At 47.0% G+C, this 144,179-nt stretch overlaps 3 protein-coding genes across 3 annotated transcripts; 2 read left to right on the forward strand and 1 right to left on the reverse strand.

The window, feature by feature from the left end:
* Positions 1–51,667: 51,667 nt before the first annotated feature.
* On the forward strand, positions 51,668–76,668 carry LOC141244074 (histone H2B 1.1-like). The gene is made up of 2 exons (XM_073668972.1): positions 51,668–51,813; positions 76,278–76,668. Exons 1-2 carry the CDS (start codon positions 51,668–51,670, stop codon positions 76,666–76,668), a joined length of 537 nt encoding a protein of 178 aa, XP_073525073.1.
* Positions 76,669–85,464: 8,796 nt separating this feature from the next.
* LOC141244075 (histone H2B 1.1-like) lies at positions 85,465–85,876 on the reverse strand. Its single transcript, XM_073668973.1, has one exon. The coding sequence runs from the start codon at positions 85,843–85,845 to the stop codon at positions 85,465–85,467; it is 381 nt and encodes a 126-aa protein (XP_073525074.1). The 5' UTR covers positions 85,846–85,876.
* A 284-nt stretch (positions 85,877–86,160) lies between these two features.
* Positions 86,161–86,565, forward strand: LOC141244076 (histone H2A.J-like). Its single transcript, XM_073668974.1, has one exon. The coding sequence runs from the start codon at positions 86,161–86,163 to the stop codon at positions 86,563–86,565; it is 405 nt and encodes a 134-aa protein (XP_073525075.1).
* Positions 86,566–144,179: the final 57,614 nt, after the last annotated feature.

Here is a 144,179-nt window from a genome sequence, read left to right on the forward strand (position 1 = left end):
TCCAGGATGCCTCACCAATCGGACACCAAAGAAGAAGTGGATGACCTGGAGGAGATTGAGCTACCTGCCTTCCACCGTAATGGAATGGTCCACGAGCAACGAGCCTCCAGGAGGCCTCGCGGTAAGACGTTAAACCCTTTGCCTCACAACAGCTGGAAGGAGACCCAGGACAGGGACCCGGTTGTCAGCCATATTAAAGGACTGATAACCCAGGAAGGTTCCTTCCTGGAGAAGGACGCGTCTTCACAAGCCAAGCAGCTGTGGAATGAGATAAGCCGGCTGTTCATCTATAGAGAGAAGCTGTTCCGAAGGTACGTTAACCCCAGGACTCATGAGATGGTATGGCAGATCTTAGTGCCCAGGACGGACATCCAGATGGTGTTGGAGGCCTACCACGATCAAGCAGAACACTTTGGCTGGAAGAAGCTAGAAACCCTGCTGAAAGGTTGGTTTTATTGGGTTAGAATGCGCAGTTCCATAGAGAGATGGTGCAGGGATTGTGGACCCTGTGTCGGGGTAAAAGAGAATATATATATTTGTAACTTTTATACTTTTGTAACTTTTATACGCTTTTTTGCTAATGTACTAACCACCATTTTGTATCATATAACAATAAGCTTTCCTTGCTACGTAATACTCAAATCGAAACTTAAACTAAGACATTTCCAGTGTTGCCAAGACTCATTCCAGAGAAACGAAACAAGATTATAAGCTGACGGCTGCAATATCTGCCCAGAGACTGAGATAAGGAGATGTGGACCAATCAGGAGTGGCCAGACACTGGACTTTCATGGCTTACCCCGCCCCGGACAACCCCTATCCCCTCCCCATTATGTAGTGTATTTAGATTTGTGCATATAAAAAATAAATTCAGAACATTGCTGAGGACGTTGTCTGTAGTAGCCTTCTGAGCATGCTCTGAGCTTGAACCAGCTTGTTGTCTGACTCATTCTTTGAATGGTTGACCCATGCTCATAGTTTGAATTTGGAGTGACTGGAGGACGAGTGGAATGTCATCACGACCCCCACAAATGGCGCTCAACGTGCGGCGTGGCTAGCGGTACGCCGCCCTCCCGGACCCATATTGCTGATTTCCCTGGTGGTGACCGCGGTGGCTGAATTTGAGGCCTGATCAACCTCCATCGAACACGGTAAGTTGAGATGTATTTTATATGTCTCACTTGCCTGTGTGTCAGCCGCAGCGGTTCCTGTTGGGTTGTCAGGTTGGATCTGGGTGGGTGACCGGTCGAGTGGTGAGACCTTGGGCGTCCCGCACCACGTCCTGAACCAGCAAGTGTTAAAACGAGTGACGTCGCATGCCTGCGCGTGCTCGTGTGCACACCACCTCCTCCTCCCCCGGTCACTGTACTTTTCTTAGATAGCTGCCTCCCGTAACTGATAGTCAAGGTTACAAAGCATTCCTGAATTGTAGTGTAAGGGAGAAAGAATCTGTGACGAATTGAGGTGTACTCTTCGTTTAACACAGAGACTGCTGTAAAGTCAAGGTTAGGAAACAGTGTATTGAGGTGTCTCTACACTGTCGGGTGGTACCGTGGTAGGAAAGCAGATAGATTGAGGTGTCTCTCTATCTAAACAGTGTATCGAGGTGTCTCTACACTGTCGGGTGGTACCGTGGTAGGAAAGGAGATAGATTGAGGTGTCTCTCTATCTCATCAGTGTATCGAGGTGTCTCTACACTGACGGGTGGTGACCTGTAGTCAGGGTGCCGTGGTGAGTCGCACTGTAAAGTCGCCATTCAAGGCTAGGAAAGGAGTTAGATTGAGGTGTCTCTCTATCTCATCAGTGTATTGAGGTGTGCTCTACACTGAGGAATGGCGACCTGTGGACTGCACCAGTGATCTGAGTCGCGACAGATCATTGCATTCTATAAGAAAATGTTGAGTATATTCAAATTTGAAAGATCTCGTAAGTTGCGGAATGCTGCTGTGGGAGTTAAGCCAATTAGTGGAGTTACGGGAAGGCAAGAAGGCAAGAAGAATGTTAGGAATTTGTAGAACATGATAAGCTTATGAATGTGTTACACAGAAGTTGGGAAAGTTGGGTGAGGATTTCTGCAAGCACATCTTAGAGTAGATGGTGCAGGGGGGAACAGAGAATGCCGAGCCTTTGCTCGGATACATGAAAGCTGCAGAATGTGATTTGTTATGTGACCCTAAATTGGCCGTAACCCCGTTGATGCCTCTTACTACACCTTTCCCTGCCCCCAAGAACAATCCCACCCCCACTCCCACCTCCTCCCTCCAACGGCCATCTTACTACACCTTTTCCTGCCTCCAAGAATAATCCCACTCCCACCTCCTCCCTCCCACGGCCATCTTACTACACCTCTTACTTGTTGTGGGAGGCCCGGAAAGCCCCAATCCAGCCTATATCCACTACTAGATCCGTCCGGTGCATATTACCAGCCACCAGCACAGGTGGAAAAGCCCGTAGTCCCAGAGTACCCATCTGAAACTAATGTGACACCCTCTGCTCCAGTCCACGATGCTGAGACGCTTCCCCTGTTTCCTATAGGAGTCACCCACAACCCTGGGGATATCCTCCTCAACTCCCCAGAATTTCAGGCCAGACTGCTCTCCTTCCGCCAACATACTGTTACTCAAGACGATACGGAGCCAGATGAGGGATGGGCTCAAGATACTCCAGCCCCCCCCCTCCTTTACCCCATACGTCTCCTATGGCATCCTCCACCCCATATCCATTACCCGTACTCCGGCCCTTGCTCCAAGCAACTGCTGAAAGAGCACCACCCCTCAGCCCCTCAGAAGTCTGGGACCCCTGCCGCTCCCGTAATCTAGTAGACCCATCAGGACGCCCTGTCACTGTCAATAGGCTATGGTGACATCCTTACACATCGGGTGGGGGCCATAGTCAACCCTGCAAACACCTGTATGAGCCATGCTGGAGGATTGGCTCGTAAAATTGCCCTTGCTGCTGGTTCTACTCTGGCTGCAGAATGCCAGGCTCACTTAGCCGAAAACGGAGAGCTTTCAAAAGGCCATGGTTTCCACAAAAGCAGGACCCCTTAGTACGTATGAATCCGGCCTAGAATACATGAAACAGTTAAAAGCCTGGGCTCAGAATCGTTTGTCAGATCAAGCTGGGTCTGTACAAGATGTTCAACAAGACCCTGTTAAATCTGTGGAAAGATATGCTGCAAAACTCAGCATGCATTTTGAGGATCTCGGATACAGTTTTCACGTCAAGACGCAGGCCGCCCTGTTGGTTCAGGCCCTAGTAGATGGCCTACAAGACGCTCTCAGAGATGAAGTCCTGAGAGTACGGCCCGAGATTCGTTCTTCTTCTTTTAATGACGCAGTAAACATTGTCAAAGCTTTCCAAAAAGCCATGCTAAAAATGGAAAAGGATACTAAGCCAAAGAAGAAAGCCGCTCCTGCCATGCTATATCAAGCTCAAGAAAGCTACCCACCCCCTGGCAACCAATATGGAATCAAGTGGGTAATGGTTAAAGGCACAGGTGATGATACTCCTCCCACATATAGAAGACAAGACAGAAGAGATGACAAGGGATCATCTAGAAACAGAAGACAATCTCGTGATTCTGAAGGATGAATGTTATGTTGGGAGTGTGGTAGCCTTGACCACATCCTCAGAGACTGTCACTTTACAGGTGGACCATCAACCACTGGAGTTCCTGGTGGACACTGGGGCGGCCACATCTGTCATTTCCTCTGCACAGCTCCCTCCTTCTATATCCCTATCACCAGATACCCTCACCTGTGTTGGGGTGGAAGGCCAACATATTTCCTCTCCACTCACAGTCCCTGTGTCTGCAGGACCGTTCACCGGAGTACTCACAAGATTCTTGGTCTCTGAAACTTGCCCTGTCAATCTGTTGGGAGCCGATCTCTTAGAGCGAATGAAGGCAACAATTACCTTCGGAAACCATGGTATGGAGCTTCTTTTGCGGGACCCTCATTCCGAACAAGGGACTGAAGACCGCTGTGTTCTTAAAGCCTTCCCTCTCATGATGATGACCATACAACCTCACAGTTCCCTCACTCTCTGTGGTCCAGCGGGCCAGAGGACGTTGGCCTCCTGCAGGTTCCCCCGGTCCGAGTACACCTCAAGCCTGGACACAGGTACCCACGGTTACCACAATACCCCCTCAAGGCTGCACAAGAACAAAGCTTGGGTACCCAAATCGCTTCCCTCCTGGAATCAGGAGTCCTTGTCAGATGTGTATCTCCATGCAATACACCCCTTTTTTCTGTAAAAAAGAAAACCGCTCCGGGAGAGCCTCCAAGATACCGGTTGGTTCAGGATCTCAGAGCCGTCAATGCAGCTACCATTTTAGAAACTCCAGTGGTACCCAACCCAAACACCCTTTTGTCTCAGGTGCCTCCAACGGCCACCTTGTTTACGGTGTTAGATCTGGCCAACGCCTTCTTCAGTATACCCTTACATGAAGATTCGTGGTTTCTTTTTGCCTTCACCTTTCAAGGAGCACAGTTTACATGAACCAGGACTCCGCAGAGCCCAGAACTCTCCTAACCAATTCACTCATTCTATGAAGTCTATTCTGGAGCCATGGGTTCAAGAGAACCCTCAGGTCACCCTTCTACAGTATGTGGATGATCTTTTACTATGCGGCACTGAAGAAAATTTGCCAGAGATGTCAGCATCCCTTCTCTGGTTTCTTCACTCAGCTAACTGTAAAGTCTCAAAAGGCAAAGTCCAATGGTGTCTGCCCAAGGTCATTTTCCTCGGACATTATATTTCACAAGGTACTAGACATCTGACTGAAGAAAGAAAACAAGCCATCATGGATATCACTTTCCCAACCACCTATTCCGCTATGCAGACTTTCCTTGGCCTCATCACTTACTGCAAACAATGGATCCCTGATGCCTCAAAGCTCATGCAACCTCTGTACGACTGTCTCAAGGATGAAGGCTCAGTTTGGCTTCATGCTGAAGATCCACGTGTTTCTCATCAACACAGACTATGTTTTGACCGTCTTAAACAGGCTGTTGTCTCTGCCCCGGCCTTGGGCTTACCAGACTATACTCAGCCATTTCACTTTTTTGTCTCGAAATCGGAAGGTCATGCCTCTGGAGTTCTAGCACAACGCTATGATCATAAGTATCGGCCTTTGGGCTACTACTCAGCCCGCCTGGACCCTGTCGCCCGAACTGCCTCCACGTGCCTTAAGGCGGTCCACGCTGCTCACATCCTCTTTGACAAGTCAGCTGACCAGATGTCTGACTATCAATCCTGCCACTTTGCTTCCACCTTCTAGGGGGGAAGGTGAAGAGGGTGAAGATCCATTGGTGGAACCTCATGATTGTATAAAAATTTTGCAGGAAGAGACTTCTGCTCCAGAGAATATGGTGGCACATCCGCTCGCAGACCCTGTCTTGCACCTATGGACTGATGGATCCCGTTTCGCAGACCCTCAAGGGAGGTTCCACACGGGATATGCTGTCACAACAGACCTAACAGTCCTCAAGGCTGAAGCTCTACCACCATACATGTCTGCACAAGAAGCTGAACTTGTGGCTCTCACAGAGGCCTGCCACCTGGCAGCAGGAACAAAGGCGAATATGTATATACCGATTCCAGGTATGGACATGGAATTTGCAATGATTCTGGACTCTTGTGGAAGTCTAGAGGATTCATCACAGCTGCAGGTACACCAGTGAAACATGTCTCATGGATTAAGGCCCTAATGAAGGCCCTGGAACTATCCATTCAGGTTGCTGTTATCAAGGTCAAGGCTCATGGAAGACTAGAATCCAGAGAAGCCAGGGGCAATCACCTAGCTGACCAAGCAGCCAAGACTGCAGCAGTGGAGAATGTGTCATCAAAGTGGCAGGAAAAGGAAGAAGAGATGGGAGAGACTCTGCAAACCGTAGCTGTGGCGCTCACTAGAGCAAGAGCCAAGGAACAGCCGGCGGAAGACCATACAAGTCCAGCGGAGACACGGGTGGAATCCAGGGGGGTCAGGATGCCTGAAGAAAAATTGTGTGAGGAACAAAGGAAAACCCCCACTGAAGAAGTCAAGCAATGGAAAGCGGCAGGAGCCGTGCTGGCAGGTCGCAAAGATTCAAAGGTCAACTCGACTTTTTACCAAGTGGATGGGAAGCCTTGCTTGCCTAGACGCATGTACTCAGCTGTGGCAGCATGGGCTCACGGGCCTACACACAGAGGAAAAAATCAAGCTTTGGCATGTATCAAGAAACTGTACTTTGCACCTGGAATCTCTTCCACTGTGACTGTATACTCAAAATCCTGCTCTGTCTGCGCTACCTGCAACCCAACGTGTATGGCACGGGTCCCTCTTCAACATCTGGCTAAACCAGACTACCCTTGGCAGAGAATACAAGTCGACCATATCCAAATGTCTAAAGCAAGAAAATAGGAGTACGTTTTGGTAGCCGTGGATATGTTCTCAGCCTGGCCCGAGGCCTACCCGGTTGTCAACATGACTGCTAAAGTCACAGCCAAGAAACTGATCACCGAAATTGCCTGCAGATTTGGAGTTCCCCAAGTCATAGAATCGGATCAAGGACCAGCTTTCACAGCAAATATCTACGAAGAACTCTGGAACATGTTGGGAACAGATTTGGGCCTCCACACTCCATACCATCCTGCCAGTTCAGGCAAAGTGGAGAGAATGAATTCCACACTCAAGACCCAGCTCTTGAAAATGACCTAAGATCATCCCCTCCCCTGGCCCGACCCACTCCCCATAGTATTGTATCATATTACACACACTCCTCAGGCCAAACATGGGCTGACTCCCTATAAAATTTTGTTTGGGACCCCACCCAAGATAGGAGAGATTAGGCCCCAAAAGTTGTCTGAAACACATGATAGAGTGGTAAAATTTGTGATTGTTTTGTCTAGAGAATTGACTAACACCCGCTCTCCAGTATCTGCTTCTCTCCCAGAATCTACAGGTGATGCAGTACATGATTTCATCCCAGGCGATCTAGTGTATGTGAAGAAGTTTGTCCGGAAAAACAGCCTCCAGCCGCGGTTCGAGGGACCGTACACTGTGCTTCTCACCACCCCGACGGCTCTGAAGCTTGAGGGCAAGAGCACCTGGATTCACGCCTCCCACTGCAAGAGAGACAGAACGAGTCTATAAAAGATGACTACCTTCTTCTATATCCTTTCCATATGCTTACTGTCTGTCCCAGGGTGGACAGCTACCACACAGCGGTAGATACCTCCTTTTTCTCAAGTTGGTTGGGAGGGCTCAAGGGATTCTTCCAACAAGTTTGTCTAGTAATGGGAGGTCTATTAGTATTGGGCCTGGTGGTCCTGTGCTGCATAGTCCCCTTATATAGAGAAATATACTCCTTTGAACAAGCCTGACCAGACCCCCTCATGATAAAGTTCAATTGAAAGATTCAGTTTAGGATCAGTTGGGAGAACTCCATGTGTCATTTAGGGTAGGGCTCAATTGTCTGGGGGCGTCCCATAAGGGGGCAGCTTCTAAGATGATTGGGTGAAGAAATCCACCTCCCCTCTCCCCACACATGGACAGTCTCAAAGGCCCCGAAGCAAGGGAAAGCTTAGTGTTTAGGGGGGAATGTCGGGGTAAAAGAGAATATATATATTTGTAACTTTTATACTTTTGTAACTTTTATACGCTTTTTTGCTAATGTACTAACCACCATTTTGTATCATATAACAATAAGCTTTCCTTGCTACGTAATACTCAAATCGAAACTTAAACTAAGACATTTCCAGTGTTGCCAAGACTCATTCCAGAGAAACGAAACAAGATTATAAGCTGACGGCTGCAATATCTGCCCAGAGACTGAGATAAGGAGATGTGGACCAATCAGGAGTGGCCAGACACTGGACTTTCATGGCTTACCCCGCCCCGGACAACCCCTATCCCCTCCCCATTATGTAGTGTATTTAGATTTGTGCATATAAAAAATAAATTCAGAACATTGCTGAGGACGTTGTCTGTAGTAGCCTTCTGAGCATGCTCTGAGCTTGAACCAGCTTGTTGTCTGACTCATTCTTTGAATGGTTGACCCATGCTCATAGTTTGAATTTGGAGTGACTGGAGGACGAGTGGAATGTCATCACGACCCCCACACCTGTAGCCCCAGAAGAAAAGGCTACAGCAGCCTGAAGGTACCCCTGCAACCCATCAAGACAACTCGACCCTTGGAGATCGTGGCCCTGGATCATGTGAAGCTGTCACCCAGCAGGTCAGGATATTCCTATGCCCTGACCATGGTGGATCACTACTCCCGGTTCCTGGTGGTCGCCCCCGTCAAGGATCTGACGGCAGAAACTGCGGCGAAGATGTTTCAGGCGTACTTCTGCAGGCCCCATGGATACCCGGAGCAGGTGCTGATAGATCAAGGCACTGCCTTCGAAGCCAAATTGTTCAAGGAGTTTTGCCATCTGTACGGGTGTAAGAAGATCCGGACTACACCGTACCACCCCCAAATCAATGGGTGATGTGAAAAGATGAATAACATAGTCATCGACCTGTTGAAGACCTTACCGCTAGAAGAAAGAAACCAGTGGCCAGACAAGCTACCTGACCTGGTAGATCTGTACAGCCACATACCTGTGAGTTCCACCAATTGTACTCCAGCATATCTCATGCGAGCAAAACCCGGAAAGTTGCCCATGGACCTGGAGCTTGGTGTAGTAGAACGCGAAGCAGATATGTCCACTGAAGACTGGGACACGACGCGACAGGAACAGTACAGGAGAGTACAAGCCTGTGTCGAAGACAGTCTGAATAGGGTAAGAGACAAGCAGGAAGCACAGTACAACAAGAGTGCACCAGCAGAACCCTTTTCACCTCGAGAAGTTGTAGTAAAGAGAAAAAGAAGAAACCACATACTTGATGACCAGTGGGAGAGGGAACCCTACACTGTGTTAAATTCAAGATTTGATAACAGGAAGACCTGTTTAATTACCAAGGACGGAGGAAGAACGACTGCAACGGTATCTAGAGACCATCTGAAGTTGTGTCCAGGACCGCTAAAGCCCCAGGAAGAAGAGCCTCCAATCGTACCGGAGGAGCCTAAAGAAGCAGTAATACCTTTTGAATTAGGAGATTTCCCGGCAGATTGGCCCCAACTAGGGGGAGCGGTAATAATACCTGTGCTACACTTCTACCAACAGCCAGAAGACCCTCCACAGCAAGTAGAAGCTGTAGGTGCCACAGAAGAGCCTGCTCAGGAAGAATCCCCAGAAGAAGGATCCCCGGTTGGAGCAGAGCAAGAAGGCCCAGCCAATGGTACACTTACCAGTCCCGTAGAGAGGTTAAGGCAGTCTTGCAGTCCCTCCACACCTAGAACTGACAGAATGGGAGGTAGTACAAACACCAGTACCACACGCATCCCAGTACTACGTAGGTCAACACGAAGCACGCAGGGTCAGACCCCTGTCAGATACAGAGAGTAGGAAGAGAAACTCTGAAAGTATAAATAGTTGCCCCTTGGGGTCTGATTGTTCTTGTGTAATTTTCATGTATGTATTAACGTATTTTTGCCTTACAATGGACAATTTAGGTGACATGGACACTTTTCTTGTTGCATTTAATTACCCGTAAGGGTACAAGGACTCGGTGGCTGAGGACTGTGAGCAGCCCAAAAACTGTCATGTATATAGTTGCACTCCCTGGAGTGCCTTTTAAGCGACCACAGAACAAAAACCCGTTTGGCGTGGCGGAAGACGTGGTCCAGCACCTGGATCACCTATGCCCTGTAGCCACTCCCAGGGCCTACGTTGAGGGTTTTCAGGCGGGTCCCTCATGTTCGTCCATCGGTGAAATGGACATCAAGTTACGGAACGTGCTGTAACTTTATTGTTATTTATAATTGTAATTATTGTATTATAATGTTACCTGTAACGTTTAAGAAAAGTGGCTCCCTTAAAGGGAAGAAATGTTAATTGTTAACCTGTTTTGAAAAAATGCTTCAGTCCAGGAGTACTGAGTTTTACTAGGGGGGAATGTGGCGCCCTGCTGTGCATTGGGGCCACAGAACCCAAAAAGCTGCATGGATGGACTTCTCCACAAGAGGCCCTCACACATTCACACACCTCCACCCTACCACCTCAGACCAGCAGAGGGAGCCCATTAGGGATATATAAAGAGAGGGTGGAGCTAGGCAGCAGGGTTAGAGTTCAGTCAGTGTTCAGAGACAGAGGAACACAGCTCAGAGTGAGCAGAGAGTGTGCTGACGATCGGAGAGCAGTGAAGAGGCAGCGAGCTGGCTGCTGTGCTTAGGCGAGCCAAGGCCTACAGCACGTGTGAAGGCCTAGTGAGGGCCTTGAGTGGGTCGAAGGCGAGAGGAGAAGGAAGAAGTAGCAAGGGGGCAGAGGAGCATACCAGGCTCACCCCGATATATATACCGGACACCGGGTCCGAGCCTACAGGGACATTTATACTCAGTAGGAACCACTGGAACCCCGGAGGACTAAAAGTTCACCAAATGCTGGCTACAGTACCAGGGCTAGGAGTCACGGAGGTCCCAGCGTCCAGGGAGAGTGATCTCCAAAGAGAAGGCCCTACCACTAGGTCAGCAGGTGCCAAGAGAGACAGTAACCAAGCTAGGCCTAGCTCCAGGCAGGTCAGAAGCTTAGAGAAGAAAGCAATGGATCAGGAGGCCCTATACCCGCTCACTGGAGAGAGTCCAAAAGTGTGTCCTTCACCTGGAGTACCCTGGACCGTGCCTGCAGCATCACCGTGCCTGCAGCATCACCAGCATCAAGGAACTGAAGCTTACCCCCGTGTGAGTGTCCATCTTTCCTCCGGTACCGTCCTGCCGTCTCTCCCCTGCACCACCATCCATTACACCCCACACTGCCCTGGAGCTAGCTCTACATGTGGAGAGCCACACCATCCCTGCTGCCATAACACCAGCTCCAGAGGACTGCTCTGCAGCGGTTGCACCCCTTAGCCGCATTCACGAACTGTCCAAATCTCCCATATCTATCCCCCTTTTTCACTGACCGCCCTGAGTCATGGACCAGACCAGCCACCGTGATATCCCCCAGCAACCAGAGGCCCGGCTGCCGAGTACCCCACGGCCCAGGAGGCGCGTCACTTGCCTGAGAGCAATCTGTGAGGATTATGGGGGCACTAATTCCGTTACTGAATTCTGGACCTTTTCTCTAATTATGGCCCTTAGGTCAGTTATAAAGGAGGAATATTCCTCTTTAACCACCTTGGCAACACACTCCGGGCATAATTGTTTCCCATATGTGTCCGGTAGTTTTGTGTTACATATGGCACATTTTTCCCCTTTTTCTTAGGTGCAGAAGGTGTCATAGATGTTTTGGGAATCTCCTTATCCTATAAGGAACAAATCAGAATCAAGATCGTATAAAATACTACAGATGACAGATGGAATCAGTGTGTGAGAAAAAAGGGAACATCCAGATAACTGACTTTTACCGGGGGATCAGCAGGGGTATCAGAATGACCTGTGGTTTGTCCTTCTATAGCTGGCAGTCTGGATGCAATTGGTAACCTCAGCTCCCCTCTGAAAACACCCTAAATAGTATTATTTCACCTGTCTTCTATCTTAATCGTCAAAAAGAATTTCCACTTTAATTAAGATTTGGCGCTCTTTTTTTCAAATTTCCAAAGTGCGGTGGAACGCACGCCGGGTACTGGAGGTCTGTGCGTCATCACCTCTGTAACCGGAAGTGCTCCTGCATTCAATCTTCACTGCGCACGGGAGATGTGCAGGGACAGAGCAGTGCGAACTGAGAACCCCCTAAGGGGGAAGTGGTACACCTCAGGAGCCATAGCTCAAATGGACAGTATGAGGGACCCCTCGATCAGTGCGGTGTCGGCCTCCGGACCCACGGCAGGAAGAAGTGACGCACCCCCTGGACCGTGGGGTACTCGACAGCCGGGCCTCTATGGATGCTGGTGGGGGATATCACAGTGGCTGGCCCGGTCCGTGACCCAGGGCGGTCAATAAAAAGGGGTTTTCTATTTATAGGGGATTTATAAAGTTCGTGACGCCACCTGTGCAATGCGGCCAAAGGGAGCCGCCACTGCGGAGCAGTCCTCTGAAGCTGATGTTACTGCAGCAGGGATGGTGTGGCTCTCCACAGGAAGAGCTAGCTCCAGGGCAGTGTAGATATTGTTGGTTGTGCTGGGCGTTGTAGTGCAGGGGGAAAGATGGCGCAGCTGAAATAATGGACAGAGGCAGTGCGGTGCAGTCATCCGAGTCTTTACTCACAGTTCTCATGTACGTTCCACTGATACACTGCGCGGGAGCCAGCCTCCCACGTCGCGCTGCGTTCACCAGACCGGGGGTTCAGCTCTTCCTCAGGTAGGTTAGAAGCACCTGACGGAACCCCGCTTTCCTAATGTTCCTCTCTAGACCGACTTCACGCTGGGTCTTCTGCCTCCTGCCCTGCACTTCCCCACTCACAGACCCGCTCGGGTGCTCTGAAGTCCCTCCTGTCTCACTGGAGTTCCCGGACCTGCTTGACCCTCACGGGGATTAGAATGAGGATTTGGCAACTGAACTATATAAGCCAGAAGCCTCCGGTTTTTCCAGCCGAGACTTGGAGTAACACGACTGGTCCAGGGGCCGGTTCCCTTCTTGCGGCCTACGATCCATCTTGTCTTCTGACAGATTCGGGGCGTACAGGTGCCGTCCTGCACTCGCCGTACCCCTGGGATCCCTTTTACTAGAACGGAGCCTACTCCTCTGCTCCCCTCCTGGGCCTCTAGGACTGGGCTCTGCTTGTGGAGCAGTGCTCCTAAAGAGACTCTGCTCCCTGACTGACTAACACTCTCTTCTCCTCCCCTTTACTGCTTCCTCCACCCACACCCACTACTGGCTCCCCCTACCCTTTGGTTCCCCCCACTCCAGCCAGGGAACAGGGCTCAGCAGCTGCGCACATGCATCTTGCCCTTCCAGCCGGCCTGGAGCACTGTAGTGTTGAACGCAGGTGTTGGGGTTCCGGGCAGCACTCCCTCGTTACCTGAGAGAAGGAGACACCACACCTCTGGGTGAGGTGCAGTACCTCTGTGGTGACTGAACCCTCAGGGGCGCCACAGAAGGAGAGAGATGCGATGATCCCATCCTGATCCTCCCGTGTCCAACATCAGGAGCACCTGCTTGACTGGAAACTATAAGTTCACCTCTTCTGCGTCTGTCCCTGATAGGGACAGGAAACCTCTTGTGTGTTCTTGTACCTATCAAGGATATGAAGGACGACCTCCTGATGGTGCTGTCACACCCTGATTATGTATACGTCCTCCATCCTGGTATATATGTCCCTCATCCTGGCCCCATCTTGGTATGTATATGCCCCATATATAGTGAGGGAAGGTAAAGGGGAAAAAAAGGATGTGAATAAAAATATAACTTTAATTACCTAATAAAATTAAAAAAATAGGTTGCTGAAGTTATCTATTATATAAACTCAATGGCATACTTGAATTGCCACATTTATTGCACAAAATTCTCAGTATGGTATTATAGATGACAACAAATTGTTGTCAATCTGTATATATAAAAGCTAGTGTTGAGCGAGCATGCTCGACACTGCTCAGTACTCGCCCGAGCATCACACTACTCGGGATGTTCGGCGAGCACCGAGCATTTCCGGTTTACTCGGGCGGGAGCTCAGGTCTCCGCCCTGCATGTTTGGCGCTCTTTACAGAGCCAATGAACATGCAGGGATTGCCAGCCAGTCACTGTAATGCCGCAGCCATGTTGTTTGTGGGCATTACAGTGATTGGCTGGCCGCACAGCGTCACCTTGAGTATTTAAAACCGGGCGCCGCCATCTTGGACACAGTCGCTCCGGATCAGACAGTACAGGGAGAGTGCTGCTGACCTAGGGAGAGATTTATACTGTGAAATAGGTAGTGTAGGGTCTCTAAAGCCTGCAAAATCAAACAAACAGTCCTTCTCAGGACTAATATCCATACCAGATATCAGGCAGGCAAGCAGGCTGTATAGGAGAAGCAGAGGTTATACCAACAAACACTGCATTACAGTCCTGTGTGCTCCTGCTGGTCAAATTGCTAGACTTATTCCCCGGTCTCAGGGGCCAGGAAAAATCCTTTTTTTTTTAATCTAAATCCTGTATTTTTTTTTCCTCAGTCAGACTGTCCAAATACGCGTCTTATTAACCTTTTGGTATTCCCCCCAACCCCCACCCCCCCACCCCCCAAAAAAAAAAAAAAATTTTAGTGTGTCTGTGACTGTTCAGACACCAATATATCTGTTTGAAAGATTCTGGTGTAGGCCAGAAAAGTATAACTGTGGTTTTGCAGTTCCACGGGTCAAATCTCTGTATTATCCTTTTTTGGCATTTTTTGCCATAAAAAAAAACAGTAATAGTGTCTCCCTGACTGGTCTGACAGAAATATATCTGTTTAAAGGAGTCTGGTGTAGGCCAGAAAAGTATAACTGTGGTTTTGCAGTTCCACAGGTCAAATCTCTGAATTATCCTTTTTTTGGCATTTTTTACCGTAAAAAAAACTGTAATAGTGTCTCCCTGACTGGTCAGACACCAATATATCTGTTTAAAGGAGTCTGGTGTAGGCCAGAAAAGTATAACTGTGGTTTTGCAGTTCCACAGGTCAAATCTCTGTATTATCCTTTTTTTGGCATTTTTTACCGTAAAAAAAACTGTAATAGTGTCTCCCTGACTGGTCAGACACCAATATATCGGTTTAAAAGAGTCTGGTGTAGGCCAGAAAAGTATAACTGTGGTTTTGCAGTTCCACAGGTCAAATCTCTGTATTATCCTTTTTTTGGCATTTTTTACCGTAAAAAAAACTGTAATAGTGTCTCCCTGACTGGTCAGACACCAATATATCTGTTTAAAAGAGTCTGGTGTAGGCCAGAAAAGTATAACTGTGGTTTTGCAGTTCCACAGGTCAAATCTCTGTATTATCCTTTTTTTGGCATTTTTTACCGTAAAAAAAACTGTAATAGTGTCTCCCTGACTGGTCAGACACCAATAAATCTGTTTAAAAGAGTCTGGTGTAGGCCAGAAAAGTATAACTGTGGTTTTGCAGTTCCACAGGTCAAATCTCTGTATAATACCTTTTTTGGGCATTTTTTGACGTAAAAAAAAACAGTAATAGTGTCTCTGACGCGCCCCCAGGGCCGTGGGGTACTCGGCAGCTGGGCCTGTGGATGCCGGTGGGGGATATCACGGTGGCTGGCCCGGTCCGTGGCCCAGGGCGGTCACCCAAAAGGGGAATTATTTAAAGGGGATTTGTAAAGTGTTCGTGACGCCACCTGTGGAGCAGTCCTCTGAGTCAGATGGTAGGGCAGCTTGTGATGGAACGGCTCCCCACAGGTGGAGTGGGCCTCAGGGCAGCATGGGGTAATGGTTGGTGGTACAGGGGAGAGACGGCAAGGACAGTTCAGGGAGAAATGACAGACACTCACACGGGGGTTCGCTTCGGTACCTTTACTGGTGGAGATGCAGGTATGGTCCAGGGTACTTGGTAAGCAGGGTGCACTTCTGGACTCTCCCAGTGAGCGGGTATAGGGCCTCCTGATCTGTTGCTTCCACTTGCTAAGCTTCTGACCTGCCTGGAGCTAGGCCTGGCTTTATTACTGTGTCTCTTTCTCTCTTGCACCTGCTGACCTGGTGGTAGGGCCTTCTCTTGGAGATCACTCTCCCTGGACCCTGGGGCCTCCGTGACTACTAGCCCTGGTACGGTAGTCAGCGTTGGTCGACCTGGTACTTGTAGTCCTCCAGGTATCCAGTGGTCCCTACTGGGTATAAAGGGGCCCCGTAGGCACAGACCCGGTGTCCGGTGTATATTTTGGAGTGAGCCTGGTACGTTCCTCTGCCCCCTCAACTCCTCTCTCCTTTCCTCCTTGCGGTCGGCCACACTCAGGGCCCTCACTACGACAGCAGCAGACGAGCTGCGTCTTCGCTGGTCTAAGTGCCAGCACACTCTCAGACTCAACACTCAACTCTGACTGACTCTGTCTGAACCACTCTCTTTTTCTGACTGAGCTGCCTGGCTCCACCCTCCCTATATATATATATCCCTATCAGGGCTCCCTCTGGTGGTCTGAGGTGGTAGGGTGGAGGTGTGTGAATGTGTGAGGGCCTCTTGTGGAGAAGTCCATCCATACACCCTACTGGTTTCTGTGGCACCTGTGCGTAGCAGGGCGCCACATTCCCCCCTAGTACAATTCAGTACTCCTGGACTGAAGCATTTATAACAGGTTAACAAATAACAATTATAACAATTATAATAATAACAACAACAATAATAAGGTCACAGTAAGTCCCGTAACCTGGTGTCCATTTCACCGATGAAGGAACATGAGGGACCCGCCTGAAAACCCTCAACGTAGGCCCTGGGCGTGGCTACAGGGCATAGGTGATCCAGGTGCTGGACCACGTCTTCGGCCACGCCAAACGGGTTTTTGTTCTGTGGTCACTTAAGGGGAACTCCAGGGAGTGCAATTATTTACAGGAACAGTTTTTGGGCTGCTCACAGTCCTCAGCCTACAAGTCTCTGTACCCTGACGGTTAACGAAATAAACACATATATTTAATTTCAGTTTATACAATAAACAATAACAGGCAATACCCAACTGGGTAACTATTTACATTGCAAGCATTTCTAACTTATTCCTGGTACCTGGCAGGGATCTGATCTTTTGTGCTGCGTGTTGACCTACGTAGTACTGGGGTGTTGTTGATGTTTGTGTTTGCACTGTCTGCTACTCTGTCAGATCTACGTGTGGGCAATTGTAGAACTGTCTTAACCTCTCGATGGGACTGGCAAGCACACTGGTTACTGGGCCTTCTGGCTCTGCTTCTACTGGTGATCTTCTTCCAGGGATTCTTCCTGAGCAGGCTCTTCTGGGGCACTTACAGGTCTTACTTGCAGTGGAGAGTCTTCTGGCTGCTGGTAGAAGTGCATCACAGGTATTATTACAGCTCCATCCAGTTGAGGCCAATCTGCCGGGAAATCTCCTAAGACAGTATGGAGTACATCTTCTTTGGGTTCTTCAGTTACTATAAGAGGTACTTCTTCCTGTGGCTTCAATAGACCTGGGCACAACTTCAAGTGGTCTCTTGAGACTGTTAGGCTGTGTGGCCACGATGCGTTTTTTAAGCGTTTCCGCAGCGGCAAAAACGCTGCAGAAACGCTTAAAAAATACATGGTAGAAGGCCTGCCATGTCCCCCAATGATAATCCGCATGTGCTGTGCACATGCTGCGGAAATTTCCGCTGCGGATTATCATTGCGGAAGAGAACGCAGCACTACCAATTATTTTGCGGAAGTGCTGCGTTTTCGCCGCCATTGACTTGCATTAGAACGCGCCAATTCCGCAAGACTGTATCTGTACTTGCGTAATTGGCACGTTCTAATGTGCGGATGGTATCCGGCTGTAGAGGAGAGGAGAGTCTCATCCACACCCAGGTACCATTAAAAAAGCTGTAAAAAAAGAATAAAATAAAAAATAAATGTATACTTACCTTCTGGCGGCCCGCACTGCGCTCCTCCTTGCTTCCCGGCACTTCGCGATGGAATGAAGGACCTGCGCTGACGTCAGAGTCATGTGACAGGTCACGCGACGCTGACGTTGGCAGGTCCTTCAATGCACCGCTGCCGGCAGCCGGGACGGTGAAGCAAGCCAGCACGGGCCATCGGAGGGTAAGTATATATTTATTTTTTTATTTTTTGACATTCTCTCGGTCACACTATATAAGTCCATGCTGTTTGCATGGATTTATATAGTGTGACCTAGTTGACAAGCACTTTCCAAGTGATGCTAAAATCGCTTGGAAAGCGCTTGTCAACCCGCATGCGGAAATGCAAGTGAAGAACACTTCACTTCTGCATGTAACTGGAAGGAAAACGCATGTACAATCCGCATGCATTTTTTTCTGCCAGGGAGATGCAGAAACGCTCAGGAAAAAATCCTGAGCATTTCTGCATGGTGGGCACCAGGGCCGGCTCCAGGTTTTTCTGGGCCCCGGGCGAAAGAGTCTCAGTGGGCCCCTTTAACACATACCACGATTCATGATGCAGAGATACAGCGGAGGAATATATATATATATATATATATATATATATATATATATATATATATATATATATATAGTACAATGCAAAGATTTCACTTCTTACATTACATGAGTGATATCTATTGTAAATTCCACAATAGCTCAGAAACCGGTGAATCGCTCCTCACAGAATACTGGCCCCCATATAAGGCTCCATACGGAATACTGGCCCCAATATAACGCTTCATACGGAATACTGGCCCCCATATAAGGCCCCATACGGAATACTGGCCCCCATATAACGCTTCATACAGGATACTGGCCCCCATATAACGCTCCACACAGAATACTGGCCCTCATATAACGCTCCACACAGAATACTGGCCCCCATATAACGCTCCATACAGGATACTGGCCCCCATATAACGCTCCACACAGAATACTGGCCCCCATATAAGGCTCCATACGGAATACTGGCCCCCATATAACGCTTCATACGGAATACTGGCCTCCATATAAGGCTCCATATGGAATACTGGCCCCCATATAAGGCTCCATACGGAATACTGGCCCCCATATAACGCTCCATACGGAATACTGGCCTCCATATAAGGCTCCATATGGAATACTGGCCCCCATATAAGGCTCCATACGGAATACTGGCCTCCATATAAGGCTCCATATGGAATACTGGCCCCCATATAAGGCTCCATACGGAATACTGGCCCCGATATAACGCTCCATACAGGATACTGGTCCCCTTATAAAGCTCCACACAGGATACTGGCCCCCATATAACGCTCCATACAGGATACCGGTCCCCTTATAACTCTCCATACAGGATACTGGCCCCCATATAATGCTGCATGCAGGCTGTTACCCCCCACATAATGCCCCATACAGCCCCCCCCCCTTTTAATGCTCCATGCAGGCTGTTACCCCCCACATAATGCCCCATACAGGCCCCCCCTTTTAATGCTCCATGCAGGCTGTTACCCCCCACATAATGCCCCATACAGGCTGCCCCCCCTTATAATGCTCCATGCAGGCTGTTCCCCCCCTTTATAATGCCCCATGCAGGATGCCCCCCCCTTCTCTTTATAATGCCCCATGCAGGCTGTTCCCCCCCCTCTATATAATGCCCCATGCAGGATGTCCCCCCCCCCTTTATAATGCCCCATGCAGGATGTCCCCCCCCCTTTATAATGCCCCATGCAGGATGTCGTCCCCCCCTTTATAATGCCCCATGCAGGATGCCCCCCCCTTCTCTTTATAATGCCCCATGCAGGCTGCCCCCCCCCCTCTATATAATGCCCCATGCAGGATGTCCCCCCCCCTTTATAATGCCCCATGCAGGATGTCGTCCCCCCCTTTATAATGCCCCATGCAGGCTGCCCCCCCCTCTATATAATGCCCCATGCAGGATGTCCCCCCCCCTTTATAATGCCCCATGCAGGATGTCGTCCCCCCCTTTATAATGCCCCATGCAGGATGCCCCCCCCTTCTCTTTATAATGCCCCATGCAGGCTGCCCCCCCCCCTCTATATAATGCCCCATGCAGGATGTCCCCCCCCCTCTATATAATGCCCCATGCAGGCTGCCCCCCCCTCTATATAATGCCCCATGCAGGATGTCCCCCCCCCCTCTTTATAATACCCCATGCAGGATGTCCCCCCCCCCCTCTTTATAATGCCCCATGCCTCCATACATTAAAAAAAAAAAATCAAATACTCACCTCCCTTCTCCTCACCTGCTGCCTGCTGCCCGCTGCCTGCTGCCCGCTGCCCGCTGCCCGCCGCTCGCTGCTCGGCTCCGAACTCTAGCGTTGTCGGCGTCTTCCCGCTCAGCGCTCCCTGTGACGGCTCAGGGGAGAGCGCGGTGAAAAGACGTCACCGCGCCCTCTGACCTGAGACGTCACAGGGAGCGCAGAGCAGGAAGACAGTGGATCTGCGGAGGCACGGCGAGAGGTAAGTATCGGGCTGCCGGGGCCCTGAGCAAGCGGCGGAGAAGGGAGGGCGCTGACACCGCTCTCCTCCGCCCATAGCCCAGCGGGGTGCGCGACCGCCAGTGGGCCCCTCTGCCTGCTCAGGGCCCCGGCATTTGCCCGGGTGCGCCGGGTGCTGACGCCGGCCCTGGTGGGCACATAGCCTTAAAGATGTCTTACCTCCATCTTTACTAATTAGACAGGTTTTTCTATTGCCAAACCTGGAATCCAACACAGTGTAAGGTTCTCTTTCCCACTGGTCGTCAAGCTTGTGGCTTCTTCTCTTTCGCTTCAGCACAACTTCTCCAGATGTCAAGGGTTCTGCGGGTGCACTCTTGTTGTACTGTGCTTCCTGCTTATCTCTCACCCTATTTAGACTGTCTTCGACACAGGCCTGTACTCTCTTGCACTGCTCCTGTCGGGTCATATCCCAGTCTTCAGTGGACATGTCTGCTTCTGGCTCTACCACTCCAAGCTCCAGGTCAATGGGCAACTTTCCGGGTCTTGCTCTCATGAGGTACGCTGGAGTACAATTGGTGGAACTCACAGGTATGTGATTGTACAGATCTACCAGGTCAGGTAGTTTGTCTGGCCACTGATTCCTTTCTTCTAGAGGTAAGGTCTTCAGCAGGTCTATGACGATATTGTTCATCTTTTCACATAGACCGTTAGTTTGAGGGTGGTACGACATAGTCCGAATCTTCTTACACCCGTACAGATGGCAAAACTCCTTGAACAACTCGGCTTCAAAGGCAGGGCCTTGATCCGTCAGCACCTTATCCGGGTATCCATGGGGCCTGCAGAAGTATGCTTCTTGACGGGGGCTACCACCAGGAACCGGGAGTAGTGATCCACCATGGTCAGTGCATAAGAGTAGCCCGACCTGCTGGGTGACAGCTTGACGTGATCCAGGGCGACGATCTCCAGGGTCTGGGTTGTCTTGATGGACTGCAAGGGTGCTTTCTGGCTGCTGTAGTCTTTTCTTCTGAGGCTACAGGGTCCACAATCCTGGCACCACCTCTCAATGGAGCTCCGCATTCCAACCCAATAAAACCGACTCTACAGGAGGGTTTCTAGCTTCTTCCAGCCAAAGTGCCCTGCTTGATCGTGGTAGGCCTCCAACACCATCTGGATGTTTGTCCTGGGCACTACGATCTGCCATACCATCTCATGGGTCCTAGGATTAATATCCGTTCAGCACAGCTTCTCTCTATAGATGAACAGCCGGCTTCTCTCATTCCGCAGTTGCTTGGCTTGTGGAGAAGCGTCCTTCTCCAGGGAGGAACCTTCCTGGGTTATCAGTTCTTTGATACGGCTGACAACTGGGTCGCTGTCCTGGGTCTCCTTCCAACTGTGATGAGGTAAAGGGTTTAGCGTCTTGCCACGATACCTCCTGGAGGTACGCTGCTCGTGGACCATCCCATTTCTATGGAAGGCAGGTAGCTCAATCTCCTCCAGGTCATCCACTTCTTCTTCAGTGTCCGACTAGTGAGGCATTCTGGATAGGGCATCGGCGTTGGCGTTCTTGTGGCCTGCCCGGTACTTGATGGTGAACTGATAGTTTGACAGTCGGGCCATCCAACGCTGTTCCATAGCTCCCAACTTGGCTGTCTCTAGATGTGTCAGGGGGTTGTTGTCAGTATAGGCCGTGAACTTAGTGGAGGCCAGGTAGTGCTTGAGTCGTTCAGTGATGGCCCAGACCAAGGCCAGGAGCTCCAACTTGAAGGAGCTATAGTTTTCTGGATTCCTCTCGGTAGGACGGAGCTTCCTGCTGGCATAGGCAATCACGTTCTCTTTGCCATACTGTTTCTGGCTTAACACAGCTCCTAGTCCCTCGTTGCTGGCATCAGTGTACAGCAGGAAAGGTTTGCTGTAGTCAGGATTTCTTCTCCAGTCAGGATCTCTTTCATCACTGCAAAGGACTCAGCCTGCTCTTTACCCCACTGGAAGGGGGGGGGGGGGGTTGCCTCTGTTGGACTGTCCTACCAGGAGATTTAGCAAAGGCGCTGCCTTTTTGGTGTAGTCCTTTACAAATCTCCGGTAATACCCGACCAGTCCCAGGAACTGACGTACCTCCTTGAGATTCTACGGTTCCGGACATTTCTGGATGGCAGTGACCTTCTCCGGGTCTGGTGCTACTCCTTCTGGACTGACGATGTGCCCCAGGTACTGAACCTTCTGTTTGAGCAGGTGGCACTTGGAAGGCTTCAATTTCATCCCATACCGGGACAATGCTTCAAATACCTCCGCCAGGTGCTTCAAATGGTCCTCATACGGCTTGGAGTACACTATCACGTCATCCAGGTATAGCAGCACGGTCTGGAAGTTACGGTGTCCCAAACAGCACTCCATCAATCTATGGAACGTTACAGGGGCTTTGCAGAGTCCAAACGGCATACTGTTGAACTCGCAGAGCCCCATCGGAGTAGTGAAGGCCGTCTTCTCCCGGTCCTCCTCAGCAACCGTTACTTGCCAGTACCCACTAGTGAGGTCAAGGGTAGAGAAGTAATTTGCAGACTTTAATGCAGCCAGGGATTCCTCTATATGGGGCAAAGGGTATGCATCTTTATGTGTTATGCGGTTTACCTGTCTGTAATCTACACACATCCTCATGCTTCCATCCTTTTTCCTGACCAGGACCAGGGGAGCTGCCCAGGGGCTACAGCTATCTCTTATTACCCCTGCTTTCTTCATGACATGCAACATTTCCTTCGCTTTCTGCTAGTGTGCTGGTGGTATGGGCCTGTAACGTTCTTTGATGGGTGGATGGTCACCTGTGAGTATATGGTGTTGTACCCCTTTAATCCTCCCAAAATCAAGTGGGTGTTTGCTGAATACCTGCTCGTATTCCTCGACCACCCTGTGTACACCTTATTTTTGATGGACAGGAGTGGCGTCAGTCCCAACATGGAGCTGTTGACACCAATCCTCCAGCTGAGCTTCGGAGTCATTGTCCTCCACTGTATCTGGTGGGGTCAAGGATTCCACTGGGTGTATGGCATCATCATTCACAGTACACAACCTGGCAACAGTGGCGCATCTTGGTAATGTGGCGCCCCTGAAGGTTCAGTCGCCACAGGGGTACTGCACCTCAGTTCGAGGTGTGGTATCTCTTTGTAGCACCCTGAGGATTCGGCTGCTACAGGGGTATTACACCTCAAGCCAGAGGTGTGATATTCCACTCCCGGGTAAGGATGGAGTGTGGAACTGAGCTCAGTTAGCTGCATGCACTACACACATCCCATTTCCGGAGGACAGACCAATGGTACTCCCACTTAATAATGTGCAGGTACGACCGAGTCTGTCCTTGGCTGGAGTGGGAGGGGGGTGGAACATCCCAGTAGTGTAGGGGCAGATAGGGGGAGCAGCCTGGGTAACGTTAGGAGCTCATTGGGTGCTGGTCACCTGAGCTCACACATAGAGGGAGTATATAAGGTGGGCACCATCTTAGATCAGGGTCTTTGCAGAGGAGTCTTTTGTAGAAGGCTGGTCAGTCTGTCAGTCTTTTGCAGAGCAGTGGAGGAAAGCAGAGGAGCAGAGCAGCCCCAAGGCCAAGAGTGAGAGAGGAGAAAGAAAGACCCAGAGGGGGAGAAAGAAGGAACTCCAAGAGCCCAAATTAGACCAGAGGGTGAAGAGTTGGCAACAGGGTACCGGATCCCAAGCTGGCAGAGGCTACAGCACACCTTAGCCAGGAACCGGAGGCCGTGGGCAGAATCTGCCACGGCCACCCACTATATCCACCCGGAAGGCAGACCACGCATAGGGTCAGGGAACCCAGAGACAAGGGTTCACCAACAAGAGGCCCGAGGGAGCCGGACTTAGGTGGATCCCTGGTGGGGAAGGCCAGAGACGAGGACAGGACAGAAAGGGAGCTCAGAACCACGCTCCAGAACTACTTGGGGGTTGGCCGAGTCCAGGACCTGGTGGACGCAGCACGGCTCGGGTGGTCACTTAAGGCCGGAGTGACCGGTACAAGAACAGCAGTAAGTAAACAAACCCTGAACTGCACAGCCCGACTCTGACTCTCATTACCATCCTCACTGCACCTCCACAACCACCATCCTCTGCACCTGACCCCCTGAGGCTATACCCCTCCCGTTGGGGGTTATTCTACCTGGGCTGCACAAACACCATCAGCCTCAGCGGACCCTGCTGCAGCGGCGGCCGTAGTGACCGCAAGTCAACGGGTGGCGTAGTCGACATAAAGAACTTTAGTAACATCAGTAAGGACTGCCACACACTGAGCTTGACACCCTGGGCACGGACCGGTTCACAGCCACTCGGAGACTACAACCCCCATCTGATCCGGCTCCGGGTATCCCCAACAACACTGGCCCAGGGGGCGCGTCAACTTTGGCGTAGTCGGCAGGATAACGTGCCCGCAACAACCGGGTACTGCGTGCCTGAAGAAAAGTTCACCGTTACCTTAAAAAGAAGTCTCCCGCCGGTTCCGGAGGGTCCCGGCAACGGACCCCATCACAGGTCGTTTCCCGCCGGTTGTCCGCCATTTGCAGCTTTTTCCCGCCATCCATGGAGTTTCCCGCCACTGGGAGACGATTCCCGCCATTTCCGAAGATTTCCCGCCTTGGGGGAGCGGACGCCATTATGGGCGTGCCAGAGGGTGGCAAAAGGCCACCTCCCATCGTGGGCCAGGTCGAAGTATGGCGCCAAAAGCGTAAACCGCGCCCACCAACAGAGACTGTGATGCTGGAAGTGTCCATCAGCGTGAGAGAACTGCCCCTGGAACTGAAGTTGCCCCGGGACCACCCCCAATGTGGGCGGAGACAGAAGAAGAGAACAAAGATGGGTGTCGTCTGGAGGAGTCTGGAGAGAGCGCACCCGGAGACAAGACGTCTGGAAGAGAGTCCAGAGAAAGCACACCCGGAGATGGAGGGAGAGCCAGGCAGCACCGACCCAGTGGTCAGGAGCCTGATGCGGGCCGCCACTCCAGGCAGCACCGACCCAGTGGTCAGGAGCCTGTTGCAGGTCGCCACTCCAGAAGGCCTGCTGGAGATCCTAGCACAGCTCCCCCGAGACCGGGAGTGTGCACAGACCGCGCTGGAGGGCCTCGCACAAAGGATGGCCCGGGTGCAGCGAGAGACGTTGGCGGAGTGGAGCCGAGAGATGGCCCAGCAGACCGAAACTCGTCAGCGGAGCACGCCACCCGAGACGAGGAGACAGACCGCCTCTGAGGATGGCGCAGGAGGACTGAAGGCCGGAGACGGCGCCGAGAAGGGAGCCGAACGAATGGAGGCAGGTAAAGGGGACGTCACTACCCCGAGCCGGGAAACCGCGTGCCTGCCCCAGCTCCCCGTCGCAGAGCCCGAAGTACCCCCTGCCGTGCCCGTCGCTACAACGTCACCGCCGCAGACTAGGCCTCAAACGGAAGCCGCGACCCCTGTGACGTCACACGCCTCGACCCCGAGCGTGGCCAAGCAGGAAGTACCACCGGCCTGGTCGCAAGGCCTAGTACCCCCGGGCGCCGCAATACCAACAGCGCCCCCTACCTCCGCGGAGCCCCCGGCCTGGTCGCAGGGCCAAGTAACACAGGGCGCCGCCGTTCTTACGGTGCCCTTTACTTTCAAAGTGCCCCAAGCCTGGTCGCAAGGCCTGGGCAACCCGGGCGCCGCTACCACCACGGCGCCCATAACACCTAAAGTACCGCACCTGGGTGAGGACCTGTTCGCCCAGCATACGTGCCCGGATGGGCAGCCCTTCGTATGGCCCCAGGAATACATCCAGCTGGAGCTGCAAAAAGCAAGGGCCATGTGCGAACCCCTGATCCCGGCTCCAAAGCCCATAAAGAGGATCTCGCCCCCGCTAGAAGAGACCCAGTTTGAGTGGGATCCCACCGGAGAAGACCTCATGGGGTTCACTCAGGAGACTCGGGCAGCCGCAGCGGAGCGTGCAGAGTGCTGCCGCCAGCAGCTCGAGGTCTTTGAGAGGGAGCGGAGAGAGAGGCGGGTCCGGGAACAACAAGCCCAAATAAGGAGCGCGGAGCAGAAGAGCCGGACCAGGAGAGACCCCCGTGCAGCGCATGGTCCCCGTACCATCGGGACTGTGATAAAGTTCAATCTGCAGCATGGGTGGGGTTTCATCAGGGATCACCGCACCCCAGGCGACGTCTTCGTGACCAGGAGAGACGTTGAGTCCCACCTACCGGAGGGACACAGAGGTCGTGACCTGTATTTAGGGGACGAGGTCACCTTCACCCGGCACAAGTGTGCCAAAGGACCCTACGCCCTCCATGTGCATCGCCTGACGGAGGAGGAGCTGCGGTGTGAGGAGGAGCAAGAGGACCCGGACGGGTCTGAAACTGAAACTGTCCACAAAGAAAGAGCAGGAGGACGCCGTCGTTGAGTACGGTAGTGAAGAGACTGTATAAAGTTACCCGTCAGGGTATAAGAACTGTTACTGCTGCTAGTTAAAATATAGTTCCCGTTGGGACCAGCCAATTGAACTGTTAACCCCGTGTGTCCCTATTCCCACTGACCGAGGACTGAGAGCGGTCAATCCTCCCTAATACCTGGCCGAGGACTGAGAGCGGCCATATTCCCTTGTATATAGTTGCGCTTCCTAAAGCGCCCCCTACCGGTTTTATAGGGAACTGTTTTCTTCAAGAGACTGTAGCACTTTACCCGGTCACAAGTTGCACCGTGACCGGAGGAACCAGAAACAAGAATGTTTATATGAAAAGTTTATGCTGATAATATATGATGTTTTATATGTTTTATATGTTTATGTTTTATGAAAAAAAATTGTATGTTTGTGGATGTTTTTATATCTTACAGCCCGAGGACGTGCTGTGATTTACCAGGGGGGAATGTAGCACCCTGAGGATTCGGCTGCTACAGGGGTATTACACCTCAAGCCAGAGGTGTGATATTCCACTCCCGGGTAAGGATGGAGTGTGGAACTGAGCTCAGTTAGCTGCATGCACTACACACATCCCATTTCCGGAGGACAGACCAATGGTACTCCCACTTAATAATGTGCAGGTACGACCGAGTCTGTCCTTGGCTGGAGTGGGAGGGGGGTGGAACATCCCAGTAGTGTAGGGGCAGATAGGGGGAGCAGCCTGGGTAAAGTTAGGAGCTCATTGGGTGCTGGTCACCTGAGCTCACACATAGAGGGAGTATATAAGGTGGGCACCATCTTAGATCAGGGTCTTTGCAGAGGAGTCTTTTGTAGAAGGCTGGTCAGTCTGTCAGTCTTTTGCAGAGCAGTGGAGGAAAGCAGAGGAGCAGAGCAGCCCCAAGGCCAAGAGTGAGAGAGGAGAAAGAAAGACCCAGAGGGGGAGAAAGAAGGAACTCCAAGAGCCCAAATTAGACCAGAGGGTGAAGAGTTGGCAACAGGGTACCGGATCCCAAGCTGGCAGAGGCTACAGCACACCTTAGCCAGGAACCGGAGGCCGTGGGCAGAATCTGCCACGGCCACCCACTATATCCACCCGGAAGGCAGACCACGCATAGGGTCAGGGAACCCAGAGACAAGGGTTCACCAACAAGAGGCCCGAGGGAGCCGGACTTAGGTGGATCCCTGGTGGGGAAGGCCAGAGACGAGGACAGGACAGAAAGGGAGCTCAGAACCACGCTCCAGAACTACTTGGGGGTTGGCCGAGTCCAGGACCTGGTGGACGCAGCACGGCTCGGGTGGTCACTTAAGGCCGGAGTGACCGGTACAAGAACAGCAGTAAGTAAACAAACCCTGAACTGCACAGCCCGACTCTGACTCTCATTACCATCCTCACTGCACCTCCACAACCACCATCCTCTGCACCTGACCCCCTGAGGCTATACCCCTCCCATTGGGGGTTATTCTACCTGGGCTGCACAAACACCATCAGCCTCAGCGGACCCTGCTGCAGCGGCGGCCGTAGTGACCGCAAGTCAACGGGTGGCGTAGTCGACATAAAGAACTTTAGTAACATCAGTAAGGACTGCCACACACTGAGCTTGACACCCTGGGCACGGACCGGGTCACAGCCACTCGGAGACTACAACCCCCATCTGATCCGGCTCCGGGTATCCCCAACAACACTGGCCCAGGGGGCGCGTCATCTTCTTCCAGGTTAGGATGGAGCATCTCTCAGGACACCACTTCACCACTCACACCACTCCTGTCCTGAAGGGGACCTAAATACACCAGGGTGCTGCCCCAGCCTGGGATAGAGGAGATGGGGGGAACCAAAAGATAGGGGGAACCATGTAGTGGGTGAGGGTGGAGGACACACTTTTAGGAAACACATATTGTTTCGTATTTAATCTACGGCCATCTTAAGTTCAAGGTCTTTGATTGTGATCTTCGTCAGTGATTGTGGTCTTCGTCTCTGATTGCGGTCATACGCTAAAGTCCAGCATAAGGCCGCAGCTGACTGAAGATACACGGTCCTCGTACTCTGGCCTTGAGACGAGGAGCGGGTCAGAGTTAACCACTGTCTCTACCCGGTCAAGGTCCTGACCTAAGAAGGCCTGGAGGGGAGCAGAGGAGATAGGCTCCACAGGCAAAAGGATCCCAGGGGGATACAGACAGAGCGGCCTACGCCACCTGTATCTCTTACACTGCGTTTATCCAGTGGGACCCGGCCTTACACCACGTTCGAACCACACATAGTCAGGAGAAGACTTAGTGGGAGAACGACCTACCAAGGAGAGGAACACACACCAGAGGGGTCTCGACAGGTGCTCCTGATCTACCTGGAAAGTGCTGGACCCCCTTCCCGGTGGCAGCAGTACACCGCGAGTAGCAGAGAGAAGCTTTGCGGCTAAAGTTCATCTGAATGTGAGTAAAAACCCTGGATGACTTCACACACCGCCTCAGCCTGTTATTTACTGCGCGGCACTGAACCCACCATCCTTCCTCACACTGCCCTGAGGCCTGCTCCGCCTGTGGGGAGCCGTCCCATCTTAGCTGCCCGTAACACCGGCCTCAGTGGACTGAAGCAGCGCCGGTGCCCATCACCGGAAACCGCAGGTGGTGTAGTCGAATACCACTCTTAATTGAAAGCCCATTACATCTTTTTATGTGACTGCCCTGGGCACGGAACGGGTCCAGGCCATGACTGCATCCCCCGTAACACCTACACTGACCCGGCTCCGAGTAACCCCACTTCCCAGGGAGGGCTATCGGGTGTCACAGTAATTTAACTTCCTCCTCCCCACAATTTAGGAGACTTATGGGTACCCTCCCATTGCGTACATCAACTACCCCTCTAGCAGTCAAGAGTGTAGGTCTGTGCTCCGAGCTAATGGGCTCATCTTCCGCCTGGTAGTTCTGTCCCTTGAGACCTATTGCTGCCCTACACCAAATCAGCATTTCACTCATTGGGGGAATCACAATGGGTATCGGGTCTGTCACCCGTACATTACCAATCTCAACACCTGTTAGCTTTACCTGTTGCTGGTACAGGAGGGCTCGAATCTCTCTCTGGAGCACCTTCCTCTTCCCTGGTTTGGCAGTGTCAGCACTCTGTTGGAGCAAAAACAACACTTCTCCCAAACAGTTACCAACAAAATTTGTACCAAGTATCATATACAAGTCTGTATCACCAGGGTTAGATTCTATGACAATTAGTCCTTGGTCCTTTAGTTCCACTCTCCCAACCTTCACTGTCATGTCCTTAACCCCTACTAGGTTAAGAGGAAGGCCGTTAGAGGCATACACAGAGAGGTTCGGGGCTGGTGGGCAGAGTTCATCTACGGACCAGTACCTTTTGTAGAGGACATCAGGTATGATGGTTACCTGTGAGCCGGAGTCCAGTAACGCGGGTATTGCTATGCCGTCCAGCACGATGGACAGGAAAGGCCTTCTTCCTACGAACCGGTGGTACCAGCTTGATGGGTCTGGTTGACTTACTCCTGGGTGTCGGCCCTTGGCCCCAGGGTTTGCTCGTTTAAAGGACAGTTCTGCGCTGTGTGGCCTGCCTTGTGGCAGCGGTAGCAGATGAAGTCTCCTGGGGGGGGCGACGTTGGTCGTTGGTCCTCCCACGGGGTGGCGTAGTCCTCCTCCGGGGTGGTGTCATCCTCCTACGGGTTGGTGTCGTCCTCCTTCTTCTCCTTATCCAGGGGACATCCTCAGGACTGTCGGTGAGTAGGATCCTTCCTTCCGGCTCGGGCTCCGTCTGTAGCTGCAGGGTGCTCAGGACAGTGGCCAGGGTTTTACTCAGCTGACGCACTTCAGATTACAGGTTGTCCAGCTCGCTAGGGGGCACTGTTTGCATCTTTGTTTCAGCCGTCAATGAAGGAGCAGTGGGTGCTGCGGGCACTGGGGTGGCCACACCCTGGTACCGCTGGATAGCAGTCCCTGATGTTTCCAGGGGCTGTAGACCCTTAATATCCGTGTCCTTGAGGGTGTCAAAGGTGGCGTCTGGATGATCTAAGGCCCACTACCGTACGGTTCTGCTCTCCTCCTGAGACCTCAACCCCCAGATGAACTGTTCTGTCAGCATTTTATTCTCATCTTGTATGCTGGCTGGACTAACCTGTTTCAGGGCCCACAAGGCTTCCTGTAAGAGCCAGGCATAGTCCCGGATACTGTCCTCAGGTTTCTGGGTGCAGTGGTATAACCTCATCCGGAGACCTGTCTCAGTGTGGTTTTCAAACACAGTTTGCAGTCTCTTAAAGATAATGGATACTGATTCCTGGTCTGCGGCTGGCCAGGTTTCAACTTCCCGCTCTGCGGCACCAGTCAATTGTCCCAGCACAACAGCGGCTCTCTGCTTACCAGTCATAGAATACATGTCCAGTACACCGCATATTTTTCTTTTGAATCCAGACAGGGTGTGTGGTTTGCCATCATACTGGGGAAGCCATTTCGCTCCAGGGATATACGGCAGGGCCATGGGTATCAACGGAGTCATGACCCCTGCTGGTGGGGCGGCCGCTCCGGCCTGTGCAGCGCAAGTTGGGCATCAGGAACGTTAACCGGTGCTCCGGCGACTTGCTGGTCGCCGGCCATGGTTGCGCCACCTGTGGAGTGCGGCTAAAGGGAGCCGCTGCTGCGGAGCAGTCCTCTGAGGCAGATGGTAGGGCAGCTTGTGATGGAACGGCTCCCCACAGGTGGAGCGGGCCTCAGGGCAGCGTGGGGTAATGGATGGTGGTACAGGGGAGAGACGGCCAGGGCGGTTCAGGAAGAAATGACAGCCACTCACACAGGGCATTCGCTTCGGTACCTTTACTGGTGTAGATGCAGGTATGGTCCAGGGTACTCGGTACGCAGGGTGCACTTCTGGACTCTCCCCAGTGAGCGGGTATAGGGCCTCCTGGTCTGTTGCTTCCACTTGCTAAGCTTCTGACCTGCCTGGAGCTACGCCTGGCTTTATTACTGTCTCTCTCTCTCTCTTGCACCTGCTGACCTGGTGGTAGTGCCTTCTCTTGGAGATCACTCTCCCTGGATGCTGGGGCCTCCGTTACTCCAAGCCCTGGTACGGTAGTCAGCGTTGGTCGACCTGAGACTTGTAGTCCTCCAGGTATCCAGTGGTCCCTACTGGGTGTAAAGGTCCCTGTAGGTGCGGACTCGGTGTCCGGTGTATATTTCGGGGTGAGCCTGGTACGCTCCTCTGCCCCCTCAACTCCTCTCTCCTTTCCTCCTTGCCATCGGCCACACTCAGGGCCCTCACTACGGCAGCAGCAGATGAGCTGCGTCTTCGCTGCTCTCAGCGTCAGCACGCTCCCTCACAACTAACTGTACTAACTTCTGACTGAGCTGCCTGGGTCCACCCTCCATATATATATCCCTAAAGGGCTCCCTCTGGTGGTCTGAGGTGGTAGGGTGGAGGTGTGTGAATGTAATGAGGGCCTCTTGTGGAGAAGTCCATCCATGCACCCTACTGGGTTCTGTGGCACCTGTGCGTAGCAGGGCACCACATCAGCCTGTCAGCATTTTCAGTTGACAGGCGGATGCGCTTATCAGTTATAATTCCATCAGCGGCACTAAAAACCCGCTCTGATTAAATGCTGGCGGCAGGGCAGGCCAGGACCTCCAAGGCATAGAGAGCCAGTTCATTCCACGTGTCCAGCTTGGATACCCAATAATTATAAGGCACAGAGGAATCACGGAGGACGTTGGTACGGTCGGCAAGGTACTCCCTCAGCATCTTCCCAAACTTTGCACTCCTTGTGAGAGTACCCCGCGCCTCAGGGCCTGTGCGATGGGAGGGGCTAAGAAAATTCTCCCAGAACTTTGACAGTGTTCCCCTGCCTCTGTTGGATTGGAGTTGTGTCTCTCTTGCCTGTAGTCCTTGGTTGTCCAACGAACTGTGACCTCTGCTGCCAGCGTTTTCAGATGGGAATTTTTTTAATAGTTCCCCAACAAGGGCCTTCTGGTACTGCCCCATTTTTGTAGACCTGTTTGCCTCAGGAATAAAAGGTATAAAGTTCTCCTTGTAGCGTGGGTCTAGAAGTGTCACCAACCAGTAACCCAAAATTTTGAGAACGCGAGGGTCATGGGAAAGGCAGTGTAACAAACTCAGCCATGTGTGCCAGACTGCTAACAGGCAAGACTTCCGTGTCCTCACCAAGAGGACTGATCATGCTATCCTCTTCCTCTCTGTCCTTCGGCCATCCACGCTGAAGAGATGGTATGACAGTTGTGCAGGTAGTACCGTCTACAGCGCATGAAACTAGCTACTGTTCTTCCTCCTCCTCATTGTCACCCAATCCACGTTGGGATGAGATGAGGCAGGGCTGTGTGTAATCACCTTGTATGGTTCCTTGCTCCATCTCATCGTGCTCCGCCTGCAATGCATCCTCTTTGATTGTGAGCAGAGAGCGTTTCAGAAGACAGAGAAGCGGGAAGGCAAAGCTAATTATGGCGTCATCGCCGCTCACCATCTTGGTGGAGTCCTCAAAGTTTTGGAGGATGGTACATATGTCTGACATCCATGTCCACTCCAGAGGTCTTATGTGTGGAGTCTGAACTGAATACCGACTGCCTTGTTGATGCTGGTACTCAACAATTGTATTAAAATTGTAAGAGAGAACTGACTGATGACCCTTGTCCCTATAAGAGTACAATTATTGACAGTGGTCAAAATTATTAGGGTCTCAATACACACGAGTCCATATAGTGAACAGACTCAATACATAAAACATTTGAGTGTACAAAGGATTAAATAAGAAAGATCTCACCCATATTCAGTTTTGTCCTCTATGTCCTTTGTACCTCCTCAGGATTCCCTGTTAGTGGTGGAGTTCTCATCGTTTATTGTCCCTGCCAGTCCCTATAACTTAGAGATGACCCTGAGACCCCAAGAACTCCCGCCCTTACAAGAGCAGTTCACAGCTGACCCAGTACTGGTTTGTGACGCCTCTACTCGAAAGCCATTTATTTTACCCTGTGAGATGGGGGACTCGGAGTCGGGTCCTATGATGGAGAGATGGGGTGCAGCCGTGGCCCGGACCCGACCCGTGCTCACAATTAAAAGGATGGTGTGGGCTTATCCGGGTTGAGTGGCTGATTCCGACTACGCCACTTGTGGCACCTGGTGAAGGCCACCAGCGCCACTGCAGTCCGCTGAGGCATGGTGTTATGGCGGCCAAAGTTATTACTACTCCCCACAGGCGGAGCAAGGCCTCAGGGCAGAGAGACAGGATGGCAGGGGTAGTAGTAGAGGAGTACGGGCGCCGCGTCCTGCGGTGTGGCGCAGAATAAACAGTCCGGAGGTCATAGGGGTGAACTTCCAAGGCTTTACTCACATTCGAGATGGCAGAAGGAAGGCGACTCCCTGCTCCCCACGGAGTCCTGCGGTCACCAGGGACGGGGGTCCGACTACCTCTGAGCAAGTCCAGCATTCAATCAGGACCCCGCACCAGAGTGTTCCTGAACTACAGACCGTATCCTTTCCTGTCTGTGTGTGTAGATAGGCCGGGTCTCCCTCTGAGCTCCTCTCAGAACAAGGGCACGGGTGGCAGCTCCGCTCCTTCCGATACCCGGTGGGATCCTCAGGGCCTACCGGGCTTTCCCGACCAGGACATGGAGTAGCAAGGTCGGGTGTCGGGGGCCGGTACCCCTCTTGCAGCCGGACTCCCTCTGAATATAGAACAGATCCATAATCTGTTTATCCCATCCATAATCTGGAGGGTGGGTCTTTTTCCCTTATTCCCGATGTGGAGATGCATGTGCCAATCCCCTGAAGACTCAGAATCCTGAAGAAACACGTCGGGAGGCACTAATAGGGCTAGTTCAGGGCTGTACTAGTAAAGGGTCAGCTGTGGACTGCCCTTGTAAGGGCGGGAGTTCTTGGGCTCGCAGGGCCATCTTTAAGTTATAGGGACTGGCAGGGACAATAAGCGATGAGAACTCCACCACTAACAGGGAATCCTGAGGAGGTACAAAGGACATAGAGGACAAAACTGAATATGGGTGAGATCTTTCTTATTTAATCCTTTGTACACTCAAATGTTTTATGTATTGAGTCTGTTCACTATATGGACTCGTGTGTATTGAGACCCTAATAATTTTGACCACTGTCAATAATTGTACTCTTATAGGGACAAGGGTCATCAGTCAGTTCTCTCTTACAATTTTAATATGTTTGTCTACCAAAAAAATTCTCTTTTTAAGAAAAATACTCAGTAAGAGTTACGTTTTAAATCCCCAATTTTGAAATTTTCTGACAAAGCTATTTGTGTGGATATTGGAAGAGGTCCTGAGGGATCTTTACTATGCTATGGCATCTCTATATATTTTTTGCTTAATTGTACTCAACAACTGCCCTCTTCTGCTCACAAATCCTTCCCAACATCTGCAGTGTAGAGTTCCAATGCGTAGGGACATCACAGATCAGTCAGTGAGCTGGAAGCTGCAATTGCTGCTGTAACATGGCAAGGGCGGCGGAAGCTGTAGGTGACTTTCTAAAATGGGCACACAAGCGGCGTACTTTAACAAACAGATCCGGCAGCTCCGGGTAGGATTTGAAAACCGCTGAACCACGAGGTTAAGCACATGGTCCAGGCATGATACGTGTGTGAGCTCGCCTCGCCTCAGAGCCGCCTCCAGGTTCCGGCCATTGTCGCACATGACCATGCCTGGCTGTAGGTTCAGCGGTGTGAGCCACAGATCTTACTGCTCTTTCAGAGCTGTCCACAACTCTTCAGCATTGTGCGGTTTGTCACCTAAGCATATCTTCAGCACAGCCTGCTGTCGCTTGGCCGAGGCAGTGCTGCAGTGCTTCCAGCTTGTGACTGATGAGGTCATTTCGGAGACGGAGGCTGAAGAGGAGGAGGAGGCTGAAGTGTAGGAGCTGTAAACTGTGGATGCAACCCTGATTGATCTAGGGCCTGCAATCCTTAGCATCGGGAGGACGTGTTCCGTCCCAAGGTCCGACTGGGTCCCGGCTTCCACTATGTTAACCCAGTGTGCCGTCAGCGAGATGTATCATCCCTGCCCACAAGCACTTGTCCACGTGTCCATGGTTAGGTGGACTTTCCTGGTAACTGCGTTGTTGAGGGCACAGGTAATGTTTTGGGACACATACTTGTGTAATGCCGGGATGGCACACCGGGAGAAATAGTGGCAGCTGGGGACTGAGTACCGAGGGACGGCCACCGCCATCAGGTTGCGGAATTCTTCCATCTCCACGAGCCTAAAAGGCAAGATTTCGAGCGCAAGCAATCGCGAAATGTGGGAATTTAGTAGTGTGGCCTGTGGGGCGTTGGCTGCGTATTTGCGCTTGCTTTCCAAGGACTGGGGCATGGACAACTGAACGCTGCGCTGGGACAAGGATGTGGACGTGATTCCTGATGCTGCTACTTGAGAGTGTGCAAGAACAGGTGCAGGGCAAGAGGCATCTTCGCATGCACCATGGACAGGGGATTGGCTTGCATGCACTACAGCGGAAGAAGCAATGGTGCCACCCGCAGACACTGTTCCTGGACCCTGGGGTTCGGCCCACAAAGTCGGGTTCTTTGCTGCCATGTGCTTGATCATGCTGGTGGGGGTCAGGCTTGTAGTTTTGCTACCCCTGCTGATGCTGGCCTGGCAGGTGGTGCAAATTGCCTTTTTGGGGTTATCGGCAGAGTCTTTAAAAAACAACCAGACTCGGGAAGACCTAACAGTTGTACTGGCAACTTCCTTCGTGTTAGTGTTACGGGGAACGGATGTCTGCCTTTTGTCTGCGGCCACCACACTGATTCTTCCTGCCTGTTGGAGTTCTCTGCCTCCCTCCCCCTGTGTGCTGCTGTCCTTGCTCTGCATGTCCTCCTGACAGGTTGGGTAATTTACTATATCATCCACCTCGTCTTCCACTTCCGCACCCTGGTCCACCTCCTGACTTTCTGGCAATTGTGTCTCATCATCGTCCATCTCCTGTGACTCTTTCCCACCATCACCTTCGTGTGACAGTGGCTGCTCAAATATTTGGGCATCGCTACATGTGATCTCCTCTTGCCCCGCTTCAAGTGGACCGGGCGAGAGGCCCAAATCTATAAATGGAAAAGTGAACAGCTCTTCGGAGTGTCCAAGTGTGGGATCAGTTGTCTCTGGGCACTCGGAATGGAGGAAGGAAAGAAGTTCAGGGTGAGGAATATGCGGACCAGACTCACGGCTACCGAGACTTGACAGTGTGGAAGACACGGTGGTGGTGGCTAAGTGACTGGAAGCATTATCTGCTATCCAACCAATAACATTTTCACACTGCTGTGTGTTCAATAGTGGTGTTCTGCGGTCCCCTATTAATTGGGACAAGAAGGTCGAGCGAGAAGATGTGGGTGTTTGTTGTGGCACAATTTCAGCTTGTCCACGGCCTCGGCCTCTACATGCACCATCACCATCACGTCCATTGCCACGTGCCTTGCCCATTTTAAATGAAGGATAATATCTTCCACAATCACAACAAATGGCTGAATTTGGAGCGAACTTATATGTGATCCGTTTGACGGACAAACCACAGTTTTAAATACCTGACCTGTAGGTAACTATTTTGAACAGCAAACTGGTGTCAATAGCTTCACTGACACACTGAAACAAAATTTCAGTGGACGCCAGAAATGGCAATATTTTCAGCGCAATTATATGTGATCCCTTTGACGGACAAACCAGTTTTAAATAGATGGATTTTTAGAACTGTAATATGGAAAGGACCTGGCTGTATTCTGCAGTGTTAACAAGCAAATGCGGCAGAAAACGGTGTTCTCTGGATTGCTTTATAAGCAAATAATGAGGATTAAGATCCCCAAAAAAATTATTCCTGGCCCCTGAGACCTGGGCCTATTTCTAGAATGTCTAACAGCAGCAGAAGGCAGAACTGGAATGGAGCCTCATGTGCTATATGCACTGCAGTCTGCTATATACCCTGCCTGCCTATATACAATACATATCCGGGTCAGTGCACTTATTATGTCAAATTAAAGATCTAATTCCCCTTCTAGTGAGCAGCGTCCATCAGACAGCGAGCACAGCGCTGATGTGTGCAGCACAAAACTAACATCGTAGTTATACACACAAATAGTTTATACCTGTTAGTATGTATACACCTAACACATACATGCAGGTGTCCACTGACACATGTAACTGAGCGTATAGCAGTTTCATCCAGCAGACACTAGATGGCGCTGTGGTTCCCGGTGACGTCACCGCTCCTGCAGCCTCTAGTCATTAATAGCAGCACTCACCATTGCCGGGTGCGGTGGCGCGCGCCTGTAATCCCAGTTACTTGGGAGGCTGAGGCTGGTGGATCGCTTGAGTCCAGGAGTTCTGCGCTTCCCTGTGTTATGTCAATTGGTTGACTCTGGGGGAGCTCAGAGCTACCAGGTTGCTCTAATGAGGGGTGAATCAGCCCAGGTCTGAAACAGAGCAGGTCAAAACCCCCATGCCAATCAGTAGTGGGACCACACCTGTTAATAGCCAGTGTAGAACAGCGTGACACAGACTTTATATACAAATAGCAAATAAGAATTTTATATCGGGAGAAACAAATATTATTAGATTGTTGTGACACTGAACACTACTGACACCTACTGGCAGAACTAAGAAAATCCTTCCATCTGTTGTGCAGTACTGGGTGTTACCAGTAGAGGCCGCTCCGGCTCTAAACCTTCAAGACAGAACATGAATCACTGATACTCAGCAATTCCCGTTATAATAAGGTTACGGTGAAGCCGTCATCAGAGAATGATCTATGTATAAATCAGGTTTTTTTGATCAATGTTTTTTGTTCCATATAACAATCTGTATTAAAAATAAAAAGTAATATTATTATTATTATTTATGTTTAGAGCACCAGTAATTCCATGGTGCTGTACATGAGAAGGGGTTACATACAGGATGCAAGTATTAAACTTTGTGAACAAACTAACAATGACAGACTGGTACAGAAAGGAGAGGACCCTGCCCTTGGGGGCTTACAGTATACAGGATAGTGGGGAAGGAGACAGTCGGGTAGGGGGTTGCGGCAGCTCCGGTGGTGGTGAGGTGGCAGCGGGGTCATTGCAGGCTGTAGCCTTCCTGACGAGGTGGGTTTTCAAGTTCCGTCTGAAGGTTCTGAGTGTGGCAGATAGTGATGTGTGGGGGCACAGAATTCCAGAGGATGGGGGACACTCGGGAGAAGTCTTGGAGGTGATTGGGTGAGGAACGTATGAGTGTGGAGAAGAGGAGGAGGTCTTGGGAGCAGTGGCATTACTAGAGTCTGTTGGACCCCAATGCAAGATTTGCATGAGCCCCCCACCCTGATTATGTATGTGTCCTCCATCCTGGTATTTATGTCCCTCATCCTTGTATTATCCTTATCCTGGCCCCATCTTGGTAAATATAGCTAGGGCTGACTTGTGGTGGATGTGTGCAGATGGTGACTTTTATCCAGTACTGCCAGTGGGATGGGAGGGTACATGTGCTATTGTTAAACTCCTGATACCACTCCAGCTTGTGACTCCGAATATAGACCAGCATGACACCAGCTTTCCTACTTCTTTTGACCCTCATGTGTACTTCGACTCTACTGAAGTCCCAAGAGGAGTACCAGACAAGTTCAAAGCCGGAGATCAAGTAGCAGAGGGACTTGAATTGCTAATCCCCATCGTTACAGAAAATAAAAATGTGGACTGGATAAATTATATCTACTATGACCAACTGTTGGATGCCAACTCTGTCCAGCACATGAATGTGGCACCCGTATAGTGTCCTTGCTTGTGGCTTGTGTGTGAGTGTCCATACGATGGTGTGACAGACAGACTGATCTGGAGAATCCGGTGAAGCAGTCTAGGAAGGCCGGCTTCTTCTATTAGGGGAGTAAAACGTATCTGGGGGAGTCTGTAGGAGGTCACTCCGGCTGGAACATCCACCCACTGCCACAAGAGAAGGGAATTGTGATAGCAGGAGTTATATTTTATCTATCTTGACTCTATTGTGGATATTCTACATGTATTCTCTCCTGCTTTCCAAGATGGAGTTTGAGCCAGGATATGTGTGTGAGATAAAGAGTCTTAGGAATGTCTTTGTCTAATGGACTTAGAGAAAGCATAGTGTAAGGTGGCTAATGGTTGCGTAGTGGATGGGAGGTATGTATCACAGAGATGGCTGGTTTCTGTGATGTAACCCGGAGTATTGCCTGCACTAAGAGGACTAATTGGTGCACCTGGGAGCCAGGGTACGGGATGCTAGGAGAGAATGGGCGGGTCGAGCAACACACATACCTCACCTCTGGGTGTGGTTAACAGCCTATAAAATCGAGGCGGTTGTTTGGCACATGGTCTGAATGCTTGAAGGGAGAAGGCCTCCTGTGTATGGTTTCCCTCCAGACCAAGCCAGGACACCGGATGCTACACCAGCCTGTGTTACCACAGCGCTGGCCATCCAGAGACTTTGATAGAAGGACTGTTATCTTTGTTTTGCCTGCACTAAAGCCTGTTTTGTTTGCATTTTCCTTTTGAACGGTTTATGAAGCAAACATTACTGACATTTAAAGGAACATGCCTCCTGTTTGCCTCAAACCGCACCTGACTGAGTACCATCAGTACAATTGGTGTTAGACGTGCGGCAGCGTTCCCAGCAGAGACGTGTGATTGCTACAGGAAGGACTACATGTCCTGGGTCAAGTCTGTCACAAGCTAGCAAGCATCGTCAGACAAAATGGAGGACCTGCTGAAGCACCTGGTCCAGTCGCAGCAGCAGCAGCAGGAGACCAACAGGCTGTTGTTACAGCATTTCCAGCAGCATCAGCAGGAACGTCAGCAGATGCAGCTTCTGGCAACCGTCATCCAGAGCAAGACAAGCGCCCCAACCCCAAGTCCGGCTGATAACACCCACGTCCGGAAGGCGGTACGAAAATGGGCTTTTCAGAAAATGACCCCGGGGGATGACGTTGAGGTCTTCCTGACCGTGTTTGAAAGGGTCGCCGAGAGGGAGAAACTTCCGCCAGAGCAGTGAGCAGAGGTACTGGCACCATACTTGACGGGAGAGCCCCAGAAGGCGTAATATGATTTAGCTTTGCAGGACGCCAATGAGTATGGCAAGCTAAAAACTGAGATTCTCGCACGCTTTGGGGTGACAATGTCTGTCAAGGCGCAGCGGGTTCATCGCTGGGCATATCACCGGGACAAACTACCTCACTCCCAAATTTTTGACCTGTTGCACCTGGTCCAGAAGTGGCTGCAGCCAGAGTCCTCTACGCCTGCGCAGAGAGCAGGTGGTGATGGACCGATTTGTGCACTACCTACCGAGGCCCATACAGACTTGGGTTACCCAGGGTGATCCCCAGAATGCAGATGAACTGATAGGACTGGTCGAGAGATACCAGGGGGTTGAAGGTTCTTTCGGAAGGCAGCCCACCCCATACTGGGGGTCCCAGCAGGGGACGGAGGCCCAAAACGGGGTGGGACGTCCAAGGTCCAAAGGGGCGGGGGAAGTGGTGCCCATGGTCTCTACGGGTGATGTTGTTTGCTGGAGGTGCCACGGCCCAGGACATCTAGCCACCTGTTGTACCTTGCCCTCCGAGCCGATGGACTGCAGCATAGGACGCCGTTGTTCATACTATGCATATATACGGCCTGCAGTGTGAACTGTCCACCCAGTGAGGGGCCACAAGAGTGTCCCGTGAAGGTGAACGGGCGGCAGGTAACGGCACTGCTAGACTCTGGGAGTCTGATGACGCTTGTGAGGGTTACCCTTCCTCTCCAATTGATCCCGGGGAAAAAGCCGGCATACCGTGCATTCATGGTGATGCTAAGGACTACCCTATGGCCAGAGTGAATATTGAAATGGCCCATGGTACTGAGTCCCACGAGGTTGGCGTCATTCAGGACTTGTTGCACCTATTATTTTGAGATCTGTGGGGGAAGGGTTCCGGGTTCAGATAGGAAACCAGTTAACCCTGATGAGGTAGCACCACACCGAGAGTCAGACAGGTTTCCCTATTGTGTCCTTGTGGGGGATGAGGAGGTGGTGTCCCCTGAGTCTGATATCCCAGAGTTAGGGGTGACCAGTGAGAATTTTGGGTCTGCCCAACATAGGGACCTAACTCTGAAGGAAGCCTTTAATAATGTCACCGTCATAAATGGGGTTGCACAGAAACCGGGGGCTGACACAAGGTTTCCCTATTTTATGGTGAATGGGGAGTTGTTGTACCGGGTCACGAAAGTGAGGGAAGAGATGGTGGAACAGTTAATAGTGCCGGGTCCCTATAGACGGAAGGTGTTGGACATGGCCCATTCGCATATCTTGGGGTGACATCTAGGGGTGGAAAAAACACAGGAACGGATTATGCAAAGGTTCTATTGGCCTGTGTGTCACCGGGAAATACTAAAGTATTGCAGGTCCTGCCCTACGTGTCAGCTAACTGCCCCCACCTCTCACTTTTGAAGTCCCCTTGTGCCATTGCCCATTATTGAAGTGCCGTTCGAGAGAGCTACCATGGACTTGGTCGGTCCCCTGGTTAAATCTGCTCGTGGGCATCAATATATCTTAGTCACCCTGGACTATGCCACACATTATCCGGAAGCAATTCCTGAGAAATTCCTCCACAAAGAGTTTAGCCCGCGAATTGGTCCACGGTTTCTCCCGAACAGGTTTACCAAAGGAGAACCTGACCGACCAGAGAACACCTTTTATGAGTAAGGTGATGGGGGAGTTATGCAAGGTCCTGCAAATCTCCCAACTGAGAACTTCAGTGTACCATCCTCAGACAGATGGCCTTAATAAAAACCACCATGGTTTTAATAAACCATCTTATTAAAGATGGTTTAATAAAGCGCTAAATTGTATGCTGAGGAAGGCCATAGTAAAGGATGGTAGAGACTGGGACTGTCTCTTACCGTATCTGTTATTCTCCATCCGAGAGGTTCCACTTTCATCTACGAGGTTCTCGCCATTTGAACTTCTCTATGGCCGACATCCGCAAGGTCTCCTGGATATAACCACGTCAACCTCATCAAGCCGTGGCAAGACAGGAAGGTTGTGGACGTTGGAAGAGTCACAATAGCGGAAACGCTAACGAAGGCCCAGAAATAGAGTCGGGAGTAACTGCAGAAGAATCGGGATCTGTTCTCGGAATTGCCGGGCAGCACAAGGGTCATAGAATATATATATGAGTGACCGATGATGTTATAAAGAGAGATCTACCCTGATGCTCAATGTATCAGTGTGGCTCTTCTGTGCACGTATTTGGATTTTACATTTTAATTTGGAACAGGCACAAAGTCTCAGAATGTCCCAAATTATGTGGTGACGACAGATGAAAAAAAATTCAAAACTGTGTAGAACATTAGAAGCCTGTATACAGATTCCCCTGTGAGTCCATACTATAATAATGCTCCACCAGGCACGTACGGTGATATTCTCCCATAGAAGCTTTGCTAGATTACGGCATGCGGTGGAGCACAGCATGATTGTTCTTCTGTTGGATTTTGAAGAATGAATGCAAGACCAAGAATGATCCACCATGTCCTCCATTTACTTCAGTGACAACTGATGGCCGTGTATATCCATGTCATAAATGTCAGAGACATTCCCCTTCACAGTGAACATATCACCATTTTTACTACATATGTTTTGTATGGCCACATCTGTAACTGTAATATTAAAAGCTGAAAAGGAAAACATCAAAATGGCAGAATTCCTGTTATTTGGTTGCTTCATGTCCTAAAAAAATACAATTAAAAGTAATCAAAACTTCTCATGGATTTCAGCAAGATATCAATAAAAACTAAAGCTCTGCACAGAAAAAGCTCTCACACAGGTTCATTCATATAAAAATGTGATCTGAGTTTTATCCAGCAGACACTAGATGGCGCTGTGGTTCCTGGTGACGCCACCGCTCCTGCAGCCTCTAGTCATTAATAGCAGCACTCAGCATTGCTGGGTGTGGTGGTGCGCGCCTGTAATCCCAGCTACTTGGGAGGCTGAGGCTGGTGGATCGCTTGAGTCCAGGAGTTCTGCGCTGCCCTGTGCTATGTCAATCGGGTGTCCGCACTAAGTTCAGCATCAATATGGTGACTCTGGGGGAGCTCGGAGCTACCAGGTTGCCCTAATGAGGGGTGAACCGGCCCAGGTCGGAAACGGAGCAGGTCAAAACCCCCGTGCCGATCAGTAGTGGGACCGCGCCTGTGAATAGCCAGTGTAGAGCAGCCTGGACAACACATCGTGACACAGACTTTATATACAAATAGCAAATAAGAATTTTATATCGGAAGATCATTATTAACCCTTAGTCACATCTGGAAAAATATTATTAGATTGCTGGTTTGAAGGTGAAAATAATTAACTATGCAAAATATTACAATTTATATATTTATATATACATCCGTGTATTTGTACTTTCTCACTATTTCCCCAGATTCTGCTTTTCTGTCTCCTGATCTCTCTGTGACACTGAGCGCTACTGACACCTACTGGCAGAACTAAGAAAATGCTTCCATCTGTTGTGCAGTACTGGGTGTTACCAGCAGAGGCCGCTCCAGCTCTAAACCTTTAGGAGAGAACATGAATCACTGATAGGCTATGTGCCCACGATGCAGAAATGAAGCAGAAAATTTCTGCAGCATTTCTGCATCTACCTGGCAGAAAAAAACGCATGCAGATTGTGCATGCGTTTTTCCTGCAGAATACATGCGGATCCACATGCGGGTTCACTTGCGTTTCCGCATGCAGATTGACAAGCACTTTCCAGGCGATAGCATCACTTGGAAAGTGCTTGACAACTAGGTCACACTGTATAAATCCATGCAAACGGCATGGATTTATACAATGTGAACCGTAAAAATTAAAACAAATAAAGCGATACTCACCCCCGAGGCCCCGGCGTGGCTGCAGCGCTGCTTCCTGTCTGGTTCCTGGCTGCCGGCATATCGCGAGACAGAGCGGTGAAGGGCCTGCGGTCACATGACTGTGACGTCACCGCAGGTCCTTCAGCGCTGCTGGCATTCAGAGAGAAGCCTCCGGACAGGTGAGTATAAACTTTATTTGTTATTTTATTCTTTTTTTACAGGTACAATGGTACCCAGGTCTGGATGAGAGTCTCCTCTCCTCCAGAACTGGGTACCATCCGCACATAGAGACGCACAGAAGCCGCTTGTAAAAATGTACAGTCGCGGTTTCTGTGCGTCTCAATGCAAGTCAATGGCGGGAGTTCCGCTGCGCTTCCGCAAAATTAAATGACATGCTGCGGATTTTTGTACGCAGCATAAACGCTGTGGAAAAATCCGCAGCATGTGCATAGAACATGCGGAATCCCCTTGGGGACCATGGGGTGCGGATTACCTAGCGTTTTACAAGCGTTTCCGCTGCAGAAATTCCGCAGCATAAACGCTTGAAAAACGCTACGTGGGCACACAGCCATACTCAGCAATTCCCGTTATAATAAGGTTACGGTGAAGCCGTCATCAGAGAATGATCTTTGTGTTTTTTTTGTTTCATGTTTTTTTCCATATAACAATCTGTATTAAAAATAAAAAGTAATATTACTATTATTATTATTAATGTTTAGCGCACTATTAATTCCATGGTGCTGTACATGAGAAGGGGTTACATACAGGATGCAAATATTAAACACGGTGCACAAACTAACAATGACAGACTGGCACAGAAAGGAGAGGGCCCTGCCCTTGCGGGCTTACAGTATACAGCAGACTTGGGCAAAGTGCGGCCCGCGGGCCACATTCGGCCCTCTGGCTGTTCCAGTCCCGCCCGTGGACCAAGACTGCCAAGGGGCTGATAACAGTGGCCCACGGGCCGCACTATGCCCTTCCCAGCTCACACACATGCCGTCACTGCCCGCCCGCACGCCGTCACCGCTGTCTCAATCCGCGGTCTCAATCCGCTGTGAATGCATTGGTGGAGGAGGGGCCGCTACCTCGCTCTTCCATCAATCAGCATTAGAAACAGCTGACGCGATGGCGTCAGCCTGTGCACTGCGGAGAGTCAGTGCTTCTCAGACAGGAGCGCCAGGGGAACAGGGAGTGAGGTAAGTATATGCTGGACATAGGGGGGGCTTTAATGATGGACACAGGGGGGGCACTCTCATGCTGGACGAAGGGGGGGCTTTAATGCTGGACACAGGGGTGGTACTCTCAGGCTGAACACAGGGGGGCTCTCATGCTGGACACAGGGAGGCTCTCATGCTGGACACAGGGGGGGGCTCTCATGCTGGACACAGAGGGGCTCTCTCATGCTGGACACAGAGGGGCTCTCATGCTGGACACAGGGGGGGCTGTCATGCTGGACACAGAGGGGCTCTCATGCTGGACACAGGAGGGGCTGTCATGCTGGACACAGGGGGGGCTGTCATGCTGGACACTGGGGAGGGCTGTCAGGCTGGACACTGGGGAGGGCTGTCATGCTGGAGACACTGGGGGGCTCTCATGCTGGACAATAAGGAGGGCTGTCATGCTGGACACAGGGGTGCTCTCATACTGGAAACTGGGGGGCTTTAATGCTGGGCACTGGGAGGCTTGAATGCTGGACACTAAGGAGGGCTGTCATACTGGAAACTAGGGAGGGCTGTCATGCTGGACACTGGGGAGGGCTGTCATGCTGGACACTGGGGAGGCTCTTGGGCTCTCATACTGGACATGAGGGGGCTGTGTGAGGCTCATGCTGGACATGAGGGGGCTGTGTGAGGCTCATGCTGGACATGAGGGGGCTGTGTGGGGCTCATGCTGGACACGGGAGGGATGTGTGGGGCTCATGCTGGCCACGGGGGGGCTGTGTGGGGCTCATGCTGGACACAGTGGGGCTGTGTGGGGATCATGCAGGACACGGGTTGGCTGTGTGGGGCTCATGCTGAACACGGGCGGGGCTGTGTGGGGCTCATGCTGAACATGGGGGGGCTGTGTGGGGCTCATGCTGGCCTTGTGGGGCTGTGTGGGACTCATAATGGACATGGGGGGCTGTGTAGGGCTCATGCTGTATATAGAGAGGCTGTGTGGGGGCTCAAGCTGTATATAGGGGGATGTCAGCACACTTAATTCTGCTCAATATTAAGTTACACAATTCATATTTATGTAATCATTAATAATAATAATTAGAATTAATATGTTAATGACGCACCCCCTGGGACATATTCCTTTCTTTCAGGGGAATACCCGGAGCCGGATCAGATGGGGGTTGTAGTCTTCCGAGTGGCTGTGACCCGGTCCGTGCCCAGGGTGTCAAACTCAGTTGTATATGGCAGTCCTACAGATGTTATCAAGTTCTTAATGTCGACTACGCCACCCGTTGTGTTGCGGTCACTGTGGCCGCCGCTGCAGCAGGGTCCGCTGAGGCTGGTGGTGTTGGTGCAGCTTGATAGGATAACCCCCAACGGGAGGGGTATAGCCTCAGGGGGATCAGGTGCAGAGGATGGGGGTTGTGGTGATGCAGTGTAGACGGCAATCAGAGACAGAGTCGGGTTATGCAGTTTAGGATGTTTACTCACTGCTGATGTTCCGGTCACTCCAGCTTCGAGTGACCTCCCGAGCCGTGCTGCGTCCACCAGGTTCTGGATCCAGCCAACCCCCAAATAAGTCCGGAGCGTGACCCTGAGCTCTCCTTCTGTCCTTTCTCTGGCCGTCCCCACTATTGATCCACCCAGGTCCAGCTCCCTCGGGCCTTCTGTTGGGAGACCCTTGGCCTTGGGTTCCCTGACCCTCCACGTGGTATGCTTTCGTGGTGGATGTGGTGGGTGACCGTGGCAAACGCTGCCCACGGTCTCCGGTCTCTGGCTGGGGTGTGTTTTTGCCCCCACCAGCTTGGGTTCCGGTACCCTGATGCCGACTCTTCACCCGGGGATTTAATTTGGGGTCTTAGAGTCCTTTCTTCTGTTTCCCCCTCTGGGTCTCTCTTTCTCCTCTCTCACTCTGGGTCTCTCTTCTCCTCCGCTCGCTGACTTTCTCTCTGCAACTGACCCTGTTCTTAGTTGGTGCCCACCTTATATACACCCTCTATGTGTGAGCTCAGGTGACCAGCACCCAATGAGCTCCTATCTTTACCCAGGCTGCTCCCCCTATCTGCCCCTACACTACTTGGGATGTACCACCCCCCTCCCACTCCAGCCAGGAACAGACTCGGTCGTACCTGCACATTTCTAAGTGGGAGTACCGTCGGTCTGCTCCTCGGAAATGGGATGTGTGTAGTGCATGCAGCCTACTGAGCTCAGTTCCACACTCCATCCTTACCCGGGAGTGGAATATCACACCTCTGGGTTGAGGTGCAATACCCCTGTAGCAGCCGAATCCTCAGGGTGCTACATTCCCCCCTGGTAAATCACAGCACGTCCTCGGGCTGTAAGACAAAAACATCACAAAACATACAAAAATTTTCATATAAACATAAACATATAAAACATATAAAACTTTATATAAATTAGCAGCATTAAACATTCTCGTCGTCTCTTGTTCCTCCTCCGGTCACTGGACAACTGTTGACCGGGCAAAGTGCGACAGTTCCTTTCTTTAAGGTGGTTTTACAGTAAAACCAGTAGGGGGCGCTTTAGGACGCGCAACTATGTACAAGGGTATGGCCGCTCTCAGTCCTCGGCCAGTTAAGGAGGGAAAGGGAATGGCTGCTCACAGTCCTCAGCCTGTGGGATTAAGGGTAAACGGGTGAACAGTTCACATCAGCTGGTCCCAACGGGGACTATATTAGCAATAACAGTTTCTTTATACCCCGGTCGGGTAACTATTTACAGCACCTGCTCCGCTGTACTCAACAACGTCTTCCTCCTGCTCCTTCTTTGGGGATCTCAGCTTCAGACCCGTCCGGATCCTCTTGCTCTTCCTCCTCACATCGCAGCTCCTCCTCTGTCAGGCGATGCACATGGAGGGCGTAAGGTCCTTTGGCACACTTGTGCCGGGTAAAGGTGACCTCGTCCCCGATATAAAGGTCACGACCTCTGTGCCCCTCCGGCAGATGGGACTCCACATCTCTGCGCGTGACAAAGACGTCGCCGGGGGTGTTGTGGTCTCTGATGAAGCCCCACCCATGCTGCATGTTGAACTTAATTACAGTCCCGGTGGTGCGGGGACTGTGCGCTGCACGGGGGTCCCTCCTGGTTCGGCTCTTCTGCTCGGCGCTCCTTATTTGGGCCTGTTGTTCCCGGACCCGCCTCTCTCTCCGCTCCCTCGCAAACTCCTCGAGCTGCTGTCGGCAGCACTCAGCACGCTCCGCTGCAGCTGCCCTGGTTTCTTGAGTGAACCCCATTAGGTCTTCTCCGGTGGGGTCCCACTCAAATTGGGTCTCTTCAAGCGGGGGCGAGATCCTTATCACGGGCTTCGGAGCCGGAATCAGGGGTGCACACATGGCCCCAACTCTCCTCTGGTGCTCCAGTTCATAATATTTCTGGGGCCAGATGAAAGGCTGCCCGTCCGGCCACGTGTGCTGGGCAAACAAGTCCTCTCCCAGACGCGGCACCCTTGGTTTTACGGGTGCGGGCGCGGTGGTGGTGGCGCCCGGGTTGCCCAGGCCTTGCGGCCAGGCCTGGGGCACCTGGAAGGTGAAGGGCACCGTTAGGACGGCGGCGCCCTGGGCTACCTGGCCTTGCGGCCAGGCCGGAGGCTCCGCGGAGGTAGGGGGCGCTGTTGGTGATGCGACGCCCGGGAATTCTAGGCCCTGCGACCAGGCTGGTGTTACTTCCTGTTTTGCCACGCTCGGGGTCGGTGCACATGGCGTCACAGGGGTCGCGGCGGCGGCTTCCGGTTGGGGCCTAGTCTGCGTCGGTGACATGGCGTTCTCGGGCACAGCAGGGGGACTTTCGGGCTCTGCGACGGGGAGCTGGGGCAGGTAAGCGGTGTCCCGGTTTGGGGTATAGACGTCCCCTTTACCTGCCTCCACTCGTTCGGCTCCCTTCTCAGCGCCGTCTCCGGCCTTGGGTCCTCCCGCGCCATCCTCAGAGGCGGTCTGTCTCCTCATCTTGGCTGGCGTGCTCCGGGTCTTGGTTTGCTGGGCCATCTCTCGGCTCCACTCCGCCAATGTCTCTCGCTGTACCCGGGCCATCCTCCGTGCGAGGCCCTCCAGGGCAGTCTGCGCACACTCCCGGTCTAGGGGGAGCTGTGCAAGGACCTCCACTAGGCCTAGTGGGGTCGTGGTTTCCAGCAGGCTCCTGACCAACGGGTCGGTGCTGCTCTGCTCTTCTTCCAGCAGGCTCCTGGCCAGCGGGCCGGTGCTGCTCTGCTCTCTCTCCATCTCCGGGTGAGCTCCTCCGTTACTCTTCTCCAGGCTTCTTGCCTCCGGGTGCGCTCGCTCCAGACTGCTCCAGGCGGCACCCATCTTCGTTCTTTTCTTTCGTCTCCTCCCACTTCGAGGGCGGTCCCGGGGCCACTTGGTGATTGTCAGCTCCAGGGGCGGTTCTTTCACGCTGACCGACACCTCTAGCATCACAGTCTCTGTTGGTGGGGGCGGTTTCCACTTTTGGCGCCATTTTCGGTCCTGGCCCACGATGGGAGGTGGCCTCTCACCACCCTCTGGCACGCCCATAATGGCGTCCGCTCTTCCAAGGCGGGAAACCTTTGGAAATGGCGGGAATCGCTTCCCAGTGGCGGGAAACTCTGCAGATGGCGGGAAAACGCTGTTAATGGCGGACAACCGGCTGGAATCGACTGGTGATGGGGTCCGATGGCGGGGACCCTCCGGAACCGGCAGGAGACTTCTTTTTGAGGTAAACTTGCACTTTTCTTCAGGCACGCAGTACCCGGTTGTTGCGGGCACGTAATCCTGCCGACTACGCCAAAGTTGACGCACCCCCTGGGACATATTCCTTTCTTTCAGGGGAATACCCGGAGCCGGATCAGATGGGGGTTGTAGTCTTCCGAGTGGCTGTGACCCGGTCCGTGCCCAGGGTGTCAAACTCAGTTGTATGTGGCAGTCCTACAGATGTTATCAAGTTCTTAATGTCGACTACGCCACCCGTTGTGTTGCGGTCACTGTGGCCGCCGCTGCAGCAGGGTCCGCTGAGGCTGGTGGTGTTGGTGCAGCTTGATAGGATAACCCCCAACGGGAGGGGTATAGCCTCAGGGGGATCAGGTGCAGAGGATGGGGGTTGTGGTGATGCAGTGTAGACGGCAATCAGAGACAGAGTCGGGTTATGCAGTTTAGGATGTTTACTCACTGCTGATGTTCCGGTCACTCCAGCTTCGAGTGACCTCCCGAGCCGTGCTGCGTCCACCAGGTTCTGGATCCAGCCAACCCCCAAATAAGTCCGGAGCGTGACCCTGAGCTCTCCTTCTGTCCTTTCTCTGGCCGTCCCCACTATTGATCCACCCAGGTCCAGCTCCCTCGGGCCTTCTGTTGGGAGACCCTTGGCCTTGGGTTCCCTGACCCTCCACGTGGTATGCTTTCGTGGTGGATGTGGTGGGTGACCGTGGCAAACGCTGCCCACGGTATCCGGTCTCTGGCTGGGGTGTGTTTTTGCCCCCACCAGCTTGGGTTCCGGTACCCTGATGCCGACTCTTCACCCGGGGATTTAATTTGGGGTCTTAGAGTCCTTTCTTCTGTTTCCCCCTCTGGGTCTCTCTTTCTCCTCTCTCACTCTGGGTCTCTCTTCTCCTCCGCTCGCTGACTTTCTCTCTGCAACTGACCCTGTTCTTAGTTGGTGCCCACCTTATATACACCCTCTATGTGTGAGCTCAGGTGACCAGCACCCAATGAGCTCCTATCTTTACCCAGGCTGCTCCCCCTATCTGCCCCTACACTACTTGGGATGTACCACCCCCCTCCCACTCCAGCCAGGAACAGACTCGGTCGTACCTGCACATTTCTAAGTGGGAGTACCGTCGGTCTGCTCCTCGGAAATGGGATGTGTGTAGTGCATGCAGCCTACTGAGCTCAGTTCCACACTCCATCCTTACCCGGGAGTGGAATATCACACCTCTGGGTTGAGGTGCAATACCCCTGTAGCAGCCGAATCCTCAGGGTGCTACATTAATATTAATATTGAGCAGAATTAATTTCAGCCTATTGGTTCGGCCCTCCCCAACAGTCACAGTCTCTCATGTGGCCCCTCGGGAAAATTAATTGCCCACCCCTGGTATACAGGATAATGGGGAAGGAGACAGTCGGGTAGGGGGTTGCGGTAGCTCCGGTGGTGGTGAGGTGGCAGCCGGGCCGCCTTCAGGTCATTATTGCACTTACTGCTGTATGGGGTTCGGTGAACAGCAGTAAAGAGGAGGGGCCCCCCTCTTGTGTTTCTACTCACCGGGCCCTGGGGTATCGCGTGCTGGCGTGTCGCCGTATATCTCGGCGCAGGGAGTTTCTGCCTTGGAGCTCTCACGGCTGAATGGCCGTGCAGCTCGGAAGAGAGTCCCTCCGCCTCTTCTGTGAAGCGCTGGAGTCGGCGCGTACACGATGGCGTCATCACATACCTGCCGGCATCAAGCACCAGGATGCCAGTCTGGAAGCGGAGCTGCAGGGATCGTATGAGAGGTAAGTATGAAAACTTGTTTTTAAATAGAATTAACTAAATGATCTTGGACTGGGCAGAGCATATGATGAACTGGGACTGGGGAGTGGGCAGAGCATATGATAAACTGGGACTGGGGAGTGGGCAGAACATATGACGAACTGGGACTGGGGAGTGGGCAGAACATATGATGAACTGGGACTGAGGAGTGGGCAGAGCATATGATGAAGTGGGACTGGGGAGTCGGCAGAGCATATGATAAACTGGGACTGGGGAGTGGGCAGAGCATATGATGAACTGGGACTGGGGGGTGGGCAGAGCATATGATGAACTGGGACTGGGGAGTGGGCAGAGCATATGATGAACTGGGACTGGGGGGTGGGCAGAACATATGATGAACTGGGACTGGGGAGTGGGCAGAGCATATGATGAACTGGGACTGGGGAGTAGGCAGAGCATATGATGAACTGGGACTGGGGAGTGGGCAGAGCATATGATGAACTGGGACTGGGGAGTGGGCAGAGCATATGATGAACTGGGACTGGGGAGTGGGCAGAGCATATGATGAACTGGGACTGGGGAGTGGGCAGAGCATATGATGAACTGGGACTGGGGAGTGGGCAGAGCATATGATGAACTGGGACTGGGGAGTGGGCAGAGCATATGATGAACTGGGACTGGGGAGTGGGCAGAGCATATGATGAACTGGGACTGGGGAGTGGGCAGAGCATATGATGAACTGGGACTGGGGGGTGGGCAGAGCATATGATGAACTGGGACTGGGGGGTGGGCAGAGCATATGATGAACTGGGACTGGGGAGTGGGCAGAGCATATGATGAACTGGGACTGGGGAGTGGGCAGAGCATATAATGAACTGGGACTGGGGAGTGGGCAGAGCATATGATGAACTGGGACTGGGGAGTGGGCAGAGCATATGATGAACTGGGACTGGGGAGTCGGGAGAGCATATGATGAACTGGGACTGGGGACTGGGCAGAGCATATGATGGACTGGGACTGGGGAGTGGGCAGAGCATATAATGAACTGGGACTGGGGAGTGGGCAGACCAGATGAACTGGGAATGGGGAGTGGGCAGAGCAGATGATGAACTGGGACTGGGGACTGGGCAGAGCAGATGATGAACTGTGACTGGGGGATGGGCAGAGCATATGATGAACTGGGACTGGGGAGTGGGCAGAGCATATAATGAACTGGGACTGGGGAGTGGGCAGAGCATATGATGAACTGGGACTGGGGAGTGGGCAGAGCATATGATGAACTGGGACTGGGGAGTGGGCAGAGCATATGATGAACTGGGACTGGGGAGTGGGCAGAGCATATGATGAACTGGGACTGGGGAGTGGGCAGAGCATATGATGAACTGGGACTGGGGAGTGGGCAGAGCATATGATGAACTGGGACTGGGGAGTCGGGAGAGCATATGATGAACTGGGACTGGGGAGTAGGCAGAGCATATGATGGACTGGGACTGGGGAGTGGGCAGAGCATATAATGAACTGGGACTGGGGAGTGGGCAGACCAGATGATGAACTGGGAATGGGGAGTGGGCAGAGCAGATGATGAACTGGGACTGGGGAGTGGGCAGAGCATATGATGAACTGGGACTGGGGAGTGGGCAGAGCATATAATGAACTGGGACTGGGGAGTGGGCAGAGCAGATGATGAACTGGGACTGGGGAGTGGGCAGAGCAGATGATGAACTGGGACTGGGGACTGGGCAGAGCAGATGATGAACTGTGACTGGGGGATGGGCAGAGCATATGATGAACTGGGACTGGGGAGTGGGCAGAGCATATAATGAACTAGGACTGTGGAGTGGGCAGAGCATATGACGAACTGAGACTGGGGGGTGGGCAGAGCATATGATAAACTGGGACTGGGGAGTGGGCAGAGCATATGATGAACATGGACTGGGGAGTGGGCAGAGCATATGATAAACTGGGACTGGGGAGTCGGCAGAGCATATGATGAACTGGGACTGGGGAGTGGGCAGAGCATATGATAAACTGGGACTGGGGAGTGGGCAGAGCATATGATGAACTGTGACTGGGGAGTGGGCAGAGTATATGATGGACTGGGGGGTGGGCAAAGCATATGATGAACTGGGACTGGGGAGTGGGCAGAGCATATGATGAACTGGGACTGGGCAGAGCATATGATAATCTGGGACTGGGGGGTGGGCAGAGCATATGATAAACTGTGACTGGGGAGTGGGCAGAGCATATGATAAACTGGGACTGGGGAGTGGGCAGAGCATATGATAAACTGGGACTGGGGAGTGGGCAGAGCATATGATGAACTGGGACTAGGGGGTGGGCAGCGCATATGACGAACTGGGACTGGGGAGTAGGCAGAGCACATGATGAAGTGTGAGTGGGGGGTGGGGAGAGTACTTGAAAATGATGATTTAGGAGTGGGGGGAGCACATGAAGAATAGGGGTGGGGAGAGCAACTGATGAATTGGCTGTGGGGAGAGCAAATTAATTGGGAGTGGGGATAGTGAGAGCAAATAATGAATTGGGATGGGTTAAAGTAAATGATGATGCAGTGGGAGTGGGAGAGAGTGAGGACATGACAAAATGAATTATAATAGGACCTGGCCAGAAGAGTCTACCTTGTCCTGGTGGCGGCTTAAAAAATCTTTTGGCCAAAACAAAAGTTGCTGGTTATGTGATACTAGATGGTGGCCCGATTCTAACGCATCGGGTATTGTAGAATATGTATGGGGCCGACCGGGCGCAATCAGCAGAGCGGTGTTTAAATTTGGCGCCAATATCGCTGATTGGTCGCGGTCGGCGGCCGCGAGCAATCAGCAGAGCGTTGATTAAATTTGGCGCCAATCTCTGATTGGTCGCGGCCTCCGGCCGACCGCGACCAATCAGCCGAGCGTTGTTTAAATATTTTGCGCCAAAATCGCTGATTGGTCGCGGCCGGCGGCCTCGACCAATCAGCAGAGCGGTGTTTAAATTTGGCGCTAATCAGCAGAGCGGTGTTTAAATTTGGCGCCAACCTCTGATTGGTCGCGGTCGGCCGGAGGCCGCGACCAATCAGCCGAGCGTTGTTTAAATATTTTGCGCCAAAATCGCTGATTGGTCGAGCCGGCGGCCGCGACCAATCAGCAGAGCGTTGTTTAAATTCTGCGCCAATATCGCCGACCGCGACCAATCAGCAGATTGTTGTTTAAATTTGGTGCCAATCAGCAGAGCGTTGTTTAAATTTGGCGCCAATCAGCAGAGTGGCGTTTAAATTTGCCGCCCATATCGCTGATTGGTCGCGTCCGGGGGATGCGACCAATCAGCGTCATATTAGCGAGGACCGGGGAGCGGCGCTGCCTGAGCGGGTACAATCGCTGTGAGCAGCTGGGAGATGAGCGGCTGCTCGCAGCAGAAGCATCCCGACCGGCGGCGCCGCTCCCCGGTCCTCCGTTCACACTTGCCGTCGGGAGATCAGCGGTCCTAGCCGCTGATCTCCCGACGTTAGCCGCATGGAGGTCAGTGGCGCCGCCGGTCGGGGTAGTTTTTCTGCTAGCGCCGCTCATCTCCCGGCTGCATCGCCGCTGACCTCGGTCCGGCAGATGAGCCGCTAACGGCCGCCATCTTTTTTCTGAAATCCTGCGTCGCTGATTGGCCGCGGCCAGACCAATGAGCGACGCGGGATTTCCTGGACAGACAGACAGACAGACGGGATAAGACAATTATATATATAGACTAGATGGTGGCCCGATTCGAACGCATCGGGTATTCTAGAATAGGTATGCGGCCGACGGGGCGCAATTAGCAGAGCGGCGTTTAAATTTGGCGCCCAAATCGCTGATTGGTCGCGTTAGGCAACCGCGACCAATCAGCAAAGCGGTGTTTAAATTTGGCGGCAATATCGCTGATTGGTCGCGGGCGGCGGCCGCGACCAATCTGCGAACCATGTTAGTGAGGACTGGAGAGCGTGTTTAAATTTGGCACCAAAATCGCAGATTAGTCGCGACCAACCAGCAGAGCGGTGTTTAAATTTGGCGCCAATACTGCTGATTGGTCGCGGCCGCCGACCGCGACCAATCAGCAGAGCGATACAGAGCGGGGTTTAAATTTGGCACCAAAATCGCTGATTGGTCGCCGGCCGCGATCAATCAGCAGAGCGGTGTTTAAATTTGGCGCCAAAATCGCTGATTGGTCGAGGCCGCCGGCCGCGACCAATCAGTGATTTTGGCGCAAAATTTAAACAACGCTCTGCTGATTGGTCGCGGCCGTCAGACGCGACTAATAGGCGACTTTGGGGCCAAATTTAAACCCCGCTCTGCATCGATCTGCTGATTGGTCGCGGCCGCCATCCTCGACCAATCAGCGAGAGTGGCGCCAAATTTAAACAACGCTCTGCTGATTGGTCGAGGCTGGCGACCACGACCAATCAGCAGATCGATGCAGAGCGGGGTTTAAATTTGGCCCCAAAGTCGCCTATTAGTCGCGTCTGACGGCCGCGACCAATCAGCAGAGCGTTGTTTAAATTTGGCGACAATACTGCTGATTGGTCGAGGCCGGCGACCGCGACCAATCAGCAGAGCGATGCAGAGCGGGGTTTAAATTTGGCGCCAAAATCGCTGATTGGTCGCCGGCCGCGACCAATCAGCAGAGCGTTGTTTAAATTTTGCGCCAATACTGCTGATTGATCTCGGCCAGCGACCGCGATCAAACAGCAGAGCGTTGTTTAAATTTGGCGCCAATCTCGCTGATTGGACGCGTCTGGCGTCCGCGACCAATTAGCACAGCAGTGTTTAAATGTGGCGGCAAGATCGGTGATTGGTCGCGGCCGCTATTTAAATGTGGCGCCCAAATCGGTGATTGGTCGCGGGCAGCGGCCGCGACCAATCAGCAGAGCGGTGTTTAACTTTAGCGCCAAGATCACTGATTGGTCGCGTGCGGAAAGCGCGACCAATCAGCGAATTGTATTGGTGAGGAGCGGGGAGCGGAATCGTATTAGTGAGGACCGGGGAGCGCCGCTGCCTGTGCGGCTACTTCCGCTGCGAGAACCCGGGACATGAGCGACTGCTCGCAGCAGAAATATCCCGACCCGCAGCGCCGCTCCCCGGTCTTCCCTTCACACCCTAGCCGCTGATCTCCCCACAGTATCCGCATGGTGTTACAAAGGTCCGGACATTTGTGTTAAAAATCGCTGATTGGTCGCTGGCGCTGCCCGCGACCAATCCCCGATTTGGGCGCCAAATTTAAATATCGGCCGCGACCAATCACCGATCTTGGCGCCACATTTAAACATCGCTGTACTGATTGGTCGCGGCCGCTATTTAAATGTGGCGCCAAAATCGGTGATAAGTCGCGGGCACCGCCAGCGACCAATCAGCGATTTTTAACACAAATGTCCGGATCTTTGTAACACCATGCGGATACTGTGCGGCTAGGGTGTGAAGGGAGGACCGGGGAGCGGCGCTGCGGGTCGGGATACTTCTGCTGCGAGCAGTCGCTCATCTCCAGGCTTCACGCAGTGGAAGTATCCGCACAGGCAGCGGCGCTCCCCGGTCCTCACTAATACGATTCCGCTCCCCGCTCCTCACCAATACGATTCGCTGATTGGTCGCGCTCTCCGCACGCGACCAATCAGTGATCTTGGCGCTAAAGTTAAACACCGCTCTGCTGATTGGTCGCGGCCGCTGCCCGCGACCAATCACCGATTTGGGCGCCACATTTAAATAGTGGCCGCGACCAATCAGTACAGCGGTGTTTAAATGTGGAGCCAAGATCGGTGATTGGTCGCGGCCGATATTTAAATTTGGCGCCCAAATCGGTGATTGGTCGCGGGCACCGCCAGCGACCAATCAGCGATTTTTAACACAAATGTCCGGATTTTTGTAACACCATGCGGATACTGTGGGGACATCAGCGGCTAGGGTGTGAAGGGAGGACCGGGGAGCGGCGCTGCGGGTCGGGATACTTCTGCTGCGAGCGCCCGCTCATGTCCCGGGTTCTCGCAGCGGAAGTATCCGCACAGGCAGCGCCGCTGACATCCATGCCGCAAGGGTGTGAAGGGAGGACCGGGGAGCGGCGCTGACATCCAATTGGTCACGGCCGCTATTTAAATGTGCCGCACAAATCGGTGATTGGTCGCGGTCTTGGCCCGCGACCAATCACTGATCTGGCGGCTAAAGTTAACCACTACTGTGCTGATTGGTCGCGGCCGATATTTAAATTTGGCACCCAAATCGGTGATTGGTCGCGGGCAGCGTCCGCGACCAATCAGCACAGCGGTATTTAACTTTTGCGCTAAGATCAGTGATTGGTCGGGTCCGAAGACCGCGACCAATCATCGAATTGTCTTGGTGAGGACCGGGGAGCGGCGCTGCCTGTGCGGCTACTTCCGCTGCGAGAACCCGGGACATGAGCGGGCGATCGCAGCCGAAGTATCCCGACCCGCAGCGCCGCTCCCCGGTCCTCCCTTCCGCATGGATGTCAGCAACGCCGGCGGTCCTTCCGCTGCTACCGGCCGGGACATGAGCGCCTTGCGCCGCTCATCTCCCGGCTGCATCTCCGTCCCGCAGATGGGTCCGGCGGTCGGGGTCCTTCTGCTGGTACCGGCCGGGAGATGAGCGCCTCGCGGCGCTCATCTCCCGGCTGCAACGCCGCTGAGCTCCGTCCCGCAGATGAGCCGCTAAAGGCCGCCATCTTTTTTCTGAAATCCCGCGGCGCTGATTGGCCGCTGCCGGACCAATTAGCGACGCGGGATTTCCTGGACAGACAGAGAGACAGACAGACGGGATAAGACAATTATATAGTAGACTAGATGGTGGCCCGATTCTAATGCATCGGGTATTCTAGAATATGCATGCGGCCGACCGGGAGCGACTAAGCAGCGAAGCAGTGTTTAAATGGGTTGTGCACTACTTTAAATTAACTTCACAATGTATCCCCTCGGTGCCCCTAATGAATTTTGTCATTACGTCATGTTGTCAATCCTGCTTGTGACTCGCCCCCTGGGCCGTGGGGTACCCGGAACCGGGCCTTCTTGTGTATGGTGCTGATGGGGGTAGTAGTGGCAACCCGATCCCGTGGCTCAGGGTGGTCAGACCAAATGGCAGCAGTCTATTTATAGGGTTTTGAATGTCCGACTACGCCACCCGTGGATTGCGGTCAGGGATGTCCGCCGCTGCAAGGCAGACCGCTGAGGCTGGTGTTGGTGCGCAGCAGAGGGATAGGACAACTCCCCACGGGAAGAGTATAGCCTCAGGGCAGTGTAATAGGATGCTGGGGGTGATGGTGCAGGCGCAGCATAAATAACACAGAGTCCAATGATGCAGTCCAGGGTTTTACTCACAGTTGTTATCCATGTAATTTCTGTCAGCAATGACTGCCGAAGCCGTGCTGCGTCCACCAGTTGAGGGGCTCGGTCAACCCCCAGGCAATTCAGGAGTATGGCACAGGACCCCCTTCTGTCCTTTCTCTGGCCTCTCGTGCCCCACCAGTGACCAAACTTCTGTCCAGCTGTCGCGGATCTTTGCGGGCAAACGTTGGCCCCCGTTTCCCGCTGTCCTATATGGTGCCTTCCTAGCAGGTTTGGCGGGGGGTCGCACCAATAGATGATCATGACCTCCGGTTCTTGGCTGAGGGATAATTTACCTCCACCAACTTGGGAATCCGGTACCCTTCCACAGCCTGACCCTTCACCCGATATAACGCGGGTTTGCAACGGTTGCTGTCCGTTCTGCTCTCTCTTAGGGTCCCTTCTGCCTTCTTGTTTCTGGAGCCTTTCCTCTTTCCTTCGTTCTCCTTCTTCTCTTCTCCTCTCTGGACCCGGCCTTCTCTCTAGGCCTGCCTCATGGAGCTGAGCTCAGAGCGAGCCTGTCAGCTCCCTCTCCCTCTTTTCTCCTTCTGAACTGAACTGCTCTGCCTCCTAAGATGGCCCCCACCTTTTATCTGCTTCTCTGTGTCTGAGCTCAGGTGACCTGCACCCAATGAGCTCCTTCCTATGCTCCAGAAACCGTCCCCTCCTGCTCCTACATCACTGGGTTCTCTCCCCCCTCCCCACTCCAGCCAGGGACATGGTCAGTTGTGCCTGCATATATATAAATGGGAGCACCGTCGAGCTGTCCCCCGGAAATGGGGTGAGTGTGTGTATGCAGCTAACTGAGCCCTGGTCCATACTCCATCCTTACCTGGGAGTGGAATATCACACCTCTGGTTGAGGTGCAATACCACTGTAGCAACCGAACCCTCGGGGCGCTACACTTGTGACAACATCGCTGACGACGCACAGCCAGCACGTAATTCCCCCGGCTGCAGCCGGCTCTTGCTTCCACTTACATCACGACTATTTACGGCTGCAGCCAGGGGTCTGCTGTTCCGCGTACCACAGTGAATGACGGGCTGTGGCCGGGCTTATCCTCCATCGTGTCACACCGAGCATCCACCGCGCGCTCTGTCAATGTATGCTTGTTCGGTGAATGCCTGTTGTGACGGGATGTGGGATAACCCCGGCCACAGCCCATCACTCACCGTGGAACGCGAAACAGGAGACTCCTTGGCTGCAGGTGCAAATAGTCGTGACATAAGCGGAAGCAAGAGCCAGCTTCAGGCGGGGGTACATGCTGCCTGTGCGCGGTCAACCGAGTATAAGCCGAGACCCATAATTTTTCAACAAAAAAAAGGGACAATTTATTGACTTGAGGATAAGCCTAGGGTGGGAAATGCAGCACCTACTGTTAAATTTCCATATGCTGGTATGTATGGCTTCCTCATTCTGTAATTGTGGTTTGTATGGCTCCGTCATTCCCCTAATCCTGGTTTGTATGGCTGACTTATCTTGGATTGTACGGCTTACTCATCCTAGCTTGTATGGCCCCCTTATCCTGGTTTTGTATGACCTACTCATTCCCCCATCTCCACAGCACAGTTAAAAAACTAAACCCTAATCCTCCCCTTGTTTCCTTTCTCTGCTCCAGCGCTGTCTGTCCTGTTTTCAGCAGCTCCTCGCAGGATGTGAGGCACAGCACGCGCTCTCAGATACTGCTGTGATTAGCTGCTGTCTGTAGATTCGCTGCTTTCCACGCCGGGACTAAGTGCAGGAGAGGCACAAATCTGCATTCACTTGAGTAGCACATGCTGCAGATGCCGCTATGAAGATTTAAGAATGATACAATGAATACACAGAATTTTCTGTGTAAAATAATACTTTGTTATTAAATACTAGATGGTGACCCGATTCTAACGCATCGGGTATTCTAGAATATGTATGCGGCCGACCGGGCGCAATCAGCAGAACGTTGTTTAAATTTGCCGCCAAAATCGCTGATTGGTCGCGGCTGGCAAACACGACCAAGCAGCAAAACGTTGTTTAAATTTGGCGGCAATATGGGTGATTGGTCGCGGGTGGCGGCCGCGACCAATCAGCGAACTGTGTTAGTGAGGACCGGAGAGCGTGTTTAAATTTGGCGATAGAATCGCTGATTAGTCGCGACCGCGACCAATCAGCAAAACGGTGTTTAAATTTGGCGCCAATATCGCTGATTGGTCGCGGCCAGCGACCGGAACCAATCAGCAGAGTGTTGTTTAAATTTGGTGCCAATCTCGCTGATTGGTCGCGGCTGGCGTCCGCGACCAATCAGCACAGCAGTGTTTAAATGTGGCGTCAACATCGGTGATTGGTCGCGGCCGCTATTTAAATGTGGCGCCCAAATCGGTGATTGGTCGTGCACAGCGGTGTTTAAATTTTGCGCCAAGACCACTGATTGGTCGGGTGCGGAGACCGCGACCAATCAGCGAATCGTATTGGTGAGGACCGGGGAGCGGAATCGTATTGGTGAGGACTGGGGAGCGGCGCTGCCTGTGCGGCTACTTCCGCTGCGAGGAGCCGGGACATGAGCGGGCGCTCGCAGCAGAAGTATCCCGACCTGCAGCGCCGCTCCCCGATCCTCCCTTGACACCCTACCTGCTGATCTCCCGACAGTAGCCGCATGGTGTTACTAAGGTCCGGACATTTGTGTTCAAAATCGCTGATTGGTCGCGGGCGCTGCCCGTGACCAATCACCGATTTGGGTGCCACATTTAAATATCGGCCGCGACCAATCACCGATTTGGGCGCCACATTTAAATAGCGTCCGCGACCAATCAGCACAGCGGTGTTTAAATGTCTCTGCGAGATCGGTGATTGGTCGCGCCCGCTATTTAAATGTGGCGCCTAAATCGGTGATTGGTCGCGGGCAGCGTTCGCGACCAATCAGCACAGCAGTGTTTAAATGTGGCGCCCAAATCGGTGATTGGTCGCGGGCAGCGCCCGCGACCAATCAGCACAGCGGTGATTAACTTTTGCAGCAAGATCAGTGATTGGTCGCGGACGAAGACCGCGACCAATCAGCGATTTGTGCGCCACATTTAAATAGCGGCCGCGACCAATCACCGATCTTGCATAGACATTTAAACACCGCTGTGCTGATTGGTCGCCGACGCTGCCCGCGACCAATCACCGATTTGGGCGCCACATTTAAACACTGCTGTGCTGATGGGCAGCATCCGTGACCAATCAGCACAGCAGTGTTTAAACGTGGCGCCCAAATCGGTGATTGGTCACGGGCAGCGTCCGCGTCCAGCGACCAATCACCGATTTGGGCGCCACATTTAAATAGCGGCCGCGACCAATAACCGATCTTGCAGACACATTTAAACACCGCTGTGCTGATTGGTCGCGGACGCTATTTAAATGTGGCGCCCAAATCGGTGATTGGTCGCGGGCAGCGGCCGCGACCTATCAGCACAGCGGTGTTTAACTTTTAGGCCAAGATCAGTGATTGGTCGCGGCGAGAGATCGCGACCAATCAGAGAATCGTATTGGTGTGCTACTTCCGCTGCGAGAACCCGGGACATGAGCGGGCGCTCGCAGCAGAAGTATCCCGACCCGCAGCGCCGCTCCCCGGTCCTCCTTTGACACCCTAGCCGCATTGATGTCAGCGCCGCTGCCTGTGTGGCTACTTCCGCTGCGAGAACCCGGGACATGAGCGGGCGCTCGCAGCAGAAGTATCCCGACCCGCAGCGCCGCTCCCCGGTCCTCCCTTGACACCCTAGCCGCATGGATGTCAGCGGCGCTGCCTGTGCGGCTACTTCCGCTGCGAGAACCCGGTATATGAGCGGGCGCTCGCAGCTCAAGTATCCCGACCCGCAGCGCCGCTCCCCGGTCCTCCCTTCACACCCTAGTCGCATGGAGGTCAGCGGCGCCGGCGGTCGGGAGATGAGCTCCTCGCGCCGGTCATCTCCCGGCTGCATCGCCGCTGAGCTCCGTCCCGCAGATGAGCCGCTAAAGGCCGCCATCTTTTTTCTGAAATCCCGCGACGCTGATTGACCGCTGCCGAACCAATGAGCGACGCGGGATTTCCTGGACAGACAGACAGACAGAAAGACAGACAGAAAGACAGACAGACGGGATAAGACTATTATATATATAGATTATTGCTTGTAGAACTTAATACAACTGAACAAAATTATTAAACAGATGATCGAAATATATAAACTATTCCATGAATATCTATCAATATTTTTAATAAAATCATCAGACAAAAGAAGTACGACCCTAGAATATATTTCTAAACAATATCAACCTAAAATATTTTGGCCGGCAAACACGACCAAGCAGCAAAACGTTGTTTAAATTTGGCGGCAATATGGGTGATTGGTCGCGGGTGGCGGCCGCGACCAATCAGCGAACTGTGTTAGTGAGGACCGGAGAGCGTGTTTAAATTTGGCGATAGAATCGCTGATTAGTCGCGACCGCGACCAATCAGCAAAACGGTGTTTAAATTTGGCGCCAATATCGCTGATTGGTCGTGGCCGGCGACCGCGACCAATTAGCAAAGCGGTGTTTAAATTTGGCGCCAATAATACTGATTGGTCGCGGCCAGCGACCGGGACGAATCGGCAGAGCGGCGTTTAAATTTGGCGCCAATGTCGCTGATTGGTCGCGGCTGGCGTCCGCGACCAATCAGCAGAGCCATGTTTAAATTTGGGGCCAATCTCGCTGATTGGTCGCGTCTGGCGTCCGCGACCAATCAGCAGAGCCATGTTTAAATTTGGGGCCAATCTCGCTGATTGGTTGCGGCTGGCGTCCGCGACCAATCAGCAGAGCGTTGTTTAAATTTGGCGCCAATCTCGCTGATTGGTCGCGGCTGGCGTCCGCGACCAATCAGCACAGCAGTGTTTAAATGTGGCGTCAACATCGGTGATTGGTCGCGGCCGCTATTTAAATGTGGCGCCCAAATAGGTGATTGGTCGTGCACAGCGGTGTTTAAATTTTGCGCCAAGATCACTGATTGGTCGGGTGCGGAGACCGCGACCAATCAGCGAATCGTATTGGTGAGGACCGGGGAGCGGAATCGTATTGGTGAGGACTGGGGAGCGGCGCTGCCTGTGCGGCTACTTCCGCTGCGAGGAGCCGGGACATGAGCGGGCGCTCGCAGCAGAAGTATCACGACCGGCAGCGCCGCTCCCCGATCCTCCCTTGACACCCTACCTGCTGATCTCCCGACAGTAGCCGCATGGTGTTACTAAGGTCCGGACATTTGTGTTCAAAATCGCTGATTGGTCGCGGGCGCTGCCCGCGACCAATCACCGATTTGGGCGCCACATTTAAATATCGGCCGCGACCAATCACCGATTTGGGCGCCACATTTAAATAGCGTCCGCGACCAATCAGCACAGCGGTGTTTAAATGTCTCTGCGAGATCGGTGATTGGTCGCGCCCAATATTTAAATGTGGCGCCTAAATCGGTGATTGGTCGCGGGCAGCGTCCACGACCAATCAGCACAGCAGTGTTTAAATGTGGCGCCCAAATCGGTGATTGGTCGCGGGCAGCGTCCGCGACCAATCAGCACAGCGGTGTTTAACTTTTGCAGCAAGATCAGTGATTGGTCGCGGACGAAGACCGCGACCAATCAGCGATTTGTGCGCCACATTTAAATAGCGGCCGCGACCAATCACCGATCTTGCATAGACATTTAAACACCGTTGTGCTGATTGGTCACGACACTGCCCGCGACCAATCACCGATTTGGGCGCCACATTTAAACACTGCTGTGCTGATGGGCAGCATCCGCGACCAATCAGCACAGCAGTGTTTAAATGTGGCGCCCAAATCGGTGATTGGTCACGGGCAGCGTCCGCGACCAGCGACCAATCACCGATTTGGGCGCCACATTTAAATAGCGGCCGCGACCAATAACCGATCTTGCAGACACATTTAAACACCGCTGTGCTGATTGGTCGCGGACGCTATTTAAATGTGGCGCCCAAATCGGTGATTGGTCGCGGGCAGCGGCCGCGACCAATCAGCACAGCGGTGTTTAACTTTTAGGCCAAGATCAGTGATTGGTCGCGGCGAGAGATCGCGACCAATCAGAGAATCGTATTGGTGTGCTACTTCCGCTGCGAGAACCCGGGACATGAGCGGGCGCTCGCAGCAGAAGTATCCCGACCCGCAGCGCCGCTCCCCGGTCCTCCCTTGACACCCTAGCCGCATTGATGTCAGCGCCGCTGCCTGTGCGGCTACTTCCGCTGCGAGAACCCGGGACATGAGCGGGCGCTCGCAGCAGAAGTATCCCGACCCGCAGCGCCGCTCCCCGGTCCTCCCTTGACACCCTAGCCGCATGGATGTCAGCGGCGCTGCCTGTGCGGCTACTTCCGCTGCGAGAACCCGGTACATGAGCGGGCGCTCGCAGCTCAAGTATCCCGATCCGCAGCGCCGCTCCCCGGTCCTCCCTTCACACCCTAGTCGCATGGAGGTCAGCGGCGCCGGCGGTCGGGAGATGAGCTCCTCGCGCCGGTCATCTCCCGGCTGCATCGCCGTTGAGCTCCGTCCCGCAGATGAGCCGCTAAAGGCCGCCATCTTTTTTCTGAAATCCCGCGACGCTGATTGGCCGCTGCCGAACCAATGAGCGACGCGGGATTTACTGGACAGACAGACAGACAGACAGAAAGACAGACAGACGGGATAAGACTATTATATATATAGATTATTGCTTGTAGAACTTAATACAACTGAACAAAATTATTAAACAGATGATCGAAATATATAAACTATTCCATGAATATCTAACTATATTTTTAATAAAATCATCGGACAAAAGAAGTACGACCCTAGATTATATTTCTAAACAATATCAACCTAAAATATTTTGGCCGGCAAACACGACCAAGCAGCAAAACGTTGTTTAAATTTGGCGGCAATATGGGTGATTGGTCGCAGGTGGCGGCCGCGACCAATCAGCGAACTGTGTTAGTGAGGACCGGAGAGCGTGTTTAAATTTAGCGATAGAATTGCTGATTAGTCGCAACCGCGACCAATCAGCAAAACGGTGTTTAAATTTGGCGCCAATATCGCTGATTGGTCGTGGCTGGCGACCGTGACCAATTAGCAAAGCGGTGTTTAAATTTGGCGCCAATAATGCTGATTGGTCGCGGTCGCTGGCCGCGACCAATCAGCAGAACGTTGTTTAAAATTGGCGCCAATAATGCTGATTGGTCGCTGGCCGCGACCAATCAGCAGAGCGTTGTTTGAATTTGGCGCCAATCTCGCTGATTGGTTGCGGCTGGCGGCCGCGACCAATCAGCAGAGTGTTGTTTAAATTTGGCGCCAATAGTGCTGATTGGTCGCGGCCAGCGACCGGGACCAATCGGCAGAGCGGCGTTTAAATTTGGCGCCAATGTCGCTGATTGGTCGCGGCTGGCGTCCGCGACCAATCAGCAGAGCCATGTTTAAATTTGGCGCCAATCTCACTGATTGGTCGCAGCTGGCGTCCGCGACCAATCAGCAGAGCGTTGTTTAAATTTGGCGCCAATCTCGCTGATTGGTCGCATCTGGCGTCCGCGACCAATCAGCACAGCAGTGTTTAAATGTGGCGTCAACATCGGTGATTGGTCGCGGGCAGCGGCCGCGACCAATCAGCACAGCGGTGTTTAAATTTTGCGCCAAGATCACTGATTGGTCTCCTAGCATCTTCTGGAGCACTGACATATCTTGAGTCAACAAAACGTGATGATTCATCGTGATTGACTGTTTTCTGTTGTGTATCGAAGTTAGCTTTGTCATGCCCCTTGTAGATGTACTTGAAAAGATATTTAACACTTTTTATGAAGCACAGATTTCAACGTTGATGTGACAGTTGTAGCGTTTTAATAAGTACGGGTTGTATGGAACTATCCATGAGTTATTTATAATCTTTTTGTTGTGTACAATGTTATCAATCAGTTGTCGCCGGTAGGATGGATAGCCGTCCAAATCTTTAACAGTGTGCTGTTTCAACTGCTTTGGAAACCCTTTTGTACACTTTCCGTTTTCCATGCATGGACTTTTTGGATTTGCTACACCGCATGGGCCATGAACCAAATTACAGATTACAATATTATACAATTCAGGATACTTTTCTTGGTTAGGAATTTCAGCCCACACTATGTTGTCAATTTCGTCCTCCGTGCGAAACTTGGAATCCGCGTCTAAAATAATTAGTATATGAGCATGTGGGAGACTTCATTTCTGAATCTCTATGACGTGTACCATTGCTACGACTGTTCCAAAACGCCCATTTTTGATGTCTTTAAAAAGGCTGCTGAGTTTTAGTCGAAATACGCGTGCAACTAAGTCCGGTTTGTTTTCAACTTGCTGCCAGGGTTGTAGATTTTCGGTAATTTCCGGCCATTTAGGATTGCAGGTCATTGTTAAAAAAAATGTCAGGTCTTCCATACTTTGTTACTATTGCCATTGCATCTTGATAACGCTGTTACATGTTGCGGGGGCTACATTCAAACGACGACGGGAGAATTACTGTTTTTCCAATTGGAATTCCTTTTTGAATGGATTGTTTTTGCAAATGTTCTTGAAGAACGCAGTAGTCTTCAACTTTAAGTTGTTTTTGGTTCATTCGTATGAAATTGAGCCGACTAGCTTCAATTTTAACGTATGCTTCGACTAAGTACTGTCAGTTTCCCACCGTTTAAAATAGGATTGAAGTAATTTCGGACAGACAGAAGAAAACTGTAGTACTGTAGTTGTGTAATTCTTCTTGAAGTTCCTTGCTGGTGTAGGTTTTCATGCCACCCTTGATCACCGCTTGGAAAGAATAGCGGAAACAGAAGAGCATCAAGGTTGCTGTGCAAAATGCTAATTCGTTGTGTTTTAGGAACGAAAGGGTTGTTTTTGTCTGGCTTAAGATGGACTAATATATCCCTTTGAAAAGGAGGCTCTCCATCATCGTTTTGAAAAACAACTGCGACCTCACTTACACGTGGTTTGTTGTAACATCGGGGATCTTGTTGACGTTCTTGTTTAATGGCCATGATAATAGAAGGCATTTCTGTCCCATTTTGTATAGCTCTCTGTTCCTCCTCAGCTTCGCCGTATTTTAGCATGGATATGCGGCAGCAAATGGGCTGATTGTTTGTAAATGAACGGCAATTAGGTTCATCAGTTCTGCATTACACTTTTCATTTTCTTTCAAGTTCATCCTTTGTTCTGTAGCCTCATTTGGATCAAAGATGTATAATTGTGCAAATTTTGGTGGTTGTCCTAGTTCTGGGTGAAGTGTTCCAGTGCGGTGGTAGATCTGGCCATGAATTTTAAAACAATACGGTCCGAATCCAGGGGGCGGTGCAATGTTGGCACCAAATGAAGCAAACGCATGAGAACTGTTGATACTTCTGATATTTTCCATAAAATTTCTACTGTGTTCATGCGTTCCTTTCATCAACTGCTCAAACAGATCTGAGTAGTGACGTCTTGGTAGCATAACTTTTCCTTTTTGGCAGCATTGAGTAAACTGATTGTCAGATGTTTTTTCACGATGAAATTCGGAGAGTCGCATTTAGAACAAACTACATTCATATTCCCACAGTAGTGTTGAATAATTATAGTTTCATTGTCTGTTACGTAATGTGCAAGTTGTTGAATGTTCTGCTGGGTTTGCCTTAGTTGGTAGAGCATTCGTTTTTGATAAATTTGGCGATCGTGTTGTTCTCGGTTTGTCCTGGATTCTGGAGATTCATTCAGCCGACATTGTCTATGGGATTCCGCATCGTGTTCCTGTCTAGCCACAGTGTGTTGCGGTGTTTCCTATTCCCGATATTGTCTGTGAGATTGTGCATCGTGTTCCTGTCTAGCCACAGTGTGTTGTGGTGTCTCCTGTTTCCGACATTGTCTGTGAGATTCCGCATCCTGGGCTTGTCTGGCAGTAGTGTGTTGTGGTGTCTCTTGTTCCCGACGTTGTCTGTGAGATTCCGCATCCTGGGCTTGTCTGGCGACAGTGTGTTGCGGTGTCTCCTTTTTCCGGCGTTTTTGGTGAGATTCTGCTTCCTGAGCTTGTCTGGCGGCAGTGTGTTGCGGTGTCTCCTGTTCCCGGCATTTTTGGTGAGCTTCCGCATACTGGGCTTGTCTGGCGGCAGTGTGTTGCGGTGTCTTCTGTTCCCGGCGTTTTTGGTGAGCTTCCGCATACAGGGCTTGTCGGGCAGCAGTGTGTTGCGGTGTCTCCTGTTCCCGGCGTTTTTGGTGAGATTCGGCATCCTGGGCTTGTCTGGCGGCAGTGTGTTGCGGTGTCTCCTGTTCCCGGCGTTTTTGGTGAGATTCGGCATCTTGGGCTTGTCTGGCGGCAGTGTGTTCCGGTGTCTTCTGTTCCCGGCGTTTTTGGTGAGCTTCCGCATCCTGGGCTTGTCTGGCGGCAGTGTGTTGCGGTGTCTCCCATTTCCGACGTTGTCTGTGAGATTCCGCATCCTCGGCTTGTCTGGCGGCAGTATGTTGTGGTGTCTGTTGCTCTCGACGTTGTCGTTTACTTGCTGCTTCTGCTGCTTTTCGGTCTTCCTCCGTAGCGTATTTTCGCTTACGACCCATTATAAAATAGGAAGCGTAAAGAAGTATCTCTTCAGCGCGCGGTCACTGGCAGAACGTATTCAGTAAACCTGACTGAAGTCCCTCACACAGTGTGACTGAGAAAACATGCTCAGTATGTTATGGGCAGTTGGTGAGTCACATGACCACATGGGCGGAGTCAGCCCTGCTATCTCCCGTGGGTGGCATACTTATTTGAAATCCTGCGGTAATTGGCCGGAGAGCGTGTTTAAATTTGGCGCGAAAATCGGTGATTGCTCGCGGGCGGCGTCCGCGACCAATCATGGAAGTGGGTTTTAAATCTCGCGCAAATATCGCTGATTGGTCGCGGCCTGGGGCCGCGTCCAATCAGCGAGCCGTGTTACTAAGGACCGGACAGCATGTTTAAATTTTGCGGTAAAATCGCTGATTTGTCGCGGGCAGCGGCCGCGACCAATCAGCACAGCGGTGTTTAAATTTTGCGCCAAGATCACTAATTGGTCGCGGCCGCTGTTTAAATTTTGCGGTCAAATCGCTGATTGGTCGCGGGCAGCGTCTGCGACCAATCAGCAAAGCAGTGTTTAAATGTGGCGCCAAAATCGCTGATTGGTCGCGGGCAGCGGCCGCGACCAATCAGCACAGCGGTGTTTAAATTTTGCGCTAAGATCACTGATTGGTCTCGTCCTCCTGCCGCGACCAATCAGCGAATTGTATTAGTGAGGACCGGGGAGCGGCGCTGCCTGTGCGGCTACTTCCGCTGCTAGAAGCCGGGAGATGAGCGGCTGCTCGCAGCAGAAGTATCCCGACCGGCGGCGCCCCTCCCCGGTCCTCCCTTGACATCCTAGCCGCTGCTCTCCCGACAGTAGCCGCATGGTGTTACTAAGGACCGGACATTTGTCTCCAAAATAGCTGATTGGTCGCGGGCAGCGGCTGCGACCAATCAGCCTAGCGGGGTTTAAATTTGGCGCCAAGATCGCTGATTGGTCGCGGCCGCTGTTTAAATTTTCTGCCAAAATCGCTGTTTGGTCGCGGGCAGCATCCGTGACCAATCAGCACAGCAGTGTTTAAATGTGGCGCCATAATCGCTGATTGGTCGTGGGCAGCGGCCGCGACCAATCAGCACAGCGGTCTTTAAATTTTGCGCCAAGATCACTGATTGGTCGCGGTCTCCGGCCGCGACTAATCAGCGTATAGTATTGATGAGGACCGGGGAGCGGAGTCGTATTGGTGAGGACTGGGGAGCGGCGGTGCCTGAACGGCTACTTCCGCTGCGAGAAGCCGGGAGATGAGCGGCTGCTCACAGCAGAAGTATCCCGACTGGCAGCGCCGCGCCCCGGTCCTCCCTTGACACCCTAACCGCATGGAGGTCAGCAGCGCCGCCGGTCGGGGTCCTTCTGCTGCTAGCGGCCGGGAGATGATCGCCTCGCGCCGGTCATCTCCTGGCTGCATCGCCGCTGACCGTCGTCCTGCAGATGAGCCGCTAATGGCCGCCATCTTTTTCTCAAATCCCGCGTCGCTAATTGTCCGTGGCCGGACCAATGAGCGACACGGGATTTCCTGGACAGACAGACAGACGGGATATATATAGACTAGATGGTGGCCCGATTCTAATGCATTGGGTATTCTAGAATAGGTATGCGGCCGACCGGGCGCAAGCAGCAGAGCGGTGTTTAAATGTGGCGCTAAAATCGGTGATTGGTCGCGCCCAGCGTCGGCAACCAATCAGCGATTTTTAACACAAATGTCCGGACCTTTGTAACACCATGCGGATACTGTGGGGACATCAGCGGCTAGGGTGTGAAGGGAGGACCGGGGAGCGGCGCTGCGGGTCGGGATACTTCTGCTGCGAGCGCCCGCTCATGTCCCGGGTTCTCGCAGCGGAAGTATCCGCACAGGCAGCGCCTCAGACATCCATGCGGCTAGGGTGTGAAGGGAGGACCGGGGAGCGGCGCTGACATCCAATTGGTCGCGGCCGCTATTTAAATGTGCCGCACAAATCAGTGATTGGTCGCGGTCTTTGCCCGCGACCAATCACTGATCTTGCCGCAAAAGTTAAACACTACTGTGCTGACTGGTCGCGGACGCTGCCCGCGACCAATCACCTATTTGGGCGCCAAATTTAAAAGCGGCCGCGACCAATTGGATGTCAGGACCGCTCCCCGGTCCTCCCTTGACCCTAGCCGCTGATGTCCCCACAGTATCCGCATGGTGTTACAAAGGTCCGGACATTTGTGTTAAAAATCGCTGATTGGTCGCCAACGCTATTTAAATGTGCCACACAAATCAGTGATTTGTCGCGGGCAGCGTCCGCGACCAATCAGCACAGTAGTGTTTAACTTTTGCGGCAAGATCAGAGACTGGTCGGGTCCGAAGAGCACGACCAATCATCGAATCGTCTTGGTGAGGACCGGGGAGCGGCGCTCCCTGTGCGGGTACTTCCGCAGCGAGAACCCGGGACATGAGCGGGCGCTCGCAGTAGAAGTATCCCGACCCGCAGCGCCGCTCCCCAGTCCTCCCTTCCGCATGGAGGTCAGCGACGCTGGCGGTCCTTCCGCTTCTACCGGCCGGGAGATGTGCGCCTCGTGCCGGTCATCTCCCGGCTGCATCTCCGTCCCTCAGATGGGTCTGGCGGTCGAGGTCCTGCTGCTGGTACCGGCCGGGAGATGAGCGCCTCGCGCCGGTCATCTCCCGGCTGCAGCGCCGCTGAGCTCCGTCCCGCAGATGAGCCGCTAACGGCCATCTTTTTTCAGAAATCCCACGGCGCTGATTGGCCGCTGCCGGACCAATGAGCGACACGGGATTTCCTGGACAGACAGACAGAAAGAAAGACAGACAGACAGACGGGATAAGACGATTATATATATATATATATATATATATATATATATATATATATATATTTATATATATATATATATATATATATAGACTAGATGATGGCCCGATTCTAATGCATCGGGTATTCTAGAATATGTATGCGGCCGACAGGGCGCAATCAGCAGAGCGGTGTTTAAATTTGGCGCCAAAATCGCTGATTGGTTGATGCCGGCAAAAGTGACCAATCACAAAAGCGGTGTTAAAATTTGGCGGCTATATCGCAGATTGGTCACGGCCGGCGGTCGCGACTAATCAGCAGAGCGGGGTTTAAATTTGGCGCCAATAATGCTGATTGGTTGCGGCCAGCGGTCGCGACCAATCAGCAGAGCGTTATTTAAATTTGGCGCCAATAATGGTGGTTGGTCACGGCTGGGACCAATCAGCAGAGCGGTGTTTAAATTTGGCGCCAATAATGCTGATTATTTGCGACTGGTAACCGCGACTAATCAGCAGAGCGGGGTTTCAATTTTGCGCCTAATGCTGGTCAGCGAACGTGACCAATCAGCGGAGCGGGGTTTAAATTTTGCGGCAATAATGGTGATTGGTCTCGGCCATTCAGCAGAGCGGTGTTTAAATTTTGCGGCAATAATGCTGATTAGTCGCGGCCGGCAATTTGGCGCCAATAATTCTGATTAGTCGCGGCCGGCAACCACGACCAATCAGCAGAGCGGGGTTTAAATTTGGCGCCAAAATCGCTGATTGGTGGCGGCCGGCGGTCGCGACCAATCAGCAGAGCGGGGTTTAAATTTGGCGCCAATACTGCTGATTGGTCATGGCCGTCAACCGCGACCAATCAGCAGAGCGGGGTTTAAATTTGGCGCCAATACTGCTGATTGATGTCGGCCAGCAACCGCGACCAATCAGCAGAGCAGGGTTTAAATTTGGCGCCACAAATGCTGATTGGTTGCGGACGGCGACCGCGACCAATAAGCAGAGCGGTGTTTAAATTTTGCGCTAATATTGCTGATTGGTCGCGGACGGCGACCGCGACTAATCAGCAGAGCGGTGTTTAAATTTGGCGCCATTACTGCTGATTGATCTCGGCCGGCAACCGCGACCAATCAGCAGAGCGGGGTTTAAATTTGGCGCCAATACTGCTGATTGGTCACGGTTGCCGGCCGCAACCAATCAGCAGAGCGGTGTTTAAATTTGGCGCCAATAATGCTGATTAGTCACGGCCGGCATCCGCGACCAATTAGCAGAGCGGGGTTTAAATTTGGCGCCAAAATCGCTGATAATTTGCGACTGGTAACCGCGACTAATCAGCAGAGCGGGGTTTAACTTTGGCACCAATAATGCTGATTGGTCACGGCCAGCGAACGCGACCCATCAGCAGAGCGGGGTTTATATTTGGCGCCAATATCGCAGATTGGTCACGGCCGGCGGTCGCGACCAATCAGCAGAGCGGTGTTTAAATTTGGCGCCAAAATCGCTGATTGGTCACGGCCGCGACCATTCAGCAGAGCGGTGTTTAAATTTTTGTGGCGGCCGGCGGTCGCAACCAATCAGCAGAGCGGGGTTTAAATTTGGCGCCAATACTGCTGATTGGTCGCGGTTGCCGTCCGTGACCAATCAGCAGAGCGGGGTTTAAATTTGGTGCCAATACTGCTGATTGGTCGTGGACTCCAGCCGCGACCAATCAGCAGAGCATTGTTTAAATTTGGCGCCAACACTGCTGATTGGTCGCGGTTGCCGTCCGTGACCAATCAGCAGAGCGGGGTTTAAATTAGGCGCCAATACTGCTGATTGGTTGCGGACTCCAGCCGCGACCAATTAGCAGAGCGGTGTTTAAATTTTGCGCCAATATTGCTGATTGGTCGCGGACGGCGACTAATCAGCAGAGCGGTGTTTAAATTTGTCGCGAATACTGCTGATTGATATCGGCCGGCAACTGCGACCAATCAGCAGAGCGGGGTTTAAATTTGGCGCCAATACTGCTGATTGGTCGTGGACTCCAGCCGCGACCAATCAGCAGAGCATTGTTTAAATTTGGCGCCAATCTCGCTGATTGGACGCGTGCGGAGAGCGCGACCAATCAGCGAATCGTATTGGTGAGGACCGGGGAGCGGAATCGTATTAGTGAGGACCGGGGAGCGCAGCTGCCTGTGCGGCTACTTCCGCTGCGAGAAGCCGGGAGATGAGCGACTGCTCGCAGCAGAAGTATACAGACCCGCAGCGCCGCTCCCCGGTCCTCCCTTCACACCCTAGCCGCATGGATGTCAGCGCCGCTCCCCGGTCCTCCCTTCACACCCTAGCCGCAGATGTCCCCACAGTATCCGCATAGTGTTACTAAGGTCCGAACATTTGTGTTAAAAATCGCTGATTGGTCGCCGACGCTGGGCACGACCAATCACCGATTTTGGCGCCACATTTAAATAGTGTCGGCGACCAATCAGCGATTTTTAACACAAATGTCCGGACCTTATTAACACCATGCGGATACTGTGGGGACATCAGCGGCTAGGGTGTCAAGGGAGGACCGAGGAGCGCGCGCTGCAGGTCGGGATACTTCTGCTGCGAGCGCCCGCTCATGTCCCGGGTTCTCGCAGCGGAAGTATCCGCACAGGCAGCGCCGCTGACATCCATGCGGCTAGGGTGTGAAGGGAGGACCGGGGAGCGGCGCTGACATCCAATTCGTCGCGGCCGCTATATAAATGTGCCGCACAAATCGGTGATTGGTCGCGGTCTTGGCCCGCGACCAATCACCGATTTAGGCGCCAAATTTAAATATCGGCCGCGACCAATCACCGATCTTGGCTCCACATTTAAACACCGCTGTACTGATTGGTCGCGGAGGCTATTTAAATGTGGCGCCAAAATCGATGATTGGCTGCCGACGCTGGGCGCGACCAATCAGCACAGCGGCGTTTAAATTTGCCGCCCATCTCGCTCATTGGTCGCGGTGGCCGGCCGCGATTAATCAGCAGAGCGGCGTTTAAATTTGCCGGACATCTCGCTGATTGGTCGCGGCCGGCCACCGCGACCAACCAGCGTCGTATTAGTGTGGGCCCGGGAGCGGCGCTGCTTGTGCGGCTCCGTATTAGCGAGGACCGGGGAGCGGCGCTGCCTGTGCGGCTCCTTCTGCTGCGAGAAGCCGGGAGATGAGCGGCTACTCGCAGCAGAAGCATCCCGACCGGCGGCGCCGCTCCCCGGTCCTCCGTTCACACTTGCTGTCGGGAGATCAGCGGGCCAAGCCGCTGATCTTCCAACGTTAGCCGCATGGAAGTCAGCGGCGCCAGTCGGGGTAGTTGTGCTGCTTGCGCCGCTCATCTTCCCGCTGCATCGCCGTAAACCTCCGTCCGGCAGATGAGCCGCTAACAGCCGCCATCTTTTTTTCAGAAATCCCACGGCGCTGATTGGCCGCTGCCAGACCAATGAGCGACGCGGGATTTCCTGGACAGACGGGATAAGACAATTATATATATAGATAGATGGTGTTCGATAGGAACTGTTAATGTGTGATTGGTGAGGAGGTGGTGCAGAAGTGGAGTTTTTCCTAGAGTGGGCGGTGTGACTGTGACAGGTTTGAGGGATGGAGGCGGAGTGTCAAGGGGGCCTGAAAATTTTGCCACTATTGGGCCCTGAAATTCCTGTTGGCAGCCCTGCATTGCAGGCAGGGCCGGCGTCAGCACTCGGTGCACCCGGGCAAGTGCCGGGGCCCTGGACCATTAGAGGGGCCCACTCACTGTCGGGGCCCGGGGTAGCTTACCCGACATCTGTACAGGACCACCGGTGCAGATTGATTGCCGGCATTTCACCAGACACGGCCGCACGCAGTTCACTGCCAAGTCTGCACCAGCGGCAAAGAATGGCTCCAAGAAAGCTGTGACCAAGACTCAGAAGAAGGATGGCAAGAAGAGGAGGAAGACCAGGAAGGAGAGCTATGCCATCTATGTGTACAAGGTGCTGAAGCGGGTCCACCCTGACACTGGCATCTCCTCCAAGGCCAAGGGCATCATGAACTCCTTTGTCAATGACATCTTTGAGCGCATTGCAGGGGAAGCCTCCCGCCTGGCTCACTACAACAAGCGCTCCACCATCACCTCCCGGGAGATCCAGACCGCTGTGCGCCTGCTGCTGCCCGGAGAGCTGGCCAAGCACGCCGTGTCCGAGGGCACCAAGGCCGTCACCAAGTACACCAGCGCCAAGTGATCTGCTCCAAGCTCTACACCCACAACCCAAAGGCTCTTCTAAGAGCCACCCACCCCGTCTATATCAGAGCTGTGGCTGCTTCTGTATTCCACTGTTCTCTCCAGGAAATATGTGGCTGCACTGACAGATAACCTGTTAACAGATTGGTTATTATTTATTATTATAGCGCCATTTATTCCATGGCGCTTTACTTGTGAAAAAGGGGTATAATACAAGAACAATTACAATAATCTTGAACACAATGTGACAACGACTGGTACAGGAGGAGCGAGGACCCTGCCCGCGAGGGCTCACAATCTACGAGGGATGGGTGAGGATATAGTAGGTGAGGGTAGAGCTGGTCGTGCAGCGGTATGATGGAGCGGTGGTTACTGCAGGTTGTAGGCTTGTCGGAAGAGGTGGGTCTTCAGGTTCCTTTTGAAGGTTTCCACGGTAGGCGAGAGTCTGATACGTTGGGGTAGAGAGTTCCAGAGTAGGGCGGAAGCACGAGAGAAATCTTGTATACGGTTGTGGGAGGAGGAGATAAGAGGGGAGTAGAGCAGGAGATCTTGTGAGGATCGGAGGTTGCGTGCAGGTATGTAACGGGAGACTAGGTTGGAGATATATGGAGGAGACAGGTTGTGAATGGCTTTGTATGTCATGGTTAGGGTTTTGAACTGGGGTCTCTGAGCAATGGCGAGCCAGTGAAGAGATTGACAGAGAGGAGAGGCTGGGGAATAGCGGGGGGACATGTTGATTAGTCGAGCTGCAGAGTTTATGATAGATTGGAGGGGTGCAAGAGTGTTAGAGGGGAGGCCACAGAGCAGGAGGTTGCAGTAGTCAAGGCGGGAGATGATGAGGGCATGGACTAGTGTTTTTGCAGATTCATGGTTTAGGAATGTGCGGATCCGGGAGATATTTTTGAGTTGGAGTCGGCAGGAAGTGGAAAGGGCTTGGCTATGTGGTTTGAAGGAGAGTTCCGAGTCCAGGGTTACCCCAAGGCAGCGAGCTTGAGGGACTGGGGAGGGTGGGCAGCCATTGACGTTGATAGATAGGTCAGTTGGGAGAGTTGAATGAGATGGCGGAAAGATGATGAATTCTGTTTTGTCCATGTTAAGTTTTAGAAATCTGGCAGAGAAGAAGGATGAAATAGCGGACAGACATTGTGGGATTTTGGTTAATAAGGAGGTGATATCGGGTCCAGAGAGGTAGATCTGTGTGTCATCAGCATAGAGGTGATAATGAAAGCCATGAGACTATGAGCTGTCCCAGGCCTAAGGTGTAGATGGAGAAGAGCAGGGGTCCTAGAACTGAACCTTGGGGGACACCGACAGATAGGGGGTGAGATGAGGAGGTGGTGTGTGAGTGGGAGACACAATGTCCGTTCTGTTAGGTATGAGGAGATCCAGGATAGGGCCAAGTCTGTGATGCCAACAGATGAGAGAGTCTGTAGTAAGAGGGAATGGTCCACTGTGTCAAAGGCAGATGACAGGTCTAGGAGGAGGAGGACAGAGTAGTGCCGCTTAGATTTGGCGGCTAGTAGGTCGTTTGTGACTTTAGTCAGTGCAGTTTCAGTAGAATGGTGCGGTCGGAAACCAGATTGTAGGCGGTCAAAGAGGGAGCAGGAGGAGAGGTGGGAGGACAGCTCAGAATGGACATGTTGTTCCAGTAGTTTTGAGGCATAGGGGAGAAGTGATATGGGGCGATAGCTAGACACAGAGGATGGGTCAAGGGAGGGCTTTTTGAGGATGGGTGTGATTGAGGCATGTTTGAAGCATGAGGGGAAAACACCAGTTGTTGATGACAGGTTGAAGAGGTGGGCTAGAGCTGGGATGAAGATAGTGGTAAGGTTTGGGATGAGGTGGGACGGGATTGGGTCAAGTTTACAGGTGGTGAGGTGTGTTTTGGAGAGTAAAGAGGAAAGTTGATCTTCAGAAATGGTGGAGAAGGTGGTTTTGGAGGAAGAGGGTTGAGTAGGTGTGGGGAGGGGCTGTGGGAGCTTTAGGCAAAAGCTTTGTCTGATGGTGTCAATCTTCTGCTTGAAGAATGAGGCAAAGTCTTCGACTGAGATGAGAGGAGAGGAAAGGAAGGAGACACTAGGGGACGGAGGAGAGAATTTAAGGTGTTGAATAGTTGTTTAGGGTTGTGAGACAGGGAGGATATGAGAGATGCAAAGTATGTTTGTTTTGCTGCAGTGAGTGTGGACTTGAAGGTAGTGAGGGACAGTTTGAATGCGATGAAGTGCTCATGGGAGTGGGATCTTTTCCATCTACGTTCAGCAACCCTGGAGGCCCGTCGCAGTTCTTTAGTTAGGCTGGTGTGCCAGGGTTGTCTGTTGATTGTGCGAGCTTTGGTATGCGTGAGGGGGGCGACCGAATCGAGAGCTGCAGCTGTTGTGGTGTTGTATAAAGTGGCAGCAGCATCTGCATCATGTAAGGAACTAATGTCTGTAAGAGGGAGGAGGGATTCAGAGAGTGAGTGTAGGTCAAGGTGTTAGAGATTTCTGCGAGGGTATGCAAGTTTGTGGAGTGGGGATTGTTGCCCCGGGGAGGAGAGAGAAGAGAACGTGAGTAGGTTGTGGTCAGAAAGAGGGAGAGGTGAGTTAGAGAGGTTAGATAGGGAACAGAGGCGGGTGAAGATGAGGTCCAGTGTGTGGCTATCTTTGTGGGTGGGTGTGGAAGACCACTGAGTAAGACCAAAGGAGGAAGTGAGGGATAGAAGCTTAGAGGCAGCTGAGAGGGAAGTGTCAATGGGGATGTTAAAGTCGCCCATGAGGATAGTGGGGATGTCAACGGAGAGGAAATGAAGCAGCCAAGTGAAGTGTTCAAAGAAAGTGGTGGTTGATCCTGGGGGGCGGTAGATGACAGCCAGTTGGAGGTTGGATGGGGAGTAGACGCGCACGCAGTGCACTTCAAAAGACGGGAGAGTAATTGCGGGCGGCAGTGGGATCTGGGTGAAGGGGCAGTTTTCTGAGAGGAGGAAACCTATTCCTCCACCGTGCTTGCTGGTGGGGCGGGGGGTATGGGAGAGGTGTAATCCGCCATACGAAAGTGCAGCAGGAGAGGCTGTGTCGGAGGGGGTGAGCCAGGTTTCAGTGATGCCGAGGAAGGAAAGCTTGTTAGTGATGAAGAGATCGTGAATGTAGGAAAGTTTATTGCAGACAGAGCGAGCGTTCCATAGAGCTCCTGTTAGTGGAACTGGGGAAGCGGGGGCTGGGCGGATGGGTATAAGGGTTATGAGAGTTTGGGATAGATCGGGGGTAGGAGGTGGAAGTGAATGTAAGGATGTGGTGAGGAGGGCCAGGATTTGGAGAGATGTCGCCAGCAGTAAGGAGGAGTAGAGAAAGTGTTATTAGGTGGGAGCAGGAGAGGGCATGAGGTGGCTGTCTGTGTTTGAAGACAAAGGATTGTATGTTGTGGAATAGCTCTAAGGAGGAGGTGAGATGGGTGGGGAGAATGGAGGGAGAGATGAAGAGTTCCTTTCCAGGTGTAGGGATTAGGGGTGGTTGAAAGAAGTGAAGCATTAAGGGGGTGAGAGTGAGAACAAAGACAAACATTGTTTACTGTGACTTAGTATCCAGTTACCTTCAGTTCACTTCAGATTCAATTCAGAATTAATTCAAATTTCAGACACTTCAGCTAATGGACATTTAAGCTGAGGGACACAGACTGAAGTCTGACACAAACTCCTGGCTCTCAATATATTTGTAACAGAATGCATTCAGCTGTGAACCAGATGGGAGTGGTCTGTGCTCATCTTGATCAGCTGATTAAGGCTGAACCAGATGTAGGATACTCACAGGTTCAGTAAGCAGGGTCATAAATGAAAGTGGGGGGTGGGTAGTGTAACTTGGGTCACGTACCATTAGTATATAGTAGGAGCAGAGAGATATAGGGAAGGCTGGATGGAAATCAGGATGGCAAAGTTGGGTCACGTACCTGTAAGAGGAATGGATAAACAGAGATGCTGATTAGAGTGCGGTGGTGGCCAGTAAGGTACAGTCTGCATGCATCATATTATTCAGAATTAATTCAATTGGTTCTGACAGGGGTATAAGGGATTAGAGGAAGGAGATGAATTGCAGTGAGATGCAGAATATTGGGAATAGTCTGAGAAAAGTTATTTAGCAATAGGTGGTAGGTTACCCCCTCACCGATTGCGGATCAGTGGGACTGATGATTGTCTATGATCTGGTGCTGTGACTGGCATTCACTGGTTCGATATCATCTACTTCATCCTCACCCGCCATGTCTTGTAGTGTGAGGTGCTGAGTAATAAAGCTGCTGTCCGGTCCATGATCTGTGAATGGCACCGTGCACTAGAGGAGACAGAGTGTAATGTGGGCAGATGCCCTCCTGATGGCAGCACTGAGCTCTGCAGTGTGACCCTGTTACTGCACCGTCCTCACCTCCCATGTGGCTGCAGAGTGTGGTGCATGGACACCACAACTCACACTTGATGTATATGGGGTGAGATATCCAAATATATATATGCACACCCCATATAGTTGCTGTATGCCACCATGTAGTGCTATGTACCCCCATATAGTGCTGTATAGACTCCAATAAGAGTTTAAAATCCCTATATTGTGCTGTATGCCCCCTCCGTACAGTGATACTTAACCACATATTGTGCTGCATACTCCCCATCCATAGTGAATATATGCTGCCATACAGGGCTGTATACTGTCATACTGCTGAAATCCTCCTTGTTATCCTGTCTATGCCCAAATAATGCCATATAGCCTCCATGTAATGCTTTGTAAGCCCATATAGCGCTATATGACTTTTTATAGTACAATATACATCCATATAGCGCTATACAAGGCCATATACCGCTCTGCACCACGTGTAACACCTCCATATAACGCTCTGCACCACGTGTAACACCTCCATATAACGCTCTGCACCAAGTGTAACACCTCCATATAGCGCTCTGCACCATGTGTAACACCTCCATATAACGCTCTGCACCACGTGTAACACCTCCATATAACGCTCTGCACCACGTGTAACACCTCCATATAACGCTCTGCACCGCGTGTAACACCTCCATATAGCGCTCTGCACGTGTAACACCTCCATATAGCGCTCTGCACCGCGTGTAACACCTCCATATAACGCTCTGCACCGCGTGTAACGCCTCCATATAGCGCTCTGCACGTGTAACACCTCCATATAACGCTCTGCACCGCGTGTAACACCTCCATATAACGCTCTGCACCGCGTGTAACGCCTCCATATAGCGCTCTGCACCACGTGTAACGCCTCCATATAACGCTCTGCACCACGTGTAACGCCTCCATATAACGCTCTGCACCGCGTGTAACGCCTCCATATAACGCTCTGCACCGCGTGTAACACCTCCATATAACGCTCTGCACCGCGTGTAACGCCTCCATATAACGCTCTGCACCGCGTGTAACGCCTCCATATAACGCTCTGCACCGCGTGTAACGCCTCCATATAACGCTCTGCACCGCGTGTAACGCCTCCATATAACGCTCTGCACCGCGTGTAACACCTCCATATAACGCTCTGCACCACGTGTAACACCTCCATATAACGCTCTGCACCACGTGTAACACCTCCATATAACGCTCTGCACCGCGTGTAACGCCTCCATATAACGCTCTGCACCACGTGTAACGCCTCCATATAACGCTCTGCACCGCGTGTAACGCCTCCATATAACGCTCTGCACCGCGTGTAACGCCTCCATATAACGCTCTGCACCGCGTGTAACGCCTCCATATAACGCTCTGCACCGCGTGTAACGCCTCCATATAACGCTCTGCACCGCGTGTAACACCTCCATATAACGCTCTGCACCGCGTGTAACACCTCCATATAACGCTCTGCACCACGTGTAACACCTCCATATAACGCTCTGCACCACGTGTAACACCTCCATATAACGCTCTGCACCGCGTGTAACGCCTCCATATAACGCTCTGCACCACGTGTAACGCCTCCATATAACGCTCTGCACCACGTGTAACACCTCCATATAGCGCTCTGCACCACGTGTAACGCCTCCATATAACGCTCTGCACCGCGTGTAACGCCTCCATATAGCGCTCTGCACCGCGTGTAACGCCTCCATATAACGCTCTGCACCACGTGTAACACCTCCATATAACGCTCTGCACCGCGTGTAACACCTCCATATACCGCTCTGCACCACGTGTAACACCTCCATATAACGCTCTGCACCGCGTGTAACGCCTCCATATAACGCTCTGCACCACGTGTAACACCTCCATATAACGCTCTGCACCGCGTGTAACACCTCCATATAACGCTCTGCACCACGTGTAACACCTCCATATAGCGCTCTGCACCACGTGTAACACCTCCATATAGCGCTCTGCACCGCGTGTAACACCTCCATATAGCGCTCTGCACCGCGTGTAACACCTCCATATAGCGCTGTATACGGCCACATGATATTACCCTCCATATAGCGCTGTATACGGCCACATGATGTTATTACCCTCCATATAGCGCTGTATACGGCCACATGATGTTATTACCCTCCATATAGCGCTGTATACGGCCACATGATGTTATTACCCTCCATATAGCGCTCTGCACCACGTGTTACACTGAGGAGAACAAAGAGCGGGAGGAACTATCAGCCGTTGTGCGGGGATTTCATATTCAGCGCTCAGCCAATCAGCGCTCAGTAGGACTATGGCTCCGCCCACAGGCAGCACAGGATCAGCTCCTCCCCGCAGACACTTGGTGTTAACCCTTTAGTGGCCGATGTTCCCAGTCCCCGCAGAGCAGACTGCAGCCATCCGGGCACAGGGCGGTCAGCAGCCCCTCCCCCAGCAGCAGGAGCTGCGGCTTCTCCTCAGATGTGGGCGGAGCACAGAACTGTTGGGGAGGTTGAATTTCCCGCCCTTTTTCCTGTCATTTTCCCGCTTTTATCGCGAGGATGTTACATCCGGTCACAGAGCTGACTCCTCCCCGGTGACTGCTGCTCGGGTCACTGACAGGTCCATAGCGCTGTATACCCCCATATAGCGCTGTATACCCCCATATAGCGCTGTATACCCCCATATAGCGCTGTATACCACCCATATAGTGCTGTATACCCTCCATATAGAGCTGTATACCCTCCATATAGAGCTGTATACCCTCCATATACTGCTGTATACCCCTATATAGTGCTTTGTTCCTATATATAATGCAGCATACAATCCATTCAGTGTTTAGATCCTCATCGTGCTGCTCATATGATCTTTATACCCTCATCCATATAGTGCTATATAACCCCCATATAGAGCTCTTTACCCCTGGACTGCACTCTCCATATACTGCTGGTATACTCCCTATATGATTCTGTGTACACCAATCTGAACATTGAGAAACTGCTGAAAATGCAGCTGAGCACTGAAAGAGTTAACAGCCCATCCTCCCCCATTACCAGGAGAACACTGGAAGCAGAGGGCACTAGGACCCAGTGCTCAGAGAATGGGTTCATTAAGTGAGAGGTGACCAGCAGGAGTCCTTCATAACATGCTAATGTTAATCTAGGTGACACCTTTAATACTTTTAAGACGTGGAGCCCCAAACTGGATCCCATATTATAAAGGCTACCCCTCTATAAATATCTAGAGGCCACAAATACATTGGGATCAAATGATCTCTTTATACATCCTCAAATCTTATTTGCTTTTGTTGCTGCTGCCTGATATTGATTGCTCAACTTGTAACCAGAACTCCCAAGTCCTTCTTTTCTGTAGACTGGAACTTTACTCTCCTTCACAAGGTCATTAATGAAGAGATTAAAGATAATTATTCCAAACCTCTTTTTGGCCCCTACTGCTCCCAGTCCAGATCCTTGTGGTCCCCACCTAACAGATTATTAGATGAATCACCTGATGTAGAGGTAAAAGCTTTGCATCAGGCAGAATTCACACTTTGTAAAGAGGAGCAGCAGAAAAAGGTGGTGATCCAGTGATCTGCCTTATCTGACCTCTTTATTGTGGGGTCAGGGTGTTTCAGGAGAAGGGATGAGTTCCTGAAGCACTTTTTATTTATGGTGCAGGGATTTGTGGGGACTGTAAATGATCAATAGGGTGGTCTCCAATATAGGGCTGCGAGATCTGAATATCTGGTATATATGGGGGTATACGGAGCACTATATGGGGAGTATACAGCACATGATGAATTACAGCAGTATATGGAGAATCTATAGCACTATATAAAGGGTATACAACATTATATGGATGGTATATAGCATTATAAGGGGTATACAGCTGGATATGTAGGGTATACTTCACTATCAGAACCATTTGTGACCAACATCCTCATGATAGAAAGTGGAAAAAGGACAGTAAAAAGGGCGGGAAATTCAAAATCCCCAACAGTTCTGTGCTTCGCCCACATCTGCTCCCAGTACAGATCCGAGGTCCCCACTTCTGGCAATATCATACTTAGAAAATCTACCATTTAAAACAGGTTTCCTGTCCCTTAACCAGTTCTTCACCCATCTGCATACTGGACCTAGTCCCGGCTTCTGGCTGTTGTGTGGTTCAGCGTCAGACGCCTTTGCAAAGTCCAGATATATCACATCGGACGCATGACTAACAACCATAATAGCACTTACCTTCTCAGAAGTCTAACATGTAGGTTAGGCATAACTTCTCTTTCATGGATCCATCCTGGTGGTCAACTATATTTTTTGCAATACGTTCCTGCACGGAATTTCTTGCAGAACACAGACAAGCAGCCACAGCTCTGATGTAGACGGGGTGGGTGGCTCTTAGAAGAGCCTTTGGGTTGGTGGAGCAGAGCTTGGAGCAGATCACTTGGCGCTGGTGTACTTGGTGACGGCCTTGGTGCCCTCAGACACGGCGTGCTTGGCCAGCTCTCCGGGCAGCAGCAGGCGCACAGCGGTCTGGATCTCCCGGGAGGTGATGGTGGAGCGCTTGTTGTAGTGAGCCAGGCGGGAGGCTTCCCCTGCAATGCGCTCAAAGATGTCATTGACAAAGGAGTTCATGATGCCCATGGCCTTGGAGGAGATGCCGGTGTCAGGGTGGACCTGCTTCAGCACCTTGTACACATAGATGGCATAGCTCTCCTTCCTGCTCTTCCTCCGCTTCTTGCCGTCCTTCTTCTGAGTCTTGGTCACAGCTTTCTTGGAGCCCTTCTTGGCTGCTGGTGCAGACTTGGCAGGTTCAGGCATGATGATAGCAGAATATTCTCTTCACTGGAGAGAGAATAATGATCCAGCTCCTCCCAGAGCGGCCGTATTTATAGACCGGCCATGCAAATGAGCAATGCTGTCAGATCACTGTACTATTGGGTGAGAACATCATGTGATCAATGGACATTCAATTATCTCCGCCCACTGCAACTCTTTGGCGTTTCTACAAGTATTGTTTCCATTGGTGACTTCAGATCCAGCCAATGGTAGGAGAGGAGGATTATTAAAGGTGCAGGAGGCAGCACATCTATGACACAAGAGACTTCTCTTATCTGCTGATAACTGAGCGCAGTGATGTCTGGACGCGGCAAACAAGGAGGGAAGGTCCGTGCTAAAGCCAAGACCCGCTCATCCCGGGCAGGACTGCAGTTCCCGGTCGGTCGTGTGCACAGGCTTCTCCGCAAGGGTAACTATGCTGAGAGGGTGGGCGCCGGCGCTCCGGTCTATCTGGCTGCTGTGCTGGAGTATCTGACCGCTGAGATCCTGGAATTGGCCGGCAATGCCGCCCGGGACAACAAGAAGACCCGCATCATCCCCCGCCACCTGCAGCTGGCCGTGCGCAATGACGAGGAGCTGAACAGACTGCTGGGTGGGGTGACCATCGCCCAGGGGGGCGTCCTGCCCAACATCCAGGCCGTGCTGCTTCCCAAGAAGACCGAGAGCAGCATGTCGCCAAACAAAGCGAGCAAGAGCAAGTGAGCGCTGCAGCCGATCCTGTATCATCCACACAACCCAAAGGCTCTTCTAAGAGCCACCCACACCGTCACCACAAGAGCTGGCGCTGCTGATCTCAGGAATTATCTGTACGTACAGATCTATTCTATAGCAGAGATTATTTATATAGCACCGTTAATTCCATAGTGTTGTACTGTACATGAGGAGGGGTTACTTACAGAATGTAAACTAACAATGATAGACTGGTACAGAGGGAAGAGGACCCTGCCTTTGTAGGCTTATATTCTACAGGATGATGGGGAAGGAGACTGTAGGTTGAAGGGGGGGGGGGAGGGTTGCAGTGGCAGCGGGGTCATTGCAGGTTGTAAAATTTCTTGTAGAGATGGGTTTTCATGTTACGTTTGAAGGATCCGAATGTGGATAATCGGACATGTTGGAGCAAAGAATTCCAGGGGATGGAGGATAATCGGGAGAAGTCTTGGCGGCAATTGGGTGAGGAACAAATAAGTGTGGAGGAGAGGAGACTGAAGATATCGGTAGATTAGTTCGGAGATGTACGGAGGAGAAAGGTTATGGATGGCTTTGTTTTAGATCGGTATTAGCAGTTTAAATCGGTGAATTGGGAGCCAATGAAGGGATTTGTAAAGGGGGGATGAGCGAGATGAACTAGTGAGGCAGCAGAGTTAAGGACGGACTGGAGAGGTGCGAGAGTGTTCGCAGGTAGGACACAGAGGAAGATGTTGCATTAGTCAAGGTGGGAGATGAGGGCATGCACAAGCATTTTAGTAGACTGAGGGTTGAGGAAAGGACGGATTCTGGAAATATTTTTGAGCTGGAGGTGGTAAGTTTGTATGTGGGGTTTGAAGGACTGAGCAGAGTCAAGGGTACTCCAAGGCAGCGAATTTCCGGCACAGGGGAATATATGATGTCATTTATTGTGATAGGGTAGAGTGGATACGTGAGATGGAGGAAAGATTGAGCACAGATTTGTCCACATTGAGCTTGAAGAAGCGAGAGGAGAAAAAGGAGGATATGGCTGATACTCCGGGATTCTGGACAGCAGAGAGGTACAGGCGCATCTCGTAAAATTTGAATATCATCAAAAAGTTAATTTATTTCAGTTCTTCAATACAAAAAGTGAAACTCATATAGATTCATTACAAACAGAGTGATCTGTTTCAAGTGTTTATTTCTGTTAATGTTGATGATTATGGCTTACAGCCAATGAAAACCGGAATTAGTCTTACCGGTAATGATGTTTCCAGGAGCCCACATCACAGCACCGTAGGAGGAGTAATCCCATATCCTGTGTAGGGACAGGAAGCACAAGAGGTTAAAAGCCCTCCCACCCCCAACCTCCTCAGTGATTTTCCAAGAACCACATTGGCTGGGTACAACAAAATTTTATTTTTATTTTTTGAATTGCTTAGACATCTATATATATAATCGTCTTATCCCGTCTGTCTGTCTGTCCAGGAAATCCCGCGTCGCTCATTGGTCCGGCAGCGGCCAATCAGCGCCGCGGGATTTCTGAAAAAAGATGGCGGCCGTTAGCGGCTCATCTGTGGGACGGAGCTCAGCGGCGATGCAGCCGGGAGATGACCGGCGCGAGGCGCTCATCTCCCGACCGCCGGCGACGCTGACCTCCATGCGGCTAGGGTGTGAAGGGAGGACCGGGGAGCGGCGCAGCGGGTCGGGATACTTCTGCTGCGAGCGCCCGCTCATGTCCCGGGTTCTCGCAGCGGAAGTAGCCGCACAGGCAGCGCCGCTGACATCCATGCGGCTAGGGTGTCAAGGGAGGACCGAGGAGCGGCGCTGCGGGTCGAGATACTTCTGCTGCGAGCAGTCGCTAATCTCCCGGCTTCTCGCAGCAGAAGTAGCCGCACAGGCAGCGCCGCTCCCCGGTCCTCACCAATACAATTCGCTGATTGGTCGCGATCTCTCGCTGCGACCAATCACTGATCTTGGCCCAAAAGTTAAACACCGCTGTGCTGATTGGTCGCGGCCACTGCCCATGACCAATCACCGATTTGGGCGCCACACTTAAATAGCGTCCGCGACCAATCAGCACAGCAGTGTTTAAATGTGGCGCCGATCTTGCAGAGACATTTAAACACCGCTGTGCTGATTGGTCGCCGACGCTGCCCGCGACCAATCACAGATTTGGGCGCCACATTTAAATAGCGCCCGCGACCAATCACCGATCTTGCAGACACATTTAAACACCGCTGTGCTGATTGGTCGCGGACGCTATTTAAATGTGGCGCACAAATCGGTGATTGGTCGCGGTCTTCGGCCGCGACCAATCACTGATCTTGCCGCAAAAGTTAAACACCGCTGTGCTGATCGGTCGCGGGCAGCCACATTTATATAGCGGCCGCGAACAATCACCGATCTTGCAGAAACATTTAAACACCGCTGTGCTGATTGGTCGCGGACACTATTTAAATGTGGTGCCCAAAACGGTGATTGGTCGCGGGCAGCGTCTGCGACCAACCAGCACAGCGGTGTTTAAATGTTGCGCCAAGATCACGATTGGTCGCGTCCGCTATTTAAATGTGGTGCTCAAATCGGTGATTGGTCGCGGGCAGGGTCCGCGACCAATCAGCACAGCGGTGTTTAAATGTGGCGCCAAGATCGGTGATTGGTCGCGGACGATATTTAAAATGTGGCGCCCAAATCGGTGATTGGTCGTGGGCAGCGCCCGTGATCAATCAGCGATTTTGAACACAAATGTCCGGACCTTAGTAACACCATGTGGCTACTGTCGGGAGATCAGCGGCTAGGGTGTCAAGGGAGGACCGGGGAGCGGCGCTGCGGGTCGGGATACTTCTGCTGCGAGCAGTTGCTCATGTCCCAGCAGCGGCGTTCCCCGGTCCTCACCAATACGATTCCGCTCCCCGGTCCTCATCAATACGATTCGCTGATTGGTCGCGGTCTCCGGCCGCGACCAATCACTGATCTTGCCGAAAAAGTTAAACACCGCTGTGCTGATTGGTCGCGGACGCTATTTAAATGTGGCGCCCAAATAGGTGATTGGTCGCGGGCAGCGTCCGCGACCAATCAGCACAGCAGTGTTTAAATGTGATTCCGGCCGCAACCAATCAGTGATCTTGGCGCAAAAGTTAAACACCGCTGTGCTGACCGCCCGCGACCAATCAGAGATTTGGGCGCCACATTTAAATTGCGGCCGCGACCAATCACCGATCTTAGCGCAACACTTAAACACTGCTGTGCTGATTGGTCGCGGACGCTGCCCGCGACCAATCAGCGATCTTGCCGACACATTTAAACACTGCTGATTGGTCGCAGGTGGCAGCCGCGACCATTCAGCGTCATTGGCGCCAAATTTAAACAACGCTCTGCTGATTGGTCGCGGCCGCCAGCTGACCACGACCAATCAGCGAGATTGGCGCAACATTTAAACAACGCTCTGTTGATTGGTCGCGGCCGCCAGCCGCGACCAGTCTGCGAGATTGGCGCCAAAGTTATACAACGGTCTGCTGATTGGTCGCGGACGCCAGCCGCGAACAATCAGCGAGATTGGCGCCAAATGTAAACAGCGCTCTGCTGATTGGTCACAGACGCCAGCCGACCGCGACCAATCTGCGACATTGGCGCCAAATTTAAACAACGCTCTGCTGATTGCTCGCGGCCGCCAGCCTACCGCGACCAATCAGCGAGATTGGTGCAAAATTTAAACAACACTCTGTTGATTGGTCGCGACCAATCAGCGAGATTGGTGCAAAATTTAAACAACGCTCTGTTGATTGGTCGCGGCCGCCATCCGCGACCAATCAGCGAGATTGTCGCCAAATTTAAACACCGCTTTGCTGATTGGTCGCGTTCGCGACTAATCAAAGATTTTGGCGCCAAATTTAAACACAGCTTTGCTGATTGGTCGCGGTCGCGACTAATCGAAGATTTTGGCGCCAAATTCAAACACGCTCTCCAGTCCTCACTAACACGGTTCAGTGATTGGTTGCCGCCGCCGCCCGCGACCAATCACCGATATTGCTGCCAAATTTAAACACCGCTTTGCTGATTGGTCGCGGTTGCCGGCCGCGACCAATCAGCGCTTTTGGCGCCAAGTTTAAACACCGCTCTGCTAATTGCGCCCGGTCGGCCGTATACATATTCTAGAATACCCGATGCGTTAGAATCGGGACACCATCTAGTATGTTAGAATCACATACAGTAGCAATATAGGGAGGGAAATAAGGGTGCTGTCATGTGGACCCCTGGAAACATCATTACCGGTAACACTAATTCCGGTTTTCCAGTACGTCCCCATGACAGCACCGTAGGAGTATACCCAAGAACTCATAGCTTAGGGTGGGATAACAGCATGAAGTACCTTCGTACCAAACGCAGATCACTGCTGTGAGAGAACATCTAGCTTGTAGTGTTTGCAGAATGTAGTCTGTCCTGACCATGTGGCTGCGGTACATATCTGTTCAATGGTAGCTCCTACTCTAGTTGCCCATGAGGTGGAGATTGCTCTGGTGGAATGGGCTTTTATAGTTTCAGGGGGAGGCTGTCCTTCTGAAAGATATGATAGATTAATCATGGATGTAACCCATCTAGCTAAGGATGGGTTTGAAGCCTTCCTGCCTCTATTTTTTCCCCCAAACTGTATAAAAAGATTAGAGTCTAATCTCCAGTTCCGAGTGGCTTCCAAATAGGCCAACACTGCTCTGCAGACATCGAGATGGTGGAACTCTTCCTCCCTCTGATTCTTAGGGTTTTCGCAGAATGATGGAAGAACCACTTCTTGGTTTAAGGTCATTGATGACACCACCTTCGGGTAGAAACTTGAAGTTGACGCGCCCCCCTGGGCCGTGGGTGCACGTGTGTGGGTTACCCGGAGCCGGGTCTCTGGGGGTTGTAGTCTCCGTGGCGGTGACCCGGTTCGTGGCTCAGGGTGGTCAAACCAGTGGCAGTTTTTCTTAGGGTTTTTATGATTTAATGTCCGACTACGCCACCCGTGGATTGCGGCTATTATGAACCACCGCTGCAAGGCAGTCCACTGGGGCTGATGGTGTGTGCAGCTGAGATAGTATAACTCCCCACGGGAAGAGTGTAGCCCCAGGGCAGTGTAGTAGGATGCTGGGGGTGATGGTGCAGGCGCAGCATAAATCACACAGAGTCAGTGATGCAGTCCAGGGTCTTTTACTCACCGTTGTTATCCGAGTCACTTCTGCCGGCAATGACTGCACAAGCCGTGCTGCGTCCACCAGGTGAGGAGCTTGGTCAACCCCCAGGCAATTCAGGAGTATGGCACAGGACTCCCTTCTATCCTTTCTCTGGCCTCTCGTGCCCCACCAGTGACCACACTTCTGTCCAGCTACCTCAGGCCTTCTCTTGGTGAAACCTATCGCCGGTTTCCCTGACCCTATGTGGTGCCTTCCTAGTGGGTGTAGCAGGGGGTCGCACCAATAGATGATCACGACCTCCGGTCTTTGGCTGAGGGATAATTTACCTCCACCAACTTGGGAATCCGGTACCCTTCTGCGGCCTGACCCTTCACCCGATATCTCGTGGGTTCTTAGGGTCCCTTCTGCCTTCTTGTTTCTGGAGCCTTTCTACTCCTCTTTCTCTCCACCTTTCTTCCTTCCTTCTCCTTCTCCTCTTCTCCGGCCTTCACCCTAGGCCTGCCTCGTGGAGCTGAGCTCAGGCTGAGCCTCGGCTCCCTGTCAGCTCTCTCCTCCTTCTGCTCTGACTGACTGAACGAACTGACCTGAACTCCCTCCTAAGATGGCCCTCACCTTTTATCTGCTTTACTGTGTCTGATCTCAGGTGACCTGCACCCAATGAGCTCCTTCCTATGCTCCAGAAACCATCCCCTTTGCTCCTACATCACTGGGTTCTCTCCCCCCCTCCCCACTCCAGCCAGGGACATAGTCAGTTGTGCCTGCATATATATAAATGGGAGCACCGTCGAGCTGTCCCCCGGAAATGAGCAGTGTGTGTATGTATGTGTGCAGCTAACTGAGCCCTGGTCCACACTCCATCCTTACCTGGGAGTGGAATATCACACCTCTGGTTGAGGTGCAATACCCCTGTAGCAACCGAACCCTCGGGGCGCTACGGATCCAGCTTCAAAATGATGCAATCATCCCGAATTTGCATACAAGGCTCGACAATAGACAGAGCCTGGATTTCACCCAACCGTTTAGCCGTGGTGATTGCCACCAAGAAGACTGTTTTCAGAGTCAAGTTCTTTATTCCCAATTCATTAACTGGGCCAAAGGCAGGCTTACAAAGGACTCTCAGGACAAGATTCAGATCCCATGGAGGGGAAGAAATTCTCTGGGTAGGCCTAAGTCTCTGGATTGCCTTGACAAACCTGATTATCCAGGGATGCGCGGACAATGATGTGTCGAAGAAAGCACCTAGTGCCGCAATCTGCACCTTCAAGGTACTTGGTCTAAGACCTGCGTCAAATCCTGCCTGCAAGAAGTCAAGGATCGCAGGGATGTCTGGCTGAGAGGTGTCTACCGCCCTGTGGAACTGACAAAAGGTCTGCCAGACTTTTTTATATATGGCCTGAGTTACAGGTTTTCTACTAGCCTGCATAGTCTGGATCATTCTGGCGGATAAGCCCTTATTCTTCAGGATCTCCCCTTCAGAAGCCAGGTTGAGAGCTGGAGTTGTTGAAGATTCCGATGCAACAGTGGACCTTGTGTCAGAAGATCGTCCTGAAATGGTAAAATGATTGGGTCTTCCAACGCTAGATGACGTAGAAGGGAGAACCAACTCCTCCTTGGCCAGAACGGGACAATTGCTATGACTGTCGCCCGATCTTCCTGAATTTTCCGCAGCATTCTCGGAATTAGAGGGGCAGGTGGGAAGGCATATGTTAGGCCTTCTCCCCAATATTGTGAGAGAGCATCCACTGCCAGAGGATGATCTCCTGGGTCGAGAGAGAAGAAAGATGTTGTCTTTGCATTCGTTCTGGATGCAAAAAGGTCTAGGTGCGGCTGACCCCATCTGCGAGTTAGTTGCTGGAACACCTCTTCGTTCAGTTCCCATTCTGAAGCCTTCATCTGACGCCTGCTGAGATAATCTGCCTCCTGATTGTCGGATCCCCGAAGGTGAACTGCTGAAATGGAGCTCACTATTTTCTCTATCCCTAAGAATATCCTTTTGGTCAGGGACTGGAGCAGTGCATGTCTTGGTCCGCCCTGATGTCTGATGAAGGAGACTGCCGTGATGTTGTCCGACAGGATTTTTACATGTCTGTCTCTTAAGACAGCCCGGCTTCTCTGTAGGGCTTCCCAGATCGACTGTAGTTCCCGAAAATTTGATGATCGGGTCTGAATTTCTGTGGACCATGTTCCTTGGAGATAAGAATCTCCCACTCAAGCTCCCCATCCTGAGAGACTTGCGTCCGTGGTCACTAAAAGACAAGGTTCCAGAATCCACTGCACTCCCGTCTGTAGATTCTTCTGGTCGAGCCACCAGTGTAGGGAGTCCTGGGCGTCTCTGGACAAAGACATCCTCCTGTCTAGGTAATTCTGATGTCCGTCTGTCACTTCCAGGATGCATTTCTGTAGAGACCTGGAATGGAACTGGCGCCATCTGACACAGGTGATGCATGATGTCATAATTCCCAAAATACTCATTGCCTTTCGAATTTAAGGTTTCTTCTCTGTTGAAAAGGAACGAATCCTTTGTGGAATTGAGAGTATTTTGTCTTCCGGGAGATAAGACATTCGCCTTCGGGAATCGAGCTGGACTCCCAGGAAGATGTGTGAAGTACTGGGGATAAGATTGGATTTTTCTTTTTTCACAATCAAACCCAGGTTGGTAAATGTCTGTAGGACAACTTCCAGATGTTGCGTCATACCTAGAGGAGATCCTGCCACCACCAGGAAGTCGTCCAAGTACGGAATGATGGTAATATCCCTGAGTCGGATATAGGCCACCACCTCTGCCATGATCTTGGTAAAGATTCTGGGAGCAGATGACAGGCCAAAGGGAAGACATCGGAACTGGTAGTGTAGAATCTGACTGCCTGATGGTAGTGCAAACCTCAGATATTGCTGACTTGAGGAAAGTATTGGCAGGTGGTAGTATGCATCTCTGAGGTCCAGGGTGCACATTACCGCATCTGCGTCTATTAGAGGAATGGCTGATCTTACTGATTCCATGCGGAATTTTTTGTAACAGACCCACCGGTTTAGGGGTTTCAAGTTGATTATTGTACGGAATTCCCCTGACGGTTTCTTTATTGAAAGCAGAGAGGAGTAATGGCCCTGATGTTGTTCGTGTTCCGGAACTGGCACAATAACCCTCTGATGTAGAAGCTTCTCTATGTCTGCCCGTAGACGGGAAAGAGAGGAAGGGAAACCCTTTGTCAGGCGGAATTTTTGCAGAGGATATTGAGAAAATTCTATCCTGTAACCCTGTGCTATAGTTGTTAGTATTCAGGGATTTTGAGTGACCCGATGCCAACTGTTTTTGAAAAACTTTAATCGCCCCCCCACTCTGACATAGTCATTGTCGTTTTGGACGGGAGCTAGTACTGGGCTGGTATTTCCTATCTTATTAAAACTCCAGCTTGTGGACCCCCCTTTTTTCTGAGTGTTATATTTACGGGAGGACCCCCCTTGTGGACCCCCCTTTTTTCTGAGTGTTATATTTACGGGAGGGGAAGGGTTTACGAAAGGGCTGCTCCTTCTTTTTCTCCTCGGGGAAGCCCTTCTCTCTATCGGACGCTTTTTCTAGAATGTCATCTAGTACAGGTCCGAATACTCTGAGCCCTGAAAATGGAATAGAGCACAGCTTGTTCTTAGAAGCTGTATCTCCAGACCATGTTTTTAACCAAACAGCTCTACGGGCCAAGTTAGAAAGCACATTATTTCTGGCCACAATTCTGACCGATTCCGCCGAAGCGTCGGCCAAAAAATTTGTTGCCATCTTTAACAGGGGCAATGATTGAAGGAGAGTTTCCCTCGGGGTGCCATCCCGTAGGTGACTCTCTAACTCTTCTAGCCAGATTCTCATGGATCTGGCAATAGATGTAGCAGCGATATTAGATTTAATGATTGCCACCGAAGATTCCAAGGCTTTTTTCAAAAGTCCGTCCGCCTTCCTATCCATAGGATCTTTAAGTCCTGACGAGTCCTCAAAGGGGATGGAGGTCTTCTTGACCACTTTAGCCACTGGGACGTCAATTTTAGGAACAGTGTCGCACACGTTGGTGTCCTCTGGGTCAAAAGATAGAAGCCTGAACTTCTTCTTTAATTATACTGCGCATTTCATTTAATAAAGCCCCGTGCTCCTCCTTTAGCATGGAGGCTCTACATTCAGCACATAGACGCTTTGCATATGAGTCGGGAAGTTTGATGTTACAATCCAGGCACCTCTTGGATTTTACTGTGGCCTTTTTCCCCATATCCTTCTTTCTTTCAGAAGGAGGTGGTAACTGCCCAGGGACATCCTATAAAATATATATATGGAGGGCCTGGTAAGCGTAAGTCCCATTAACCATATAAAAAAGGGTAATGGTACACTTACATGACTCTGGGACGATCCAGGGTGGGTATCAGGGTGTGACACATCAGCCATTGTACTGCCAGGGGTGCCAAAGCTGTAAGCCTGCCCATGCTGCTCCCCAGCCCCCCTTCTTATACCTTACCTGGTCGTCCAGTCATTTTCTCCTGCTCCCTGGTGTCTGGTCTTACCGCGGTTTGAATTTCCCGCGCGACCGCCACCGGAAGTCGTCATCTCCGGACTTCCGGTTTCGATGCCGGGAGAAGCCGGACCCTCCCAGAGCAGGACGCCGAGAGCCCCGGCGATGGGGAAGCGGCACCCGGAGGCTCCAGCACACCGAAGGGCTGAGGGACTCCCGGCAGGGAGTGTCGGCCCAGGACCTGCTTGACGGCGGGAAGGAGAGAGCCGCGGCCCCCCCGATCCCCCGGGGTCCAGAGGTAAAAACTTTTTCTTCAGTGCTCCAGCACCAGCGCTCCTCCTGCACTCCCTGTCCTGTGTAGGGACAGGAAAAACACTGAGGAGGTTGGGGGTGGGAGGGCTTTTAACCTCTTGTGCTTCCTGTCCCTACACAGGATATGGGATTACTCCTCCTACGGTGCTGTCATGGGGACATACTGGAAAACAGAAAAATCATTCTCAGTAAATTAGAATGCTTGAAAAATAATTTTAAGATCCGAAATGTTGGCCTACTGAAATGTATGTTCAGTAAATGCACTCAATATTTGGTCGGTGCTCCTTTTGCATCAATTACTGCATCAATGCGGCCATGTGGCATGGAGGCGATCAGCCTGTGGCCTGCTGAGTTGTTATGGAAGCCCAGGTTGCTTTGATAGCAGCCTTCAGCTCGTCTGCATTGTTGGGTCTGGTGTCTCTCATCTTTCTCTTGACAATACTCTATAGATTATCTATGGCGTTAAGGTCAGGCGAGTTTGCGGGCCAATCAAGCACAGTGATACTGTTTGTTTGATGATATTCTAATTTTGTGAGATGCACCTGTAGATCTGAGTTTCATCAGCATTCAGATGGTACTGAAAGCCATGGGACTTAAAGTTGTCCCAGGCCAAGGGTATAGATGCATGAGTAGGGGTCCTAGGACAGAGCCTTCAGGGACTCCCAACAGAGAGAGGGTGGGATGAGGAGGTAGTGTGGTAGATGCTAAATGTGTGGTTGGAAAGGTATGAGGAGATCCAGGATAGGGCAAGGTTTTTGATACCAAAGTAAGAGAGGATTTGTAGTAGGAGGCAGTGGTCAACTGTATTGAAGGCAAAGGACAGGTCAAGAAGGAGGAGTATAGAATTGTCTGTTGGCTTTGGCTGTAAATCGTTAGTAATTTTGGTCTGGACATTTTCAGTGGAATGGTGGGGACGGAAGCCAGATTGTAGGTTGTCGAATAGTGAGTTACATGAGAGATTAGAGGAAAGTTCAGCGTGAACATGCTGCTCAAGGAGATTGAAAGCGAATAGGAGCAACGATATGGGGTGATAGCCCCCCTCCGTTATAGAGTTCATCAGGAGGCTCATGGAGCAAACAGTGTCAGAGTCTTGATATCTGCGATATGCTGTGAAAAGGGAGAAGAGAGGGAAAGGATGTGAATAAAAATTAACTTATTAATTATTAAATAAAATATTCATTTCTTAATAACAATTGTACCTACATCCAGTTAAGGATGTATATTGGATCACAGTTAATGAATTAGTAAATATTATTGGTGACCATGATCCACTAAAGTCCAGATAGAAACCAGATAATGGGGATGTAATCTTTTGTAAATTCCTAACCACTGTCCCTATTTTAATTAACGGTTGGGTTTATATATTAATGTGGTAGTTGCCAAATTGTAATTGAGTAACTTAGATGATGTCTAGGATTGAGTTATACTGTGTCACAGGGTGCACTTATACCCAATGTACACATGAGCCAAAAAATGTTAGACTTATAGCCCATAATATTAATAGATGATGAAAGATGGGGCAGCCAGTCCATCAAACCTGGATATAATTAATCACCATGTTTTGTACATGAAGGGGCAATGTATTGCAATGCTTAGCAGAATGTCAAGCAATTGATACTTTGATCCGATATTGTTCACTTTCATGTAAGTATACATCTAAATCACAATGTATCTAGCAGCTCTGTGTGTGCTGCCGCCGGTACCCTTCCACATTGCCCGCACATGTGTTTGTGCGGACAACAGGAGAGATCGTATATGAGGGCTTCAGTTGCGCTCACAGTCTCTCTGGTATGCGAGAGACCCAACACGCGGCATACACCGGTGTAGGTCTTGGGCTCAAATCAACCAATGCACTGCACTCTGCACCTAGCAATGAAATGGCAGTCTAACTATGGCTATCTGGTTTACAGTCAGGGCAACGTCCCTGATGCGCATTTCGCCGGGCCTTTATACTCCCCTGTCTGCCGTAATCCCGATCACTCGGCAGCTCGCTATACACTGATAGGAGTGTGATCATTCCTGCCAGTGTATAGTGCTGAGCTGATGGGACTTAGGTCACTGGAGTTCCATCAGCCTTGAGCTCCGGTGACCTCACTTACGGCACCGGTGCTGCGTGAGAATTTTCATACGCAACACTGATGTAGTAAGTGAGGTCACTGGAGTTTTCAGCTGATCATCAACTGATTGAGCACCAGTGACCTTAGTCCTGGCAGCTCAGCACTATACACTGGCAGGAGTGATTACACTCCTGTTAGTGTTGTAGAGGACAGCACTCTATGCAGTCACACCAGTGATTGCTGGTGTGACTGCTGTAGAAATGACCCAAATCGTCGTGTGACACTGGATTATGTCATCACGGCGGACAGATGGGGGATATGGTTGTTTTTTATTTGTTTTTTTTTACAGGTGACAATGGCTTTAGCTGAATGGGCGCTAGGTGAGTATAAACAGTATTTATTTGTTTTAATAAATTTTAAATAAAATTCCACATTGTTTTAATCACAGACTTTATTCTGTCCGTGTCTTTATTTCAAAAACTTTAATATGGGGTTAGTAATGGGGGCGTCTAAGATGCCCTCCATTACTTACCTGGGCTTCACGTCAGCTGCCAATACAAGACTGACATGAGCCCCAACCTTATTACCCCACTTGCCACTGCACCAGGGCAAGTGGAAAGAGCAGAGGCTAAGCGCCAGATTTGGCGCATCTTATGGATGTGCCATTTCTGGGGTGGCTGAGAGCCGATATGATTTGACCATTCTCGGTGTGTGACGTTGTCAGACTTAGTGATGTTAGAACATACTGCGCAAATGAAGGAAGAGAATGTGCTCTGTCTACGGGAGCAAAGGAAGCGTTGAATGGACCATTTCTGGATACAGTTAGGTCCATATATATTTGGACAGAGACAACATTTTTCTAATTTTGGTTCTAGACATTACCACAATGAATTTTAAACAAAACAATTCAGATGCAGTTGAAGTTCAGACTTTCAGCTTTCATTTGAGGGTATCCACATTAAAATTGGATGAAGAGTTTAGGAGTTTCAGCTCCATAACATGTGCCACCCTGTTTTTAAAGGGACCAAAAGTATTGGACAATTGAATCCAAGGCTATTTCATGAACAGGCGTGGGCAATCCCTTCGTTATGTCATTCTCAATTAAGCAGATGAAAGGCCTGGAGTTGATTTGAGGTGTGGTGCTTGCATTTGGAAGGTTTTGCTGTGAAGTAAACATGCGGTCAAAGGAGCTCTCCATGCAGGTGAAACAAGCCATCCTTAAGCTGCAAAAACAGAAAAACCCATCCGAGAAATTGCTACAATATTAAGAGTGGCAAAATCTACTGTTTGGTACATCCTGAGAAAGAAAGAAAGCACTGGTGAACTCATCAATGTAAAAAAACCTGGGCGCCCACGGAAGACAACAGTGGTGGATGATCGCAGAATAATCTCCATGGTGAAGAGAAACCCCTTCACAACAGCCAACCAAGTGAACAACACTCTCCAGGAGGTAGGCGTATCAATATCCAAATCTACCATAAAGAGAAGACTGCATGAAAGTAAATACAGAGGGTTCACTGCACGGTGCAAGCCACTCATAAGCATCAAGAATAAAAAGCCTCGACTGGACTTTGCTAAAAAACATCTAAAAAAGCCAGCACAATTCTGGAAGAACATTCTTTGGACAGATGAAACCAAGATCAACCTCTACCAGAATGATGGAAAGAGAAAAGTATGGCGAAGGCGTGGTACAGCTCATGATCCAAAGCATACCACATCATCTGTAAAACACTGCGGAGGCAGTGTGATGGCTTGGGCATGCATGGCTGCCAGTGGCACTGGGTCACTAGTGTTTATTGATGATGTGACACAGGACAGAAGCAGCCAAATGAATTCTGATGTATTCAGAGCCATACTGTCTGCTCAGATCCAGCCAAATGCAGCCAAACTGATTGGTCGTCGTTTCATACTACAGATGGACAATGACCCAAAACATAAAGCCAAAGCAACCCAGGAGTTTATTAAAGCAAAGAAGTGGAATATTCTTGAATGGCCAAGTCAGTCACCTGATCTCAACCCAATTCAGCATGCATTTCACTTGTTAAAGACTAAACTTCAGACAGAAAGGCCCACAAACAAACAGCAACTGAAAACCACCGCAGTGAAGGCCTGGCAGAGCATCAAAAAGGAGGAAACACAGCGTCTGGTGATGTCCATGAGTTCAAGACTTCAGGCAGTCATTGCCAACAAAGGGTTTTCAACCAAGTACTAGAAATGAACATTTTATTTACAATTATTTAATCTGTCCGATTACTTTCGGTCCCTTTAAAAACAGGGTGGCACATGTTAAGGAGCTGAAACTCCTAAACCCTTCATCCAATTTTAATGTGGATACCCTCAAATGAAAGCTGAAAGTCTGAACTTCAACTGCATCTGAATTGTTTTGTTTAAAATTCATTGTGGTAATGTCTAGAACCAAAATTAGAAAAATGTTGTCTCTGTTCAAATATATATGGACCTAACTGTACTTCCTATGTCGGCTTTCACTAATCTGTCACAGATGTTGCAGGGTCTTTTCATTCACATGAGGGCTGGTGATTTGAATGCCTCAATATTGGGGTAGGCTTTTGTTAGGAGTGGCCAATGTTTCCTGATAATGATGTGAATTTTGAGCATCAGGGGATGGTATACGTGCATGAATGGTACTCTTCCCCTTTGAACTTTTGGGGAGAGGGAGAGTCTGAAGCGAGAGCCCTGTTCATTTCCTTGTTGAGAAGTGTGGTGGGATAGTTCCAGTTCCTAAATTTAAGCAACATTTTGTTCAGTCTGGTGGGTAGAGCATTTTTGACGATGCGGGAGTCCCTCTGGAATGGTGAGCGAGGGAGGCTGTTTTTAGTGTATGTGGGATGGCAACTGGAGTAATGTAGTCGTCTGGTGCAGTCAGTTGGTTTTGAATAAAGGTCTGTAGAAAGGATCTCTGTGGTGTCCTTGGCTACTATCCTGCCAGAAATGAGTGCTGTAATTGAAAGTGAATTGAAGTTCTGGTCTGATGCAGTTGAAAACAATAGATACCATCAATGTATCGGTGCCGGCATGTGGAACGCCGTTTGAAGAGTTCATTGGTGTATACATGGAGGTCTTCGAAGAGGTTAATGTAAGCATTGGCATATGCCGGAGCTACATTCCAGCCCATTGCAGTTCCAAATGTTTGTACGTAGTATGTATGTATTGGGGACAGTGATGATAATGTCTGTAAGGCACTGTGGAATTAATGGCGTTCTGTAAGGGAGTAAAATAAATGGAATATATTGGGGTGTAACCACCCATATAGGGCAGTATATATGGCCACATGATGCTTTCTGCTTCCAAACGTGCTGTACACGTTCAAACAGCCTGATATCCAGTCACATAGTGAGGAATGTACCAGATCTGCTCCCAGTCTGATAGGAGCCGCCGCCATCACACCACGTGTAATACCTCCATATAGCGCTGTATACGGCCACATGATGTTATTACCCTCCATATAGCGCTGTATACGGCCAAATGATGTTATTACCCTCCATATAGCGCTGTATACGGCCACATGATGTTATTACCCTCCATATAGCGCTGTATACGGCCACACGATGTTATCACCCTCCATATAGCGCTGTATACGGCCACATGATGTTATTACCCTCCATATAGCGCTGTATACGGCCACATGATGTTATTACCCTCCATATAACGCTGTATACGGCCACATGAAGTTATTACCCTCCATATAGCGCTGTATACGGCCACATGATGTTATTACCCTCCATATAGCGCTGTATACGGCCACATGATGTTATTACTCTCCATATAGCGCTGTATACGGCCACATGTTATTACCCTCCATATAGCGCTGTATACGGCCACATGATGTTATTACCCTCCATATAGCGCTGTATACGGACACATGATGTTATTACCCTCCATATAGCGCTGTATACGGACACATGATGTTATTACCCTCCATATAGCGCTGTATACGGCCACATGAAGTTATTACCCTCCATATAGCGCTGTATACGGCCACATGATGTTATTACCCTCCATATAGCGCTGTATACGGCCACATGATGTTATTACCCTCCATATAGCGCTGTATATGGCCACATGAAGTTATTACCCTCCATATCCTGCTGTATACCCTTATATAGTGTTATATACCGTCCGTTTCACCCCACAATACTGATGTTTAACCTCCATATAGAGCCATCTACTCCCATATACACTGAATATACTACTGTGTTGACGCGCCCCTGGGCCTGCTGCTTCGCGCGGCATCGCGCGCACGGGGGAGCTTACCCGGATCCGGATCAGATGGGGGTAGTAGTCTCGTGGCGGTGACCCGGTCCGTGCCCAGGGAGTCAAACTGAGTGGCTGAGTAGTAGCAGTAGATGTTGGACGACTACGCCACCCGTTGAATGCAGCTTTAGGGCCGCTGCTGCAGGACAGTCCGCTGAGGTCGGTGTTATGGTTGTGCAGCGTAGATGGTATAACCCCCAACGGGAGGGGTACGGCCTCAGGGCAGATAGTGTAGATGACGGTGGTAGTGATGGTGCGGTAAGGAGGCACAGAGACGTGGGATGCAGTTTCAGGGTTTTCACTCACAGGTGTTGCTCCGGTCACTCCGGCCTTGAGTGACCACCCGAGTCGCGCTGCGTCCACCAGGTGTGGGACTCGGCCAACCCCCAGGCAAGTCCAGAGCGTGGTCCTGAGCTCCCCTCTCTTCCTTCCTACCGGCCGTTCCCACCAGGGACCCACCTTTGTCCGGCTCCCTCGGGCCTCTTGGTGGCAAAACCTTCTCTGGCTTTCCTGACCCTACTCTTGGTATGCCTTCCTGGTGAGTGTGGTGAAGGTCGTGCCAAATCTTGACCACGACCTCCGGTTCCTGGTTAAGGATATCTTGCCTCTGCCAGCTTGGGATTCGGTACCGCACTGTGCCAACCCTTCACCCTTTTTGGTCACTCATGGGTTCTCAGGGCTCCCTCTTGTCCTGCGTCTCTGGGCCTTTCTTCCTTCTCCTCTCCAATACAGGCCCGGCCCTGGAGCTGGGCCCAGCCGGAGCCACAGCTCCCTGTCAGCCCTCCTGGCTGAGCTCCTCTCTGAACTCACTCCCTGAACTCTCCCTGTCCTAGATGGTGCCCACCTTATATATGGTTTGAGGTGTAATACCCCTGTAGCAGCCGAGTCCTCGGGGTGCTACATTCCCCCCTGGTAAATCACAGCACGTCCTCGGGCTGGAAAAGAATAAAACATACCAAAACATACAAACTTTTTAAAATATACACTAACATATAAAACATTATCAAAAGATATAACATTACAGGTAACTTCTTATATATTATTTTAGCAGCATAAACTTTTGATATAAAACTTTTCCATCTTGTTCCTCCGGCCACGGTGCAACTTGTGACCGGGTAAAGTGCAACAGTCACTGGTAGGAAAACAGTTCTTTATAAAACCAGAAGGGGGCGCTTTAGGAAGCGCAACTATTTACAGGGTATGGCCGCTCTCAGTCCTCGGCCAGTGGGGAATAGGGGAATGGCTGCTCACAGTCCTCAGCCTGGTTAGGGATGAGGACACACACAGGTAACAGTTCACACTAGTCCCAACGGGGACCACTTAAATTGGCAGTATGACAAGTACCCCTACGGGTAACTATATACAGTTTCAGTTTATGCTACTTCCCTTCAGCAGCGGTGTCCTCTCCTTGTCTCCTCCTGAGGGTAGTCTTCAGACCCGTCCGGGTCCTCTTGTTCCTCCTCATACCGTAGCTCTTCCTCGGTCAACCGGTGCACATGAAGAGCATATGGTCCCTTAGCACACTGATGCCGGGTGAAGGTGACCTCGTCACCCGGGTAAAGGTCACGTCCTCGGTGTCCCTCCGGCAGATGACTCTCGACATCTCTGCGGGTGACAAATACGTCGCCGGGGGTTCTGTGATCCCTGATAAAGCCCCAACCGTGCTCCAGTTGGAACTTGATTACGGTCCCGATGGCGCGGGGGCCGTGGGCTGCACGGGGGTTTCGCCGGGTCCGGCGTTTCTGCTCCGCACTCTGGACTTGCAGCCGCTCCTCGCGGACCCGCCTCTCTCGCCGTTCCCTGTCGAAGACCTCCAGTTGTTGCCGGCAGCACTCCGCACTCTGGGCTGCGGCCGCCCGGGTCTCTTGGGTGAACCCGATGAGGTTTTCTCCAGTGGGGTCCCATGCGAACTGCGCCTCCTCCAACGGGAGTGGGGTGATCTTGGCGGGCGCCGGAGCCGGAATCAGGGGCTCACACAGAGGCCATTTCTTCCGGAATCGGGGACTGATGTATTCCGGTGGCCACTCAAAGGGCTGCCCATCCGGGCAAGTATGCTGGGCGAACAAGTGTTCACCCAAGGGTAGCACTTTGGAGGTCGAGGGCGCGGTGGTGGCAGCGGCGCCCGGATTCACCAGGCCTTGCGACCAGGCCGGCGGCACCCTGAAGGTGAAGGGCGCTGTGGAGACTGCGGCGCCCGGGGGTACTCGATCTTGCGACCAGGCCGATGGCTTAGTGGAGGTAGAGGGCGCTGTTGGAACTGTGGCGCCCGGGGGTACTCGGCCTTGCGACCAGGCCGGTGGCGTTTCCTGCTTGGCCGCGCTCTGGATTGAGGCGCGTGACATCACAGGGGGCGCGGCCGCGGCTCCGGCCGCTTGAGGCCTAGTTTGGAGCGGTGGCGGTGCAGTAACGGGCACGGTCGGTGGGATTTCGGGCTCTGCGACGGGGAGCTGGGGCAGGCTTACGGCTACTAGGCTTGGGGTGGTGACGTCCCCTTTACCTGCTTCCGTCTCTTCAGCTCCTTCCACGGCGTCGTCTCCGGCCTTCGTCCCTCCTGCTCTATCCTCAGAGGCAGACAGGCTCCTCGTCCCGGGTGGCGTTCTTTGCTGGCGGGTTCCAGCCTGCAGGGCCATTTCTCTGCTCCACTCGGCCAGCACTTCTTGCTGCACTCGGGCCATCTTCCGAGCCAAGCCCTCCAGCACGGTCTGTGCATGCTCCCGATCTCGGGGGAGCTGTGCCAGGATCTCTACCAGGCCTTCTGGGGTGGCGGCCTGCAACAGGCTCCTGACCACAGGGTCGGTGCTGCCTGACTCTCCCTCCATCTCCGGGTGCGATCTCTCCGGACTCCTCCAGGCTGCACCCATCCTCTCTCTTTTGTTCTTGATCCGCCCATACTGAGGGTGGTCCCGGGGCCACTTGGTGATTGTCAGTTCCAGGGGCAGACCCCTCACTCTGATGGACATCTCTATCATTGCAGTCTCTGCTGGTGGGGGCGGTCTCCGCTTTTGGCGCTCTTCTGGGACCAGGCCCACGATGGGAGGTCGTCTCTTGCCACCCTCTGGCACGCCCATAATGGCGTGCGCTCTGCCAGGGCGGGAAATCGTCTCAGATGGCGGGAATCGCCTCCCAATGGCGGGAAACTCCGTGAATGGCGGGAAAAGGCTGCAGATGGCGGGCAAACGGCGGGAAACGACCCGAGATGGCGTCCGATGGCGGGGACCCTCTGGAATTGGCGGGAGACTCCTTTTTACGGTAAATATGAACTTTTCTTCAGGCACGCAGTACCCGGTGGTTACGGGCACATGATCCTGCCGACTACGCCAAAGTTGACGCGCCCCTGGGCCTGCTGCTTCGCGCGGCATCGCGCGCACGGGGGAGCTTACCCGGATCCGGATCAGATGGGGGTAGTAGTCTCGTGGCGGTGACCCGGTCCGTGCCCAGGGAGTCAAACTGAGTGGCTGAGTAGTAGCAGTAGATGTTGGACGACTACGCCACCCGTTGAATGCAGCTTTAGGGCCGCTGCTGCAGGACAGTCCGCTGAGGTCGGTGTTATAGTTGTGCAGCGTAGATGGTATAACCCCCAACGGGAGGGGTACGGCCTCAGGGCAGATAGTGTAGATGACGGTGGTAGTGATGGTGCGGTAAGGAGGCACAGAGACGTGGGATGCAGTTTCAGGGTTTTTACTCACAGGTGTTGCTCCGGTCACTCCGGCCTTGAGTGACCACCCGAGTCGCGCTGCGTCCACCAGGTGTGGGACTCGGCCAACCCCCAGGCAAGTCCAGAGCGTGGTCCTGAGCTCCCCTCTCTTCCTTCCTACCGGCCGTTCCCACCAGGGACCCACCTTTGTCTGGCTCCCTCGGGCCTCTTGGTGGCAAAACCTTCTCTGGCTTTCCTGACCCTACTCTTGGTATGCCTTCCTGGTGAGTGTGGTGAGGGTCGTGCCAAATCTTGACCACGACCTCCGGTTCCTGGTTAAGGATATCTTGCCTCTGCCAGCTTGGGATCCGGTACCGCACTGTGCCAACCCTTCACCCTTTTTGGTCACTCATGGGTTCTCAGGGCTCCCTCTTGTCCTGCGTCTCTGGGCCTTTCTTCCTTCTCCTCTCCACTACAGGCCCGGCCCTGGAGCTGGGCCCAGCCGGAGCCACAGCTCCCTGTCAGCCCTCCTGGCTGAGCTCCTCTCTGAACTCACTCCCTGAACTCTCCCTGTCCTAGATGGTGCCCACCTTATATACTCCCTCTATGTGTGAGCCCAGGTGACTAGCACCCAATGGGCTCCTACCTCTATGCCCAGAGCCCCTCCCCTATCTGCCCCTACACTACTGGGATGTTCCTCCCCCCCTCCCACTCCAGCCAGGGACAGACGCTGTTGTACCTGCACATCTACTTGGTGGGAGTACCGTTGTTCTGTCCCCCGGAAATGGGATGAGTGTAGTGCATGCAGCTTTCTGAGCTCAGTCCCACACTCCATCCTTACCCGGGAGTGGAATACCACACCTCTGGTTTGAGGTGTAATACCCCTGTAGCAGCCGAGTCCTCGGGGTGCTACATCCTTCATGTGGTGCCATAAACCCCATTAATTTCATTAATGACAATGAGATTCAGACCTAGAAATAGATTACTTTTTGGGAGCTCATCGATCAGGTGCCTCCACAGGTTTGGGGAGTAAAGGGTGTGTAACCAAGGAAGAGCAGAGAGCTGTGATCAGAGCATGGAGCAACTGCTGAAAACACAGCTGAGCACTGAAAGAGTTAACAGCCCATCTGCTCCTTCTACCAGCAGAGAACACTGGAGGCAGAGGGCACTAGGACCCAGTGCTCAGAGAGAATGGGGTCAGTAAGGAGGAGGTGAGTGGACATGAGGCCTCCATCCCAGGTTAATGGAATCTAGTTGCTGCCTTTAATGTCCTAATATTTTCTAAAATGTGGAGCCCCAAACTGGACCCCATATGTTAGATGTTACCCCTCTATAAATAACTGGTCAGGAGACAAATACACTGGAGGCACAGGATTGTTTTGTCTGAGTAGTCAGTGTCTGAGTCCCTGCAACCAGAACACACAAGTCCTTGTCTGTAGAATGAAACCTTCCTCCTTCCATCCACATGGTCATTAATAAAGATATTGAAGATTAGTCCAAACAGATCATTCTGGGCCACACTGCTCTCAACCCGACAGATGGATCACCTGATGTACAGAGGGAAAAGCTGTATGGAGGTATACAGCAGTATATGGGGTATATATAACACTATATGGGGTATATACAGCAGTATATGGAGTATATAGAACACTATATGGGGTATACAGCAGTATATGGGGTATATATAACACTATATGGGGTATATACAGCAGTATATGGGGTATATATAACACTATATGGAGTATACTGCAGTATATGGAGTATATATAACACTATATGGGGTATACAACAGTATATGGAGTATATATAACACTATATGGGGTATATACAGCAGTATATGGGGTATATATAACACTATATGGAGTATACTGCAGTATATGGAGTATATATAACACTATATGGGGTATATACAGCAGTATATGGAGTATATATAACACTATATGGAGGTATATACAGCAGTATATGGGGTATATATAACACTATATGGAGGTATACGGCAGTATATGGAGTATATATAACACTATATGGAGTATATACAGCAGTATATGGGGTATATATAACACTATATGGGGTATACAGCAGTATATGGGGTATATATAACACTATATGGAGGTATACAGCAGTATATGGGGTATATATAACACTATATGGGGGATATACAGCAGTATATGGAGTATATATAACACTATATGGGGGATATACAGCAGTATATGGAGTATATATAACACTATATGGGGTATATACAGCAGTATATGGGGTATATATAACACTATATGGGGTATATACAGCAGTATATGGAGTATATATAACACTATATGGAGGTATATACAGCAGTATATGGGGTATATATAACACTATATGGGGGATATACAGAAGTATATGGAGTATATATAACACTATATGGGGTATATACAGCAGTATATGGGGTATATATAACACTATATGGAGGTATACAGCAGTATATGGAGTATATATAACACTATATGGGGTATATACAGCAGTATATGGAGTATATATAACACTATATGGAGGTATATACAGCAGTATATGGAGTATATATAACACTATATGGGGTATATACAGCAGTATATGGAGTATATATAACACTATATGGAGGTATACAGCAGTATATGGAGTATATATAACACTATATGGGGTATATACAGCAGTATATGGAGTATATATAACACTATATGGGGTATATACAGCAGTATATGGGGTATATATAACACTATATGGAGGTATACAGCAGTATATGGGGTATATATAACACTATATGGGGTATATACAGCAGTACATGGAGTATATATAACACTATATGGAGGTATACAGCAGTATATGGAGTATATATAACACTATATGGAGGTATACAGCAGTATATGGAGTATATAGAACACTATATTGGGGTATACAGCAGTATATGGGGTATACAGCAGTATATGGGGTATATACAGCAGTATATGGGGTATATATAACACTATATGGAGGTATACAGCAGTATATGGGGTATATATAACACTATATGGAGGTATACAGCAGTATATGGGGTATATATAACACTATATGGTGGTATACAGCAGTATATGGAGTATATAGAACGCTATATGGGGGTATACAGCAGTATATGGGGTATACATAACACTATATGGGGTATATACAGCAGTATATGGGGTATATACAGCACTATATGGGGTATATACAGCAGTATATGGAGTATATGTAACACTATATGGGGTATATACAGCAGTATATGGGGTATATACAGCACTATATGTGGTATATACAGCACTATATGGGGTATATACAGCAGTATATGGAGTATATATAACACTATATGGGGTATACAACAGTATATGGAGTATATATAACACTATATGGGGTATATACTGCAGTATATAGAGTATATATAACACTATATGGGGGTATACAGCAGTATATGGGGTATATATAACACTATATGGGGTATATACAGCAGTATATGGAGTATATATAACACTATATGGGGTATACAGCAGTATATGGGGTATATATAACACTATATGGAGGTATACAGCAGTATATGGTGTATATAGAACACTATATGTGGTATGCAGCAGTATATGGGATATATATAACACTATATGGGGTATATACAGCAATATATGGAGTATATAGAACACTATATGGGGTATATACAGCAGTATATGGGGTATATATAACACTATATGGGGTATATATAACACTATATGGGGTATATAGAGCAGTATATGGGGGATATATAACACTATATGGAGGTATACAGCAGTATGTGGAGTATATATAACACTATACGGGGTATATACAGCAGTATATGGGGTATATATAACACTATATGGGGTATATATAACAGTATATGGAGGTATACAGCAGTATATGGAGTATATATAACACTATATGGAGGTATACAGCAGTATATGGGATATATATAACACTATATGGGATATACAGCAGTATATGGAGTATATATAACACTATATGGAGGTATACAGCAGTATATGGGGTATATATAACACTATATGGGGTATATACAACAGTATATGGAGTATATATAACAGTATATGGGGTATATACAGCAGTATATGGAGTATATATAACACTATATGGAGGTATACAGCAGTATATGGGGTATATATAACACTATATGGGGTATATACAACAGTATATGGAGTATATATAACACTATATGGAGTATACAGCAGTATATGAAGTATATATAACACTATATGGGGTATACAGCAGTATATGGAGTATATATAACACTATATGGAGGTATACAGCAGTATATGGGGTATATATAACACTATATGGAGGTATACAGCAGTATATGGGGTATATATAACACTATATGGAGGTATACAGCAGTATATGGGGTATATATAACACTATATGGAGTATACTGCAGTATATGGAGTATATATAACACTATATGGGGTATATACAGCAGTATATGGGGTATATATAACACTATATGGAGGTATATACAGCAGTATATGGGGTATATATAACACTATATGGAGGTATACGGCAGTATATGGAGTATATATAACACTATATGGAGGTATATACAGCAGTATATGGGGTATATATAACACTATATGGGGTATACAGCAGTATATGGAGTATATATAACACTATATGGAGTATATACAGCAGTATATGGGGTATATATAACACTATATGGGGTATACAGCAGTATATGGGGTATATATAACACTATATGGAGGTTTACAGCAGTATATGGGGTATATATAACACTATATGGGGGATATACAGCAGTATATGGAGTATATATAACACTATATGGGGGATATACAGCAGTATATGGAGTATATATAACACTATATGGGGTATATACAGCAGTATATGGGGTATATATAACACTATATGGGGTATATACAGCAGTATATGGAGTATATATAACACTAGATGGAGGTATATACAGCAGTATATGGGGTATATATAACACTATATGGGGGATATACAGCAGTATATGGAGTATATATAACACTATATGGGGTATATACAGCAGTATATGGGGTATATATAACACTATATGGAGGTATACAGCAGTATATGGAGTATATATAACACTATATGGGGTATATACAGCAGTATATGGAGTATATATAACACTATATGGAGGTATATACAGCAGTATATGGAGTATATATAACACTATATGGGGTATATACAGCAGTATATGGAGTATATATAACACTATATGGAGATATACAGCAGTATATGGAGTATATATAACACTATATGGGGTATATACAGCAGTATATGGAGTATATATAACACTATATGGGGTATATACAGCAGTATATGGGGTATATATAACACTATATGGAGGTATACAGCAGTATATGGGGTATATATAACACTATATGGGGTATATACAGCAGTATATGGAGTATATATAACACTATATGGAGGTATACAGCAGTATATGGAGTATATATAACACTATATGGAGGTATACAGCAGTATATGGAGTATATAGAACACTATATGGGGGTATACAGCAGTATATGGGGTATATATAACAGTATATGGGGTATACAGCAGTATATGGGGTATATACAGCAGTATATGGGGTATATATAACACTATATGGAGGTATACAGCAGTATATGGGGTATATATAACACTATATGGAGGTATACAGCAGTATATGGAGTATATAGAACGCTATATGGGGGTATACAGCAGTATATGGGGTATATATAACACTATATGGGGTATATACAGCAGTATATGGGGTATATATAACAGTATATGGGGTATACAGCAGTATATGGGGTATATACAGCAGTATATGGGGTATATATAACACTATATGGGGTATACAGCAGTATATGGGGTATATATAACACTATATGGAGGTATACAGCAGTATATGGAGTATATAGAACGCTATATGGGGGTATACAGCAGTATATGGGGTATATATAACACTATATGGGGTATATACAGCAGTATATGGGGTATATACAGCACTATATGGGGTATATACAGCAGTATATGGAGTATATATAACACTATATGGGGTATATACAGCAGTATATGGGGTATATACAGCACTATATGGGGTATATACAGCAGTATATGGGGTATATACAGCACTATATGGGGTATATACAGCAGTATATGGAGTATATATAACACTATATGGGGTATACAGCAGTATATCGAGTATATATAACACAATATGGGGTATATACTGCAGTATATCTAGTATATATAACACTATATGGGGGTATACAGCAGTATATGGGGTATATATAACACTATATGGGGTATATACAGCAGTATATGGAGTATATATAACACTATATGGGGTATACAGCAGTATATGGGGTATATATAACACTATATGGAGGTATACAGCAGTATATGGAGTATATAGAACACTATATGTGGTATACAGCAGTATATGGGATATATATAACACTATATGGGGTATATACAGCAATATATGGAGTATATAGAACACTATATGGGGTATATACAGCAGTATATGGGGTATATATAACACTATATGGGGTATAGAGAGCAGTATATGGGGGATATATAACACTATATGGAGGTATACAGCAGTATATGGAGTATATATAACACTATACGGGGTATATACAGCAGTATATGGGGTATATATAACACTATATGGGGTATATATAATAGTATATGGAGGTATACAGCAGTATATGGAGTATATATAACACTATATGGAGGTATACAGCAGTATATGGGATATATATAACACTATATGGGATATACAGCAGTATATGGAGTATATATAACACTATATGGAGGTATACAGCAGTATATGGGGTATATATAACACTATATGGGGTATATACAACAGTATATGGAGTATATATAACAGTATATGGGGTATATACAGCAGTATATGGAGTATATATAACACTATATGGAGGTATACAGCAGTATATGGGGTATATATAACACTATATGGGGTATACAGCAGTATATGGAGTATATATAACACTATATGGAGGTATACAGCAGTATATGGGGTATATATAACACTATATGGAGGTATACAGCAGTATATGGGGTATATATAACACTATATGGGGTATATACAACAGTATATGGAGTATATATAACACTATATGGAGTATACAGCAGTATATGAAGTATATATAACAGTATATGGGGTATACAGCAGTATATGGAGTATATATAACACTATATGGGGTATACAGCAGTATATGGGGTATATATAACACTATATGGGGTATATACAACAGTATATGGAGTATATATAACACTATATGGAGGTATACAGCAGTATATGGGGTATATATAACACTATATGGAGGTATACAGCAGTATATGGAGTATATATAACACTATATGGGGTATACAGCAGTATATGGGGTATATATAACACTATATGGGGTATATACAGCAGTATATGGAGTATATATAACACTATATGGGGTATATACAGCAGTATATGGGGTATATATAACACTATATGGGGGATATACAGCAGTATATGGAGTATATATAACACTATATGGGGTATATACAGCAGTATATGGGGTATATATAACACTATATGGGGGATATACAGCAGTATATGGAGTATATATAACACTATATGAGGTATATACAACAGTATATGGAGTATATATAACACTATATGGGGTATACAGCAGTATGTGGAGTATATATAACAGTATATGGGGTATATACAACAGTATATGGAGTATATATAACACTATATGGGGTATACAGCAGTATATGGAGTATATATAACACTATATGGGGTATATACAGCAGTATATGGAGTATATATAACACTATATGGGGTATACAGCAGTATATGGGGTATATATAACACTATATGGAGGTATACAGCAGTATATGGAGTATATATAACACTATATGGGGTATATACAGCAGTATATGGAGTATATATAACACTATATGGAGGTATACAGCAGTATATGGGGTATATATAACACTATATGGGGTATACAGCAGTATATGGAGTATATAGAACACTATATGGGGTATACAGCAGTATATGGGGTATATATAACACTATATGGGGTATACAGCAGTATATGGAGTATATAGAACACTATATGGAGGTATACAGCAGTATATGGGGTATATATAACACTATATGGTGTATATACAACAGTATATGGAGTATATATAACAGTATATGGGGTATATACAGCAGTATATGGAGTATATATAACACTATATGGAGGTATACAGCAGTATATGGGGTATATATAACACTATATGGGGTATACAGCAGTATATGGAGTATATATAACACTATATGGGGTATACAGCAGTATATGGAGTATATATAACACTATATGGAGGTATATGGGGTATATATAACACTATATGGAGGTATACAGCAGTATATGGGGTATATATAACACTATATGGGGTATATACAGCAGTATATGGAGTATATATAACACTATATGGAGTATACAGCAGTATATGAAGTATATATAACAGTATATGGGGTATATACAGCAGTATATGGAGTATATATAACACTATATGGGGTATACAGCAGTATATGGGGTATATATAACACTATATGGAGGTATACAGCAGTATATGGAGTATATATAACACTATATGGAGTATATACAGCAGTATATGGAGTATATATAACACTATATGGGGTATATACAGCAGTATATGGGGTATATATAACACTATATGGGGGATATACAGCAGTATATGGAGTATATATAACACTATATGGGGTATATACAGCAGTATATGGGGTATATATAACACTATATGGGGGATATACAGCAGTATATGGAGTATATATAACACTATATGAGGTATATACAACAGTATATGGAGTATATATAACACTATATGGGGTATACAGCAGTATATGGAGTATATATAACAGTATATGGGGTATATACAGCAGTATATGGAGTATATATAACACTATATGGGGTATACAGCAGTATATGGAGTATATATAACACTATATGGAGGTATACAGCAGTATATGGGGTATATATAACACTATATGGAGGTATACAGCAGTATATGGGGTATATATAACACTATATGGGGTATATACAACAGTATATGGAGTATATATAACACTATATGGAGTATACAGCAGTATATGGAATATATATAACAGTATATGGGGTATATACAGCAGTATATGGAGTATATATAACACTATATGGGGTATACAGCAGTATATGGGGTATATATAACACTATATGGAGGTATACAGCAGTATATGGAATATATATAACACTATATGGAGTATATACAGCAGTATATGGGGTATATATAACACTATATGGGGTATACAGCAGTATATGGAGAATATATAACACTATATGGAGTATATACAGCAGTATATGGAGTATATATAACACTATATGGAGGTATACAGCAGTATATGGGGTATATATAACACTATATGGAGGTATACAGCAGTATATGGGGTATATATAACACTATATGGAGGTATACAGCAGTATATGGAGTATATATAACAGTATATGGGGGATATACAGCAGTATATGGAGTATATATAACACTATATGGGGTATACAGCAGTATATGGAGTATATATAACACTATATGGGGTATATACAGCAGTATATGGAGTATATATAACACTATATGAGGTATACAGCAGTATATGGGGTATATATAACACTATATGGAGGTATACAGCAGTATATGGAGTATATATAACACTATATGGGGTATATACAGCAGTATATGGAGTATATATAACACTATATGGAGGTATACAGCAGTATATGGGGTATATATAACACTATATGGGGTATACAGCAGTATATGGAGTATATAGAACACTATATGGGGTATACAGCAGTATATGGGGTATATATAACACTATATGGGGTATACAGCAGTATATGGAGTATATATAACACTATATGGAGGTATACAGCAGTATATGGAGTATATATAACACTATATGGGGTATATACAACAGTATATGGAGTATATATAACACTATATGAGGTATACAGCAGTATATGGGGTATATATAACACTATATGGAGGTATACAGCAGTATATGGAGTATATATAACACTATATGGGGTATATACAGCAGTATATGGAGTATATAGAACACTATATGGGGTATACAGCAGTATATGGGGTATATATAACACTATATGGGGTATACAGCAGTATATGGAGTATATATAACACTATATGGAGGTATACAGCAGTATATGGGGTATATATAACACTATATGGGGTATACAGCAGTATATGGAGTATATATAACACTATATGAGGTATATACAACAGTATATGGAGTATATATAACACTATATGGGGTATACAGCAGTATGTGGAGTATATATAACAGTATATGGGGTATATACAGCAGTATATGGAGTATATATAACACTATATGGGGTATACAGCAGTATATGGAGTATATATAACACTATATGGGGTATATACAGCAGTATATGGAGTATATATAACACTATATGGGGTATACAGCAGTATATGGGGTATATATAACACTATATGGAGGTATACAGCAGTATATGGAGTATATATAACACTATATGGGGTATATACAGCAGTATATGGAGTATATATAACACTATATGGAGGTATACAGCAGTATATGGGGTATATATAACACTATATGGGGTATACAGCAGTATATGGAGTATATAGAACACTATATGGGGTATACAGCAGTATATGGGGTATATATAACACTATATGGGGTATACAGCAGTATATGGAGTATATAGAACACTATATGGAGGTATACAGCAGTATATGGGGTATATATAACACTATATGGTGTATATACAACAGTATATGGAGTATATATAACAGTATATGGGGTATATACAGCAGTATATGGAGTATATATAACACTATATGGAGGTATACAGCAGTATATGGGGTATATATAACACTATATGGGGTATACAGCAGTATATGGAGTATATATAACACTATATGGGGTATACAGCAGTATATGGAGTATATATAACACTATATGGAGGTATATGGGGTATATATAACACTATATGGAGGTATACAGCAGTATATGGGGTATATATAACACTATATGGGGTATATACAGCAGTATATGGAGTATATATAACACTATATGGAGTATACAGCAGTATATGAAGTATATATAACAGTATATGGGGTATATACAGCAGTATATGGAGTATATATAACACTATATGGGGTATACAGCAGTATATGGGGTATATATAACACTATATGGAGGTATACAGCAGTATATGGAGTATATATAACACTATATGGAGTATATACAGCAGTATATGGAGTATATATAACACTATATGGGGTATATACAGCAGTATATGGGGTATATATAACACTATATGGGGGATATACAGCAGTATATGGAGTATATATAACACTATATGGGGTATATACAGCAGTATATGGGGTATATATAACACTATATGGGGGATATACAGCAGTATATGGAGTATATATAACACTATATGAGGTATATACAACAGTATATGGAGTATATATAACACTATATGGGGTATACAGCAGTATATGGAGTATATATAACAGTATATGGGGTATATACAGCAGTATATGGAGTATATATAACACTATATGGGGTATACAGCAGTATATGGAGTATATATAACACTATATGGAGGTATACAGCAGTATATGGGGTATATATAACACTATATGGAGGTATACAGCAGTATATGGGGTATATATAACACTATATGGGGTATATACAACAGTATATGGAGTATATATAACACTATATGGAGTATACAGCAGTATATGGAATATATATAACAGTATATGGGGTATATACAGCAGTATATGGAGTATATATAACACTATATGGGGTATACAGCAGTATATGGGGTATATATAACACTATATGGAGGTATACAGCAGTATATGGAATATATATAACACTATATGGAGTATATACAGCAGTATATGGGGTATATATAACACTATATGGGGTATACAGCAGTATATGGAGAATATATAACACTATATGGAGTATATACAGCAGTATATGGAGTATATATAACACTATATGGAGGTATACAGCAGTATATGGGGTATATATAACACTATATGGAGGTATACAGCAGTATATGGGGTATATATAACACTATATGGAGGTATACAGCAGTATATGGAGTATATATAACAGTATATGGGGGATATACAGCAGTATATGGAGTATATATAACACTATATGGGGTATACAGCAGTATATGGAGTATATATAACACTATATGGGGTATATACAGCAGTATATGGAGTATATATAACACTATATGAGGTATACAGCAGTATATGGGGTATATATAACACTATATGGAGGTATACAGCAGTATATGGAGTATATATAACACTATATGGGGTATATACAGCAGTATATGGAGTATATATAACACTATATGGAGGTATACAGCAGTATATGGGGTATATATAACACTATATGGGGTATACAGCAGTATATGGAGTATATAGAACACTATATGGGGTATACAGCAGTATATGGGGTATATATAACACTATATGGGGTATACAGCAGTATATGGAGTATATATAACACTATATGGAGGTATACAGCAGTATATGGAGTATATATAACACTATATGGGGTATATACAACAGTATATGGAGTATATATAACACTATATGAGGTATACAGCAGTATATGGGGTATATATAACACTATATGGAGGTATACAGCAGTATATGGAGTATATATAACACTATATGGGGTATATACAGCAGTATATGGAGTATATAGAACACTATATGGGGTATACAGCAGTATATGGGGTATATATAACACTATATGGGGTATACAGCAGTATATGGAGTATATATAACACTATATGGAGGTATACAGCAGTATATGGGGTATATATAACACTATATGGGGTATACAGCAGTATATGGAGTATATATAACACTATATGGAGGTATACAGCAGTATATGGGGTATATATAACACTATATGGGGTATACAGCAGTATATGGAGTATATATAACACTATATGGAGGTATACAGCAGTATATGGGGTATATATAACACTATATGGAGGTATACAGCAGTATATGGGGTATATATAACACTATATGGGGTATATACATCAGTATATGGAGTATATATAACACTATATGGAGTATACAGCAGTATATGGAGTATATATAACAGTATATGGGGTATATACAGCAGTATATGGAGTATATATAACACTATATGGGGTATACAGCAGTATATGGGGTATATATAACACTATATGGAGGTATACAGCAGTATATGGAGTATATATAACACTATATGGAGTATATGCAGCAGTATATGGGGTATATATAACACTATATGGGGTATACAGCAGTATATGGAGAATATATAACACTATATGGAGTATATACAGCAGTATATGGAGTATATATAACACTATTTGGAGGTATACAGCAGTATATTGGGTATATATAACACTATATGGAGGTATACAGCAGTATATGGTGTATATATAACACTATATGGAGGTATACAGCAGTATATGGGGTATATATAACACTATATGGGGGATATACAGCAGTATATGGAGTATGTATAACACTATATGAGGTATATACAACAGTATATGGAGTATATATAACACTATATGGGGTATATACAACAGTATATGGAGTATATATAACACTATATGGGGTATACAGCAGTATATGGAGTATATATAACAGTATATGGGGTATATACAGCAGTATATGGAGTATATATAACACTATATGGGGTATACAGCAGTATATGGAGTATATATAACACTATATGGGGTATATACAGCAGTATATGGAGTATATAGAACACTATATGGAGGTATACAGCAGTATATGGAGTATATATAACACTATATGGGGTATACAGCAGTATATGGGGTATATATAACACTATATGGAGGTATATTGCAGTATATGGAGTATATACAACACTATATGGAGGTATACAGCAGTATATGGGGTATATATAATACTATACGGAGGTATACTGCAGTATATGGAGAATATATAACACTATATGGGGTATATACAGCAGTATATGTGGTATATATAACACTATATGGGGTATACAGCAGTATAAGGGGTATACAGCAGTATATGGAGAATATATAACACTATATGGAGTATATACAGCAGTATATGGAGTATATATAACACTATATGGAGGTATACAGCAGTATATGGGGTATATATAACACTATATGGAGTATACAGCAGTATATGGAGTATATATAACACTATATGGAGGTATACAGCAGTATATGGAGTATATATAACACTATATGGGGTATATACAGCAGTATATGGAGTATATATAACACTATATGGGGTATATACAGCAGTATATGGAGTATATATAACACTATATGGAGGTATACAGCAGTATATGGGGTATATATAACACTATAAGGGGTATATACAGCAGTATATGGAGTATATATAACACTATATGGGGTATACAGCAGTATATGGAGTATATAGAACACTATATGGGGTATACAGCAGTATATGGAGTATATATAACACTATATGGGGTATACACAGCAGTATATGGGGTATATATAACACTATATGGGGTATACAGCAGTATATGGAGTATATATAACACTATATGGGGTATATACAGCAGTATATGGAGTATATATAACACTATATGGGGTATACAGCAGTATATGGGGTATATATAACACTATATGGAGGTATATACAGCAGTATATGGGGTATATATAACACTATATGGGGGATATACAGCAGTATATGGAGTATATATAACACTATATGGGGGATATACAGCAGTATATGGGGTATATATAACACTATATGGAGGTATACAGCAGTATATGGGGTATATATAACACTATATGGGGTATATACAGCAGTATATAGAGTATATATAACACTATATGGGGTATAAAGCAGTATATGGGGTATATATAACACTATATGGGGTATATACAGCAGTATATGGAGTATATATAACACTATATGGAGGTATACAGCAGTATATGGGGTATATATAACACTATATGGGGTATACAGCAGTATATGGAGTATATATAACACTATATGGAGGTATACAGCAGTATATGGGGTATATATAACACTATATGGGGTATATACAGCAGTATATGGAGTATATATAACACTATATGGGGTATACAGCAGTATATGGGGTATATATAACACTATATGGGGTATATACAGCAGTATATGGAGAATCTATATAACACTATATGGGGTATACAGCAGTATATGGGGTATATATAACACTATATGGAGGTATACAGCAGTATATGGAGTATATATAACACTATATGGGGTATACAGCAGTATATGGAGTATATATAACACTATATGGGGTATACAGCAGTATATGGAGTTTATATAACACTATATGGGGTATATACAGCAGTATATGGGGTATATATAACACTATATGGGGGATATACAGCAGTATTTGGGGTATATATAACACTATATGGTCTATATACAGCAGTATATGGAGTATATATAACACTATATGGGGTATACAGCAGTATATGGGGTATATATAACACTATATGGAGGTATACAGCAGTATATGGAGTATATATAACACTATATGGAGGTATACAGCAGTATATGGAGTATATATAACACTATATGGGGTATATACAGCAGTATATGGGGTATATATAACACTATATGGGGTATATACAGCAGTATATGGAGTATATATAACACTATATGGAGGTATACAGCAGTATATGGAGTATATATAACACTATATGGGGTATACAGCAGTATGTGGGGTATATATAACACTATATGGGGTATATACAGCAGTATATGGAGTATATATAACACTATATGGGGTATATACAGCAGTATATGGAGTATATATAACACTATATGGAGGTATATACAGCAGTATATGGGGTATATATAACACTATATGTGGTATATACAGCAGTATATGGGGTATATATAACACTATATGGGGTATACAGCAGTATATGGAGTATATATAACACTATATGGGGGATATACAGCAGTATATGGAGTATATATAACACTATATGGGGTATACAGCAGTATATGGAGTATATATAACACTATATGGAGGTATATACAGCAGTATATGGAGTATATATAACACTATATGGAGGTATACAGCAGTATATGAAGTATATATAACACTATATGGGGTATATACAGCAATATATGGAGTATATAGAACACTATATGGGGTATATACAGCAGTATATGGGGTATATATAACACTATATGGGGTATATATAACACTATATGGGGTATATAGAGCAGTATATGGGGGATATATAACACTATATGGAGGTATACAGCAGTATATGGAGTATATATAACACTATACGGGGTATATACAGCAGTATATGGGGTATATATAACACTATATGGGGTATATATAATAGTATATGGAGGTATACAGCAGTATATGGAGTATATATAACACTATATGGAGGTATACAGCAGTATATGGGATATATATAACACTATATGGGATATACAGCAGTATATGGAGTATATATAACACTATATGGAGGTATACAGCAGTATATGGGGTATATATAACACTATATGGGGTATATACAACAGTATATGGAGTATATATAACAGTATATGGGGTATATACAGCAGTATATGGAGTATATATAACACTATATGGAGGTATACAGCAGTATATGGGGTATATATAACACTGTATGGGGTATATACAACAGTATATGGAGTATATATAACACTATATGGAGTATACAGCAGTATATGAAGTATATAACAGTATATGGGGTATACAGCAGTATATGGAGTATATATAACACTATATGGAGGTATACAGCAGTATATGGGGTATATATAACACTATATGGAGGTATACAGCAGTATATGGGGTATATATAACACTATATGGAGGTATACAGCAGTATATGGGGTATATATAACACTATATGGAGTATACTGCAGTATATGGAGTATATATAACACTATATGGGGTATATACAGCAGTATATGGGGTATATATAACACTATATGGAGGTATATACAGCAGTATATGGGGTATATATAACACTATATGGAGGTATACGGCAGTATATGGAGTATATATAACACTATATGGAGGTATATACAGCAGTATATGGGGTATATATAACACTATATGGGGTATACAGCAGTATATGGAGTATATATAACACTATATGGAGTATATACAGCAGTATATGGGGTATATATAACACTATATGGGGTATACAGCAGTATATGGGGTATATATAACACTATATGGAGGTATACAGCAGTATATGGGGTATATATAACACTATATGGGGGATATACAGCAGTATATGGAGTATATATAACACTATATGGGGGATATACAGCAGTATATGGAGTATATATAACACTATATGGGGTATATACAGCAGTATATGGGGTATATATAACACTATATGGGGTATATACAGCAGTTTATGGAGTATATATAACACTAGATGGAGGTATATACAGCAGTATATGGGGTATATATAACACTATATGGGGGATATACAGCAGTATATGGAGTATATATAACACTATATGGGGTATATACAGCAGTATATGGGGTATATATAACACTATATGGAGGTATACAGCAGTATATGGAGTATATATAACACTATATGGGGTATATACAGCAGTATATGGAGTATATATAACACTATATGGAGGTATATACAGCAGTATATGGAGTATATATAACACTATATGGGGTATATACAGCAGTATATGGAGTATATATAACACTATATGGAGATATACAGCAGTATATGGAGTATATATAACACTATATGGGGTATATACAGCAGTATATGGAGTATATATAACACTATATGGGGTATATACAGCAGTATATGGGGTATATATAACACTATATGGAGGTATACAGCAGTATATGGGGTATATATAACACTATATGGGGTATATACAGCAGTATATGGAGTATATATAACACTATATGGAGGTATACAGCAGTATATGGAGTATATATAACACTATATGGAGGTATACAGCAGTATATGGAGTATATAGAACACTATATGGGGGTATACAGCAGTATATGGGGTATATATAACAGTATATGGGGTATACAGCAGTATATGGGGTATATACAGCAGTATATGGGGTATATATAACACTATATGGAGGTATACAGCAGTATATGGGGTATATATAACACTATATGGAGGTATACAGCAGTATATGGAGTATATAGAACGCTATATGGGGGTATACAGCAGTATATGGGGTATATATAACACTATATGGGGTATATACAGCAGTATATGGGGTATATATAACAGTATATGGGGTATACAGCAGTATATGGGGTATATACAGCAGTATATGGGGTATATATAACACTATATGGGGTATACAGCAGTATATGGGGTATATATAACACTATATGGAGGTATACAGCAGTATATGGAGTATATAGAACGCTATATGGGGGTATACAGCAGTATATGGGGTATATATAACACTATATGGGGTATATACAGCAGTATATGGGGTATATACAGCACTATATGGGGTATATACAGCAGTATATGGAGTATATATAACACTATATGGGGTATATACAGCAGTATATGGGGTATATACAGCACTATATGGGGTATATACAGCAGTATATGGGGTATATACAGCACTATATGGGGTATATACAGCAGTATATGGAGTATATATAACACTATATGGGGTATACAGCAGTATATCGAGTATATATAACACTATATGGGGTATATACTGCAGTATATCTAGTATATATAACACTATATGGGGGTATACAGCAGTATATGGGGTATATATAACACTATATGGGGTATATACAGCAGTATATGGAGTATATATAACACTATATGGAGGTATACAGCAGTATATGGAGTATATAGAACACTATATGTGGTATACAGCAGTATATGGGATATATATAACACTATATGGGGTATATACAGCAATATATGGAGTATATAGAACACTATATGGGGTATATACAGCAGTATATGGGGTATATATAACACTATATGGGGTATAGAGAGCAGTATATGGGGGATATATAACACTATATGGAGGTATACAGCAGTATATGGAGTATATATAACACTATACGGGGTATATACAGCAGTATATGGGGTATATATAACACTATATGGGGTATATATAATAGTATATGGAGGTATACAGCAGTATATGGAGTATATATAACACTATATGGAGGTATACAGCAGTATATGGGATATATATAACACTATATGGGATATACAGCAGTATATGGAGTATATATAACACTATATGGAGGTATACAGCAGTATATGGGGTATATATAACACTATATGGGGTTTATACAACAGTATATGGAGTATATATAACAGTATATGGGGTATATACAGCAGTATATGAAGTATATATAACACTATATGGAGGTATACAGCAGTATATGGGGTATATATAACACTATATGGGGTATACAGCAGTATATGGAGTATATATAACACTATATGGAGGTATACAGCAGTATATGGGGTATATATAACACTATATGGAGGTATACAGCAGTATATGGGGTATATATAACACTATATGGGGTATATACAACAGTATATGGAGTATATATAACACTATATGGAGTATACAGCAGTATATGAAGTATATATAACAGTATATGGGGTATACAGCAGTATATGGAGTATATATAACACTATATGGAGGTATACAGCAGTATATGGGGTATATATAACACTATATGGAGGTATACAGCAGTATATGGGGTATATATAACACTATATGGAGGTATACAGCAGTATATGGAGTATATATAACACTATATGGGGTATACAGCAGTATATGGGGTATATATAACACTATATGGGGTATATACAGCAGTATATGGAGTATATATAACACTATATGGGGTATATACAGCAGTATATGGGGTATATATAACACTATATGGGGGATATACAGCAGTATATGGAGTATATATAACACTATATGGGGTATATACAGCAGTATATGGGGTATATATAACACTATATGGGGGATATACAGCAGTATATGGAGTATATATAACACTATATGAGGTATATACAACAGTATATGGAGTATATATAACACTATATGGGGTATACAGCAGTATATGGAGTATATATAACAGTATATGGGGTATATACAGCAGTATATGGAGTATATATAACACTATATGGGGTATACAGCAGTATATGGAGTATATATAACACTATATGGGGTATATACAGCAGTATATGGAGTATATATAACACTATATGGGGTATACAGCAGTATATGGGGTATATATAACACTATATGGAGGTATACAGCAGTATATGGAGTATATATAACACTATATGGGGTATATACAGCAGTATATGGAGTATATATAACACTATATGGAGGTATACAGCAGTATATGGGGTATATATAACACTATATGGGGTATACAGCAGTATATGGAGTATATAGAACACTATATGGGGTATACAGCAGTATATGGGGTATATATAACACTATATGGGGTATACAGCAGTATATGGAGTATATAGAACACTATATGGAGGTATACAGCAGTATATGGGGTATATATAACACTATATGGGGTATATACAGCAGTATATGGAGTATATATAACAGTATATGGGGTATATACAGCAGTATATGGAGTATATATAACACTATATGGAGGTATACAGCAGTATATGGGGTATATATAACACTATATGGGGTATACAGCAGTATATGGAGTATATATAACACTATATGGGGTATACAGCAGTATATGGAGTATATATAACACTATATGGAGGTATACAGCAGTATATGGGGTATATATAACACTATATGGAGGTATACAGCAGTATATGGGGTATATATAACACTATATGGGGTATATACAGCAGTATATGGAGTATATATAACACTATATGGAGTATACAGCAGTATATGAAGTATATATAACAGTATATGGGGTATATACAGCAGTATATGGAGTATATATAACACTATATGGGGTATACAGCAGTATATGGGGTATATACAACACTATATGGAGGTATACAGCAGTATATGGAGTATATATAACACTATATGGAGTATATACAGCAGTATATGGAGTATATATAACACTATATGGGGTATATACAGCAGTATATGGGGTATATATAACACTATATGGGGGATATACAGCAGTATATGGAGTATATATAACACTATATGGGGTATATACAGCAGTATATGGGGTATATATAACACTATATGGGGGATATACAGCAGTATATGGAGTATATATAACACTATATGAGGTATATACAACAGTATATGGAGTATATATAACACTATATGGGGTATACAGCAGTATATGGAGTATATATAACAGTATATGGGGTATATACAGCAGTATATGGAGTATATATAACACTATATGGGGTATACAGCAGTATATGTAGTATATATAACACTATATGGAGGTATACAGCAGTATATGGGGTATATATAACACTATATGGAGGTATACAGCAGTATATGGGGTATATATAACACTATATGGGGTATATACAACAGTATATGGAGTATATATAACACTATATGGAGTATACAGCAGTATATGGAGTATATATAACAGTATATGGGGTATATACAGCAGTATATGGAGTATATATAACACTATATGGGGTATACAGCAGTATATGGGGTATATATAACACTATATGGAGGTATACAGCAGTATATGGAATATATATAACACTATATGGAGTATATACAGCAGTATATGGGGTATATATAACACTATATGGGGTATACAGCAGTATATGGAGAATATATAACACTATATGGAGTATATACAGCAGTATATGGAGTATATATAACACTATATGAAGGTATACAGCAGTATATGGGGTATATATAACACTATATGGAGGTATACAGCAGTATATGGGGTATATATAACACTATATGGAGGTATACAGCAGTATATGGAGTATATATAACAGTATATGGGGGATATACAGCAGTATATGGAGTATATATAACACTATATGGGGTATACAGCAGTATATGGAGTATATATAACACTATATGGGGTATATACAGCAGTATATGGAGTATATATAACACTATATGAGGTATACAGCAGTATATGGGGTATATATAACACTATATGGAGGTATACAGCAGTATATGGAGTATATATAACACTATATGGGGTATATACAGCAGTATATGGAGTATATATAACACTATATGGAGGTATACAGCAGTATATGGGGTATATATAACACTATATGGGGTATACAGCAGTATATGGAGTATATAGAACACTATATGGGGTATACAGCAGTATATGGGGTATATATAACACTATATGGGGTATACAGCAGTATATGGAGTATATATAACACTATATGGAGGTATACAGCAGTATATGGAGTATATATAACACTATATGGGGTATATACAACAGTATATGGAGTATATATAACACTATATGAGGTATACAGCAGTATATGGGGTATATATAACACTATATGGGGTATATACAGCAATATATGGAGTATATAGAACACTATATGGGGTATATACAGCAGTATATGGGGTATATATAACACTATATGGGGTATAGAGAGCAATATATGGGGGATATATAACACTATATGGAGGTATATAGCAGTATATGGAGTATATATAACACTATACGGGGTATATACAGCAGTATATGGGGTATATATAACACTATATGGGGTATATATAATAGTATATGGAGGTATACAGCAGTATATGGAGTATATATAACACTATATGGAGGTATACAGCAGTATATGGGATATATATAACACTATATGGGATATACAGCAGTATATGGAGTATATATAACACTATATGGAGGTATACAGCAGTATATGGGGTATATATAACACTATATGGGGTATATACAACAGTATATGGAGTATATATAACAGTATATGGGGTATATACAGCAGTATATGGAGTATATATAACACTATATGAAGGTATACAGCAGTATATGGGGTATATATAACACTATATGGGGTATACAGCAGTATATGGAGTATATATAACACTATATGGAGGTATACAGCAGTATATGGGGTATATATAACACTATATGGAGGTATACAGCAGTATATGGGGTATATATAACACTATATGGGGTATATACAACAGTATATGGAGTATATATAACACTATATGGAGTATACAGCAGTATATGAAGTATATATAACAGTATATGGGGTATACAGCAGTATATGGAGTATATATAACACTATATGGAGGTATACAGCAGTATATGGGGTATATATAACACTATATGGAGGTATACAGCAGTATATGGGGTATATATAACACTATATGGAGGTATACAGCAGTATATGGAGTATATATAACACTATATGGGGTATACAGCAGTATATGGGGTATATATAACACTATATGGGGTATATACAGCAGTATATGGAGTATATATAACACTATATGGGGTATATACAGCAGTATATGGGGTATATATAACACTATATGGGGGATATACAGCAGTATATGGAGTATATATAACACTATATGGGGTATATACAGCAGTATATGGGGTATATATAACACTATATGGGGGATATACAGCAGTATATGGAGTATATATAACACTATATGAGGTATATACAACAGTATATGGAGTATATATAACACTATATGGGGTATACAGCAGTATATGGAGTATATATAACAGTATATGGGGTATATACAGCAGTATATGGAGTATATATAACACTATATGGGGTATACAGCAGTATATGGAGTATATATAACACTATATGGGGTATATACAGCAGTATATGGAGTATATATAACACTATATGGGGTATACAGCAGTATATGGGGTATATATAACACTATATGGAGGTATACAGCAGTATATGGAGTATATATAACACTATATGGGGTATATACAGCAGTATATGGAGTATATATAACACTATATGGGGTATACAGCAGTATATGGGGTATATATAACACTATATGGGGTATATACAACAGTATATGGAGTATATATAACAGTATATGGGGTATATACAGCAGTATATGGAGTATATATAACACTATATGGAGGTATACAGCAGTATATGGGGTATATATAACACTATATGGGGTATACAGCAGTATATGGAGTATATATAACACTATATGGGGTATACAGCAGTATATGGAGTATATATAACACTATATGGAGGTATACAGCAGTATATGGGGTATATATAACACTATATGGAGGTATACAGCAGTATATGGGGTATATATAACACTATATGGGGTATATACAGCAGTATATGGAGTATATATAACACTATATGGAGTATACAGCAGTATATGAAGTATATATAACAGTATATGGGGTATATACAGCAGTATATGGAGTATATATAACACTATATGGGGTATACAGCAGTATATGGGGTATATACAACACTATATGGAGGTATACAGCAGTATATGGAGTATATATAACACTATATGGAGTATATACAGCAGTATATGGAGTATATATAACACTATATGGGGTATATACAGCAGTATATGGGGTATATATAACACTATATGGGGGATATACAGCAGTATATGGAGTATATATAACACTATATGGGGTATATACAGCAGTATATGGGGTATATATAACACTATATGGGGGATATACAGCAGTATATGGAGTATATATAACACTATATGAGGTATATACAACAGTATATGGAGTATATATAACACTATATGGGGTATACAGCAGTATATGGAGTATATATAACAGTATATGGGGTATATACAGCAGTATATGGAGTATATATAACACTATATGGGGTATACAGCAGTATATGGAGTATATATAACACTATATGGAGGTATACAGCAGTATATGGGGTATATATAACACTATATGGAGGTATACAGCAGTATATGGGGTATATATAACACTATATGGGGTATATACAACAGTATATGGAGTATATATAACACTATATGGAGTATACAGCAGTATATGGAGTATATATAACAGTATATGGAGTATATATAACACTATATGGGGTATACAGCAGTATATGGGGTATATATAACACTATATGGAGGTATACAGCAGTATATGGAATATATATAACACTATATGGAGTATATACAGCAGTATATGGGGTATATATAACACTATATGGGGTATACAGCAGTATATGGAGAATATATAACACTATATGGAGTATATACAGCAGTATATGGAGTATATATAACACTATATGAAGGTATACAGCAGTATATGGGGTATATATAACACTATATGGAGGTATACAGCAGTATATGGGGTATATATAACACTATATGGAGGTATACAGCAGTATATGGAGTATATATAACAGTATATGGGGGATATACAGCAGTATATGGAGTATATATAACACTATATGGGGTATACAGCAGTATATGGAGTATATATAACACTATATGGGGTATATACAGCAGTATATGGAGTATATATAACACTATATGAGGTATACAGCAGTATATGGGGTATATATAACACTATATGGAGGTATACAGCAGTATATGGAGTATATATAACACTATATGGGGTATATACAGCAGTATATGGAGTATATATAACACTATATGGAGGTATACAGCAGTATATGGGGTATATATAACACTATATGGGGTATACAGCAGTATATGGAGTATATAGAACACTATATGGGGTATACAGCAGTATATGGGGTATATATAACACTATATGGGGTATACAGCAGTATATGGAGTATATATAACACTATATGGAGGTATACAGCAGTATATGGAGTATATATAACACTATATGGGGTATATACAACAGTATATGGAGTATATATAACACTATATGAGGTATACAGCAGTATATGGGGTATATATAACACTATATGGAGGTATACAGCAGTATATGGAGTATATATAACACTATATGGGGTATATACAGCAGTATATGGAGTATATATAACACTATATGGAGGTATACAGCAGTATATGGGGTATATATAACACTATATGGGGTATACAGCAGTATATGGAGTATATAGAACACTATATGGGGTATACAGCAGTATATGGGGTATATATAACACTATATGGGGTATACAGCAGTATATGGAGTATATATAACACTATATGGAGGTATACAGCAGTATATGGGGTATATATAACACTATATGGGGTATACAGCAGTATATGGAGTATATATAACACTATATGGAGGTATACAGCAGTATATGGGATATATATAACACTATATGAAGCTATACAGCAGTATATGGGGTATATATAACACTATATGGGGTATATACATCAGTATATGGAGTATATATAACACTATATGGAGTATACAGCAGTATATGGAGTATATATAACAGTATATGGGGTATATACAGCAGTATATGGAGTATATATAACACTATATGGGGTATACAGCAGTATATGGGGTATATATAACACTATATGGAGGTATACAGCAGTATATGGAGTATATATAACACTATATGGAGTATATGCAGCAGTATATGGGGTATATATAACACTATATGGGGTATACAGCAGTATATGGAGAATATATAACACTATATGGAGTATATACAGCAGTATATGGAGTATATATAACACTATTTTAGGTATACAGCAGTATATGGGGTATATATAACACTATATGGAGGTATACAGCAGTATATGGTGTATATATAACACTATATGGAGGTATACAGCAGTATATGGGGTATATATAACACTATATGGGGGATATACAGCAGTATATGGAGTATGTATAACACTATATGAGGTATATACAACAGTATATGGAGTATATATAACACTATATGGGGTATACAGCAGTATATGGAGTATATATAACAGTATATGGGGTATATACAGCAGTATATGGAGTATATATAACACTATATGGGGTATACAGCAGTATATGGAGTATATATAACACTATATGGGGTATATACAGCAGTATATGGAGTATATAGAACACTATATGGAGGTATACAGCAGTATATGGAGTATATATAACACTATATGGGGTATACAGCAGTATATGGGGTATATATAACACTATATGGAGGTATATTGCAGTATATGGAGTATATACAACACTATATGGAGGTATACAGCAGTATATGGGGTATATATAATACTATACGGAGGTATACTGCAGTATATGGAGAATATATAACACTATATGGGGTATATACAGCAGTATATGTGGTATATATAACACTATATGGGGTATACAGCAGTATATGGGGTATATATAACACTATATGGAGTATATACAGCAGTATATGGAGTATATATAACACTATATGGAGGTATACAGCAGTATATGGGGTATATATAACACTATATGGAGTATACAGCAGTATATGGAGTATATATAACACTATATGGAGGTATACAGCAGTATATGGAGTATATATAACACTATATGGGGTATATACAGCAGTATATGGAGTATATATAACACTATATGGGGTATATACAGCAGTATATGGAGTATATATAACACTATATGGAGGTATACAGCAGTATATGGGGTATATATAACACTATAAGGGGTATATACAGCAGTATATGGAGTATATATAACACTATATGGGGTATACAGCAGTATATGGAGTATATAGAACACTATATGGGGTATACAGCAGTATATGGAGTATATATAACACTATATGGGGTATACACAGCAGTATATAGGGTATATATAACACTATATGGGGTATACAGCAGTATATGGAGTATATATAACACTATATGGGGTATATACAGCAGTATATGGAGTATATATAACACTATATGGGGTATACAGCAGTATATGGGGTATATATAACACTATATGGAGGTATATACAGCAGTATATGGGGTATATATAACACTATATGGGGGATATACAGCAGTATATGGAGTATATATAACACTATATGGGGGATATACAGCAGTATATGGGGTATATATAACACTATATGGAGGTATACAGCAGTATATGGGGTATATATAACACTATATGGGGTATATACAGCAGTATATAGAGTATATATAACACTATATGGGGTATAAAGCAGTATATGGGGTATATATAACACTATATGGGGTATATACAGCAGTATATGGAGTATATATAACACTATATGGAGGTATACAGCAGTATATGGGGTATATATAACACTATATGGGGTATACAGCAGTATATGGAGTATATATAACACTATATGGAGGTATACAGCAGTATATGGGGTATATATAACACTATATGGGGTATATACAGCAGTATATGGAGTATATATAACACTATATGGGGTATACAGCAGTATATGGGGTATATATAACACTATATGGGGTATATACAGCAGTATATGGAGAATCTATATAACACTATATGGGGTATACAGCAGTATATGGGGTATATATAACACTATATGGAGGTATACAGCAGTATATGGAGTATATATAACACTATATGGGGTATACAGCAGTATATGGAGTATATATAACACTATATGGGGTATACAGCAGTATATGGAGTTTATATAACACTATATGGGGTATATACAGCAGTATATGGGGTATATATAACACTATATGGGGGATATACAGCAGTATATGGGGTATATATAACACTATATGGGGTATATACAGCAGTATATGGAGTATATATAACACTATATGGGGTATACAGCAGTATATGGGGTATATATAACACTATATGGAGGTATACAGCAGTATATGGAGTATATATAACACTATATGGAGGTATACAGCAGTATATGGAGTATATATAACACTATATGGGGTATATACAGCAGTATATGGGGTATATATAACACTATATGGGGTATATACAGCAGTATATGGAGTATATATAACACTATATGGAGGTATACAGCAGTATATGGAGTATATATAACACTATATGGGGTATACAGCAGTATGTGGGGTATATATAACACTATATGGGGTATATACAGCAGTATATGGAGTATATATAACACTATATGGGGTATATACAGCAGTATATGGAGTATATATAACACTATATGGAGGTATATACAGCAGTATATGGGGTATATATAACACTATATGGGGTATATACAGCAGTATATGGGGTATATATAACACTATATGGGGTATACAGCAGTATATGGAGTATATATAACACTATATGGGGGATATACAGCAGTATATGGAGTATATATAACACTATATGGGGTATACAGCAGTATATGGAGTATATATAACACTATATGGAGGTATATACAGCAGTATATGGAGTATATATAACACTATATGGAGGTATACAGCAGTATATGGAGTATATATAACACTATATGGGGTATATACAGCAGTATATGGGGTATATATAACACTATATGGGGTATACAGCAGTATATGGAGTATATAGAACACTATATGGGGTATACAGCAGTATATGGAGTATATATAACACTATATGGGGTATATACAGCAGTATATGGGGTATATATAACACTATACTGGGTATACAGCAGTATATGGAGTATATATAACACTATATGGGGTATATACAGCAGTATATGGAGTATATATAACACTATATGGGGTATATACAGCAGTATATGGAGTATAAATAACACTATATGGGGTATACAGCAGTATATGGGGTATATATAACACTATATGGAGGTATATACAGCAGTATATGGGGTATATATAACACTATATGGGGGATATACAGCAGTATATGGGGTATATATAACACTATATGGGGGATATACAGCAGTATATGGGGTATATATAACACTATATGGGGTATATACAGCAGTATATTGGGTATATATAACATTATATGGGGTATATACAGCAGTATATGGAGTAAATGTAACACTATTTGGGTATACAACAGTATATGGGGTATATATAACACTATATAGGGTATATACAGCAGTATATGGAGTATATATAACACTATATGGGGTATATATAACACTATATGGAGGTATATACAGCAGTATATGGGGTATATATAACACTATATGGGGGATATACAGCAGTATATGGAGTATATATAACACTATATGGGGGATATACAGCAGTATATGGGGTATATATAACACTACATGGGGTATATACAGCAGTATATGGAGTATATATAACACTATATGGGGTATACAGCAGTATATGGGGTATATATAACACTATATGGGGTATATACAGCAGTAAATGGAGTATATATAACACTATATGGAGGTATACAGCAGTATATGGAGTATATATAACACTATATGGGGTATATACAGCAGTATATGGGGTATATATAACACTATATGGGGTATATACAGCAGTATATGAGTATATATAACACTATATGGAGGTATATACAGCAGTATATGGGGTATATATAACACTATATGGGGTATACAGCAGTATATGGAGTATATATAACACTATATGGGGGATATACAGCAGTATATGGAGTATATATAACACTATATGGGGTATACAGCAGTATATGGAGTATATATAACACTATATGGAGGTATATACAGCAGTATATGGAGTATATATAACACTATATGGAGATATACAGCAGTATATGGAGTATATATAACACTATATGGGGTATATACAGCAATATATGGGGTATATATAACACTATATGGGGTATATACAGCAGTATATGGAGTATATATAACACTATATGGGGTATATACAGCAGTATATGGAGTATATATAACACTATATGGAGGTATACAGCAGTATATGGGGTATATATAACACTATATGGGGTATACAGCAGTATATGGAGTATATATAACACTATATGGAGGTATACAGCAGTATATGGGGTATATATAACACTATATGGGGTATATACAGCAGTATATGGAGTATATATAACACCATATGGGGTATACAGCAGTATATGGGGTATATATAACACTATATGGGGTATATACAGCAGTATATGGAGAATCTATATAACACTATATGGGGTATACAGCAGTATATGGGGTATATATAACACTATATGGAGGTATACAGCAGTATATGGAGTATATATAACACTATATGGGGTATACAGCAGTATATGGAGTATATATAACACTATATGGGGTATACAGCAGTATATGGAGTTTATATAACACTATATGGGGTATATACAGCAGTATATGGGGTATATATAACACTATATGGGGGATACACAGCAGTATATGGGGTATATACAACACTATATGGGGTATATACAGCAGTATATGGAGTATATATAACACTATATGGGGTATACAGCAGTATATGGGGTATATATAACACTATATGGAGGTATACAGCAGTATATGGAGTATATATAACACTATATGGAGGTATACAGCAGTATATGGAGTATATATAACACTATATGGGGTATATACAGCAGTATATGGGGTATATATAACACTATATGGGGTATATACAGCAGTATATGGAGTATATATAACACTATATGGAGGTATACAGCAGTATATGGAGTATATATAACACTATATGGGGTATATATAACACTATATGGGGTATATACAGCAGTATATGGAGTATATATAACACTATATGGGGTATATACAGCAGTATATGGAGTATATATAACAGTATATGGAGGTATATACAGCAGTATATGGGGTATATATAACACTATATGGGGTATACAGCAGTTTATGGAGTATATATAACACTATATGGGGATATACAGCAGTATATGGAGTATATATAACACTATATGGGGTATACAGCAGTATATGGAGTATATATAACACTACATGGAGGTATATACAGCAGTATATGGAGTATATATAACACTATATGGAGGTATACAGCAGTATATGGAGTATATATAACACTATATGGGGTATATACAGCAGTATATGGGGTATATATAACACTATATTGGGTATATACAGCAGTATATGGAGTATATATAACACTATATGGGGTATACAGCAGTATATGGAGTATATAGAACACTATATGGGGTATACAGCAGTATATGGAGTATATATAACACTATATGGGGTATATACAGCAGTATATGGGGTATATATAACACTATATGGGGTATACAGCAGTATATGGAGTATATATAACACTATATGGGGTATATACAGCAGTATATGGAGTATAAATAACACTATATTGGGTATACAGCAGTATATGGGGTATATATAACACTATATGGAGGTATATACAGCAGTATATGGGGTATATATAACACTATATGGGGGATATACAGCAGTATATGGGGTATATATAACACTATATGGGGGATATACAGCAGTATATGGGGTATATATAACACTATATGGGGTATATACAGCAGTATATGGGGTATATATAACACTATATGGAGGTATACAGCAGTATATGGAGTATATATAACACTATATGGGGTATACAGCAGTATATGGGGTATATATAACACTATATGGAGGTATATACAGCAGTATATGGAGTATATATAACACTATATGGAGGTATACAGCAGTATATGGAGTATATATAACACTATATGGGGTATACAGCAGTATATGGGGTATATATAACACTATATGGGGTATATACAGCAGTATATGGAGTATATATAACACTATATGGGGTATACAGCAGTATATGGAGTATATAGAACACTATATGGGGTATACAGCAGTATATGGAGTATATATAACACTATATGGGGTATATACAGCAGTATATGGGGTATATATAACACTATACTGGGTATACAGCAGTATATGGAGTATATATAACACTATATGGGGTATATACAGCAGTATATGGAGTATATATAACACTATATGGGGTATACAGCAGTATATGGGGTATATATAACACTATATGGAGGTATATACAGAAGTATATGGGGTATATATAACACTATATGGGGGATATACAGCAGTATATGGAGCATACATAACACTATATGGGGGATATACAGCAGTATATGGGGTATATATAACACTATATGGGGTATATACAGCAGTATATTGGGTATATATAACATTATATGGGGTATATACAGCAGTTTATGGAGTAAATGTAACACTATTTGGGTATACAACAGTATATGGGGTATATATAACACTATATAGGGTATATACAGCAGTATATGGAGTATATATAACACTATATGGGGTATATATAACACTATATGGAGGTATATACAGCAGTATATGGGGTATATATAACACTATATGGGGGATATACAGCAGTATATGGAGTATATATAACACTATATGGGGGATATACAGCAGTATATGGGGTATATATAACACTACATGGGGTATATACAGCAGTATATGGAGTATATATAACACTATATGGGGTATACAGCAGTATATGGGGTATATATAACACTATATGGGGTATATACAGCAGTAAATGGAGTATATATAACACTATATGGAGGTATACAGCAGTATATGGAGTATATATAACAATATATGGGGTATAAAAAGCAGTATATGGGGTATATATAACACTATATGGGGTATATACAGCAGTATATGAGTATATATAACACTATATGGAGGTATATACAGCAGTATATGGGGTATATATAACACTATATGGGGTATATACAGCAGTATATGGGGTATATATAACACTATATGGGGTATACAGCAGTATATGGAGTATATATAACACTATATGGGGGATATACAGCAGTATATGGAGTATATATAACACTATATGGGGTATACAGCAGTATATGGAGTATATATAACACTATATGGAGGTATATACAGCAGTATATGGAGTGTATATATAACACTATATGGAGATATACAGCAGTATATGGAGTATATATAACACTATATGGGGTATATACAGCAATATATGGGGTATATATAACACTATATGGGGTATATACAGCAGTATATGGAGTATATATAACACTATATGGAGGTATACAGCAGTATATGGGGTATATATAACACTATATGGGGTATATACAGCAATATATGGGGTATATATAACACTATATGGGGTATATACAGCAGTATATGGAGTATATATAACACTATATGGAGGTATACAGCAGTATATGGAGTATATATAACACTATATGGGGTATATACAGCAGTATATGGGGTATATATAACACTATATGGGGTATATACAGCAGTATATGGAGTATATATAACACTATATGGAGGTATATACAGCAGTATATGGGATATATATAACAGTATATGGGGTATATACAGCAGTATATTGGGTATATATAACACTATATGGGGTATACAGCAGTATATGGAGTATATATAACACTATATGGGGGATATACAGCAGTATATGGAGTATATATAACACTATATGGGGTATATACAGCAGTATATGGAGAATATATAACACTATATGGGGTATACAGCAGTATATGGGGTATATATAACACTATATGGAGGTATATACAGCTGTATATGGGGTATATATAACACTATATGAGGGATATACAGCAGTATAGGGAGTATATATAACACTATATGGGGGATATACAGCAGTATATGGGGTATATATAACACTATATGGGGTATATACAGCAGTATATGGAGTATATATAACACTATATGGGGTATACAGCAGTATATGGGGTATATATAACACTATATGGGGTATATACAGCAGAAAATGGAGTATATATAACACTATATGGAGGTATACAGCAGTATATGGAGTATATATAACACTATATGGGGTATATACAGCAGTATATGGGGTATATATAACACTATATGGGGTATATACAGCAGTATATGGAGTATATATAACACTATATGGAGGTATATACAGCAGTATATGGGGTATATATAACACTATATGGGGTATATACAGCAGTATATGGGGTATATATAACACTATATGGGGTATACAGCAGTTTATGGAGTATATATAACACTATATGGGGGATATACAGCAGTATATGGAGTATATATAACACTATATGGGGTATACAGCAGTATATGGAGTATATATAACACTATATGGAGGTATATACAGCAGTATATGGAGTATATATAACACTATATGGGGTATACAGCAGTATATGGAGTATATATAACACTATATGGGGTATATACAGCAGTATATGGGGTATATATAACACTATATGGGGTATATACAGCAGTATATGGAGTATATATAACACTATATGGGGTATACAGCAGTATATGGAGTATATAGAACACTATATGGGGTATACAGCAGTATATGGAGTATATATAACACTATATGGGGTATATACAGCAGTATATGGGGTATATATAACACTATATGGGGTATACAGCAGTATATGGAGTATATATAACACTATATGGGGTATATACAGCAGTATATGGAGTATAAATAACACTATATGGGGTATACAGCAGTATATGGGGTATATATAACACTATATGAAGGTATATACAGCAGTATATGGGGTATATATAACACTATATGGGGGATATACAGCAGTATATGGAGTATATATAACACTATATGGGGGATATACAGCAGTATATGGGGTATATATAACACTATATGGAGGTATACAGCAGTATATGGAGTATATATAACACTATATGGGGTATACAGCAGTATATGGGGTATATATAACACTATATGGAGGTATATACAGCAGTATATGGAGTATATATAACACTATATGGGGTATATACAGCAGTATATGGAGTATATAGAACACTATATGGGGTATACAGCAGTATATGGGGTATATATAACACTATATGGGGTATACAGCAGTATATGGAGTATATATAACACTATATGGAGGTATACAGCAGTATATGGGGTATATATAACACTATATGGGGTATATACAACAGTATATGGAGTATATATAACAGTATATGGGGTATATACAGCAGTATATGGAGTATATATAACACTATATGGAGGTATACAGCAGTATATGGGGTATATATAACACTATATGGGGTATACAGCAGTATATGGAGTATATATAACACTATATGGAGGTATACAGCAGTATATGGGGTATATATAACACTATATGGAGTATATACAGCAGTATATGGAGTATATATAACACTATTTGGAGGTATACAACAGTATATGGGGTATATATAACACTATATGGAGGTATACAGCAGTATATGGGGTATATATAACACTATATGGGGTATACAGCAGTATATGGGGTATATATAACACTATATGGGGGATATACAGCAGTATATGGAGTATGTATAACACTATATGAGGTATATACAACAGTATATGGAGTATATATAACACTATATGGGGTATACAGCAGTATATGGAGTATATATAACAGTATATGGGGTATATACAGCAGTATATGGAGTATATATAACACTATATGGGGTATACAGCAGTATATGGAGTATATATAACACTATATGGGGTATATACAGCAGTATATGGAGTATATATAACACTATATGGAGGTATACAGCAGTATATGGGGTATATATAACACTATATGGGGTATACAGCAGTATATGGAGTATATAGAACACTATATGGGGTATACAGCAGTATATGGGGTATATATAACACTATATGGGGTATACAGCAGTATATGGAGTATATATAACACTATATGGGGTATACAGCAGTATATGGGGTATATATAACACTATATGGAGGTATACAGCAGTATATGGAGTATATATAACACTATATGGGGTATACAGCAGTATATGGAGTATATATAACACTATATGGGGTATACAGCAGTATATGGGGTATATATAACACTATATGGAGGTATACAGCAGTATATGGAGTATATATAACACTATATGGAGTATATACAGCAGTATATGGGGTATATATAACACTATATGGGGTATACAGCAGTATATGGAGAATATATAACACTATATGGAGTATATACAGCAGTATATGGAGTATATATAACACTATATGGAGGTATACAGCAGTATATGGGGTATATATAACACTATATGGAGGTATACAGCAGTATATGGTGTATATATAACACTATATGGAGGTATACAGCAGTATATGGAGTATATATAACACTATATGGGGGATATACAGCAGTATATGGAGTATATATAACACTATATGAGGTATATACAACAGTATATGGAGTATATATAACACTATATGGGGTATACAGCAGTATATGGAGTATATATAACAGTATATGGGGTATATACAGCAGTATATGGGGTACATACAGCAGTATATGGAGTATATATAACACTATATGGGGTATACAGCAGTATATGGAGTATATATAACACTATATGGGGTATACAGCAGTATATGGGGTATATATAACACTATATGGAGGTATACAGCAGTATATGGAGTATATATAACACTATATGGGCTATATACAGCAGTATATGGAGTATATATAACACTATATGGAGGTATACAGCAGTATATGGGGTATATATAACACTATATGGGATATACAGCAGTATAT

The sequence above is a fragment of the Phyllobates terribilis genome, unplaced genomic scaffold, assembly GCF_046119375.1.
Source record: "Phyllobates terribilis strain yellow unplaced genomic scaffold, ASM4611937v1 Scaffold_1318__1_contigs__length_324921, whole genome shotgun sequence".
Lineage (NCBI taxonomy): Eukaryota > Metazoa > Chordata > Amphibia > Anura > Dendrobatidae > Phyllobates > Phyllobates terribilis.

Bases quoted from the DNA above. Each gene is read 5' to 3' on its own strand.
- LOC141244074 (XM_073668972.1), top strand. From the start codon at position 51,668: ATGGCCGTGCAGCTCGGAAGAGAGTCCCTCCGCCTCTTCTGTGAAGCG. The intron at 51,814-76,277 runs GTAAGTATGAAA...GCATTTCACCAG, and splicing joins CTGCAGGGATCGTATGAGAG to ACACGGCCGCACGCAGTTCA.
- LOC141244075 (XM_073668973.1), bottom strand. From the start codon at position 85,845: ATGCCTGAACCTGCCAAGTCTGCACCAGCAGCCAAGAAGGGCTCCAAG.
- LOC141244076 (XM_073668974.1), top strand. From the start codon at position 86,161: ATGTCTGGACGCGGCAAACAAGGAGGGAAGGTCCGTGCTAAAGCCAAG.